At 42.4% G+C, this 144,179-nt stretch overlaps 3 protein-coding genes and 1 long non-coding RNA gene across 12 annotated transcripts; 3 read left to right on the top strand and 1 right to left on the bottom strand.

Moving 5' to 3' along the window:
- Positions 1 to 24,355: 24,355 nt before the first annotated feature.
- LOC308481394 lies at positions 24,356 to 46,693 on the top strand. 3 transcript variants are annotated; one of them, XR_013988629.1, is made up of 6 exons: positions 24,363 to 24,481; positions 27,825 to 27,924; positions 37,533 to 37,707; positions 43,483 to 43,561; positions 44,369 to 44,473; positions 46,486 to 46,693. It is a non-coding gene; the product is annotated as an uncharacterized lncRNA (long non-coding RNA). The 3 variants fall into 3 exon arrangements; XR_013988628.1 differs by lacking the exon at positions 27,825 to 27,924 and having other exon boundaries at positions 24,356 to 24,481; XR_013988630.1 differs by lacking the exons at positions 27,825 to 27,924; positions 46,486 to 46,693 and adding an exon at positions 45,284 to 45,755 and having other exon boundaries at positions 24,356 to 24,481.
- Positions 46,694 to 55,428: 8,735 nt separating this feature from the next.
- Positions 55,429 to 96,880, bottom strand: RBM12B (RNA binding motif protein 12B). Of its 6 annotated transcripts, none has more exons than XR_013988536.1 (3): positions 93,905 to 96,575; positions 60,547 to 60,754; positions 55,429 to 59,247 (listed from the first exon to the last, which is right to left on the bottom strand). XR_013988536.1 is itself a non-coding variant. In XM_081013370.1 (3 exons), the coding sequence occupies exon 3, from the start codon at positions 93,352 to 93,354 to the stop codon at positions 91,105 to 91,107; it is 2,250 nt and encodes a 749-aa protein (XP_080869496.1). In that variant the 5' UTR covers positions 93,355 to 93,382; positions 93,905 to 94,316; positions 96,585 to 96,880; the 3' UTR covers positions 90,787 to 91,104. The 6 variants fall into 6 exon arrangements, 2 of the variants coding, with proteins under 2 accessions (XP_080869496.1, XP_080869495.1); XR_013988538.1 differs by lacking the exons at positions 55,429 to 59,247; positions 60,547 to 60,754 and adding exons at positions 86,135 to 86,524; positions 88,853 to 89,005; XR_013988539.1 differs by lacking the exons at positions 55,429 to 59,247; positions 60,547 to 60,754 and adding exons at positions 86,895 to 88,107; positions 88,853 to 89,005.
- On the top strand, positions 75,366 to 86,894 carry CIBAR1 (CBY1 interacting BAR domain containing 1). The gene is made up of 8 exons (XM_081013713.1): positions 75,366 to 75,511; positions 77,126 to 77,360; positions 78,959 to 79,027; positions 80,611 to 80,712; positions 83,338 to 83,442; positions 84,224 to 84,337; positions 85,851 to 85,970; positions 86,681 to 86,894. Exons 1-8 carry the CDS (start codon positions 75,480 to 75,482, stop codon positions 86,753 to 86,755), a joined length of 852 nt encoding a protein of 283 aa, XP_080869839.1. The 5' UTR covers positions 75,366 to 75,479; the 3' UTR covers positions 86,756 to 86,894.
- A 1,395-nt stretch (positions 96,881 to 98,275) lies between the features above and the next one.
- TMEM67 (transmembrane protein 67) lies at positions 98,276 to 130,087 on the top strand. 2 transcript variants are annotated; one of them, XM_081013316.1, is made up of 28 exons: positions 98,276 to 98,490; positions 99,532 to 99,620; positions 99,735 to 99,828; positions 100,968 to 101,067; positions 103,255 to 103,324; positions 104,022 to 104,096; positions 105,227 to 105,289; positions 105,608 to 105,762; positions 105,844 to 105,952; positions 107,352 to 107,438; positions 108,236 to 108,301; positions 109,571 to 109,730; positions 110,700 to 110,823; positions 111,549 to 111,654; positions 113,834 to 113,890; positions 114,000 to 114,098; positions 115,616 to 115,714; positions 116,103 to 116,189; positions 117,831 to 117,930; positions 118,839 to 118,978; positions 120,102 to 120,242; positions 121,332 to 121,412; positions 122,377 to 122,493; positions 123,122 to 123,238; positions 124,732 to 124,836; positions 125,366 to 125,468; positions 127,027 to 127,169; positions 129,853 to 130,087. In XM_081013316.1, the coding sequence occupies exons 1-28, from the start codon at positions 98,304 to 98,306 to the stop codon at positions 129,931 to 129,933; spliced, it is 2,955 nt and encodes a 984-aa protein (XP_080869442.1). In that variant the 5' UTR covers positions 98,276 to 98,303; the 3' UTR covers positions 129,934 to 130,087. The 2 variants fall into 2 exon arrangements, with proteins under 2 accessions (XP_080869442.1, XP_080869443.1); XM_081013317.1 differs by lacking the exon at positions 129,853 to 130,087 and having other exon boundaries at positions 127,008 to 127,145.
- Positions 130,088 to 144,179: the final 14,092 nt, after the last annotated feature.

Genomic DNA, 144,179 nt, shown 5'->3' with positions numbered 1-144,179 from the left:
TATACTCAAACTTAATCGAATGAAGTAAGTGGATTGACCCCAGGGCAAAAAAAGAGAGCATTTTTGGCCTACATTGCTATCATCACTAAATTACATGTGCAACAATTAATTTCAACAACCGTATTCATTTATCAAGCTTTAATGTTACCAACAGACACAGGCTGTTACAATGAAGAATTAATTGACATATTCATTACATTAGCTGTTATGTTAATTTCACCGGGCTTGGACAGCTACAGTCAATTCTGCCCAATCTGTAATTACATTTATTATCATTGCCCAGACTGGGAGAAAAATTATGAATGCACACAAAAATACTGACCACAATCTCTAAAACCGAGCAAATGGAAGGGCACTTGAGCTGTTCTCTCCCCGCTGCAGATTCCATTTCACCATGCTGTGATCACTAAATATAATTGGTTTCTCCTCATGTCATGTTTAAAGTCAAAACTTATAGCTAACAAGTTAGCCTAGCATTTCGATTCCATGCGACCAATAAAATGTGAGTCTGGTTTCATCTTCCACACAATGCCTTTTCACACAGCTTCTTTCTTTCACATGCCTAGATTTGCTTGCCTTGCTCTTAAGGAGCTGTTTTTTTTAAAGCCATTGACATTTTAAAATATCTGCAGGTGTTAATGCCATTACCTACCTAGCCCAATGGTGCGTACTTAACATCATTCCAGTCGGCCTAGAAAATGCATGACTAAGTGCGGTGATCTGCACTGAGAGTAAGCAGGACCAGAGTGTGGGACTCTCCCCACTAGCAATTCCCAGCTGCTGGTATGCAGAAGCATACTGTCTCCAACGGGATGAGGATGGTGCTGTGGTCTAAACCACTGAGCCTCTTGGGCTTGGCGATTGAAAGGTCAGCAGTTCAAATCCACATGACGGGGTGAGCTCCCATTGCTCTGTCCCAGCTTCTGACAAGCGAAATGAGCACCGCACCCCATCGTCACCTTTGACTGAACTGTCCAGGTCCTTTACCTTACCTTTACTGCCTCCAACACTGAAAACAAAACATAGCCATTCTGACACAGCCATTGATAGTCTTGTCTAACCCTCTTTTAAAGCTATCCAAGTTGGTGTTCATCTGTCATGTGGAGGAAAAACTTAGAACACATTGCAGCATTCCCAAAAAATAGACCAGAGGCAATTGTATTTCATCCAGCAGAGCTTTACTGCTACTGAAGGCAAATGAGCATAATGGTCACAAATCCAATACATTCAGGATTGGCACTGTCCAGCTATACTCTGTTTCTCTAAATCAGGCATGGCCAAACTGGGCCCTCCAGATGTTTTGGGACTACAACTCCCATCATCCCTAGCTAACAGGACCAGTGGTCAGGGGTGATGGGAATTGTAGTCCCAAAACATCTGGAGGGCCAAGTTTGGCCATGCCTGCTCTAAAGGAGTAACCCAAACATCATGAATCTTCTTTCACACAGAGAAGCTTCTTGAAGCTTCCAGAACCCTCTTGAATGAAGCAGAGCACATCAGATCAATTCTTTCTGTACTAAGAAACGCAAACTGACATTGTCCCTGCCTGTTATGGGAACAAATTCTGAAGTTTAATTATGTGCTATGTAAAGAATTGCTTTCTTTTGCCTGTCCTGAATCATCCAACATTCAGCTTCACTGGTTACCCCTAATATTAGGTTCATCCACTTTTTCCACACCTGCCCCACTCTGGAGCCTGAGAAGGGTGAGGGCTCTCCTTGGACTGACCTCACATTGACTTTGAAAAGGCCTAGAAAGCAACAGTACATCTCACTATTCTTCAAAGCTCACTATAACAGGATTGAATACACACACCATCCTTCTTGGAGTTGGTCAACATGGGAACATGCCCCCTGTGGTCACTCAAAGACTTGCAGGCTCTTAGTAGGCCTCCAAGTCTCGGTATGTGACAAGATCTCAACCCGTCCCCTCTAAAAGGGGGGGAATTAATGGACTTTTGTCCATACAACCTTTTCAAGGCACAAACAAACAAACAACTAATGACAGGTGAATGGGGGAAATATACAGTCTGTTTCAGGTTTGCAGCCAATGCAAGTTGCTCTTTATATATAACACCATGTATATATATGGTGAGTCATTAAGATAAAACCACAGAGATTGTACATTTCAGGCTTGGATTCTGAATTTGTGGCATTTGGAGGATAAATGAGAATACCCGAGTGCTTCTTGATGGTGTCAGTAAGTCATTGTCTTTTAAAATGCACGCTTCCCCTTCTTTTTAATTGAATAATGTCAGAGGCAATATAGGAAGGCAGGTACACAAAGGCAACCCAATATATTTTTTCCTCTCTCCCTGGTTGTTCTGAGATAGAATCCATCCCCTTAACTACAACTACGGCTGCCTCACCTGAGCTCCACTTTACCACAACAGGTAATTGCAATAAATCATTTATGGTCCCACTCCTGGCATTGTAAAGAAGATTAATGTTACCAAACACTAGAACTGCCTGCTGGGAAGATTTCTATGGTGGTTTTAGGGACGTGTGATAAAACACTACACACGGGGAGTATAATAAAGTGTTTGGAGAGAAGCAGAGGTCCTCTTCCATAACATGGGATCTGCCCCGCTCCTCACCAACAGATCAGGGTATGTTTAGCCTGGGGATCAGAAGGCTGATCAAGAATATGCTAGCACTCTTTAAACACCTGAGCACAGCGCTCTTCCAGAGTGTTGCTATTTTCAGGGAGGATTCAGTTACATCTCAGCAAAATTGGGTCATGCAATTGAAGTTGATTTGGCACTCTTGCACAATAAACCCACTTCATTTTAAAAAATGGAATCTTTGCAATAAGGTAAGTAATGAGAAGGACGCGGGTAGCGCTGTGGGTTAAACCACAGAGTCTAGGACTTGCTGATCAGAAGGTCGGCAGTTCGAATCCCCGCGACAGGGTGAGCTCCCATTGCTCAGTCCCTGCTCTTGCCAACCTAGCAGTTCGAAAGCACGTCAAAGTGCAAGTAGATAAATAGGTACCGGCGGGAAGGTAAACGGCATTTCCGTGTGCTGCTCTGGTTCGCCAGAAGTGGCTTAGTCATGCTGGCCACATGACTGAGGGAGCTGTACGCTGGCTCCCTCAGCCAATAATGCAAGATGAGCGCCGCAACCCCAGAGTCGGTCACGACTGGGCCTAATGATCAGGGGTCCCTTTACCTTTACCTTAAGTGATGAGAAACCCCCCTGGAAAGTGTGAGATAACAGTTGTTTGGCGCAACTCCACACCATACATTTAAAGCACTCTTTAACAGTCATGGAGAATCTCATTAAGGGTGCTGGGAATTGTAGCTCTGTGAAGCCAGCACCTTTAACCAACTACAGTTCCCAGGATTCTCCCTCATAGCTGAAATCGTAGAAGAGTGTGATGCCATGTGCATGGGACATGTGAGGCATCACATCATCGTGAAGAGGCACAGCATGGAGCCCAGCACTGTGTGGCTTCAGTGCCCAGCGGCTCCTCCTCTCTTGTGCTCAGGAGGAGCCAGCCATTGAAGACACGCCACAATTGGCCTCCTCTGCCCCCTCAAGACTGAGGGAGCCCCCCCCACACACACACACAAATATTGAGGGGGGGCCAAAGACACTTTGGCCCCATAGAGTTGGCATGCCTGGTGTCTACACAGTATTACTTAGAACCACAGAACCTTATAGCAGGGTGATGGCTCCTCAGATAGACTGTTCCCCCATGGTGGGCAGAGGGAGAATCCTGATCTTCTTTCTGATATCTCATTTCCTATGTGCAGGGCTATTCTTTCATTTTCTGGTATGAAGGAGCACTCCGTTATATATGTCCCCATCTTACACAGGGTTACCGCTTCCTACGTTGTTGGTGAGAATGATGCTGTTGAGACGCACCAGACTGTGGTAGTACTAGGAGGAACATCACATGGGGAGGGGTAGGAAATAGCAACCATAGGGTAATGTCAAGATATCATGCTGGCGTGTCACATGCCATGGGTAATGAATAATTGGGCAATGACCACTTTCTGATAAGGAGGAAGGCAAGGGAAGTGATATTGCACCAGACTAAGAATAATTGGCCACACTTGATTTGTAGGCTCCAAAGGCCCTGCTGTCAGTCTCTTTGACTGAGAGACAGAGATCGGTGTCAGAAGCAGCTCTCCCAGAAGGAAATTTATTACTGCAATTCATCTGAGTTTGCTTTGTTTCAAAGGGGGATGTTGTTAGGGGAAAGTGATGAAAGAGGCCCTGTTTGCAATGCATCACAGTGCAGAGCATAAAAGGATGGGACATTTTAATGTTACTGATATTTCTGCTATTGTTTGCTCTTTAACGGGGCTACTGTAATAATCCTGGTGGCTGGAATACCTGAAATTCACCTACCTATCTGTTTGTTCAACTCCCTGTCCATAGAAACCAAGGTGCTCATGGCCTTCTTCAAAAGGGTGTTGTGAGAAATGAAAAATAAGCAACAGCACAATCCTAATTCAGGATAAGTTCCATTGAGTCCAAGTGGACACAGAACTGCAACCAAGGTATCTGATTGGCCCCCTGTGAAAACAGGATGTTGGATTAGATGAGCTTTGGACCTGATCCAGAAGACCCCTCTTACGTTATTAAGAATTATAAACCCTTTTGAGGAACACAAGTACTAAAGTTCATTCATAATGGTCTTCATGAGTGAAGAAGAAATTTTGTTGGAGGAAACGTTTTCAACCCAAAGGCCACATTGTTTTCTGGACCGCATACCAGTGGTGGACAGGACCAGTGGCAAAAGTTGGCAGATGAGGTTAAATGTGTAATTATTGCAGGTTTATGGTTATAGAATCATGGAATTGGATGTCATCTAGTCCAGGCCCCCTGCTATACAGGAATCTTTTGGTTATCTCCTCCTTTTGGCACATTACAAGTACAGTCGTTTGGATGTGCTTTTTTAATCTAATCACAAAAACTCCGGTCCAGCTGTAAGGAATTAGCCATGTAAAAACTGGTGGGCCCAGATGGTGCCAGTTCAGCAAAGCTCAGCTCAAGTGAACAGTTGGATTCAGATGGGTATTTTGTTTTTATGTGGGGGTTTTTTTGGGGGGGGGGGTTAATGGCTGCCTTTCTGTGAATTGAGATTGCTTACAAGAGGTATCAAAACAGATAAAATTAATAGTCAGAATCTCCGAGAAAAAGAAAATGAAAAAGAAAATGCCAGCCTTTTCTTAGCTTAAAAAAAATCAAGGCAAGGTCTTTTTGGATCTCTACTGCAAACCATTAAGGAGGGGGAAACATACAACTTGGAGGGCCAAGATCATTCCCACAGCCTTGAAGCATGTGAGGTTAAAGGCCTTGTTTCATAACCCAGGACCAACCTTCTGGACTTATTTTTAATAATAATAATTTATTATTTATACCCTGCGGGAGGCAGTGGAAGACAGGAGTGCCTGGCGTGCTCTGGTCCATGGGGTCACGAAGAGTCGGACACGACTAAATGACTAAACAAACAAAAAAACCCTGCCCAGCTGGCTGGGTTTCCCCAGCCACTCTGGGCAGCTTCAAACTGAATATTAAAAACAATACAGCATTTTTGTTGGTTTGCTTGTTTGTTTTATTTGTATCCCACCCTTTTTTTCTCCCAAAGTACTTTTATTACACTTTGGTAATGAAATACACTTAAAAATAAAATAATATTTAAAACATTTAGGGTGGGATTCATCTGGATGAGCCCCGTCAACGAAAGCCACACAACGCAAGGAGTTCTGCTTGAGCAACAAGGCTTTGCCCTCTCTGTCTTTTGCAGAGAAGTATATCTGTAGCCCCTGAAATCGACCTGCAGGACATTATGCAGCGGAAGGAGGGGGGAGGTTGCATCACCTAGGAAGCTGAAACGCTTACACTGATGGAACGTTCAAAACAGTGTGACATTGAATTCCTCCCTTAAAAACTGCTGGGGAAAAATTAAACACACGACAACATCTGAAGCACATCAAGAAGAGATGTCACCAAATTATGTGTTTGGATAGGCCTGCCAAAGCAGACGTCTCAAGGAGTACAGTGGTGGTGCTTGCCGAATGTCAATAGACAAGGAATTTGAAAGCACAGGCACTGCCATACTAAAGAAAAGACTCCTTACAAAGAGAACAGACAGTGTGTGGTGCTTGCAGAAGGGCAAATTCTGCAGACTGATGCGACTGAGTCAGCACATATGGAACTTTGGGGACATCTTGGTTGCTTCCATTGGTAGATCTCTTGCTCATGCACCTTGCAATCACAACTTCTGGACCCAGTGCTTGCTACTGAGCCTGTACCCTTACTAGTCTGAATAAGGAACTTCTCCTTACTCTCAAGTAAGAGCCACTGTCGTTCTGTTTTGAAACAGGAGCATGACACCAAGAGCATTTTAAAAATACCTGGCAAAGTTCCATGGGAGCCGTTGTAATTTTAAAGGACATTTGCAGTTAGCTAATGAGTGGAATTAGCTCTCAATTTCCTCAAAACGTTTCAGTCAATCACTAGGCCCGGCCACGTGGAAGTGGCTCCCACACCACTCCAAAAACATAAACACTGGGCCTAGGATAATAAACCGTTTGCATTCCCTGTAAAGTCCTCTGCCCAATGATTAATAATGATGATTTGGAGAAACAAAGGAAGCAGAACAGAAATGCGCCTCATGTCATTATCCGAGACTGGGGATGCTTTCAGCGCCGCCTCTTGCCGATCTCTGCTGAGAAATTGCTCGATGGCTCCTCCACGGCTCAGTGCAATGGATCCAAATGCATCTCGTCTGTCCAAAGGGGGGCCAAGTGGCTCGCAACAGCTGTTGTGCTGCTTTGTAAACAAGTGTGGGACATCGTTCTTTAACCTAGAATCATGCCTCAGAAAATATGTTTGCCTCTCCAAGGAGTTGGCTGGAAATGCTTCAAAGGATTTTGTTTCCCCCCAGAAAAGTGGCTTCACAATATAACACACTTTCCCTCGCTCTCTGCCTGGTGCTCTTTGAGCTTTGGTGCTGTGTTTTACTGCTTCAGGAGAAAAGTCCTTTGCAGCTTGATAGAAAGCCTGTATGTGGCAGGATTCAGAAGCTGTGCTTAACTGGCTTGGTGTCTGTCATGAGAAGATATTTCTCATGGTAGAGGAATGAAGTGTGTGATGGTTCTGAAGTCAATGCTATGAAATACACCATTAATGACTGTCAGCAAATGCTTCTTCAGACTTGGCTTGCGTTTCTTGACCAGAGTGAGGAGCGTTGCAGCCCTGTTGAGGAATTCTGCACAATTTCACAGATCAGCATGCATGTTGATGCACAGATAAGAAGGTCCTTTTCAAAAGAGGACAACGTACCGTATTTTTTGCTCTATAAGACTCACTTTTTCCCTCCTAAAAAGTAAGGGGAAATGTTTGTGCGTCTTATGGAGCGAATGCAGGCTGCGCAGCTATCCCAGAAGCCAGAACAGCAAGAGGGATTGCTGCTTTCACTGCGCAGCGATCCCGCTTGCTGTTCTGGCTTCTGAGATTCAGAATATTTTTTTTCTTGTTTTCCTCCTCCAAAAATTAGGTGCGTCTTGTGGTCTGGTGCATCTTATAGAGCGAAAAATACGGTACTTTCAAATGCCCAGCAAATGAACTTGTAACTTATTGATCAGTTACAGTGACTTATCCTCTGTTTTCCTTTGGTATTTGAACCTCCCACAAGGATATATATTTCTTGCTGGCATCTGTTCCTTGTCTTCTGGAAAGAATGAGGTGTATCAGAAATGCAGAATTTTTACAATTATGCTTACAGCACACCCCTATGCTTGCTTATTAACAGCTTGATGGTGACCGTTACCTTTGTACAGTAAGCTACTTTCCAGCCTTTGCAAATGTCAGAGGTTTCAATGCATACAAAACCATCTCTCCATCCAGGCAAGGAAGAGGCAGTCTCATCATTCAAAGACACATTCTTTGAGCCAGGTGAAAACAGTCAAATAAGACATGGAGAAGAGCCATTGATGGAAGTAGCCTTGTAAAAGAGGTTGGAGCCTGGGCAGGGGTATGACCTGGGGAGAGGCCCAAGAACCAGATAGAGAGGCCAGTTTTAGGGTGGCATGGCTGGTCTAGCAGTACTGGGCGTGTGAGAGAGGGGGGTGAATTTTAGTGTTGCACAGGGCATTGCTGAAATTTGAGATCCCAAAGTCCTCTACTGCCCAGAGTGTTGTATTTGGCTCCTGTGCCTGTGGTTCCCAACCCTTGATGAAGATAGAAATGTCATTAAATTCTACTCAATATTGATCCAGAGTGGATTCCAGTGTATAGTTAGCAGAGTAAAAACTTAAACACGTTGCAGGATTCCCAAAAAAAATAGACCAGAAGCAATTGTATTTCATCCAGCAGATCTTTACTGCTACTGAAGGCAAATGAGCATAATGGTCACAAATCCAATACATTCAGGATTGGCACTGTCCATAAGAAATCCAGTTTCAGCAGACTCAGCTTAAACTTACAGTAACTTATAGTAAGTCTAAACCTCAACACTAAGCATACATAAGAACACCACACCAGAAGGAAAAGAGATAGAAAGAGAAAGTGAAACCCAGGCTTCTTTGAGCCTTGCTTTTATAGCATGACCTTGACAGAAAGAGATAAGAGGCCCAGTATAGGCCAGCTGTACTCAGCTTCTCTGAAGGAATAACCCACACATCATGAACCTTCTGCTTGTTTCTGTCACACAGAGAAGCTTCCAGAGCCCTCTTGAATTAATTAGAATAGGAAAGATCTCTACACATCGGATCCAATGCTTTCTGCACTAAGAAATGCAAACTGAGAAGAAGAACTGGGTTGCTCAGAACTTGTGCCGGTTTCCTCACAGGGCACCACATACACATCCCTCAGCCCAGATGTATCAGGGGAGGACCACTTTATTCAGCATCCCTCCGGATGCAGAGTTTCCCATCCAGCTATGGTTATGTGGAAGCCTGCTCCATACATGTACCACTTGCTACCTGGATCGGATCTCTCCTCTCCATTCTCTATTTCTCTTTGCCTTCCTTGATCCGTCTCCAATTTCTTCTTCTCCTTTTTTTTTCCGAAAAGAGGAGGTGGCGTGCAGAACGGTCAAAACAAAATATACAGTAATAAGTCTAGCTGACATTAAACATTGAAAGCATGCGGAACTGCTGTGCACTGGAGAACAAATGTAATCTGAACTTTATAGCTTTTATATTCAATTTTTATTATTAATTTTTTTCCTTGTAGTGCTCAATATGTTTCATTTGCATTCAGAGGGAAAAGCCGCGGAATCCTCCAGCGGCTGGCTTTACCCTCAGTAAACTCCCCTTGTGGCAATCAAGGGCTGCCTAGCGGTTAAAGTGTCCCCTTCTTATTTCAAAAGGTAATGAAAAATCTAGTTAGCTAAGGTAGTATAGGTCTCTTTAATTTCTTCAGTGCAATTATAGCTGCACTTTAACCAGTTTTCTAATGGAAATATAATCAAAGCTGATGTATTTCACTTCTTAAATTGCTATACTGAGGAAAGTGTAGCACATGTGAAAAGATAAGGAACAAGAACAAATAAATTGGTTGTGGGGGGTGAATGCATTTTAGAGATCACACACTTTTATTCTGGTATTAAAAAAAACACTTTGCTGTTTATTTTCTCGCAGCAGCTAACAGATTTTTTACATCACAGTTTAGGAAAAGGTGTCCATGATCTCTCAATGCAGATTAGTTAACTCTTGGCTTGTTTTAATCTTTTTAATCACATTATAAAAGGTAAGCAAGGCTCAGTACGGACTTCTTCTTTTAACCTTCTTTCTATTAATATTTATGGGTGTGTTTCAGAAGCCCATATCAATCTAGGTTCTTTACTCCCATTTAATGGGCCGGGAGTGTCCTCACAATCACACCATCAATCAGAATAATCACTTAAGTGCTCTTTGGCTATACTTTATGCAGCTCAATGTTATGAACAAAGGGATACAAAGGGTATGTGTATGTGAATCTGTATAAAACCCTCTTTGGCTTTGAGAATTTTGAAAATTTCCTTCCCTGTAACAAAGCTGACAGACTCATTCCCCACTCCCTAAATGTAGCAGTCAAAGTACTCCACCTTCTTCTTTAAAATGATCTGCGCATAATTTTACAAAAACGGTGGGAATTTTTTTACACACCAGTGATTAAGTTACTTAATGGTTCTAAAATTTGCACCGGACAACAAAAGTTATTAAAAACCTTTTTGGAAAAGTCTGATGAGCCTCCTAAAAGAGAGAGTCCTAAAATATTGTGGCTGCCATAAATAATCCCCCATAGGTGCACTAACAAATTGAACACTATGGATTGATAAGTGGCACATTCTCTGCTTATTTTGGTAGGCAAGGAAGGGGCACTCCATAAAATATGCTGAAGTGCCCTAGGCTTTGCAGATCAAACAGCACCTGTAAGATAACAGCGTACCAGTGCAGTTACTGAATACAGGTTAGATTTGTTTCTACCACTGAAACTTCAGGATGTTCTTTGAGGATGGACACATGTGAAGCATATTACGATAACTTCTGAAGTCACCAGACACCACCATGTCTATGTGAGGCCCCAGCAGTACTTCCCATTTGAGAATATGTTCAGATAAGGAAGCACTAACCAAATCAACGATGGGATACCCCCACCACCACCACCACCACCACCTTTGCTAACACTTGGGGAACATATTTGAGATCACTTTCATTCTGGCTTCTTCATTCTGATCAATGCAGGCAGTCACCATGATTGCTCCTCCAGGACAAGAAAAAGACAGGTGTCATCACTATAACACTACATTCCAAATCATTGGATGCTGGGTTTGATCCACAGTTAAGTATCCATAAAGGGCTGGCGAATGATCTGCCAGTGGCTCTCAAATTTCAGTGGTGCCCTGTGCGACACTAAAATCCAGCACCTCTTGCACTCCATTCTATAGCATTGTCATGGCCCTCCCTACAGCTTGTCATCCAATGAGGCTACACCGGTCGCATTACCCTAAAACCACCTCTGGCTTTGCTCTTGGAAATTGACCCATCTAGTCATCAGGGATCCTGCCATCTTCCCCCTCAGCTTCCTGTGCCAAAACCCATCCCATTCAGCAGTACGGATGTCAGCCTCCAACAGCCCCATTACATATACTGAAATCTGTATTCAACCCTAATGCTTGGGATTGGTTTTTTGCAGACAGCCTCAGCATTCATGTTGAAATACCTATTTGTTAAGATCTGCTTCTGAAGCTCAGCTGAGATTCTTGGCCATAAAGAAAGTCCCCACAATTCTGCAATGTGCTTTCATGGGTTTTTTAATGGTCCTTAAATACCTGCCCCTTTATGTAGCCTTTATTAACAAATCTGATTTACAGAACTAGTATTTTTGATGTGTTATGCTAGATTAGGGTTGGTCCTCTTTGTATTTAGTAATGTTTTGAAATATTATTTTGAGAATTTTGTGGTGTTTCATATGATTTTCAATATGGCTGTAAATTGCCTTGGGGCGATTTTTTTCTTGGAAAACAGTATACAAATTTATGAAATAAATGTATATATTTTAACAATAATAACAGCAGCCTTGTATACATATCTGGGGGATAAAATATTTTAACTTGTGTGATACTATCTGACCTTCTAGCACAATCCTATCTATACATGTTTACTTGGCATCACCTACCACTATGTTTAATGGGGTTTACTTCCAAGAAAGCATGTGTAGCATTGCCGCTTGAGTTCAAACTCAGCAAATAAGAAACTTGCCATTTCAGTACCCTGGACAGACACACATCTGCACACCGAATACTTCCTGAATTGCAAGTGTTCTAAAACATCGTTTAAAATAAAAACCACCCTCCTGGCACTGCAGCAATGGTACTATGAGAATTCATCATTATTGAGCCACTCCTGATCTACAATTCTACGATTCTAATTTTCTATGCAGAATTTGGTCTGCATCAATCAAACACATTTTTGTTGTTGTTTAGTCGTTCAGTCGTGTCCAACTCTTCATGACCCCATGGACCAGAGCATGCCAGGCACTGCCTCCCGCAGTTTGGTCAAACTCATGCTGGTAGCTTCGAGAACACTGTCCAACCATCTCGTCCTCCGTCGTCCCCTTCTCCTTGTATCCTCCATCTTTCCCAACATCAGGGTCTTTTCCAGGGAGTCTTCTCTTCTCATGAGGTGGCCAAAGTATTGGAGCCTCAGCTTCACGATCTGTCCTTCCAGTGAGCGCTCAGGGCTGATTTCCTTAAGAATGGATAGGTTTGATCTTCTTGCAGTCCATGGGACTCTTGAGAGTCTCCTCCAGCACCATATTTCAAAAGCATCAATTCTTCAGCGATCAGCCTTCTTGATGGTCCAGCTCTCATTTCCATACATCACTGCTGGGAAAACCATAGCTTTAACTATACGGACCTTTGTTGGCAAGGTGATGTCTCTGCTTTTTAAGATGCTGTCTAGGTTTGTCATTGCTTTTCTCCCAAGAAGCAGGCGTCTTTTAATTTCGTGACTGCTGTCACCATCTGCAGTGATCATGGAACCCAAGAAAGTAAAATCTCTCACTGCTTCCATTTCTTCCCCTTCTATTTGCCAGGGGAAGAAATGGAGGCAGTGAGAGATTTTAGTTTCTTGGGTTCCATGATCACTGCAAATGGTTTTACATTTTTACATTTACAAACCCACTAGTCTCCGCCCCCTGCCAATAAGACAGGGAGAAACCCAAAAGAATGTACAAAGATCCTCAAAAATAGAAACAAAGGTGGCTTAATGAGTAAGAGGTCAGCATGTACTTATTCTTTATTGCTTATAATGCAAAGTATCGTTTATCTAATACTGTACAGAAAAAATATAAGACCGTTTCTTCCCCTGGAGATATTACTCTGTTGAGTTGACCTCTAGAGAAACAGCTGCCATGGACAAAAGAAAGACTAGAATGGTTCTACAACAATGTTCTTCACCTTTGGGTCCCCAGATGTTGTTGGACTACAACTCCCATGATCCCCTGTCATCTTAGGCAATGGATGATGGGAGCTGTAGTCCAGCAACATCCATAGACCTAAGGCTGAGGAACACTGATCTATCAAGTGTTTCAATTTGAGATTTTTTAAATGAATTTGTTTATTTCTACAGCAATTTTCAGTGCACATTCAGTACAATTCTGATTCTGTTTCTCTTTGAAACAATTGAGTGAGAAAAGTGACTGTTGAATTGTAGCAGCAAAGTACAAGGATTTTAACATTAGAAACATATTGCAATAGGAAGCAATGGTTTGTGAATTCTGGAGCCCCTTTCCGAAGCTTCAATTAAACATTAATTTATCTTTAATAATTATATTTTATATTTATGGGACACTGTCCTGTTTTAGCCTTCTGAGCCAGATAAAGGAGCTGCTCAACATCAGAAGAATGAATGTGAAGCAGAAAAGCTCTTCAGAAGATTGCTAGACTAGGAGCAGGTCTATAGAGCCTGATCTATCAACAACTCCCAGGCAGCAGCCGAGGGTTTAAATACTCAAGTCAGCTGTCCCATCCTTCCTGGAGTCCTAGTGGGACGCAATCTCAACTGCACCTATAGTTCTGTTTCCTTCACTCAAAAGGACATGGACATGTGACGTCTCATACTGCCAAGTAAACATTGTGATTGTTGCCATCTAGGTAGGGCACATTAGGTTCCCCAATACTGGAGGTTTCCTGAACTGGATAGTGGCATGGGAATTTGTCTCAGAGGTTCCCTTAGGTACCCTTTTTCCTCCTGGTCCATGCTAGGGGCCATAAGACAATATTGTCCAATTCTGTTTTTGAGGTAAACATTAAATTCAGAAACCTTCCATGGTATTCAACTAAGTTCACTCAGACTAGACCCATTGAATTAATGAGCATGAATAGGTTAGGTCCATTAATTTCAATGGGTTTACACTAAGTGAAACACAGTTGAATTCTACCCTTTACTTTGAAATTGTATTGTCATGTTTTCCTCAAAACCTTCTTTCATCTCTAACATGTGTTAACATTTCTGAATGTATAGTGTCCCCAAAAGGTATTTTAAATGTCCCCCTAACAAAGGTGTGTGTTTTAATTTTCTGTCACTTATTTCAAGTTGAATATATTTATGCTCACTTTAAACCCTGAAGAGGCTTTTTTTAATTGATTCTTTGAATATTTTAAGGTCTATTAATTCCCTCAATGTTGCACACACTGCAATTTCTGTATTCCAACTGTTCTTTTAATCATGTTCATTAAGAGGATTACTTTTACCTGCCAGTTAACATTTTACGTTACATTAATAAATCTCAGGTTTGCTATCCAAACTGAAATAAAATGAATTACTTTCCTAGTTCCTGCACAGATCTAGCATGGCTTCATTATGTCACTACGTCCAGAGATTCAGCTCAATGCAGTGACAAAATGACAGCATGATAAGTAATGTGGGTATCTTACCAGTAGCCAAAGGAAGGAAGCACAATGAGCGCAAGCTCCACGGTGAGGTATGGAAGATGCACAAGAGCAAACCCATTCACTTCAATGGAGCATGTGCAGAAGTTTCCCCCTCAGTGCCATGGGCTACAAGGGCATCTTTTGTTGATACTATTTGGAAAGTTTAAATTTGTCTTCATTAGAAATCAGCACCAATGACTTCTTGAAATTCTCTGCCCTATTTCTGGACAGAAAGATGGGGGGAGGGGGGGACCATTTCACCAAAATTCTCTGGGGGGGAGGGATTATCAACTAGTTTACTAGGGGTGAAGCGAAGAAGAAGAAGAAGGAGGAGGAGGAGGAGGAGGAGGAGGAGGAGGAGGAAGAGTTTGGATTTGATATCCTGCTTTATCACTACCCTAAGGAGTCTCAAAGCGGCTAATAATCTCCTTTCCTTTCCTCCCCCACAACAAACACTCTGTGAGGTGAGTGGGGCTGAGAGACTTCAGAGAAGTGTGACTGGCCCAAGATCACCCAGCAGCTGCATGTGGAGAAGTGGGGGAATGAACCCGGTTCACCAGATTACGAGTCCACCGCTCTTATCCACTACACCACACTGGCTCGCTAATAGTGAGCACACTGTTTTCTTGACCTCCAGTTGCCCATGGCACTGCTGCATACTAGAATTTAAAGGCAGAAAGGCAAGGTGGCAGTAAGGTTGGGGTGGAGCAAACACCCTGGCGGGTGTACTGAATTAGCTCCCCCAGTGTGTTTGCACTGCACTGACCTCTCTGCTGCCTCCTCCTCTCCCTCCTAGTATGCAGCAGAAGCGCTAGAGATGTGACAATATTCATAGGTGGAAGTGTGGTTGCATATGCTCAGCCTGCTTTCGTTGTCATGCTTCATGCCAGTCTCTCCCCCAATGTTCTTCATGCATGGGGGGGGGGCATGTCTGCATTGAGGCAGCCTGCCAGATGTACCCAGACTGTCCCCATAAGCTGGAACCCTGAACACTGAGGGTAGATCCATTTAAAGCACATTCAACGCACATTTGAAACACATGGCTTCCCCAAAATAATCCTGGGAACTGTAGTTTGTTGAGGTTGCTGGGAATTACAGCTTTACAGTTCCCATTACAGTCATACCTCAGGTTACAGACGCTTCAGGTTGCATTTTTTTTGAGTTACGGACGCGCCGAAACCTGGAAGTACTGGAACAGGTTACTTCCGGGTTTCGGCAGTCACGCATGCACAGAAGCGCTAAATCACGCTTTGCGCATGCGCAGAAGCACCGAATCACAACCCACGTGTGCGCAGACGCGGTGCTGTGGGTTGCAAACGCTGCGGGTTGCGAATGTGCCTCCCACACGGATCACGTTCACAACCCGAGCGTCCATTGTATTCTGTGGGGGAAGACGTGTGATTTAAATACGTGCTGAGTGTGCTTTAAATGCATAATGCAGATCTGCCCTCAGTCACGTTTCTTCGTTTGTGCTGCTACTAGGAAGGTATTCTGGAGTTTGCAGGAAAAGTGTAAAACTTGTAGCACTTGATCATATGGACTCCGAGAAAATTTCCCTTGCAGCTCAGCCTTAGTTAAAGATTAGTTAAGAATAGACACCACACACAAATCTCGGCTGAGTGCTCTCTCCTGCTCTCTCTCTCTCTTGCAGCTGAGAATAATTAACTGTTCTTTTGTGACTGTCATTTGTTCTCAAGGAATTAAATGCCACCTTATTTCCCAGTACAAGAATTCAACTACCATCATTATAGCTTCATTTCAGGAGCAAGGGAAAAAATCATAATTTATTACAGATTGTTCAGCATGCGCAATAGGTTTAAATGCCACTGAAAGTAAATTGTGGCATGTCACAGAGGGCTTTTGCCATCGCTGTAATTGATTTATAATTTCACATTTCAAATTAACAACATTCATTCATTGTACCTTCCATTATGTAAGTCTCCATCAGGGACTTGAGAATTATGGGTTCGGTTCGACCACCGTCTTATAATCATCATAATAAAAAAATAATAAAGTTATAGTGGCTTGAAAGATTTTTTTTTTTCAAAAGTTAGTCATTTGAAAGAGAAAAGTGATAGTGTGAGAGACTATGAGACCGATATCAGCCTTAAAAATTATGAGTTGGAGGTTGAGAATAGTGTTTAAAAAGCTAATGCTTTGTGACTGTGACCCTGTTCACACCTTCAAAAAGAAAAGCCGGAGGCTAAATGTGTTGCTGCGAAAGGATGATGAGGAACATGCAGGCTTCCTGATCATGTGAAAGCTGCCAAGGTGAGTAGAAATTGTACATGCCTAACCTCTATTCCAACCTTCTGTTCAGTATAGGGAGACCAGGAGGAGGAGGAGGAGGAGGAGTTTGGATTTGATATCCCGCTTTATCATTACCTGAAGGAGTCTCAAAGCAGCTAACATTCTCCTTTCCTTTCCTGTCCCACAACAAACACTCTGTGAGGTGAGTGGGGCTGAGAGACTTCAAAGAAGTGTTACTGGCCCAAGGTCACCCAGCAGCTGCATGTGGAGGAGCGGAGACGCGAACCCGGTTCCCCAGATTACGAGTCTATGGCTCCACTCTCCATGTGTTGAGTCCACACACTATTTGAAGATGTAACTACTGGCAGATGTGGATTTAGGGTAGCACAACTGGTTCCCCTGCACTGGGCACCAATCCAAGAGGAGTGCCACAGGGTGTCACAACTATGACATAATGCGTGCACAGGATGGAAGGTGAAAGGTGGGGGGAGCGCAAATTTGAGGCTCGCGTAAGGCCGAAATCTGAAAGACCAACGTCTGCCCCTGCTACTGGGGCTCGAGAAAGCAGTTAAAAGGGAGGAACAAAAGTGAAGACTCAGAACAGCCATTTTCCTGAGAAAAGTAGAGTGCTTTCAAGGATTCCCTCCGAATATTCTCCCCTTTGGGAGAGTATAGGTTCCCTTCTGCAGGCACATGTTTTAAGTAGCAAGTCTCACCCAGTGCATAAACTATTATAATAACTAGGTACAGTGGTACCTCTGGTTACGTACTTAATTCGTTCCAGAGGTCCGTTCTTAACCTGAAACTGTTCTTAACCTGAAGCACCACTTTAGCTAATGAGCCTCCCGCTGCTGCTGCCGCTCTGCCGCCACACGATTTCTGTTCTCATCCTGAAGCAAAGTTCTTAACCCGAGGTACTATTTCTGGGTTAGCGGAGTCTGTAACCTGAAGTGTCTGTAACCTGAAGCGTATGTAACCTGAGGTACCACTGTATGGCCACAGATACCCAACCTCTTAACATTCAATGGGAGGTGAGTACATGGCTTTCTGTAGCATTCTTCTGGCATTGCTCCTGTGGAAGGGTCGGGCATGGTGAAAGGAACAATTCCATTGTTCCTCCCGCCCCCACCTTTACCGTTGCTTTGTTTGGGACATAACTTCCTTGTGCATTGAGAACCCTGATCACAGGTGAAGCCACCATGCACAGAGCAGCGTCAGAGGTTATGCCCCAACACAGTGAGAATGAATAGAACTGCATGGTTTTGGGAATGGAGCTAAATGCATAACCCAACAGTGCCTTTCACCACAGTTTCCCCCTTCAACCAAGCGACACCTGAAAAATGCTTGCATGCCCATAGGCTCTTCCACACAATATGGAACCCTGTGTTCTGAACTGTGCAGACAGAGCCCATCTACATACAGCTGGATGTGTGCGCTGCCCCATTCACACCTTCCACTGAATGCTTGGAGGTTGGGGTAGATATAACAGGGTCAGTGCCACTCACACACCCCACGCTCTCATCTTCATGTATTACACGGGTGTGACCTGAGGCGTGAATGGGACCATTGTTGCTCACCCTTCCCTGTTCAAAAGTACAGACCAGGCTTAATGACTTAAATGTCAAATGGCTGCTTTTCCCATCTACAAATGAAACCTTTTCCCTCACTCAATGGCACTTATCTGCAGCAGTGAACTACATCAGAGATTCAGAGCTAGAGCGCTGCTTTGCATGCAACAGTCAGAAGGAGCATGAAACCTAGTAGATAGCCAAGTTCAGATCCAGACATTAGTCCCAAGTTGCAAAGGACTTCCTTTCATCTAGGGACGCGGGTGGCGCTGTGGTCTAAACCACTGAGCCTCTTCGGTTTGCTGATCAGAAGGTCGGCGGTTCGAATCCCCGCAACGGGGTGAGCTTCCATTGCTCGGTCCCTGCTCCTGCCAACCTAGCAGTTCAAAAGCACGCCCAAAAGTGCAAGTAGATAAATAGGTACCACTCCGGCGGGAAGGTAAATGGCTTTCCGTGCACTGCTCTGGTTTCGGTGTTCCGTTGCACCAGGAGCGGTTTAGTCATGCTGGCCACATGACACAGGAAAACTGTCTGCGGACAAACGCCGGCTCCCTCGGCCAGTAAAGCGAGATGAGTGCCGTAACTCCAGAGTCATTCACGACTGGACTTAACTGTCAGGGGTCCTTTACCTTTTTCCTTTTGTCTAGCAGGCATTGGGACTCTCTGGCCCTCCAGGTAATGTTGCACTACATGATGGGGAAGGGCCATAGCTCAGTGGTAGAGCACATGCTTTGCATGCAAAAGGTCCCAGGTTCAATCCCCAGCATCTCCAGGTAGGGGTGGAAGAGACCCCAGCCTGAAACCCTGGAGTGTTGCTGCCAGTCAGTGTAGACAATAGGGAGCTGGATGGGCCAATGGGCTGACTTAATAAAAGGCAGCTTCCTGTGTTCCAGTGATTCAGCTGCAAGTCAAGAGTTGTGAGTTGTACAGTGGTACCTCGGGTTACATACGCTTCAGGTTACAGACTCCGCTAACCCAGAAATAGTACCTCGGGTTAAGAACTTTGCTTCAGGATGAGAACAGAAATCGGGCAGCGGCAGCGTGGCAGCAGCAAAAAGCCCCATTAGCTAAAGTGGTGCTTCAGGTTAAGAACAGTTTCAGGTTAAGAACGGACCTCCAGAACGAATTAAGTACGTAACCAGAGGTACCACTGTATTAGTATTTTTATTTTTATTTTTTAGCATTTCTCCCAGCCGGCTATATTTTAAACCATATACCAGCTCTGCGCAAGCTATAAGAGCTCAAATTTTTGTACTCTTCTAACTTTGTGTGATTAAATAAACAGGACTGTGTCTGGACTCAGTAATGCTTAGAGTCTGTGCAATTAAAATCAATGGGACTTAAGTTAGCCAAGTCCCACGGATTTCAGTGGCTCTACTCCAACTAAGTCTGGATACAGCCCCTGACTATTTATGCAAGATTTATCAGATATCCTGCCATATTGCAATTTGACGCAACCCAGTTATTAATATTAGCTACACTCTGTACTTATTTCATAGCTCATACTCAACCTTTTATTTCCCGCACCAAAATAAAATTGGAAATATGCCACTCAGTGATGAGATTTATCTCCATTATTCTCCTTGCCTCAGACAATGAAGAGAGCGTACTGTAATGGGACACTGGTTTTGCAGTGATCAGAAATCATCTTCCTTTTAGATATCCATAAAAAATTCATTTCTCTTTGATCAACCTCAGGCAAAGGTTATCACCTACTCCCATTTATGTCTTTTTTATGGTAACAAGTGCTCTTTTTTCTCTCTCCAGTACTATGGAATTACCATCATTTGAAAGAATTGTTTAGGTTCCTTGACCAGAAGAGGCATTTAACTGTGTCATGTGTGATGTATGGCACGTTTAATTGCTCTTTGCAGCTATTCAAAAAGCATTCAGAAGTAATCATTTAGCATTAATATCCTGGGGCAATCTGAGGTCACAGTACATTAAAAACTAATTCAGAGTGGTTCAAGAATGCATTTTTCATACACAGAGTAGCACAATCCTTTCATGGGCTAAAAAGTGATAGTGGCAATTCAGCACAATGGGAGACAGGTTATTCCACAGATCTGCCACTGGCTCTACAGTCACAGCTAGGAGTTATGCATTTCTGTCACCAAAGCTCAACACACCGTTAGATCCAATTGAACTCAAACAATCTTGTTAGCTTCTGATGAATAAAGTCTGTCATGCTGAAAACCAACTGTAGCTATTTGTTTTGCAGCGTGTAGTGAAGTAAAAGTTAGATGCTGCAATTATGCCTTGATCTTCCTATTCCCCCACCCCTTCCACACCGGCAAATCAAGAATCAGAGCTTTTAGTGTGGTAGGACCCACCCTCTGGAATACACCCAGCCCCCCACCAGAAGACTTCTTTATTCAACCAGGCTGTTGAGTGGTATTGTTCATGGCGGTCTTAGAGGGGGGTTTAATGTATTTTATTGTTATAACTTTGTAATTTTTTTGTTTTATTTCTTTTTTGGTACACTGCCACCATGTTTTTGAACAGTGAGTTGCTTCTAAAATCTGTAAATAAACAGGAAGGCTCCATCCTGCATTTACGTCATCCTAGTCTTTTTTAGCAGGTGCAAGACCTCTATTTCAATAAAGGTGTCTATGAGGGCATGTGATAGAGATGTGTAAAAGGACAAATGATTATTGGCCCAAGGTCACCCCAACATTGGATCTTTGTCCATAACACTACCAACCAGTCAGGGTTGGCCAGCCATTGTTGGAAACATAAGGCACTGATCCATAAAGCTGTTGTTGTAGAATACAGTAGTACCTCTGGTTGCGAACCATTCCATTCCGGAGGCCCGTTCGCAACATGAAAGGAACGCAACCCGCAGCGGCGCGTCTGCGCATGCGCAGGTTGCAATTTGCCACTTCTGCACATGTGCATGACGTCATTTTGCACGTCTGCGCATGCGCGAGTGGCGAAACCCGGAAGTAACCCTTTCCAGTACTTCCAGGTCACCACGGGACGTAACCTGAAAGAACGTCACATGAAGTGGACGTAACATGAGATATGACTGTAGCTGTGTTAGCTGCCTGCTTGTATGTATGTATGTATGTATGTGCCCATGCATTGAAATCCCTAAGAGAGGTCCTTCTCTGCATATCCAGCTGAGATATGGTGAGGGGCTACAAGAGAAAAGGCCTTCTCAGCCATGACCTCTTATCACTGAAATGCCTTCAGTAAAGAGGTGGTGCCTTCTTTAATAGCTTTTTGACTGTGTATTCCTTCACAGGGAACCAGACAGAGGGCCTTCTCGGTAGTGGCGCCCACCTTGTGGAACACCCTCCCTTCAGATGTGAAGGAAATAAGCAGCTATCCTATCTTTAAAAGACATCTGAAGGCAGCCCTGTTCAGGGAAGTTTTTAATATTTAATGCTGTACTGTTTTTAACATTTGATTGGGAGCCGCCCAGAGTGGCTGGGGAGACTCAACCAGATGGGTGGGGTATAAATAATAAATTTTTATATATTTATTTATTTATTTATTTATTTATTTAAATTTTTATTATTATTATTATTATTATTATTATTATTCCCAGGTTAAGGGCGTCTTTGCTGCTTCTTGTGGTTTCAGCTGCTATTATTGTTGGACTATGTGACTTCTTTTCTGCCTTTTGGGGGGGGCTTTTTTAACATTTACAATAGCTCAGTTGGTAAAGCACGAGGCTCTTGATCTCAGGGTCGTGGGTTTGAGCCCCACGGTGGACCAAAAGATTCCTGCGTCACAGGAGGTTGGACTAGATGACCCTCATGATCCCTTCCAACTGTACAGTTCTAGGATTCTATTATTCTATTTGCTGTTGGGTGTCTTAGCAAGTTTCATTTATTACTAAATAGCAGAGGAAAGGAAAGAGTGTAATCAATGATGTTCTAGTCGCTTCTTCATGACCTATGTGGATCTACACCTTTTGCACACAACCGTCCCCTGCAGTGTGAACACACAGTATACGTGCGGGGAAAAGAAAGGGTTAACAAGCCAGCTTGATTGTTCCCTCCTGGTTTCAAGATGAAAAATTAATTTTAGCATCTTAATTTAATTAGTCGACTTCTTATTAGTACCTCATGGCTCTGGAGGGAGAGGAGAGGGACTAAACTAAGCCAGGAATTGAGCCCAGGTGTCAGCAGGTGACAGATTCTACATTAATTCAGTACATTTTCTGCCCTTTCCCTCCGCACCACCATTAATGATCTTCATTTTTAAGTGCAAGGTTAGATAAAATCCTCCATGTTAAAAATAACCACCACCCCACCACCACACCACGCAAGGAATTCTACCACAAAGGAGAGATTAGGACAGCCAATTTAATGACTTAATATTGTACAATATAAAATCATTCCAGTTGAATAACTTTTAATTTATTATAATGCATAGATGCCAATTATGCCTGATTTATTAAGAGAAGTTCAGCAGTACCAGGGCCTTGTGTTTTGAGTGGTTGTCATGGCACCAGGCTTTCACAAGGGCAGCTTAAGGATCATTAAAGTGTCAAGGTGATAAGTTTTGACACTTAGTGGATTTAATGATGGATGATAATGTTACCTCTTCACATTGCAAAACATCTAGGATTCAAGATAGGCTGTGTACATTCCTGATTTATATTAACCATTTTAGAAAAAACCTGGTGAACCTAGTGTAGGTGCTACTGGTTTTGTAGCCATCACTCTCTTAACGTCAGTTATCGGTCGGTTGGTTTATTTGTTTGTTTGTGTGAAACATTTATACCACCTTTCAACCCAATTAGGGCCCCAAAGCAGCTTAACAGGTACATCAAATGCTGACATTGCTGTCATTCTGGTGTTTAGAAAAGACATACCTGCTTACTCAGGCTAATAAGACTTTTAATGAGTTATTGTTTTAGCCTTCACCTCTGTTTAGCTGTTTTTCATTCTTTTGTTTACTGATGCTCACAAGAACTGAGTTTTTGTTCTACTGGGGGTTTTTTTAATGATTGTATTCCACCCTAGTATAGATACTAGTGAAAGGTAGGCTGTAAATCTTTTAAATAATAATTTAAAGAAACATCAAGGGTTGGGGGGGATTCCTTGGGCGCAGTTTCTCTCACAGAATAGGGTGCTCTCAAATCTCAGCTTCCTTTCACCCAACAGATCCCTCGCCCCACAAAAATCTGTTCCTGAGGTCTGGAAGACCTACCCTGGAGCAGTATGGATAACGGTTAAGGGGATCACAAGAGTCTGAAGAAATAAGTGGAAATTCTTCCCCTACCTTTGATTTGTGGAAGTTCTGCTGAATCCAGGCCCCTTCTGTTCATGGAAAGGGCACCTTTTGAACCAACCCAAGATGTACAATGATGAACATGAAGTCCACTCTTCCAGTGGCCTATACAGCATCTTCCTTGCAGCTACAGGATATTGAGTTAAGATAACAGTCTTCTGGGAACCTATCCACATTGACCAGTGCACCCTAGTAATGCTTCTGGGCAGTGCTTTTTTCCTGGGGGGATGCATACCCCAAAATATTTTGTGAATCTAATGGGAGAAGAAACTAAAAAAAAAATAAAAAAAATAAAAAATTGTTTCTCTTGCATGGTGAATAGTGCGTATTAATAATAATAGTAAATTATTATTTATACCCCGCCCATCTGGCTGGGTTTCCCCAGCCATTCTGGGCGGCTCTCAACAGAATATTAAAAACACAACAAAACGTTAAACATTAAAAACTTCCCTAAACTTCCCATTCCATTGCTACCCCCGATGTCCATTTACTGTATTTATTTTTCCCAATTTGAACTATAAAATGGTGATTTTCTTGAGTCAAAATGAGAGTACCCATAAACATTTTTTTTTAGAAAAACAAAAAAACCCCACTGCTTCAGGGATTCCCTTGCATCTGTGAAATGCAATTCGCACTGAAAAATAGCCTTGGTGGGGTGGAGTGGAGGCAACTGCCAATAGATTTCTTTCCTTGAGATTGGTAGCACCTAGCCAATCAGGACACAGCTATCTGCGGCAATTTGCAAAAAGTGGTTTGGTCAACAGCAGCACCCATAACCGATCCACTACAGGCACTACAAAATATGCCTGCCATTTAACCCTGATTGGAATTCCTGGCCCAATCCCATTGTTGCTTCTGCTGCAGTTCCATTCTGAGAGAAAGAAGCTAAGAGAATCTTAGCCAATGCAACTTCAGAGACTGGGTGGGAAGCAGCAGGCAGAGCAGTTGGAAAGTGTGTTTCTTACCTTGGTTTAAAAGCAGGAGCTTTTAAAACCACGAATGGCTTCTATGAGTGCATCCAGCCTGAAAAATATTGTGTAAGTAATTAGGATGCTAGTGCTTCTGTCCCACTTTCTAATGTTCCTTTTGCACGACAGTACCTGTTGTATAGGGACACGGGTAGCGCTGTGGGTAAAACCTCAGCGCCTAGGGCTTGCCGATCGCATGGTCGGCGGTTCGAATCCCTGCAGCGGGGTGAGCTCCCGTCGTTCGGTCCCAGCTCCTGCCCACCTAGCAGTTTGAAAGCACCCTTAAGTGCAAGTAGATAAATAGGTACCGCTTTATAGCAGGAAGGTAAACGGCGTTTCTGTGTGCTGCTCTGGTGCCGGTTCGCCGGAGCAGCTTCGTCACGCTGGCCATGTGACCCGGAAGTGTCTGCGGACAGCGCTGGCTCCTGGCCTCTAGAGTGAGATGAGCGCACAACCCTAGAGTCTGTCAAGACTGGCCCGTATGGGCAGGGGTACCTTTACCTTTACCTTTACCTGTTGTATTATGGAACGGTGACTTTTTTACCAACATACCGGCATGCCATGCTAAATTCCATTCACACCAGTGGGCATGGTGTGACACAGCAATGAACATCATCTCTACTCCCCCACTTTTCCCACACATGTGTGGTTCTATTCCACTGTGTTTTAAGATAAGATCCAAAGGGCAAAACAATACACTGGCACAGAATAAATGAAGGTAAAAGGTAAAGGGACCCCTGACCATTAGGTCCAGTCACGGACAACTCTGGGGTTGTGGTGCTCATCTCGCTTTATTGGCCGAGGGAGCCGACATACAGCTTCCGGGTCATGTGGCCAGCATGACTGAGCCGCTTCTGGCAAACCAGAGCAGCGCACAGAAAAGCCGTTAACCTTCCTGTTGGAGCGGTACCTATTTATCTACTTCCACTTTGATGTGCTTTCAAACTGCTAGGTTGGCAGGAGCAGGGACCGAGCAACGGGAGCTCACCCCATCGCGGGGTTTCGAACTGCCGACCTTCTGATCAGCAAGCCCTAGGCTCTGTGGTTTAGACCACAGCGCCACCCACGTCCCTGTGAAGGTAGCAATGCTGTTGATGTTGTTTTTAACAGATCTGTTCCTTGAAAAACACATGATAAACTTCTGAGTGCCAGACTTCTATTCAAGGTACAGGAGCAGGGGCAATGAAAAAAAATGTCAGCCCTAGGTGAAATAATCTATATTCCAGCTTCTGGTCCAGACTTCCCATTGCTCTGGAATTTTTTTTTTTAAGGTTCTTAAAATCTATCACCCTTTATCAGTTTAAATGGGGGGGGGGGGGAATTAGAGCCAGTTTGTTTGTTCAACTATGAGGGCTTTTCCACACCAGTGTTTGCCCCACTGCTTTTCCCCAGGAAAACCTTTGGCTTACTGCGTATCTGGACCAAACGGCAATCAGGTTTTCCATGGTAAAGAGTGGGTTTTCCAGGGGAAAGCTGTGGGGCAAATGCAAAACCGCTTAAATCCATGCCTAGAAAGCACGAGGCAAGTTGGAAACCACCCAGACCCATGCTTTCTAGGCACGGGACAAATGGGCGAGCCCTGACTGTCTCTTTCAATGACTGAGGAAATGATGCCTCTCTCTGTCAGTAAGGGCCATCAAACTCGTATGACAATTGATACCTGGGTGTGGAGCACCTTTCACACACTTGTGCAAAACCAGTTAAAAGTGCATAGTTAAAGCTAAATAGGACTAAACAGAGTGAACGTTACTTTTCCTGGAGGGTTCTCTGAAAGCACGGGAGAAGATGTTTTGATATGAATGACAGTTATTTAATACATAGCAGGTTTGGCCGTTACATTCTCCAAGTGCCCAGGGTTTTAAAGTAATCCTCCAAGCAGCAGCTTTTGCCTTTGTTAGGCTTCAGGTCTGTGGTGAAAACTCCGTATGAGAAAACTCACTGGAAGACTTTAAACTCTATCAGACCTGGCTTGATTGCAATCACCTCTCCGAGGCTTCCCAGTCATTCACCAAGCCAATTAGTGTAGGCCTCGGTAGATCTCCCCCAGCTGTGAGCTGAGTGAGGGAGCAGGACTCCATTTTGTGCTCTGACACACCACCTGAGTCCCACAACCAGCTAATAGAAGTCTTCCAAGGGCAAACGCATCACAATGCCATTCCATTCACTCCGCAATTCTCCTTTTCTTTCCGCCTTTCCCCCTCCCCGAAGAGAACTGATCTGCAGGCAGAAAAACCCATTTACTCAAAAATAAGAGTAAAATGTTTTTTCTCCTTTCGATAATGTTCCCGGTTCTTTCAGTAGGTATTATGCTCCGTAATGTGCTGCGCACACCCATTTTGTCATCGCTTTGGGTCATCCTTGCTCACAATTGGTTATTTACTCAGGGGCTTTTGAAATTATTGAGTTGACACATCTGTCAGACGGCAAAAGCAGAAATGCTAAAAGGTCACTTGGAGAGAAACCAGCTGCTTCAGACAAACCTTTCTGTCTTCAAATAGCACAGTCATTACTGCTTGGCAGATGGGGCCCCGGCTTTCATTTCTGTTTTTTCTCCTTCACTTCAGGTATTTAGATATATACTACCTCATTGCCAGGTAAGCGTAGGCCTTGTAATTACCTACACAATAGGCAACTCGCTGCTTAAGGAAAACAGCTCCATTTCCCTCCAAACAGAGAGCCTGTTTCCTCCACAGATACAAACTACAGAACAGCTCACCACAAACTTTCCAATTAACAGATTAATTTTGACAGGAATAAGTATATTTTTATTACTCCTGCTTTCATCATGATGCCATGAGACTGGCATTAAGTGCTGAGTATAATGCTCTGAAGCACCTACAGAGACTTTCAGCAGCTATGGGATATGGCTGGCCAAATAATTCTTAATCACAAATAGATCTGAGAAGTTTGGCCTCCCTTCTGGGTAGCCAAATATTCATGAACAGGTTATTCAAGCACTACATTAAAGCTGGTTGTGATAGAGTATTTTGCACTGGCTGCATATGGCAAGATGGAAGAATTTAGAGAGGGGTTGCTTATGAGACCACAATCAGAAGGCAGACTTGGAAATAAGTGAACAAAGCACAGCCATGTTGCCTCTACAGTCATGGAGCCTCGACTCTGGAGTGACAATTCTAAATCTGGAGTTTAGAAGATTCAAGGAACAGAATTAGAATGAGTTGGGCAAATTATAATTATCTGTACAATCTACCTTTAAATACTTTCTAGTGAATTGTTTATTTATCACATATCTCACCCTTCTCTCAAAGAGCTCCAATGGCCAAGCTGGAGGTTATCCAATTAGTGTTACTATATTCTATCAATGTAGGGCTTATCCAAATAGCATTATTCTATGTTGTATATTGTGTATATATATTCATGACTGGTAGGTGGCAAACTTTGTCTTTAACAGCTGCACTGCAGGGGCTCCTGTGTCTTTAACAGCTGCATTGCATGTAGAGTGCAACAGATGAAGTTTTTCTCATCTCTTTATTTAATGTTCACTCAGTGGGGTAAGTGTAAGTGTGTAACAGGATGCACTGTGTAAGAAAGACACAAATTAAATCATTGCTAAACTTTTAGTTTTATCCATATTTGTTTTGAATTTAGATGGTAAATAACAGGTGGGGTACAACATGCTGCCCTCCTAATCCTAATCTGGCCCTCGGCTTGTGGTATTTACCATTTTAAAAACAGTTGTATAATGTGATTGTTGGAAACCCAGTTGTGCAAGAGCTTCATGTGGGCAGCAGAGCAGGTATGGCGCTCCAATGCCATAAACCTTTCACCTCTGTGTCTATCGTTCTTCTTGATACTCAGTAAAGAATTCTGACTCTGAAAGCTTACGTAGAACCAAGCAGTTCTCTGTGCTCTTGTCAACACACAGCCTTCCAAAGCGCATAAACCAGCTGAATCAGACTCTTGAGGCTTATACAGGAGACAAAGAAGAAACAACTGTATAAATCTGATTGTACCCCAATCCCAAATTGGAGTGATGCAGAAAGCTTCTTGACAAAAGCTACAAGAGGCAGTGCATGCAGACTGTGAGAGTCACTTCACCCGGACAATTATTAATAATCTTTTCAACCAAAAGCTACAGCTCACTTTCTTTTGTTTTTCCAACAAAAGCTGTGCTGCTCTGAGTTGAAAAGGACAAGTGACTATAAAAATGTAAGCAGGCAACCCCCAGCTGAGAAATTTGAAAAAGGGGCCATTAGGTCCAAAAAAAAAAAGGCATCTATTTGTGTTCCTCTTCTAGATGTCTATGTAGGGGATGGGTGAACTGCTTTGCCTCCCTGAACAAAAGTATATTATGACATTACAACCCATCTGTTTTTCACCAGCACAGAGGTTTCTTATCCCTCAATGCCTTCTGACACTGGCTTTTAAAAAGCATGGTGATAACACGGATACTCGGTCAGTGTTGACTGCCATCAGCATTTCGTTTGAATTGCTGGGGCTGAAAACAGTCTAAAGAGGCATATTAACAAAATGAGAGTACAGGGAGCAGAGTTTTGTTATAGCCTCAGCTCTTATCAAATTGGGTACTGGTATTCAGGAGTCTTCACACTGATGTATACTTTGAAGTACCTGCATAGAGTCCTCAGATAATCATCTTTGGGGATTTTCGGGTGCTGATGCAGCACTGGAACTGGCATGTTCTGCTATGTGCTTATATCTACACTCGTGTAATGAATGTTAAGTTGTTCTTCTGTAAATGAACAATTATTATGGTAGCTTAAATCTCCAGTGATCTTTCCTCCAGATGGATCTGTAGTCTGTAAATGTCTGCCTTGCCACTCAGGGAAGTAAGAATGTGAAAACGATATATTCCTCTTGAACAAAGAACATATACAAGACTCATTATTTACATGGGAGATTCACCCTCAAGTATGTTTTATAGTTCAGTGAGTTTATGTTATAAGCATTCCAACATATGTGTGAGTATGAAGTTCATGCTACTTTGGGAAGATTTACTAAGGAGGCTCCTACCACAGCTACCACTCATTTCACAGCTGTTTAGTTCCAGTGGCATACCCTGTGTTGTACAGAAAGTAAGTGCCTTTGCCCCTGTTCAGATGGATTCCAGGCAGGAATGGAAACGAGGCCCAAAAATGGCACAGGAGTGCTGTGAACAGAAAGCAATTATTGTGACATGTAATCCTCATCAAGCCAGAATCTCCCAAAAACAACCTTCAAGTGGATTCACCTTTCTCAAATATTTGAAACAGACCTGCGTTTTCCCTACTTACTGCTTTCATCATTATGTCTGCGATTTGTCAACTGCATACTTATAGCTCCCACACCCAAGTGCTGGTTTTAATTTTTAAAGCAGGGATGGGGAAACTATGAACATCTGGATGTTACTGGATTCCAATTCCCATCAGCCTAGCCATAAAGGTTTCTCCCATATGTATGTACCCAAACTATGAAATCCTCTTTAATGGTCCCACCATATGAGGTGTGTAGGCACTAGAGCGAGTGCCTTTTCAGTAGTGGCACCCCAGTTATGGAATCCCCTTCCCAGTGATGTTCACCTGGCACCATCTTTGTGGTCTTTTTATGACAGGTGAAGACAATTCTATTCATCCAGATCATTTATTTATTTATGCATTTATTACTTTGTGAACCAATGAAATCACTAGTGTTACAGGGCTTCTATAGAAATGTGGTTATTATGTTAGAAAGAAAGGAAGGAAGGAAGGAAGGAAGGAAGGAAGGAAGGAAGGAAGGAAGATTGGGTTTTGTTTGTTGGGTATTCAGATAGTTGGGAATGGAAAAGAAGCAATAGCTATTGCAGTGAAGGCCATCCTTTGTGAATCATGGCACAATCATTCTCACACAGTAAAGACAGACCACACCCCATTCCCCAAAGACCCTTGACATGTCTATTAGCTTTTCCTTTAGGTTTGCATACCTCTCTTGCCTTTGAGTTGGCAAACGTGTGGATTGCAACCTGCCTTCCTCAGGGAGCCAAAGTTCCATCTGGCCCAGAATTCGGGTCTCATAGTGTCCAACTCATGGGAAGCTTATCAGTCGGACATGAGAGTAACCACACTCTGCCCACTTGTGCTCCCTAGCAATTGGTATTCCAAGGTTTATCACCTCTGATGCTGGAGGTAGTGCATGGTAGCTGATAGCCATTCACAGCCTTGTCCTCTATGAATTTGTCTAAGCCCCTTATAGCTGGAGTAATGCATATTACTCTGCCTTGGGGTACTGGTGAAGTAAAACATATTGTCACTTAAAAGGGAGTAGGTAAAACCATTCTGCCCAGGGTCTAACTGCACTACTGTCAGAAACCCAGATTTGGCCCTGGGATCTTCAGTTCCCAGCCCATACAGTGAAGTAAACGCTCTTGCCTCTGGTGCAATATCTCAGCAGTGTTGCCAAAGAGGGAATAATCTGTTTACCTGGCTCATGTCCTGATTGCAAGCCAAGAAGCATCACTTTGGCATATTCCTTCATTAGGTACACATTTTTGTTTACAGTTTTCGGCAACAGTTGTAACATTTTGGTTCCCTCCTTGTAAACCTTTTTTTGGTGTGTGTTTTTGGATGCATAAATATAATAGTAAATACTGTACTTGAAGAAAGCTGTAGTCTGAAAAATGGGCAGATGTTCCCTGCTGGGTAATGAGAAACATCTTTCTCCAGTTTTCCTGACAGACATAAATGAAAACGAACACACAGCCACACATACATTACATTGCACTTGTCTCAGAAACATAATAAAACCTGGAGCTTCTTCCAAGAAGTAAACAAGCAAAGGCAGGTGAGCATCAGATGTGTTTTGAATGTTCTAGAAAGATACGCTGAAATGTCACCATTAATTCTATAACACCAAATAGTATCCAGAATCAATTGTACAAATTGGGGAGAGTTTCATCATTTTGATTTGCACATCTTGCTTTAAGAATAGGGAACATTCTGATGCAGTGCTTGGGTTGAGGATACATATAAACTTGCACTACAGTTCTGTATTTGCCTACTTAATGGGACTCATTCCTAGGTAACTGTATAGGATTGCAGCCTAACTCTTATTGCTTTCTTGTAAGCAGTGTTTTTTTATGGAGGGACGCAAGGGTACGCATTCCCCTAAACATTTTGTGAATCTAAGTTTGGCCTCATTGAGGGGCAGTATTTCAATATGAGTAGGAAAATGAGAGAAAAAGAACAGCTTGTAAGCATTAAGGAATTATTCACATTTGCCACAAAAGTATAAAACCCATGCCTTTGCCATGGCAAGATTCCATGCTGCTAAAACATGCCAATGAATAAAGGTAAAGGGACCACTGACAATGAAGTCCAGTCGCAAACGACTCTGGGGTTGCAACGCTTATCTCACTTTACAGACCGAGGGAGCTGGCGTTTGTCCACTTCTGCAGACAGTTTTTCCAGGTCATGTGGCCAGCATGACTAAGCCACTTCTGGCAAAGCCAGAGTAGGGCACGGAAACGTCGTTTACCTTCCTGCCGGAGCGGTACCTATTTATCTACTTGTACTGTGTGCTTTCGAACTGCTAGGTGGGCAGGAGCTGGGACCGAACAATGGGAGCTCACCCGGTCAGGGGCCTTGAACCACCAACCTTTTGATCAGCAAGTCCAAGCGGCACAGTGGTTTAAACCACAGCGCCACCTGTGTCCCTTGCCAATGAATACTGGGGCCCTATAAGACTTTCCCACCTGATTAAGGAAGATGTAAGGTGGCAAATACTCATATGCTGGCTTCCTCCTAGCACAGAATGCCAGTGAATACTTTCTTCTGGGGAGCAAAAATGGAGCAGAGCTATTGCCTGCTGCTCTTTGGGGGGGGGGGCTACCAGAAGTACCTGGTCGGCCACTATAGGAAATAACAAGAATAAGGCAGTGAATAATCCATAATAAACATACCCAGGCATTACTTTAATATCATGTCTACACTGCAGCATCCCAGCCGTGTTCAGAGGCAGTGCTCATTTCTTGGTTTGTTTACTTGTTAGATTTATATTCCACCTTTGCTCCAGTTAACTCAAGCTGGTGTGTGTGGCCTCCCATTCCCACCACGTTATCCTCACAAAAACTCTGAGAGGTTTAGAGTTGGTTACCAGCCCAAGGTCACCCAGAGAGATTCATGGCCAAGTAGGAAGTCCCAGTCCTAGTACAACACTGTAACTGCCATACTACTGGATTAGGGCTGGACGCGGGTGGCGCTGTGGTCTAAACCACTGAGCTCCTGTTGCTCTGTCCCAGCTCCTGCCAACCTAGCAGTTCGAAAGCCCACCAGTGCAAGTAGATAAATAGGTACCGCTTTGGTGGGAAGGTAAACGGTGTTTCCGTGCGCCCTGGTTTCCGTCATGGTATCCTGTCTGCCAGAAGCAGTTTAGTCATGCTGGCCACATGACCCGGAAAGCTGTGATTAATAATAATAATAATTTATTATTTATACCCCGCCCATCTGACTGGGTTTCCCCAGCCACTCTGGGCGGCTTCCGACAGAATATTAAAATACAATAGTCTATTAAACATTAAAAGCTTCCCTAAACAGGGCTGCCTTCAGATGTCTTCTAAAAGTCTGGTAGTTGTTTTTCTCTTTGACATCTGATGGGAGGGCGTTCCACAAGGCGGGTGCCACTACCGAGAAGGCCCTCTGCCTGGTTCTCTGTAACTTGGCTTCTCGCAGCGAGGGAACCGCCAGAAGGCCCTCGGCACTGGACCTCAGTGTCTGAGCAGAACGATGGTGGTAGAGACACTCCTTCAGGTCTACTGGACAAACACCGGCTCCCTTGGCCTGAAAGCGAGATGAGCGCCGCAACCCCAGCCTTTGACTGGACTTTGTCCAGGGATCCTTTACCTTTACCGCTGAATTAGTTACTGAAGACAACACTGGGTAGGGTTTGCCATATTTCAAAAACTGAAAATCTGGACACAAAAATTGAGCTTTTTCATGTAAAGTTGTTGAGCTACCCCCCTCTCCCACCCCAAATTCTGCCCGGATGCTATTTCCAATGGGCGAATCACAGATATGTCTGGGAAAACCTGGACATATAGGAGCCCTAACATTGGGAGACTCATGTCCTGCTTGTGGGCTTGCCATAGGCATCTGGTTTACCACTGTGGAAAACAGGATGAGATGGGCCTTTGGTCTGATTCAGCAGGCCGCTTCTAATGTCCTTATGTTGGATGTTGCAGGTACAACCAGAAATAGTGCCCCTAAGAAAAGGTATTTCCCTTTTCCCCAGGGTCAATACACCAACCTACCCTCCTCACAGATATATTAAAAGTGGAAAGCCAGTACTGAAGGCTGGGCAGCCTGGTCTAGTTCTTGCAATTGCTCCCATCAGCAAAGTGTAGCCAACTGATGCATGTGGACTTTGAGGAGACAGCGTATCAGAGCCCCGAAGGAAGCATTGTGCAGATGTGCAGATATGCACTAAATCCTACATAGCTGCAACATTGTGATGCAATGGCTGGAATGATTCTCAGCACATGGTTCAGAGCTAGTTTTTGTTGACTCTCTAAGAGAAAACTAATGAGTTTCTTAGAAGAGCTTTGGGGCTTCCTGTGATTTAAAACTGGCAGTAAAAGAAAAAAAAGACAGAGAAGGTAGTTGGTTAATTGACCTTTATTGTGCCTTCTGGTTCATTTAGAAATGGAAATTAAATTAACATGATAATTCAGTCCTACTGAGTTAAGGCTGCTATAAACCCATTAAATTTTATGGCAATTGATTTAGCATTTTTTTCTATTAACTGGGTTTAATTTTCAATATTGTCATGCAGATTCGGAGAAGTGGTTCATTCACTTGGGTTCCTTCAAGTTACCAATCGTAGCTGTTTTATGAGGGTAACTTAATTATGGAAGAGCACAGGCCCTTGCCATCAAGAGCATGTATTAATCTTGAAAATGAGTCTGTGCAAAGAGCATGGAAAAACGAGGGAATCCAGAATATTGTGTGTTAAATGCCATGGGAAAGCTCCTTTCACCTATCACCAGTGACCCCCTTCCCCTGAAATTCTCCAATAGCCAAAGATATGTTTAAGATTCACCTGCCGTTCACCATAATACAAACTCTTTATAAACCCCACATTTTGCAGTAACTTGTTTTTTAATTTCATTTCTAAACCCAGTATCTCTAGATCTTAGGCAACCTCAGGCTTGATTCTGTTCTGCTCACGCCCGTTTTATTGTGGCCGGTTTGTATTTTCCTTCTGCTAGGACTAATTTTGCTATTTCGTTAGCATTGCAGGAGATGATAACAACTATATTTTATCTTATGCAATGACCAAACTTCACTAATCAACCAGGATCCCACAAGGAAGTGATCACAAAACAAGGGTACAGATTAGAGTTGTAATGGTAAATTAAATTTTGAAGGGAAGGAGTTCATTGTGGCAATTCTCATAGCCACACCTGCAAGGACAGTCCAAAAAATGCAAGCGGTTGTGTCAATCTATTATTATATGTAGACACAATCCACAGAGCAGCAGTACATAGATGACTGCCCAATGTATTAGAAACAACATGATCGGAATCCTATACTGTACATAATTTCCTGGGATGCACCTCCATTGAACTTTATTGAACGCAGTGATAATTCTAGCTGCCTAGGTTGAGCATGTAAAACATACTGGATCACACTGCATGGGCGGGGAGTATTTTATAGTTGGAGTTTTTAAAATTATTTTATTTATTTTTAAAATTATTTTATTTGTCCCTTTCTCTCTTCAGCCCCAGCCACGTCACAAACTTAAAGCACATTTATAACATTTTGTCATTAGGGATGGAGAGAAAAAATCTTATCTCACCTAATTCACATTTTCTGAAACTATATGTGAACCAAAACACAGCCATCCTTCAAAATTCACAAATCTCAGAACTTTGCAATGCAGTTCTCCAGCCAAGCAGTGTGTACAAAAATCCCTGTGATAGTGTAAAGGCTGCACATAAATGCAAATAACAGTGAAAATAACATATAAAAATGTGTCAAATTGGGGGGATTGCTTGCAAAAATGTGTATGTTAGTCAAAACTGCATACATACAAAACATTTATTAGGGGATATTCGCCCTAAAATGCTGGTGAATTGTTTTAACTAAAATTCACAAATTGCCCCAGAAATGTGAACTGAGTTTAAGATTGTAGTTTACCCCTCCCAGAGCTACAATTCCTAGCACCCTGCAGAAACTACAATTCCCAGGGTGCTTTGGAGGAAGCCATGTGCTTTCAATGCATGCTGTGGATGCGACCAATACATTGAAAGCTCACTATAAGGCAGTTATATAAGTTCTTCTGTGCCAGTTTCGTATCAGTTCATCCGCATAAAACTGATACTGTAACCACCTTCTTATGAGCTCTGCTGTCTGAATGAAAAGCAAAAACCCCCATGATCGCCATTTTACCTCATCAACAAATCTGTGAACTCCTCTGAAAATATATTTTCCTCCTGTTTAATATCTGTGCTTATAAATTTCTGCAATATTGATCTATCCTGTGTTGTTTGTTTCTGTAATTGTGTGTGTATATATATATATATATATATATATATATATATGAAAGAAATAGCAACATTGCTATGCGGTTTGGTGCCTTAAGGGCGCACACTGAATGCCTGAACAAAATGACAGTAATAATAATCAGCATTTCAATGCAAGATTGAATTCAACTCTCTGACTCAAATTCAGATACAGTTTCGAGCAGATATTCCCCAGGGAGTTCTGAATGCTAGGTTGGGTTAGAGCAAGTATTTCTCGGGATGCTGTTTGTAATTCGTACTGTTTTGAGATGTATTATTTCCGTGTAGTCCTTTTCTTTTGCATCTACTCACTCATGGAGAGACTACAAGGGTGTGAATCCTGGCTGAATGGTGAACGTCAAATGTAAAGTATAATTAAGACAGACAGATGCTTACTGCCCGTGACTATGTGGAGCAATTCTGTTCCTCACTCTTTCCCCGCCAATGATGATTTGCAAAAGAGCCTTGTTCCATATTTAAACATTGTTAGTGTATTGGGAGCGCTTTGGGTAAGCCTGGAGTTATTCAGGAAGCAATTTTAGAGCAGTTGTTGTTTTTTATTAGCTGGTAGGCACTGGAATTTGTGTCAACATCCTATTCCCCTGAATTCTTACATGACTGAAGCTGACATATTTTCCATAGCCATAAATATTGCAGAAGCTGCTCTAGTGTGCAGGTAAGCATTTTACTGTGAGGAATTAATGGCAAACAGCTTTTCTTTATTTGATCAAAGGGGAAGTTATACAAAATAGAATACCCAGATCATAAATTCTTCACTGATGTGTGTATATGAGTAAATTTCTCTCTCTAAAAAAAATAAAAATAAATTCATTATAAACTCTTTTGATGAAACCGAAAGATCCAGAAATATATACATATTTAGGCACATTTCTTTTCCGTCTGGCTGTGGACTTTTTATTATCTGTGATCTCTTGGGTGGGTGGGATGTTTTAACCCTGCCATTTAAATATATATTTGACTTTTAGATTTTTATTTGTTTTGTTTTATGGCTGGCCCAAGACAGACAGATGCCAACAACGAAATGTATATGGGTTTGTTCATTGTTGTAAGTCACTTTGAATTACTTTTGAAAAATAAAGCAACTAATTAATTTAATAAGTAACTAACTAACAGAGAGGGTGGTAAACATTGAAATATTTATCAGTTCTAATAATCAATGGAGTAGGGGGGAAAGTATTTTTAAACAGTATTTAATCTGCTGTTTTAAGTCAAGCTGTACTGCTAGTCAGTGTTCCTTAGATTTGATGGGACTTGGTCAAGGGTAGTTAGCTGTTCTCAAGGAAATGGATGCAAGTCATGTTCACCTGCCAAAATCAGGGCTGAAGTCAGTCTTGGTAAAGCGGTGTGTACCACACACAATAAAGCTTGGATTTCACTGCCCTGTCCATTTCAGATACACAGTCATGAACCTATCACTACCAACCTGCTTGCTTTTGAAGATGTGAAGCTAAGTGGCAGGACAGCCACAAGAAGCTGCCATATTACCAAATTAGACCATTTGTCCTTCTAGTAAAGCATACCCTCCAACAGTCCTCAGATAGGGACATTTCTCACTCTCCCACCAACTGACCCTTCTGGACACCCCGGTTTTTTGTCGTTCCCCCACAGAGCATTTCCTATCAGAGGAAGGGTGAGTGCCACCACCATGACACCAAATGGACACACTAAGAAGTCCCAAATTCTGCACCCTTTTCCTCAGAGGGGTGTTGCTCACTAGGTGCCAGGTACCCATCTAGAAACTATTGAAGACATTTTCGTTTCAACAAGCTTTTCCAGCTGGGTGGTAAGGAATCCATTTTGAATTGTTTTTAATCCTATCTTCTGAAGGGGTTCAGGTTCTGTTTTTAACTGGTTCAGCTGGTTGTTGGGGTGTGTTTGCCAATTGCCTTGAGACACATATTAGAAGATGACTAATAAATTAACAAATGAATCATTCACACGGTCCCGTATGAGAAGGGAATTCTCTTCATATGCATGGTTTCTGCTGTGGACACTGGAAGCTCCCCTCTCATGAAAGGGAATGGCTCATCTTAGCATGAAGGAATGCACATGTTCACTATCAAAGCCATGGCCTTTGCCTCAGTCAGTGACTAAGGAATGTATTATTACATTCAGAAAGTATCTGAAGTGTAGGTAGGTTCCTACGAGGCAAGACAGAGTGATAACAGCAAGAACCTTTATTGAACTAACGGAACTGGACAGCAGGGGCAAAATAACTGCTTATATACATTTCTGAAGGCCTGGGCCACTCTCACTCCCAACATGATTGGCTTTCTAAACTTATAAGCTACGAATCCTGACTCAGAGTTTAAGGGCCAATGGCAGAGGCCCAAATCCTGAAATGTTTTGTGATTGGATATCATGTATCAAATCAGAGCACAGGGGCTCAGACCCCTTAGTCCAGACTCAAGATCAGGCAAACACAGACCACTGAATACGTAACAGTACCATAATGGGATTCTGTACTATAATTAAAACTGTGACGCTTGTTTTAATGCATATGGCTGATGAAGTGCACTGCCCATGTGTATTCTTTAAGAAATATTGTATTAACTGCATTTTTAAATATGTTGTTGTGAGTTTCCTTGGTTTTGTCGGAGAAAGGCAGGATTAAAATCAAGAAAGAAACTCTAGGTATCACTGCTCCCCTTTTTACTATCCTAATTTTTCTCATTTAACTCCTTCCCTCCCGGTGGAACACAGTCTGGCTACAACCAAAACATGCATTTAAGGCATGTGGGGAAACCACAGACGGGGTTGATCTAGCCCAGCTAATATTGTCCATTTTGGCAGAGGCTCTCCACAGTCTTAGGCAGTCTGTCACATCACCTGCTTACCTGAACCTTTTAACTGAAGATCCTGGGGACTGAGACTGGGATTGTCTGCCACTGAAACATGATTGCAAGAGGTTCATTTAGCATTTACATATCAATAGACCTTGATGATATGCTTTCCTTTCCTTTCTGTAGGCAGTGAGGTTTTGACACCATGTCTCTGAATACTGGGGAATGCTGAGAATCACAATTAGGAGAACACTATTAACCTCATGTCTTCCTTGTGGGGTTCCCGTAAGCATCTGGTTGGCCATTGTGAGAACAGAATGCTAAACTCAATGGACCTTTGTTGGTCTGATCCATCCTAACTTTTCTTATGTCCTTATGACTTGTGGAAATGTCCACAATATTTGCAGGGAGGATGTTTATCAGAATTGCAGCATTTGAGAAGGGACATTTTGACCCTTCGTTTCTCCACTGCGATTTCCACAAAAATACCCAACCACGCCATTCTGTTTGGGTCCCATGGGGTAAGGTGGAACATCAGCACAAAGAAGAGCTTCTAGTGAACAACTCGCTGTGCCTTTTATTGCTGCACATCCAGAACCTCTTTCAGACCCCTTCCACTTCTTGAAAAGTGGAAGGCCTTAAAGGGGCAGGCCTCTGGTTTACAGCACAGCGCTCCATTGTCTCTCTAGCTATGCTGCCTGCACTGATACTCTGCTCTGTGGCGTGTGAGAGCTTTGGAGGCAACTATGTGGGTCCCTTGCTGGGCTTGGGAGCTACAGTTTCTAACCCAGGCTGTGGAATCTTCAGCTCAGAAGTCTATGTCATCTCCAGAGGTTTCTGGCATCTTGAGATCAGGGGTCTTTTTTCAGTGGTGGTGCTTGGGCCATGAGCTTCCTCCATAGGCACCATTCAGCCTTTGAGTCTGTATCCAGGTCACTGCTAAACTTCAGGTATGTTACACTCTCCCTGCTAACAGATGCTTTCACTGCCTAAACTGAATTGTAATATTCCATTATGGTTGCAGTGAGGAAGGAAAGGATTAAATCTTCTCTCTCTGCATGCTGCAAATCCTACCCCCACCCCCCACAAAAAAAACCCTTCACGCCTGTAGTAAATAAGAAAAACCAACATCAGGATTGCAAGTGGCACAATTAACACATGACGTCAAGCCCTCACTCTACAAGATGACACAAGGGAGAACAGAGAAAATTTGCTGATGACACTAAATTGTTCAGGGTTGTTAGAACACAAATAGGATTGTGAAGAGCTCCGAAAGGACCTCTCCAAACTAAGTGAATGGGCAGTAAAATGGCAAATGCAATTTAATGTAAACAAGTGCTTTGGTCCACCACTCAACTTTAAGGAGTGAAGAAATCATCCCCTGTATTAGTGATTCAATAGCACTCTGCTAGTGAGCGCTAGCAGATAAGTCATGGAGCATTCACTTACCATCCCTGAAACACCCCTGTTGCTGAGACTTCTGCTCACTGACTGAGCCCCAAGCTGAGCCAAGATGTGCCAGTGTATCTTCAGCAGAGCTGGAGTTAGGGACTTGAGCCAGAGCTAGAGACTTGCCACATCCCACCTGGCAGATTTTGGCTTAGGATGGCCCAGTGCTATTTTTCTAGGAAAAAAAGGTGCCAGAACTTAGCACAAACACCTCCCTTGTTCTCTTATAATGGCAATGGCGCCCAGCTGAGAGGTGCCGGAAGTGAGTCCTGGTGAATTCCGGCTGAAAAAAGGCCCTGGGATTGTCCTCCTTAGTATAACAAAGTCACACCACTGCTATGCCGCTCACACTGCTGTAATGATATGTAAGGGATAAGAGCCACAGTAAAGGTAAAGGTAAAGGGACCCCTGACCATTAGGTCCAGTTGTGGCCGACTCTGGGGTTGCAGCGCTCATCTCGCTTTATTGGCCGAGGGAGCTGGCATACAGCTTCCAGGTCATGTGGCCAGCATGACTAAGCCGCTTCTGGCGAACCAGAGCAGCGCACGGAAACGCCGTTTACCTTCCCGCCGGAGCGGTACTACTTGCACTTTTGGCATGTTTTCGAACTGCTAGGTTGGCAGGGGCAGGGACCAAGCAACAGGAGCTCACCCCGTTGTGGGGATTCGAACCGCCGACCTTCTGATCGGCAAGTCCTAGGCTCTGTGGTTTAACCCACAGTGCCACCCGCGTCCCAAGAGCCACAATAATGCTTTTCAAATGTAACAGTTTGTTTTCTAATTCAACCATGAAAGCATTCAAGAGTGGGCCTTTGGACATTCCTGAATCTTGCTCCTCTTCACTGTTTAATTTCTGTGCATGTGTGTGTGTGCACACACACAAATACACACACACAGTGAAATCTGATGACCCTCTACCATCTTAGAGGGTTGTACAAGTTCAGGCATAGGTGATGCGTATTCAAGTGACATTCCTATGTATGAGCTCTGTTGTGTTCCTTACTGCTTAAGAAACAGACTCTGCATAGATTCTATACAGAACACATTCCTTGAGCAGTAATTATTATAAAAGCACGAAATAGAATTTAAGTACAAATCAAGAGCTTTCTGTTCTATCCGTTTTTGTGCAGCCTTCACTAAATTGTGGCAGCTACTTTTTCTTTTGTTTGTTTTCTGTTGCCATTTCAGGAGATGGTAAATACATTGTGCCATACCATTTTATGTTTTATAAAAAGGTGACCCTCACTTTCCATTTCAAATGCGGTTTCTTTAATGAAAATATTGTAATGTCAGTCCATGCAAAGCAAGTGCATATTAATATGCGTTTACATCTGTCTCATATTAATATTCATGCCTGAATCCACATCTCTACACAAAGCCAATTTTCTGGCCATCTGTGTGATGGCTGGTGGATGCAATGAATAAATTTTATTTGTGAGGGGAGTGATAAATCATGTATCTTCGGCTTTTTTTTCTTCTTCCTTCTTCACCCACAATCTCTGCTCTTAGGTGCTAAAATGTTTTCATCTTGGTTTGGAATTTTTAAGCAAAACCAAGCGATTAACCCCTTCACACCTTTCTGTAGTTCTGCCAGATTTACAAAAGGACATAGGAAGAAGCTTAATGAGAAGCAGGAATGTGTGACTCTGCAAGAGCTCCTGCCACTTTAGGTACATTGTCTCCTTGTGTGTGTGTTTTTTTCTGAATTGCATCTTCTTATTTTAGGAATTCATTGGACTTGGTAATTTAGAGCTTCACTCTGGTACCTCAGACACCAAGGAGAATATACACTATTCTGGGAGTGCCAACTTTCATTGTAAAATTCTTGATCATTTCTATCGTGTGTTTCTTTTATGTCTTTCTGTCTTATGTCTGGTAAAATCCTCAGAGGTGGGGGATTATTGTTATCGATATTCTTACTGATATTCTTATTCTCATTCTTATTATTCCTGCTTCACTTACATGTGAGGAACTGTGGTCAAGGGTTCTTTAGAGTAAAGATTTACTGGGCTTTTACCTCAAAGCCTGTTTTCAGTGACAGGATTCAACTCTGAAACATGGAACCATTTTCATCACTTTATGTGGTGAGCAAAAGGAATTCTCTCTGCCTGGATTCCAGGGGCACATTCTCCTTTTATTGCATCAGAGATGAGCCGCAACAGTCATTAGAACAAATCTAGGCCCTAGAGTAGGAAGAGTAGCGAATTCCACTGGAAATGGGAGCAGAAATGGTCAATGTTCACTTATTTGTCCTATGTCTGGAACGGAAATCTATCCAACTAATATATTGGCATTTGCTGTTGCTTTCAGTCAAACAATTGATTGTGGGTTCCCCCCCCCCCATTTGCATGGTGTTTCCTTTGCATTGAAATGAATGGGGTGGAATAAAGTAATGACAACATAATTTACATAATTAATTTTGTGCGTCACATAATTTTTGCCACACAGGACAACTAGATAAATAATGTAGTTTTTGGTGGAAGCTGAACTGCAATGGCATACAAACAAATGCATGTCACAAATGCAAGGTAGAATGGAAAACCTTCTGTCATTCCTGCCCTAGAACCAGCCGGCATACAAATCTGGGCTTCCATAGTGGAGGTTGAGCTCTTGGTCCATTTCCGAGCTCAGTTCAAAGTGTTTGTGTTTAAAAACTCTGCATGGCTTGGGACCCAGATGTCTGTTGAACCAGCTTCTCCCATATGTATGTTCATTCACTGAGGTCATCATCTGAAGCTCTTGTGTGAGTGCCTCTGGTGTAGTGGTTGATTCAACACATTAGAGCTGTGAGTGGGAAGTATGAGTTCAAAGATGGGTCTGGTGCTTTGGCTGATGGTGCCATGAAAGAGCATGCAATGGCGGTTGAAGAAAGAGAGCTTTCTTGATGGTGACACTCTGCCTTTGGAATCTCTCAGAACAAAAAGGGGTCTACAAAAGCCCCATCTAGGCCAGCATTCTGTTTTCAAATTGGATAACCAGATGTCTATGGGCATAAGCAAAACACGAGCATAATAGCCTTTTCACAGGAAGGCCAACTGATACCTATTCTGATCTCATTTTGGTGCCAGGTGAATACCTTCTTACTTTTCCCATTCTTCTTACCTGGAAGGAGTGTCATTCTAGTTACACATCTTGAATTTGAACTACTGTGTTTTGTCATTATTTTAAGTTATGGGTGTTTAGTTTCTGTTGTATTGTAGTTTCCATATTCATATTTTAGTACAAGATGTCCTGAGAACACTACCAGGTTGAAGGTGCAGGGTACAAATAAATAAATATAATTTCCAACCTTGACTGAGATCTTCTTATGAAATTTGATACGTTTAGCTTGCCTATAATGTTTGAGTGTGTGGCTGAACTGGAATTTTAATCCAAGCTGGTGGAGTTCAATGAGACTTATTCCCAGGTAAGCATATATAAGGTTGCCACCTAAGACTTTGTGTTATTCAGTGTAGAGAATCAGAATCAGCATCCATATAATGCTCCACACATCTGTGAATGAGCAAACAAGCAAGTGCCTCCATCTGCCTTCTACACATGAACCATTTTGCCAGTCTGGGTGAGATATTTAGTGATGATGAGGGGAAATACTATGCTGGATTTCCCCCCTCTGTGACCTATTATTCCCTGCTCTCAGTTACCTTCCCAACAAACTAGAAGTAAGAAAAATATACAGAAATTGGCTAAATATTAAGTCATTGGTGTCTTTCATGGCATCACCAACCAAGACACCAGACACATCTTTCATTTCATACCAATTTATATGATTCCAACTCCCAGAGCTAATGAGTTGAACCAACAGTTGTCCAGCAACTGAATGATGTAAACTTTAACCATCTCACATCTACTGAAGACAAAGATCAGTTCTGTAGCAGTACTGAAACAATAGTTTTAGTGCTCCTGTTTTAAGAAAGTGTTTCTCATCTGCAGTATTTATAACTGTATCTTAACTATGACTTTTTTTTAATTAAATTCTGTCTTTGGTTAATCTGCACCTTTTTAGTAGATCAATATGTTTTAATCAATAAATATAAGCTATGTGAGGTTGCTGTTTGGAGGAGACATCTCTGTGTTATAATATATGGTTCCACTCTCATTCTTTGCTCTTCAAAAATATTTGAATCTACTTTCTTTACAAATAATAATATGAAATTAAGGTTGGTAAAACCTGAAGTTTTCTGGTCCTTTCCCTGATTCTCTCTGTTTTCCTAAGGCAAATCTCCATTCCAACAGGACAGAATTTATGAAGTCAACCAACGTGCATAAACATACCAAAGACATTATGATAAAATGGTTCAAGGAACCCATGAAGTGGAAGGTGAGGTGTGTGTGTGTGTGTGTGTGTGTGTGTGTTTAAATTTCCTTTTGGCAGGCCAAAGGCATGTCACTAGCATGTAGCCTACTTCTGCCTTTGACAGTACAACCATATGTTAGTTTTGACATTTTTTGTTCACTGAAGTTCAAAAAGGAATTTGAAATGAGCTTCGTACATCATCTGCATAATTAGCAAGAAATCATTTGTGGCTCCAATCAATGCATGCAATTTTAATAAATTGCTCTAATAACAACTCTGCAGAAATTAGACAAAGCCGTCATTGGGTCAATCAATGCTGCTCAAGAAAATAGCATTGTAATGAAACTTCAAATGACAGTGTAATTCTACTTCATTCCTTTTTTTATATTATTTAGGCAAATAATGTTTTACTGAAAATCTTTTGCAAATGGAGGACAGAGTGGTTTGAGAGATTGTTAAAGAACATAATGCCTTTCATCAGTAGATTGCTATCCGAGCTTTGTAGAAATTGAAAAATGTTACAATGTAAGGGCTAATGAGTGAAGCATAAGTTATTATCACCCTTTAAGAGGAACTCAGTTGGCAATGGGTATCTTTTTTTAAAAAAACATACTCAGTGCTAGAGCTTTTGGATCCTGGCCCAGGGGACTGTCAGAAAATATGATGAAGTGGCCTCTGGACCACAAAAGCTTAGGCTACAATAAATCAACTTTAAGGTGCCAAAACAACCTCTTTTGTTGTTTTTGCTGCAGCAGACTGACATGGCTAGCGCTCGAGATGTTCTCAGTAATAATGTGCTTATTTATGACGTATTTATCTTGCTTTTCCTCCTAGGAGATCAGGGCAGTATATGGGGCTGCTCCCATTTTTATCTTCACTAGACTGATATATAATGACTGGCCCGAGGTCATAGCCAAGTGGGAAATTGAATGCAGGTTCCCCATGCCAAGTCTGACACACTATCCCTTACGAAACACTAGCTGTCCTTTATGGGTGGTCCAGTGCCCTACTTTGCAGAGGGCAAGCACCTAATTGAATGCATCCTCTATCTGAAGAGCTGGCCATGGGCTGTTAAACATTTCTGGTCCAATTTCAAGGTGCCTGTGATTATGTTTAAAGCTACAATGGCTTGGGCCCCAAATACTTCAGTAGGCAATTCACATTTTAGTCTCTGGACTGCCTATTCAAATCATTTGGAGGGCTGCTTTCTTCTATGTTCCATCTGTGGGAGCTGTATATTATGTGAAGACATGGAGGAAGGTCTTCTGTGCTATCTCATCCTGGCTGTGGAATGTCCTCTGCTCAGTGGCTCTATCAGTGGTCTCATTCTTCTGACAACTTGACCTGGCTTTTCACTTAATTGTTTGTGGGATGTAAACTGCAATTGTATTTAATGTGCTTATGTAACCCGAATTTTAGCTTTTAAGAGGAGTGTTGATTTGATTACTGGTGTGTTGTTTGTAATTTTATGGCTTGGAACCCACCCTGAAATAAGCATTGCAGTCTGAACACTGATGAGGGTTTTTATTTCCTTGCCTAGCAGCTATGTTACCAAACAAGAACTTTTAACAGAATATTGTTTGATGGAAGGTTCTTTCACACACACACACACACACACACACACACACACACAGCTAAGTCAGCCAGCCTTGTGAATGCAAAGATTAGAAGATTTTCATGTCTCTAGTTCCTTTTTTAAAGAGCCAACATTTTCCAAGTAGACTTTAAGAAGTTTCTCCAAACAAGAGATACAGATCTGACTTTATCGATTCCAAGTTTTTAAATAAATGTTCTGTCCAATCAAGTATAAATTATACTCAAGAACACATTTCTATGGATGCTATGTGCAAAAGCTGATTTCTTCCTCTGCTCCTCTGTTCCAGAGCAACATTTGCAACACCATACACAGAGAGATTATCTGCACTCAGTATTATTATTTTTTAGTGCACAAAGCTAGTGTACCTCGCAGTGAGATTAATTATATGGAAAATAAAGAGGAGGTTGGTGCCTCAGTTCTGTTGTGTTTTTTTCAGTAGGAGTACAGGAAGAAGAACAGAGGAGTCTAAGCCATGAATGTGCATCCTTCATCTCACATATCTGCACTGATATTCTATACAGTCTCTAGCAAAATGTTGAAGAATGTGCTTGATTCCTTTGAAAAGTTCCCAAATTCTTGGGAAAGTTATGTGAAAGAGAAGGGCCCATGCTACTGCTATGACTCATTATTAAAAGTTCAAATTTTGAGGGATCTTTCAGTGCTTGTAAACAAAGAGAAATACATTTGTTATTTAGAAAGTTATGGGAGGAATTTAAAAAGACAGACAGAGAGAGATTGCTCAAGAAATAACAAATAATTTCTTTTATCTAATAAATAATAATTTAAAATACTTTTATCCATTTAAAGCAGGCATGTCCAAAGTTCATTTCGGGGGCCTAATCCGATCTGCTAGTTGATTTAATCTGGCCCCCGTGGCAGTACACCCTGGGTAAAATCCTAAAAAAGCTCAGCAACTGTGGCCGGCCCTCATGCACGTTCACTTCATCAAATCTGGCCCTCTTCGGAAAACGTTTGGGCACCCCTGATTTAAAGATAGCTGTTCATCCTTGTAGTGACTTGTAGTCAGTTTCTTGAATCAGTGGTGAGCAACAGACAAAAAAAGCAACCTTTTCTTCCTCCTGTTGGTTCCTTCTTTAATAACTACCTGTTATCATGTAGATTGTGTTCCTTCCTTCCTCCTTCTTCTCCAGCCAGTCTTTCTTTCTTCGCCCTTGTGTTAGGACTCCTTTGTTCTCTTGACCTCATGACTCGGTAATGGGCATATGTGAGCTTGTGCTCAGAATGGCTTTGTTAACTTTAGCTTTCTTTTATTCTTTCAGCCAGCAGTCTTACCAGGCTCTTTATTTCTGCACACAGCTGCAATGTTTACCAAACTGTAAGCCTGTTCAGGTGACCACCTATGGGGCATGTGGAACATACGGAAAGTGGGGTTGGAACTGTGGCAGCCAGTCCCACCCAATTATTTGTGTGTTCAGTGTAGGAGGCGGTGGTGCTGTGGTCTAAACCACTGAGCCTCTTGGGCTTGCCAATTGGAAGGTCAGCAGTTCGAATCCCCATGACAGGGTGAGCTCCCGTTGCTCTGTCCTAGTTCCTACCAACCTAGCAGTTCGAAAGCATGCCAGTGCAAGTAGATAAATAGGTACCACTGTGGCGGAAAGGTAAATGGCATTTCCATGTGCTCTGGCTTCCGTCACGGTGTCCCATTGCACCAGAATCGGTTTAGTCATGCTGGCCACATGACGCAGAAAGCTGTCTGTGGACAAATGCTGGCTTCCTCAGCCTGAAAGTGAGATGACTGCCACACCCCATAGTCACCTTTGACTGGACTTAACTGTCCAGGGGTCCTTTACCTTTACCTTAATACCCATACAACTAGGGACCAACAAATCATAGTAGCCAGACAAACTTCATTCTTACCATGACCTTGACAGAATGGCATGTCCCACCATCACCCATATTTAAAGGATAAGGCCATGGACCAAGGAATAACATCAGAAGGTGAGAGAGAATCACCCTCAGAACCAGTCCCAGACATTCACATCCCCCAGCTCTAGAAATTCCAGCACGAGAGGTGCCCTTTGGCATGCACCTCTCTGGCCTGAGGATATTATGTTGCTGTCTTCTGATTCCAAAGCCTCAAGCCCAGAAGTCCCAGTAGAACATACTCTCCCCTGTGCTGTCAGGATGAACGACTGTTAAATCAGGCTAGGTCCCTTTAACTGAAGACGCTTTGTGTAATGCGAGTGGAGCTGGCTACCAGGAAAGCATTGCAGCTCTATTTAAGGCTCAGCCTGAGTTTGCTTGAGGATGAAGCATCATCAGTTGAGCTTGTGTTTCAGCTATTCATGGAGCTATCCAGGGTGCTACTCCCACCTATGTTCTGCAAGAAATGAGGCACAGATCTGGAGGTCAGTCGCAAGAGAAGTCCACACTTCAATTGCACAGCAAGGCAATTTTGCTATAGTACACTTTTTGTCATGAGCCGAATAACTAAGAATGGGGCTCAATATATTTCATAATTATGAAGTTATTGTTTATAGAATTGCCTCATTGGTTATGCATTGGAATTATTAGTATTAGTATTTGTTACTATGTAATTTCAGTGGTTTTGTTTAAAATGCATTTTTCTGTGTATTCTTCTAATTAATACTCTGAGACTGAAGTCTAATATCTCAGTTAAAGAGTTGTAGTGTTTATTCTGTACTCTCCAATAGGAATATGCCTTATTCTAAGTAAGATCGTCAGCCCAGGGTTTTGTCTGCGCTGACTGGCAGTGATATTCCAAGGTTTCATACAAGGGCACTGGCAGAGGAAGAGGAGTGGGGGGGGAGCGCACCCCCCTGACAGCGCGATCCCAGTGGGGTGTCATTGCAGCTGCCCCCCCGCCCGCGCTGGATGCCACGTCCCTGCAGGCAACGCGCCCCACCCCCGGGACATGCATCAGCCCCGCTCCCACCTGCTCTCCACCCCACCCCCAGTGCCGGAGCATGAAGCTCCGCCACTGTACAAGGGTCTCCTGTGCGGGGATGCTGGGGATCGAACCACAAACTCATTGCATGAAAAGAAAATCCACTAGCAATAAGCTATGGCTCTTCCCCAATAATAAAGGGTGACATTCCCTCTCAAGTCTTGTGCCATGTTGTGACACTAGTTCTCAGCCTGCAAAGAGAAAGATACTCTTAGGAAACTGATGAGCATTTCTCAACCTATTGGTCCCAGATGTTGTTGAACTACAACTCCCATCACCCCTAGCTAGCAAGGCCAGAGCTCAGGGATGATGGGAGTTGTAGTTCAACAACATCTGGAGACCCACAGGTTGAGAACCGCTGATAGACGAAGCAGGATGAGGGGGAACTAAAATGCCAAAGTCAGTCTCAGCATCAGAACCTGGCATCCTAACACCTTCACCAGGCCCTCCACACTGGGCAGCTGGGTATGCCAGCCTTTCAATTTCCCACAATGCTCTGGAGTGACACTACTGCATAGATAGATAGATAGATAGATAGATAGATAGATAGATGATAGATGATAGATGATAGATGATAGATAGAGCCTGAGAAATTTTGTGTGCTGTGAGGAGTTAAAATGGTGGCTCCCAGCCAGTCTTGGAGTACTGTTCCAACTGGGACCCATTAATTTAAGTGGTGGCTTATTAGAAGGCACTTTGCCCAAGACCTTCCAATCCTAAGCTGGCCCTGACCACTGTGGTGCTCTTTGAACTGATTGTCAGCATAACCCCTCAGCCATCTGTCTCCTTGGATCCATTCACTGAAGGATCAGTGGTAGTTTGCCATTCTTCCCCGCTCCCACTTGCAGGTGGCATAGAAATCTATGGATTAAAATCTCTGCACTGTAACTTTGTATGCATTTCGCTGGATGTTGCTGTGAATAATTCTGCTTCTTTCCAAGTACAGTGATCCTGTGTGGGGTGTAAATTAAGGACAAATTTCCTTCTTGATTCATCGTTGCATATGTTCTATTCTTTTCCACCGATGCCTCTGCTCTGTTTATGCCCTCAAAAATATGTTTTATTCATGGATCTGTACATAATTGCCCCTGCCTGTGCTCCAGGAGCTATTCAAACACCTTCTGAATATACATCTAATTTTAGAATGTTTAGGATTGCTCAGATGTTAACCGTGCCAGGTATGGAGGATTTTTGATGGCACGACAATAAAACAGTTAAACAGAAGTCCATGAGTTCAGTGTCTGAAGCATAATAATCACTTTCCAATTGCAAAACGCACAGATGTATCTCAGCATTAACAGACTGTTGATTGCTGTAACTGGCTCTATTAGGAATGGGGCTTTTCCCCCCAAAGCCATCTTGCGCGCTTGTTTTTCCCCACCCCTTTTTTAAAAACTTCCATAGCTGTAAAATAGAATTGTTTTTTGGGGAGGGGGGAAGAAATTACCGGACCTCCATTTTCAAATATTTCCAAAGGGACTGTGCCGTCTCGTGCTGGAAACTTTGTCATGCTGTCAATTATACCATCAAAATGTAAGATTTATTTTTGTCTCTTCAGTGCAGCTGGAAGGGAATAAGATTCTGCTAAGGCAGGCATGCAAATGTATAGCCATGGTATACAATAAAGCGCCTAATTAGTTCAGAGATGGCATTTCTATCCATTCCGATGTGCCAGCAGGTTTAAGGGGTGGGGTAGGCATTTGCTTGTTTTGAATACATAGAGCACGTCTCTCTCCCCCCACCACCATCGGCCCTGATTAGATTCCACTCACATTTCACAGAGAAAACTACATCTGCTCCATCAGTGCTATAAAATAGGTATTTCCTCGGGGGTATGTAAAGCATATATAAATCTCAGCTTCTGCTTCAGATTTGCATAGATACTGGCACGCAGGTCAGCAGCGCATTTAGTTTTCTTTGTAACTGTGGCGAGTTTTCAGTGGTCTAATGAGATTGTGGGCATTTCTGCTTACATGTGTAAAGTGTGAGTGCAGCCGTGAATAGGACCCCGCAGTATTCTCCAAATCTCATGGTTTAGGTCCTCGGTATTTGCTGGTGTAGAAGAAAGGGAGAGGAAAAACGCCCGCTAGTTTTCGGATGACCTTACAACCCAAGAGGCACATATAAAGATTAAAAACCACATCTAAAACAAACCCTGTGGTGCAAGGTTTCTGTTTTGTTTTTGTTTATTCAACCATGTGTTTCGTTGTGGTTAAATGATGCTTTGGAGAGAGAGAAAAGGACCTTTTCTGACTGTAAGTGCGACTTTTGCTGCAGCTTCTCAAGGAATTCCCCCTGTAGCAATCCTCTCGGTAAGCCATTAGCTGTGCACATCTGCCCACTCTAATGACCGCGCCAGTGTACACATACCTGACTGCCATCTAATTTAGATATCACCCACAGGACACAAATGCTGGTGTCTCATGGGCCAGTTAAATCCGGGATTATTGACCAGCTACAGTTATCGCTTCATTTGCCTTTGGGGTGGGGTGGGGGGGCTGAAGCACGTGGACCTGAGGTCACAGGTAGGTCAAATGCTGATACATATGGCGGGGGAAGAAAGCTGGAAGGACATGTTTTCTCTCTTTCTTTCTCTCTCTCTCTCTCTCTCTCTCTCTCTCACACACACACACACACACACACACCTTCCTTTCTCACAATGGCTGAAAGCCAAATTGACAGTGCTCTTCCAGCCCAGTCTTCTGAAACTTTGCCCGTTCACCATATCCTGGATTGTTTATTAAAGGCAGATTTGTCAAATTAGCTATATTGATCTCAGGAGACAAGTCCTGGCCTGCCGCTGTCAAAACATAGCAACCTTGGCCAGCTAAGCATCCAACACTGCAGTACTATGCTGGTCTACTCCAGAGTAAGTCCTATGACATTCAATGGGGCCCATCTTCTAGGTAAGTATGCGTAGGATTGCACTCCCAACAGAATTCTTCAGAGGACACGAGGGAGGTTCAACAGATCCGCCTGGTGCTCTAAAACTCAGAAATGTGATTACAGGCCTCCCCTTTCCTCCCTTGGCAAGTAGGCCATTGCTAAGGTTTCCATGACAACCAACCAGGAAGTAAAACAACAACTTGGGAGATAGTTGCTTATTTTGCTTTATGCCACTTGCCAGAGTTAAAACTTGCCATAGTTAAAACTCCTACCACAATTTGATGGCTTTAACAGTGTAGGATAACACTATGTCGATCATAAAAATGTCCTTGGTGACTACTACCATACTCTGGAAACCAGCCAAGGATTTCTGGTATGTTAAAATGCATAGGCAACCTCTGTACTTTGCTAAGTCCACAGTTTGTGACTGCCTCGGGATTTCAATGCCGTTATCTTCCATTCATTTCCATATTGTTTAAGGACTAGTCTGAGGCTTCTCATATTGTTTGTGCCTTCCTCTGTCACCTTTCATCTATGTCCTTTTCAGCACAGAGGCAAGCAGAGGAGGCCAAGAAAGGAAGCATTATTATTTTCCAATCAATTGCGCCCAAAGGATTCAAACATATGCCTCTGGCAGACTCCCTATCCCGTGTTGTTCCACTCTTATTCCTTCTGACTGCTGGGCCATGATTTCACTTCCCTGCTTGGAAGGGGCAAAGGACGTTTCTGAGATGCATAGGGAAGCGATCCCAGATTGCCTTAGGCAGTGGGTCTGAAGACCCTCTTCCTGCTTCTAAAGCATGTAAGACCTTGGGCTACGCTGTTCCTCAACTTCAACCATCTTGATCCTTCTAGCCCAAAACATCTCAAGCCAGGGCACTTCCCTCCATCCAGTTGCAGTCACTATTAATGTTTCTACCATTCCAGCCTAGGGTCTTTCTGGAAAAGTCCAGTCTCTAGGCTACAATTATGACAGAAAGCATTAACTTGTAATGGAGAAGTCTCTTAAGCCCACTTAACTTGAAACTCTCAAGATTTCATACATTTATAGGGATATACACACAGGACTCAAGGCAATGACCTTTTTACTTTCAGTGCATCTTAGATTCAGCCTTCCATTCCAGAGGAACATTCCTAAGAAACTGATATGAAATTACAGGCAAAGGAGCTCTCTCTGTAGCATTGCCATGGCTCAGTTGTTCACAATGTTCATCAATGGCTCATTAAGCGGATCATCCGTATTTCATATACTGGAAATGTAAGTCATGGGCACTTGCCATGGTAGTAGAGTCTGAGACCAGTTTTCTACCATATAGTGTGTATGCTGTAAGAGCAGATGAGAAAGGGGCAATTTTGAATTTGACCACAGAATCACATTGAGTGTGGTGCCGCATAGCACCTAAGCACTGTCAAGGCAGTGCCTCAGCTCATGTAGAGCGGGACATGAGGACTGGGACATTCGCAGGGAAACCAAAATGCTTGTGTACAAAGCTATTGTACTACCAAACATACTATATGCTTGTGAAACAAGGACCACTTCCAAACACCATCTCCAACTCCTTGAAAGATTCCATCAACAGTGTCTCTGAAGAATTATACACATCACTTGGGAAGACAGGCAAACTAATGCCAGTGTACTGGAAGAAGCAAAGATCACCAGTGTTGAAGCAATGATTCTTCAACATCAACTTCTTTGGATTGGTCATGTTGTGCGGATGCCTGATTATTGTCTTCCAAAGCAACTACTCTATTCCGAACTTAAAAATGGAAAGCATAATACTGGTAGTCAACAAAAGAGGTTTAAAGACTGTCTCAAGGCAAATCTAAAAAAATGTAGTATAAACACCGACAACCGGGAAACACGGGCATATGAGCACTCCAGTTGGAGAACAGCCTTTACCAAAGGTGTCATGGGCTTTGAAGACGCTCAAACTCAGTACAAAAGGGAGACACGTGCTAAAAGGAAGGCACATTTGGCAAACTCTCACCGTGATCAACTCCCGCCCGGAAACCTATGTCCCCACTGTGGAAGGACGTGTGAATCCAGACTTGGCCTCCACTGTCACTTACAGACTCACTGTTAAAACCGTGTTCATGGAAGACAATCTTACTCAGCTACGAGTCATCGCCGAAGAAGAAGAAGAGACCCTTGTGTGTGAGGACTGGGCACTTAATTCCAAATAAAAAACACTATTTAAACCAGGAACCTGCGGCCCTCCAAATGTTGTTGGACTCCAGCTCCCATCATCCCTAACCATTGACCACACTGGCTGTGGCCAATAGGAGCTGGGGGGCCACAGATTTCCCACCCCTCATTTAAAGTCAAGTTTACCAGTAATACTGAAACTGGCACCATTGTGGTGCCTGGAGCTTAAACAACTCTGCTGAAAGCAACAAGAGCTTTTGTGCAGTTACACATCCCTACCTGGAAGGCCAGATCCAAGAACTGCATCAGGCACCAAGGATTCCAGCTTCCTTTTCTTTATGCCTCTAATTAGTCTTCTGCAGAAGCAATTTAACCAGAATAAATTATTATGTCTTCTTGGAAATATGTCTGGCAGGTGCACCTTCATCCACAGAAGATTTAGCAGAGGCATCATTGTTCAGATTGCTGACACCTGGCTGTTTATTATATAACACAGTCCAATAAGAGTAATGGCAAAAATGAGAATCAATTTTGGAAAAGATAAATGCATTAGACTCTGGGCATGTGTAAACTTAACATTATCCAGCTGCACTGTAGACATTAAAGAATTATAAAACCCAGTTTTGGCTGAAATTCAAGAGTCTGCAAACGTAATGTCCAATGGACCTATTTAGTAATTATGGAGAGAAAACAGCCAATCACCTTTGTACCTGAATGGTATAATCTTTTTTTAAAAATTAAAGCAATAAAATTTAATGTAAAAGTACTTCTTCAGTGTTGAGATACTTGCCTAATGATCCTTTGATTAATCTTAGATAATGTTTTATCATTTCATCTATTTATCTATCTTCTATTAAATATTTCTGCTCCAGTCCCACAGTGGTAAAGTACATTTTCCCTGGGGATGAGGGAGGACCGTTGTTCTCAGCCAAAATGGGTTTCTCTAGTACAACTTTTCAAAATTTCAGTTATTCCTCACAGTCACAGATTCGGGCCATTCTGTTTGCCAGCTGGCCTGTGACAGGTTTAAAGTAATTTCCAGCGTTCGCTATTCATAGCACTTTGCCCAATCTTTGATCTACGTATCACAGTAAGTGATTCAGACATTTCCATAATATAGTTTTCATCAACAGGATTCAAGATTAGGATTACTTATTCCTTAGAAATCCTAAAGTGCAAACTCAAAGAACAAACAAACAAACAAAGACGTAAGAAAAAGTGAGTTAATTTTAAAAGGTCATATTGTTACTATGCAAGGTCTCCAATTTCATGAGGGAAAATTAATTTTTAAACAAAACAAAAAAAAAGTACATAGGATTATTACTTTAATGGGCACAGGCTACCCACTGTTTGGTAAATAGAGCTTTTGCACAGCCATGATATAAAACTCCAGGAAGCAACAACATAAAAGGCGAGGTAAATCATTTGTCATCATTTTAATTTATGTTTTTCCTACAATTCCAATTATAAAATTCCATATAGGAGAGGATGATCACAGCAGGATCACAAAGGTTCTGTCACAGATCCCAGCTGCTTTACCCATTCGCATACCCCAACCACACTCAGTTATGTAATGGTCTTCCAAACAAATTTCCCTTTCTTTTGGACTCGAGACTCTGATAAAGTCACAACAGAATTATGACACCTAAATAAGACACAGTATCAAAGGAGGGGTCCATGGAGAGTTTGCAACAAAGGGCTATTCAAAAAGACCTGTTTATTCAGCATGGTTTGCTCACACAAAGATTATGCAAAGGTTAGATTATACTTGGTCTTAATTGCAAGATCCTTATACATCCTCCCATTAGTGATTTGTTTATTACACATTTTTCAATGCCTTTCTCCATCACTTCCCTAGCTGCAAAAAGATCTTTTTGCAAAAATTCTTTTTTTAAAAAGTGGATTTGTTGTGCTAGGACAGCAGAGCACTTGAACTCACTTAACTTTGCAAACCTAAACTTGAATCCCTCCCACAATGTATGGCTACTGGTTTGTAACTACTGTTCATCTGATTTCACCGAGAACTTGAAATGGCTGAAGGAGATGGAACGACTCCCCTGTGAGGAAAGGTGACAACATTTGGGGATTCGTAATTTAGAGAAAAGGCAAGTAAGAGGCAACATGATAGAAGTGCATAAATTTGTTTTTCTTCCAGAGAAGAAGGGGTGATTGAAGATCTACCTCAGGAACAAGGGGGGTGGGAATAAACATCTACTGTACATTGGGAACAAGGGTAGGAGGAGCCCAACATTGCTTCCCATTTGCCAGTTGATGGCACATGTTCCCCTGGCCTGGTCTCACTTCCTTCTGCCTTCCCTCAAGACATTTTGACTTTGTACGCATTGCAGACTTTGTACACATTACAGGCTTAAAACACAGGTTGTTCTTTTTCTCAGTTCAGATCAAAGATGGGGGGAAATGCAACATTTCATAAGAACCTTGTGTATATACTGCTTCCCAAATCAGCAGTTGCAGACCCTGCAAGTGTCCCTAATTTCCAGGGATAGTCCCGGTTTTATAGAAGCTGTCCCGGTTTCTGTTTTGGTCCCGGAATGTCCCACTTTTCCTTAGGACTTCCCTATTTTCATCAGAGAAATGTTGGAGGGTATGGAGTTATCCAGTCCCCAAGCCATCTGAAGGCAGCCATGTATAGGGAAGTTTTTTTAATGCTTAATGTTTTATTAGGCTTTCATATATGTTGGAAGCCGCCCAGAGTGGCTGGGGCAACCCAGTCAGACGGGCAGGTTATAAATAGTAAAATTATTATTAATAATATGATTATGGAATACAGTAGGACGTTCCCATTTTCATCAGATAAATGTTGGAGGGTATGCTTGGCTTGCACTGGAGACAGAGTAAGCAGGTGTAAGTAGGCCCAGAGAGGGAAAGAGAGAGGGGCTGACCCAACAGTTCTCTCAGGCTGTTGATGGTTCTGTCAGGAGCTGATGGTATCTGCTTTCTGGCCTGGCCTATCTCCCTTCTGCAGATTTCTTGTGCTGATTTCTTTATTTCTTTTTTAGCACAAGAGTCTCTGCAGCCTGATCGGTGCAGGTCTCTAGCAGTGACAGAGCTCACTTTCAAGAGTGATAAGGCTCAATCTAAACAAAACAAAAAAGCATTCTGGGGGGCAGCTTTACTGAGGGGGGGTCACAGTGATTTCTATTTTCAGCATGTACGGCTTCCAGGGCTTCTTCATTTCTAACATGAGAATTCTGTGTAAATTCCTCATGCAGAAGGCATGTAGCTTCAGAAATGATATCTTTACTTTGCAGGCAGAGATCAGGCTTAAAACCGCTAATCTCATTTGAAAAGCTAATCTTCTTTGAAAGAGAACTGTACCTCACCAGAACAAATCTTATGTTTTATGTTTCCACAGTGTAGGATTGCACCTATAGCTGGGCAGATCCCACTGAAATGTAACCTATTAAAAACTGGTGGTTTAGATGCAACACAAAATTGTGCTTTGAACCAACTGTGGATACCAAACCATGATTTGTGTTATAGGCATACAGACAAACCATGGTTTCCCACGTCCCCTTGATGCTATCCCCAAAAGTGGCCTTTAAGGTCCCAAAAACAACGGTTTGGTTTGTAATATCAAGCAACTTCAAACCATAATATCAGTTCCTGCTTGCTGGTCACTCACAAACCATGACTTGCCGAATGGTATTGATTCTAATACCCTAAGTAACTATAGTTTTGCATTGTGACCAATTATTTCTTGAGTTTGTATCATGTCACAGAAACCCACACTGAGGAGCGGCTAGAGCAAGATGTTAGGGGGAATATTCCAACCGTACAAAAGACTGACCAAGAGGAGTCTTAAACCCTTACGCACATTCAGTTGCTACAGCTACCATTTTGTTTCTAACTCAAAGTATCAGAGCCAGAAACCAGAGGAAAACTGCTAAACTGCCTGAAAGGTTTCCCATATGTCTACTGTGTAATTATTTTACTATTAAAATAGCACACATACAGAGCACCTTCAACTCACAAGCACACCCCTCTCCAGAAACATCTTTTTTGGGTTTCCCCTCAACCCTCCCTATCAGACTTAGGGTGGGGGTTATACAGAGAGAGGGAGTCCCACTGCACAGGCCGAAGTCCTTGCATTAGTGGGACAACTTAGTTGGATACAACCCAATATGTTTATGTTTCATGGTGGCAGAGTGGTCAGAGAGTCAGATAAGGACTGAGGAGGTCAGGGTTCAAATTTCCACTCAAATATAAAACTGATCTGGCAATCCTGGAGCAGTCATCATCTCTCAGCTGAACATACCTCACAGAATACCTGTGGTGGTTAAAACTGAGAGTGGGGAAAGCAGCCTGTATGCCTTCTTGAGGTCATTGGACGGAACATAAGGGGTATAAGGCTGTGTACACAGCATATATTGAAAACACATTTAAAGGATGCTCTCTCTCATACACACAGACGGAGGGGGAGAGAGAATCCTGGGAACTGCAGTTTACCTTTCATAGAGCTACAATTCTCAACACCTTTAACAAACTGCAATCCTTGGTTTCAAGGGAAACTTTAAGTGTGTGGTGAGTTTGCAGCCTAAATGTAATAAACAAATTGGATCTATATCTGTGCAAAAGTCAAAACACGCTTGATCTCACTATTGTTTAATTTGCCGCCTTAATGAGAACATTGTTGGTATGTTTTATTCCTCAAAACTGAGCAACTGCAACCCAGGGCAATTTTTTTTTCTATTACAGCATACGTATTTTAAGCTTAATTTGCAAATAAAGAAAAATCAATGAAGGATTAAAATCCCACATTATCCAAAACGATGCAGAAGTATGTATATATAATTTTTCCTGTATGAATCAATAAGTATTTCCCCAACCATCATTTATTAATAGGTTTACCATCTGCATTCAGATCTCAGTTCCACCAATTAATAGACAGGAGTCTGACAGCAGTGCACATATGATTTGCAGAATAAGAAAAAAGAAACCTGATAAGCAATTCATTTAACAGCAAGCAATTCAAACCCAAGACAAAAGAGACTGTAAGAATAGATTTGTTGTTAAGCCTTAAATAATTATAGTCAGATGAGAAAGAATTCACATTCATTTCAAAAGCTGACCTTTAGAAAGAAAACAGAATTAAATGAGGGGGAGATACATCTCCTCTATATTGATTTGCGCAAGATAATACAAGGAATCAATTTGTGTGTTTTTTTCTGCTGTTGCTCCAGTGACTTCTTTCAGCTTTGAGACAGGGAGATTCAAATCTGCAAAGGAAATAAGAATTCAGGTGAATATGCAACACCTTTGTTTTGTTTAAGGATAGGCGGACTTACCAAATAGGTTGTAAAATATATACCAGTTCAATAAATGTTTGTTTGGCTGCTTCCATTGTCTGAGGCAGTATACCTCTGAATACCAGTTCCTGAGAATCACAAGTGAAGAGTGCAGCAGGTCCCAGGCCTCCTCTGTGAACTGGCCTATTGCAGGCCGGATCGGCCTTCTGCCGCCAAATTGACCGATGGCGGCAGGAACCAGAGAGCATCCCCCTGGGCATAGGACCAACTGACCAATAGCAGTGCTTGGCCCCATTCCAGGGCAAGGATAAATCCCCAGCCTGTGGGGCCTTTTGGCCTCCCTCTTGCAAAATTCCCACTAAAACGCTTTTTTGCACCTCCTAAAGGTAAAGGTAAAGGGACCCCTGACCATTAGGTCCAGTCACGGACAACTCTGGGGTTGTGGTGCTCATCTCGCTTTATTGGCCGAGGGAGCCGGCATACAGCTTCCGGGTCATGTGGCCAGCATGACTAAGCCGCTTCTGGCAAACCAGAGCAGTGCAAGGAAACGCCATTTACCTTCCCACCGGAGCGGTACCTATTTATCTACTTGCACTTTGTGCTTTCAAACTGCTAGGTTGGCAGGAGAAGGGACCAAGCAACGGGAGCTCACCCCGTCACGGGGATTCGAACCACTAACCTTCAGATTGGCAAAACCTAGGCTCTGTGGTTTAGACCACAGCGCCACCCGCGTCCCTTTGCACCTCCTATTAGGGGCCAAACTAGAGATTACATTATTCACATAAAATTTGGCCTTGCATGCAGTGATGGACAGAACGGCAGGGCTCAGTGGCGTAGCGTGGGGGGTGCAGGGGGGGCCGGCCGCACCGGGCGCAACATCTGGGGGGGCGCTCGCACTCGCAGCTCTCTGCCCCTACCTGGCTCACTCACTCTCTCTCACTGCAGTGCTGGCTGTGCGAATCCGATCCGAGCCGCTGGGTCGCCGCCCACTGTGGAGGGGGTGGGTGCCAGGCGTGCAGTGCGGAGAGAGAGCGAGGGACTATCTGGGGGAGGGACAGTGCAGCGGCCGCCCAGCGCAGTGCTGAGCGCGGGAGAAAACCACACTAGACCAGACGAGGCAGCAGCAAGAAGAAGCTGGCAGCGGCGGCAGGTTAGGGGTTAGGGGGCGCAAATTACTTGCCTTGCCCTGGGTTAGGGGGCGCAAATTACTTGCCTTGCCCTGGGTGCTGACAACCCACGCTACGCCGCTGGCAGGGCTGCATCACTTACCTGACCTCCCTCTGGCTGAGTCAGGGCTACATACATTCCAGTTCTATAGCCGGAAGTTGCACCACACTGATGCCTTGCCCCTGGGCCTCTCCATCCCAGTGTGCAGTAGCGACTGGTGGTGATGCCTATCCAGATAGCAAATGTTCCTGAATATGTTGGAGTGTTTCTCCACCTCATTTGCAGTTGTGATTCAAGGACCCGCCAGCCGCTTGAGAATAAGAAAGACACATGGACACAGTATATTAGGTTGATGGACTAAAAAAGGCCACAACTTTATTGATTACAGCATGGGAGAGGTATTGGCTTAGACATTGGATAAAACAACAGAGCGTGACTCCACCCCCTCGGGGAGGGGTAAATCTATCAAGGGTTAACCATCAGTGGGAGGAGCCTGTTGATGCAAATACAACTGAAAGCTCCCCCTGATGTCACCGGGGGTCCTGCCATGATCCGACAAAAACCAGCAGCAGAATGAACAGGAAGCGCTGCCACGGCCGCATTTGAGTGGCTAAACCCCGCCCCCCAGCCTCAACCTGATTGGTTGGCTGCCTGGGGGCGTGGCGCAGCAGCCGGGATAGCTGGGTAGGGGCCGAAACGCCCCCTGCCAATGCAGGAAATGGCTCCCGCTCACAACTCCTCCCCTCTGTAAGGAGGAGAGGCTTTAGGTGCTGAGTTTTGAGGGCCAACATTGGTGAGTTTGCAACTCTTGTAAAATTCTGCAGTTGGGGTGCTCTGGAAAACAAAGCTTAATATTTGCAGCCCCCCATAGTTAACTAAGAAGTGGGATCACACCTCATTCACCCTTGTTTGTTAATTCTTAAACTAGACTTTTCATAAACTTTACACCCCATCTCTCTTCTCTTCTATTTTTCTGAGATTTTGAAAAGAAAAGACGCTCCGTAACCTTTGCTTCCCTGCTCACAGCTGGACAGCATTAATGCAATATCTTCCCCAGTAGGATTATTAGAATAGTTAGTCAAGTGATCATTATCACCTTCCTCTGCTGCCTCTCCTCATGCCATCAATTCATTTGCAAGTTGCAATCAATTGTGTACTCACCCCCCCCCAAAAAAAAACTAATTTTAAAGGCTTGAATGCATTTTGTATCCCTGCTATGAAATCCTTCCCGCTATGAACCCCTTAGTTTTTGGTTTTTAAGCACATTTTCTTTGTTAAATCAGTCTGCTCATTCTAAACACCAGCAGAAATGTCACCGCCTTCGAAATTAGGTTTGGTTCTTTAAGAAGATCAGCTGGTAGCTTAACGTAGCTTGTGGATTTCTTAACAAGGAGATAGTTTGCCTTAGGCAACACATCATACACTCCGTGCAACAGCACAGCCAAAGACAGGGTCCAAAATGAGTGTTATGGAACTTTCTGTCAGTTTCCCCCCACCCCTTCCCATTTCATTATTTCTTATGCCAAATGATATGGAACTGAATGTTTGTTCGCATAATTATTTCAAACCCAAAATGACAGCTTTCATGTCAGTCTCATGGAGGCCGAAAACTGCAACATTTGAATAAAGCAAAGCCTTGGCAAAAAGGAACTGAACTCAGTGGAAATAGGATTAAGGCAAAACTGATTTTTTGTGCCCAGGCAGTCCCGTCTTGTTCCCCCCCCCCCACTGGGTTTGGTGAGAACCCAGCAGCCTCCACAACGGCCAGGGGAGCGGAGCAAAGGTTTGCAGGACAGCGTGGCTTCAGGAGGACAGGGAAACAGCACACCGGGCCGCAAACGTCTCCCACCACCGGACTGGTTGAGCGGCCATTTTAGGACCATCTAAATCTTCAAGTTATTAAATAACACAAAGGTGTTGACATAAATTATTTTTGATAATTTATGGCAAATTGTAGCGATGCATTTTAAATGTGAGAGCATAATTTCTCATGTCAGCTCCGATACAAAAATGTTGGTGGTAGGACAAATAATATTAACATACTTGCTAAGCACTTAAATTGAACTTTTTCCCAGTTGTCTAAAATGTAAATGATCATTATTGCAGTCCATAATAAATTGGATTATTTTAAAAAAAGTTAAATAAGATTGAAATAATAATAATTTTTGTTGGGTGACAAATTTGCATGCCTTTAAACGAGGGTCAGTGATGAAATCAGTCACAAACTCAAGAGAGATTATGCTCATACAAAAAGAAAATAAAAAAGAGATCTTCCCTAGCAAACAATCAGCAGACCTGCTGCAAATATTTACCATGTTTGCAAAAGTTATAGCCCTGTGCAGATTCTAATCATCTAATGTGATTAGGATCACTTGTTCTGAGATAAGAGGCATGCTGAGCAGCTCCAGCCTCTTCAGCACATTTCCATCACCACCTTCCATGCGCCACAGGGCTAAACACCTGTAGCCTATTGTGGAGGCTGCCGGAAAAACCCACAGAGAATCACAGTGCCTGCTTTGGCTGCAGAGACTGATAACTCATGACTGCTGCCTCCCGCGCTGTGTTGATGCATGGAGGTCCTGGGCTGCCCTGATGGGGTCCAAAGGAAAGCAGAGCAATACATTTGGGCTGCAAATGTGGGCTGCAGCAGTTGCTGGAAGGAGGCATAGAAAATGCCATCCGTCTTAGGGCCTCCACTCCAGATTTTTATAGGGTTTCCTCCTTGGCTTTTTCTTCTCCCGAAGATGTCCCTCAAGGCAGCGAGTATGGGTTTTTCCTCAGGATTTACTCCCAAAACCTTTCTCACAGATGTGTATAGTCACAAGCAGGTCCATGCAGAGCTTGGTCTGAGGCCCAGGGCAGGAGTCTTGTTAGAATAAAGTTATAAACTCAAACAAGAAAAACAGCTAGTTCCTGGCAGAGCCTGTTGGCTGGCTTAACCCTCCCAAGGGTTCCCAGCTGCCCCCTGGCTCTGTAGTGGCCTGGATGCAAGGCAACACAGTAAACCTCAGAGTTTTCTTTCTCTTAGATGGGCTACCTTCCCAGATCAGTCTTGCTTTGGCTAAACCAATTAGAGTTAAGGCAAAACTTCATGTGATGCTGGAGAGTTGTGATTGGCTCCCCTAGTGTCATTAACTTGCCTAAAATCAACTGGGGGGTGTGGACCAGAGCCATGGCAGGAAACAGTTAACACATGCAGATTATCCCCACCTGAGTTGCTATCAGCCACAAGGGGGGAAATGTGCCATATACTGCACATATACTGCATATATTCTTTCTCTTCTGCAGCTCATAGCGCCAGTAATATAAAAGGAGAGCTTTCTGGTGTGCCCTTTCTTGGCACGCACCCTCCCAGGTACAAAGACCAGACTCAACTCCCTGGCAAGCAAGCGTGACCTGAATTGCAAGTTAACCTTGATTGCCTATTAATTAGCATTCAGCGTTAGTGGCCAAGAAGCCACTAAGCAGTGCAGCAATGTTCATCACAATATTTAGATGCAGCAGAGCTGTTCTTTCATTCTGGCTTCTTACAGGCCCCAAAGACGTACTTTTTCGCAGAGAAATTACAAATCTGGATGAACAAGGAAGCTTTCTATGGCAAGCTACACCAATCAAACCGGGACTAAGACAGGGACAGGAACGCACAATTTAATTTACTTTCATGCTTCTGCAATTTACAGTGTATCAGTGTCACATCTGTGTGTTATGTTGTGCTTGCCATTTCAAGCCACTTTGTTTTCCTGGCTTTACATATATATCTTGCCTTTTCTTTGTCAACCCAAGCTAAACTTCATTTCGGCAAGTCCTTTGATGCGGATCATCCCTCAAAGTCACACGAGTCCAAGAACCACCAGAGCTTGTAGAATTTCATCTTTTATTCCAATTAGCATCAAAGCCTGCTGTGTGCTCTTTGAGATGTTTGCAAATGTTGTTTGTAGGATCATAGGGGTGAATGGTGGCCACGCACATGAACTTTGCTTAAATAAATGAGGCCGTGTTCCCCCTACAGCACTGGGAAGGTTAATTTGGCTTCTTCTCTGGACTAAGAGCAAGGAGGGGTGGTCGGAGCAGTCTCTTTCGATGTTGCTTTCACATGTGTTCATTCTAAATTAGGGATGGGTGATTTCTGCACATTTCTACACATTTCTGCAAGCGGTTTCCTCAGATACAATGCATTTGTGTGTTTTCACCAGTATATGCATTCTTGTGAACACTTTCCCCTAATAAATGCATCCGTGCTCACATATTTTGGGATGGAGAATTGCATCAACAGATTCAGAGAAGGCCAAATTTCAAAGTACAGTTGTGTTTCAGCTTGCATATTGTTTCAGGAAGAGCAAATTGGATAGGTTCATGTTAAAATCTGCACCAAATGCAATCTCTTCCCCTGTCCACAATACCATTCTGTCCTACATTCACCTGCGATTCTTTTTAAAAAATCCCACAGTCCCTCAGCCAGAAAAAGTACAAAGCTTTAGCATTTAAAACAAGGGTCAAAGAAAGATAAATGTCATTAATGGTTACAAGGCTTCCCAGGATGCTATTTACGTAAGAAGAAAAAAAGTGCATGCTAATTGCAGTCATGCAATTAATGTCACATTTAGTTTGACCCTTAACAGGAAGAGTTTCTGTGGAACTGCCATGTCTGCAGGTATGGCTGTGATAGGGAACTTGCCCCCACTCCCACCCTCCGCATAGCAAGCACAAAACTCAAGAGCTCTTCAGCTATTTATTAGAGTTGTCATCATATAGACAGTTACCTGTGAATTTAGATTGGCATTTGATAGTATTGCTGGGTCAGACCTGGCAGAAGAAAATCTCGTGTTTGGGGGGAAAGGGGAAGAAAAGCAGACAGTCTCTAGGCTTCAAAGCCCTTTCTCTCCACACAACCATCTTTTTTATAAAATCAAAGTGGGCTTCTCGTTTTCAATCAAATAGCATTTGATTTCCAGGATGATACTGACTCAGGACAAGCAGTTTTTAAAAATCTGATGGACACTCCCCGGGCCCTTTGCCCCTGATGGTCTTTAATGTGTAGACAGAAACTATTTGCATTCTACTGCGTGTAACGAAAGAGAGAGGGGAAGCTATTTTTGCATGTATTCTAAATGAATTCTATGGGTTCCCCCCACTAGCAACTCAGCTGAGCCCTCATTACTCATACAGTAAACGGAAGTATAAGATTTATATGCATAGTCCATTTCACTCAGTTTAAGAAACAATAAGATTGATAAAAGAAGTCCAATTGAGCACTTGGTCATTTTTTAAAGAGAGGGAAGAGTGAATGAATTGGGGGAGGGGGGAGAAACTAGCCCTTCTCTTATAGAAGGAAATGGTAGAGTTCCTTACATCATGCATTGATTTACTGTACTTGGGTGGATAGGAACCTCCACACTTACAGTTATGCATAGGCAGTGTTTATACTGCTGAAATGCAGTCTTCTGCTGCCCTCTAGAAGTTGATTGATGAACACATCCTACATCAACAGGACATCTTTAACAAGTTGGTCACGGAGGAAAAAGGCATGCTTAGGCAAAAAAAATAAAATTGAATTAGGCTTCAGTGCATTTCAACATTGTGTTGAATTGTGATTATTGGGTTTAGGTGAAATTTGCAGTGCTGAGGTTAAGTGAGCTAAAGCACTGGTCTTCAAATGGTGGGTTAGGTCCCACTAACTGGCTGCAGTGGGTCGCAACAAAGCCACTACTACCATGCAAATATATATATACGTATAGGGGTGCATGGAGTGTTAGGGGAGGGGGCAGTACCTCTGGTGGGGGGCACATCATACTCCTTCTGGGATAGTTTGTCCACCTTTGGTCCCCACCCTGCACTCAGCTCTCACCTGTGGCTCCTAGAAGCTGTCAGCATGTGACAGCAGCCACATCCTGAGAACAGCTTTGACTGGCCAGCTAAACCAGGTGAGGGTCACTGATGGGTCTCAAACCCTTGGTGAATTACGGACTTCTCCTGCATGCAATGACAGGCTCCAGTGGATTGAGTGGATGAGACCAATAGTGGGTTCAATGGTGAAGAAGGTGATCTCTACACATGCTATAGAGGGAAGTGAGGGGCAGATGGGGCTCGTCAATCTGGGAAGGTAGCCCATCTAGAAGATAGTAAACTCTGATCCTAAACCTCCACTACATTGCAGGACATCTTCAGGAGAAGACAATGCTAAGGAGTAAACTCTAAGAAGTCCCTAAGATGGTTGGATGGTGCCTTGTACGCCTCCTTCCAGCAACTCTTGCAGCCAAGCTGGTGTCAAACATATTGCTCTGTTTTCCTTTGGACGACATCAGTCCAAGATGAGGATCTGGACATCTGGACAGCCCAGGACCTCAATACACACTGCTCAAGCTTGTGTCCTGGAAAGGTCATTTCAATGCTGCTAAAGCAGTGATTTGACTTCATGCCCAGAGGCACGCCCCATTGTTATCTCAACATGCAACATTTATCAAAAATATTTATATGCCACTATTTCATTAGAAAAATCAAAGTAGCTTACAACAAAAATACATTCGACCATTTAGTAAAAAAATTATATTTCTAAACAGACATCAACTAACTATTGTAGAAAGATGTATTCTTAATTCCTTGCATAGGCCTGGGTTTATAGAAAAGTGTTCCGTAGGTGTTTGAATAGTTGAAACAGAAGGTTGCTGTTGAATCTCTGTTGACTGAGTATTCCACAGGAATATTAGATGGTAAACTCTGATCCTAAACCTTCACTACCTTGTGGGGCATCTTCAGGAGAAAACAAGGCTAAGGAGCAAACTCTAAGGAGTCCCTAAGATGGTAAAAGATTATTACTGTATTTTTCCATGTATAAGACTATATTTTCCCCCAGATTTTTAAAGTTTAAAATTGGAGGTCGTCTTATACACGGAATGTTGCAATGATTTATTTCTTAATTTTGGGCTCAAAAAATAGGGGTCGTCTTATACATGGGGGTGTCTTATACACAGCAAAATACAGTATATGGGTCCCCAAATGTTTGGGTTAAGTGGGTCCTGAAAATTTTTAAGATTCCTGTGCTAAAGGATGCAATTCTGTACATATTGATAGACAATATCCACTGATTTCAAAGGGATGTGTGTGTATGTTTCTAGGGCTGCAGCCTGGTTTTCTGTGTTCTGAATATTTGTCCTGGCATATCTGCTTGTAATGCCAATAGCACAATAGCAAGGGTTTTGAAAGTGAACTAGCACAGCAATATATTCACCCCTTGTAAATATGAATTGCGAGTCCGACTGGCCTCGTTGGCAGATCATAATGCTGCCATTTATGTTAACCTTGCATTCATTTTGCACTGTTGCATTCAGTAAAGGAATGAAAGAAATGGGGGGGGGGGAAACAAGCATGTGGGCTAGAATCAAAGAATTGAAGAGTTGGATGTGTTTTGTCTGCATTGACTCACCTTTGCAGATGTTCCATACAGTTTGTTCCAGCTACACTGTGAATCAATATGCAAGGCCCTGTGTTCTATATATTCACAGAAGGGTGTTTCCACTAATGGTCTTACTGACTCAGGATCATTTTTCATATGGACACTTTATACTAACAGAAAATGAGGCAAAGGTCAGATAGAGGGGGACACCCAACATTACAGATATCACATCCAAGACCATGGGACTTCTATTTTATGTTCTGCACTAGTAGCAGGTGTTCTAGGTTAGGTTTATACCTGGTTTATTAAGTGTATATATCAGTTCACACTACAAAAACCTTGCAGTGTTTTACAGTGAGAGTATGTACAAGAATAAAAATACATAGATATATTAAAAACATAGAATAAAAATCATCCAGTCATTGGTGAAGCTCAAATACTCAGCGATGGGGACGAGGACATCTTTGCCTAGTACCAAATAGGTGACAGAGTTGAGACCAGGCGGACCTCCTGGAGAGAACACTCCATAGATGGAGACTATTGCAGGAAAGGCCTGTTCTTTCATCACCACCCTTCAGACCTTCCTGGAAATGGCACAAAAAGAAGGGCTTCAGACAATAATGTTGCGGTCTGGGCAAGTTTATATGGGGAAACATGGTACCTTCTAGGTCTTGCAGTTCTTCTGCTTAACAGAAGATACCATTGTGGTGTTGAGAGTGGCATACATATTGCAGGTGTAACAGATACACCTGGTTAGAGTGTTGGACTAGGACCCAGAAAACCAGGGGAGAAGAAGAGCTAAATCTGCCAGCTTGAACTCCTTAGTGGAAAGTTGGGATATAAATGCAATCACAAATAAATGAAATAAAAGGACAAGAGTCACAACTCAGAAGAGTATAACAAAGAGCATTCAGGCAGTCTTCTTTCAGGAAACTCAGCTCGGCAGCAATACTTGTGTGCAAATGCTGCTCAAAGTTTACTCTGATCAGGAGCCAAGACAAGCTCTCAGACTTTTCCCAAGACCTCCCACCCAGCACTCTCTTCAGCTTTGGACAAACAATGCTGGCTATTTGCTCAGCTAATAAGGAGCTGTTGGAAGACCTTATCCAACAGCACCATCTAGTGACACCTGCTATCAGTTAATTGAACAGAAAGTTGATGTTGAACAATTTCACCCCTTAAATTAACACACATTTTTAAGGAGTATAAATCGTGAGAGCATGCTAAGAATAGGAACTGTATTTTCAAAAGTTTCCATGTAAGCTAACATACTTCTATTGATGCATCTTGGATATGAAATGGAAGCAGCAGGTCATCATTTTTCAGCATTGGCCATGCTAGCTGGGGCAGATGTTGTTGTTGGAGACCAGTGTGTGGAGAGCCACAGATCCCTAACCTCCGATGCAGGAAGAATGTAAGAAATGCCTGGCTGAATCACCCAGAAAATTTGATGGGAATGCAGGATAACCATTTCTATACACTCACACACAAAGGATATTCACATGCACAAACCAAAAAATACAGACAGATGAGCCTTCTTGAGCTTCTAAAACTTGATAAAACTGCAGTTTTCCTTACAAGTGAACAAGAGGATAGATTGTGGGACAAGTTTCTACATACATGCATAGCTACACGACTCCTGCTGTTTCTAAAGGTTTTGTACATACTTTAAAAGTAGGCTGTGTACATACCATGCATTTAAAGCCCATTCTTTCCCTCAATCATTCTGGGCACTGTATTTACCCCTCACAATACATGGCAAACCTTAACAAACTATGGTACCCAGAATTATTTGGGGGAAAGAATGTGCTTTGAATGTGCTGTAAAGGTAAAATGTGTACATGGCCTCAGATTTGATCTGAGGGTTCAAAAAAACTCACTACATCTAGAAAAATTAAATAATGTTTCGTCATGGCCTGACAATAATCTATTCACCTAGATTTGAAATTGAACCTTAGTGATAAAGTTTGAGGTTTTAATATAAAAAAAAGCCAATTCCCAAAATATCCTGTCTGCCCAACATTGATGTAAAAGACTAGAGCAATAATAGATCTAGATAATAACAGTCTAGATAACAGACCAGACTGTGAAAAGATATATTATTTATTGACTGACCAGGGTAAATCCATCACCTTCAAGACAACTCTGTTTACTATGACCAAAATGGTCCAATCAATAATATTTTCCTGCCATGGAGACCCATCGGCTAGAACACTGTTAAACAAAATTGAAATTGTTATCTAATTGCTTATCTGGTACTGTGTCAAATATTGTAGCATAATATACCCTAGCCTGGCAACTGTCTACATTTTGTGGAAATAAAAGCTTCTCCTGTTGCTTTTTGACTTTGGTACTGTTCCTGTGATTTAAAAAGTTGATATGAAATTAAGAGCTAGCATTTGTGTAGCACATTTCAGATGTTCAAAACTGCTGCTCATATATTATGTCAGCAATCCTTAGGGCACCTTATAGTCAAGGTGGACCAGAGTTACCCTTCTCATTTTGCACATACAGGGGTAAGACTGAGATTAGTGGCCATCCTTGTGAATTTGTACATTTCAGAGCGGGTAAGTGAAAGGAAAACCTACACTGCCCAGAAAGCTCATTTGAATTACAATGCCCACCCTCAATTTTTTTTCCAATTGCTCTTGGACTACACCTCCCATTATCCCTTATCACTGATCAGGCTGGTTGAGGCTGATGGAACTTACAGTCTAAGAACATCTAGAGGGTCACAGGTTCCCCTTCCCATATAGCGCAAGGGAAGTTTCAGCATAATTTAAGTCTCATATATGAAATGTGAGACGCGGGTGGCGCTGTGGGTTAAACCACAGATCCTAGGACTTGCCGATCAGAAGGTTGGCGGTTTGAATCCCCGCGACGGGGTGAGCTCCCGTTGATTGGTCCCTGCTCCTGCCAACCTAGCAGTTCGAAAGCACAAAGTGCAAGTAGATAAATAGGTACCGCTCCAGCGGGAAGGTAAACGGTGTTTCCGTGTGCTGCTCTGGTTCTCCAGAAGCGGCTTAGTCCTGCTGGCCACATGTACGCCGGCTCCCTCGGCCAATAAAGAGAGATGAGCACCGCAACCCCAGAGTCGGCCACGACTGGACCTAGTGGTCAGGGGTCCCTTTACCTTTATATGAAAATATGCAATGCTACCATGCAACATTACCACTGTCTTCCAGCATTCTTCCTCCAACTGTGGCAACTCATATTTTAGGAAAGGGAGGCTTGAAACTTTTGGCCAATCACAATATGTCTTTGTGATACAACTGCCAAAGAAGGCAAATGCCATTTTTGGATTCAGTAGGCATAGCTTTTCCAGGACGCGCAGGGGTGTATTATGGTAATAGTGCAAACTCAAAAGTATTGTTAATAAACCACGGCTTGGTAGATCTCAACTCAATGCATGGCAATTATTGCTACAGAGAATGACCAGTTTCAACCACTCAAGTTTTGAAAGGTCCCCAAAATAAAACCATCAGGTTTTGTCCCTTGGCTTTACCTAATAAACAATAGTAGCAAGTTCATCTGCTACTGCAAACCTCTCAAATGTCCCAGATTTTATAGGATGCAATTATGCAGTGTCAAGGAGGATTCAGAGGAGCAATGGACAGAAGAGACGGAACAGGGGCTCGGGGATGTTGAAGAGCCCTGCAACCACCCAGAGGCTTGGGAAGGAAGCTCAGACTCAGGAAGGGAGGGGGCTTTCAAATCAGCACAGACAAGGAGGGAAATGAAATGTAAGGATCAAAGTCTCGTGTGATTCCCATGCCTATTTCGTTGGCGCGGGAATCGTAGGAAGCCACTCCCCGAATCTGACTCAACAGGTTTGAACACGTAATTCTGAACTGTAGCTGTTTTTTGTATACAGTGGTACCTCGGGTTAAGAACTTACCGTCCTTTCTTAACCTGAAACTGTTCTTAACCTGAAGCACCACTTTAGCTAATAGGGCCTCCTGCTGCTGCCACCCCGCCGCCATCCAATTTTTGTTCTCATCCTGAAGCAAGGTTCTTAACCCGAGGTACTATTTCTGTGTTAGCGGAGTCTGTAACCTGAAGTGTCTGTAAACCTGAAGCGTCTGTAACCCGAGGAACCACTGTATATGAAATAAAGACTGCAAATACCAATGCTGACTGTGCTGGAGTATTAATGTGAAGGGGAAACACCACCTTTACATACAGCCTGTCATCTTAAGCAAGGACTCACTGATGAAAATCTTGCTGTGAAGCCTTGCCTTTTCAGAAGGCAGGTGAAATAACAGTAACCATGAATCAAGACATCAGCATGAATGTATGATAGCAAAATGGAATTCCTGTACAGAATACCTGGAATGAATACACACACACACACACACACCCCTACCTAAAATGTGAGTTATCATTTAATGGTTCCAATTTATTCACAACTTTCAAACTGAGTCACTTGCTAAAAGCGAACATTTTCATCTCTACAATTTTAGATACTGAAATGATATAGTCTGATAATTAAAAATAAAATTAAGACTATATTTTTTAAGCTAATATGCATTTTTGAAAAAGAAAATACTCGGGTCAGGAAATTAAAAGCAATATCTCAAGAATTTGTGAGCAAAGCACTTGCCATCTGGGCTTGGGACTAGGCACTGAAAACTCTTGGGTCTGATTCCCATTTGAGTTTAGAGCGGGCAGAAAGTGATGTAATTTCTCTTACCATGATTTCTGCTCATTTATTCCCCCGTGTAGATTTTATGCTCACTCAGCCCCAAGCAATCAAGATTATTAAAAACATCATAAAACAAATTAAAGTTATTGTAAAGAAAGCCATACTGTAAAAATGCAAATTCTACCAAATTAAAAACCACCTACTGTTTGCTTATCCACAGCAATAAGCAACTAATCCAAACAAAACTGCCTTCCAGGACTTCAAGAAAATGTTCAGGTTCAACTTTTGGCAGGTTTTTAGAGGAAGAGAGTTCTACTACTGTAGGGCCCGCAGTAGCCCTATTCATACAAGCACTGGGAATCTGGAACCGCAGGAAAAGAGATTACAAACCCTGTGTATGGTGGCTCCCAACCCATGTGAGTTGGACATGCATGTTTGTCACCATTCAAGGTTTGAATGCTGCCACAAATGCTCAAAATGCAACATTTGTAGTGCTTTGTTGCAAACTGCGTCCTGTGTCTGGTAACAGGTGTGCACTGTCCAAATTTCAGTTCAAGGACACTAAGAAACAAAGTACATATTCTCTGGGAGATCTGTGATGACTGCATCTCCCAATGTTTTCTGAAAAGCAGCTTTGGGGAGCAGACTGTTTCTTTGGAGCAGTGGTCCAGAAGGGTTATTCTCCCACTCAAGACCTCTGTTTGTCCCATGGGAAGGGAGACACAGAGCAAATAGGGAAAGGACGCTTTTTATCAGGAAAGGATTGTGAGGGGAAAGGTTAAATGTTCCCTCTTCCACTACTGCTCACACAAAAAAATGGCAGCCTCCATAGACTGAACTTCACTAACAAAACAAACATTAGTTTGCTTTGATATCCTTGTATCTATCAATTCTCTTGTTGTTTAGTCATCTTAGTCGTGTTCGACTCTCCGTGACCCCATGAATCAGAGCATGCCTTGGAAACTCTCACTTTCTTCTCAAAGCTTCTCCCTTTTTTTATGTCCATGGAGTTTTCTTGGCAAAATACTGGAGTGGTTTGCCAGTTCCTTCTCCAGGTGGATCATATTTAGTCTAAACTCTCGGCTATGACCTGTCCGTCTTGGGTGGCCCTGCACAGCATAGCTCATAGCTTCTCTGAGTTATTCGAGCCCCTTCGCCATGACAAGGCAGTGATCCATGAAGGGGGTCAATTCTCTTACTGCCTCCCAGAATAAGAAGCTTGTTGCCACAGACCAAAGGTCCATCTACTTCTGCATCCTGTTTCCTCACAGTGCCCAACCAGATGCTCTAAGAAAGTCCACAGTAAGGGATGAAGGCAATAGTCTTCTCCTGCTGTTGCTCTCCAACAAATAGTATTCAGCAACACATCACCTCTGAATAGGGAGGTCCCACTCAGATGGGCAAATAACCATCTTCTTCATTGTCTTATCTCCTTTTAAAGCCTTTCTAGGTTCCCCCTGAAAGTCACTGCACATGAAAAATGATCAAAAGAGTGAGAAGGATTCAAGTGTTGGAAGTATTTTGCATGAAGGGGCTTTCTGCTTATGTGAAGACACACTTGAATTCTGAAGTTTCAGAGTACAATGAAGACTGCACCATGCACTTTTCTTGATGTTCAGATCAGCTTTGTGCTGATTAACTTTGAGGTTCTACTACATAGCTAGGCCACTTAGAGATTTTCTCACAATCAAGCAGTGTATATGAATTTTGTTAAAATAAAAATAGGTAACAGAAATAAGATCATATTGGAAAATACAGTGGTTTCTGCTCTGTTTACCTCCCTCCCCTTCTGTCTGTCATGCCATTAGGATGAGGAGGAGGGCAGGGTGAGCAAGTGAGAGGAATCGGTGGCTTTAGCAGTAAGAAACCGTTCGCACCACCACTAGTTGTCTTGCGCTGCTATCACTCTCTCTAGCCACCCAAAGACCATCTAAAGTTCCAGGCATCCCCACACTTGGCCCTCCAGATGTTTTGGGACTACAACCCCCATCATCCCTAAGAGGGCCAGTGGTGAGGGATGGTGGGAAATGTAGTCTCAAAACATCTGGAGGGCAGAGTTTGCCTATGCCTGCACTACACCAGCCCAGATGAAAAAATGAGAGGAGGAAGAGCCCTACAGCCACAGCGACCTCCACTCTCTGGGTCACCAGTCTTCTCGCTCCAGGTGGCAAAATAATTGAGGATGGCTCTGCACTATCCAAAGACCCAGTAGATGCTGCAGAGATTGCAAAGAGCCCCCTTCCCTCCTTCATTCGTCCTCTTGTCTGTCCTGTGCGAGGTGAGGGGCTCATGTAGCTGGCTGTGGAGGGTTTGCAGGTCGCTTTGGATTGCCATGGGCGATATAAAAGACAGTGACAAATAAACAACTGCGTTCAGGACAGCACAGTTGGTTATGCGGCGCGTGGTGCTGACAATGCCAAGGTTGCAGGTTTGTTCCCTGCAGGGGCAGCTGCATATTCCTGCATTGCAGGAGGTTGGACTAGATGATCCTCAGGGTCCCTTTTAACTCTACTGTTCTATGATTCTATGACGGAAGAATGAGGGCTCACTGAGGTCTGGGGGACTCCAGGCGCAGTGGGACTACAGCTCCCATCATTCCTCACATCTCGCCACCTTATCCGGGGCTGATGGGAGTTGGAGTCCAGCGTCATCTTGGAAATGCTCTCCCCACACCCCCTGCTCTAAAAGTACTGCCGGAAAGGGCTCCCTTTTAAAATAACGGCGGTCATTTCCCCGCGAACTGACTCTGAAGGGAAGAGACGCGAGCCCTGCCCTCCCGAGGAGCGAAAGGGAGGCGAGCTCCTTACGCCGCCTCTCTCCCCTAAGGCCGGCTTTTTCGGGTGGGCGAGGCTAGGCCGCGCAGCCGGCTGGGTGGGTGGGCGGTCCTCGGTTTCCAAGGGAACCGGCTGGAAGCCACGAGCGAGCGAGCGCGCGCGCCCGGGGCTCCTTCCGCTAACTGCCGCTGTTGTCGTCGCTGCGGCTTCTGCCGCTGCCGCCGCCATGTTGATGCTGGGCCGCGGGCTGGACGCCAGGTAACGGCTCTGCGGAGAGTCAGAGGGACAAGCTCCCCTCCGCCTTGGCTGCTGGCCGCAAAGCGAGGGATCTTCGCCGACCGGGGTCGGGGGGAGGCAAGGCGAACAAGGATGCTCGCCTTGGGCTGGACAGGGGGACGCGCGATGGCCGCGCCCTCCCCCTAATTGGGGGTTTCGGGGAGGGGGTAGGTTTGACTGACTCGGGGATTCCCCCCCCCCACCACACCCATCCAATGGGTCCCCGGGTTTGCATCCTAAGAAGCAAGTAGCCCACCCCCTTCTCTTCATCCCCGAGTGTGGCTCGGCCGCGGGGGGAAAGGCACTCTGCACGCGCTCAGGAACCATAAGCGTATTTTAGAGCTCGGCGCTGAAATCCTTGGGGGCGCGTGTTTGGGAGGTCCCGCTGAGCCCAAGGGGCCGAGGAGCTAGATTCAAAGCTCCGCAGCAAGTTCTCCTTGCGCAAATCCGAGCGCAATGGAAAGCTTGGAAGGGAAACGAAGCCCGGCCCCAGTCTCAGGCGCCCCGTCCCCAGAATCGCCCACCCCACCCCAACTTAGCTGTCGCTGCGCCTGCTTCGAAATCGCCCTCGGGAGATATGACTCATTCTTTTCTCCATTCCACACACACGTTTTAGATACTAAGGAATATGTAATCCTTCTGGGTTTTAGAAAATGAGCTATACCGTTTTTGCAATGCAGCTCTAATATGTATTTGAAAGTTTTGTGCCTGTAGCCAAGGGGGCGCAGGGGGGCAGCTCCCCCTCCCCATCAAGTAAAACAATAGAAATACTGTACTTAACTAACTTGGCTCTGTGCCCCCCCCCCCCCAAAAAAAATCCTGGCTACGCCCATGGAAAGGTTTTTAACCCATCTTTCAGGGCACACAGCCCTGGTACCACCTGAAGATACATTTGCAAAGTACACACGCACACCAGCAGCAGCATGGTTTAGCAAATGTAGACTTGAATAAATGTGTTTTTATATATTAATAGCCAGCATTGAAAAGGGCATACACCACTTGGTGGAATGCGGGGTGGCAGTTCCAAAGGTGTGGGGCCACCGCTGAGAGAACTGCCCCTAGTATTCACCAGCGTAACAGCTCTTGCTGGCATTCAGGTTTTTGAACCCTGTAATACTTGGGCATGTTCATACAGGTAACCGAAGACTTGCCCTAAATATATTGTTCATCACTGAGCTCCCAGGAATGTTTTTATTACTTCCAGCAGATAATCAGATGTGGCATTTGGGGGATCACAGGAGCTGGAGAACCTTGGAACACTTATATTCCTATATGCTGTTCAAACTTGATGGAGGGGGCAGTGTACTTGAGAAAGCTACAGAAGATTAACAGCAGCAATAGCTCAGTTATGAGCCCCACGTTGGGGGAAAAGATTCCTTCATTGCAGGCGGCTGAACTAGATGACCCTTATGGTCACTTCCAACTCTAGAATTCTATGAATCAATGATATTCACCGTAAACACTTACCAATAGAGTGGATTGTTGTTTTCTTCTCTTCAAATGAACTGAGATCAAAATAATTGTTGTAGTATTACCAGAGTTGTTTAGGCTGTTGTTAATGTTGCCTGACCATAATGCTTTAACTTCTTTGTCTAGGGACAACCAGACTCGTCAAGTACGAGAATCTGTGTCAAAAGTGGAAAAACACTTTGGTGAATTGTGCCAAATATTTGCAGCATATGTACGAAAAACTGCCAGACTGCGAGACAAAGCAGATCTTCTAGTAAATGAGATTCATGCTTATGCAGCTACAGAAACACCAAGTTTAAGGAATGGATTGAAAAACTTTGCAAATGAGTTTTCCAAACTTCAAGATTATCGCCACGCAGAGGTATACAATGCACTTCATGGTGGAAAGTTTGTATTTTAAATTATAAGCTATTACTTTTATTTGCACTTATGACTTTATGCACTTAAGAATAAGAGGTTGGATCCAGAGTATGTTAGTCCTAAGGTCCTATGAGACAAGTTTGAACTTTTTCACATTGATTTCAGGGGGATTCAAGTGCATCTTTTCTTGCTCTGATGCAGCCCAAGGAAACCACTGAATCCACTGATCAGCTAACAATATAAATACTGGGGAATTAGCAGCCCTACTACCCCTTGCAAATGACCGTGGCCATTTTTGAAACTGTAGCTGCAATGTACTCATGACCACCTTGAATCTGTTTTCATGAATTGTGGTATATAAGTATTTTAAATAAAATAAACTCCTGCCATGATGGTAAAAAACTTTTGAAAAAAGGGCAATCAGGTGTAGGCTCAAAAACAGGTTCTGCATACTAAGCTGATACTGCTCCTCTTTTTCCTGTTGCCACTTCCTCCCCCAGTTACAACACTGCTCTTCCATCTTGCCATTTTAAAATGATTATTCTGTTCTTATGTGCTCTTTTCTGAACTGTGACCTGTGTTCAGCACTGTTGAGATGAGTGCACACCCTGCACATTTTCCCCTTAAAGAATGATACAGTTGCTAGTTGGGTTCTTAGGCTTGGAAAGGCAAAGACAGGTTGCAAAGCTGATATGACTTGGAAATGTTTCCAGTAATCAAAATAATAAATGTTAGTATCTTGCATAGATCTAATGCTACTCTCATGACAGCCGTTTCTTCCTGTTTTATTTTTGATCATCGTAATTTATAAGGTGCTTAAAATACTCCTAACCAAAAGAGCAAAAAAAGCACCTGCCTTATTGGCTTCAAATCTAATAAACACAAAAAGAAGAGACAAGCGTTCAGATAGCGTGTGTCACATCATGATTTCACTTAATAGCCACTGTGGTACAAGATCCAAATTACAGCTAGTCTATGAAGGTGCATGGAGACATCCTTGCTGTCTTGCATTTCTCAAAATGGTCATGTTTTATAGTTACACAAATCGCCATGCCATTTTCTGCTTTTCCCCCTCGTATCATCCAGCAAACATTTCCTTGCAGAAATACCCCGTGTTTGAAAAAAAACTCATTTAGAAACTTTAATCAAATTGAATAACTAAATCTTCAGATGATGGGGGCAAATTTCACCAGATGGTGCTGAAAGTTAATGACACATTTATTTACCTGTGTTTACTTTGGTCCTGCTTTATTACTGTAAATGGGAATGAGGAGGACAGTATTAAATGTTTTCTTTCCTACTATGCTTATTTTCTTCAATATTTCGAAAAGACAACTGTAGTGAGTGTTTTGAGAGATGTCATTTGTATTTCAATTTATTCTTTCAGCTAAAAAGCATATAATTAATCAACTGTATTTTAAAGTAAAAATGCAGGTGTAATTTGTGAGATACTAAAACCAAAACTGAATTTTCTTACTGCCGAACTGTAGTATGTTTTCCCTCTTCCTTAGTTGTGTGTTTGAATTTCCTCAAAACCAGTTTTAAGACTGATAGCCAAAATTTAAAGTTAAAACAATACTTCATTGCTCCTCTTTACAGGTAGAAAGACTTGAAGCAAAAGTTGTTGAACCTCTGAAATGCTATGGGACCATCATAAAACTTAAGAGAGTAGGTGATGGATTTTGTTTTTCATTGCATGTTTATTTTATTTTCAAGGAAGGTAAATAACTAAGCAAGTTCAACTGCTTCTGATCTCATAAATTAGTATTTCAGTAATCAATTGTTGGTAAATTCAGCAAGAAAATGTCATATCCGTAATTAAACTTTACATACCTGAACATAACACTAGAACCTAAGGTCATCCAATGAAGTAGAATTAGACAGCTTCATGGAGGATATGGTTGTCAGTGGCTATGCTACCTGAAGGATAAAACAGTATGCCTCTTAATATTGATTGGAAACCACAGCAGGAAAAGGCTGTTCTGTTGATCTCATTGTCATGCTTTTAGACAGCACAAGAATGATGTGGATCAGTTAGTAAACTAGAAACCACATTCTGAACTAATGCAGTTTCAGAATCCTATTCAAAATGCAGCACCAGAGGCAGCTCTTGTGCTTATGAGACTGAAATTCAGAATTCACACAGGTCCCGCTATCTGCATGCTCTTTATACCAAAATTCACTTATCCACACTTAAAGAAATATTCCCAAACCTTGCTATATGCTTGGCAGATTCACTTATCTGAACAGTAGCTGACTTCCTTACTTCCTTGTATTTGGGGGTTTGCTACTCAGCAGTTCCCATTTTCGGGCAGAAACCATGGAGAGAGGGAGGGGGAATGAGATCGGATGAATCAAAGAGCAAGCAAAAGCAGATAAATTAGGGAGCAAGAGAGATCATACAAATCAGTTTTTTGCTTTGTATCGCTTTTTCTAATTGGCTGCAGCAATTTCAGGAAGAAACCATGGAGACATTGGAAAGAGCACACAAATCCCTCATTAAAAGTGTATCCATAGGAAATATTGAAAAGCTATAGGCCTGGAAGTGGGAAATTACCACCTATTTAGGATTGCCTCCCATGCATTTAAGATGATATTTTATGGAAAAATAGTGCAAATATTGCCATTAAGAATGGAAAAAAATAAGAGTTCTGTTTTCAATCTTTCGTTGCCTATTATAAGAATCAAGTTTTTTTCTTGTTTTCTTTTACTTTATTGTCTTTTATTTGGCAATTGCATATATTGTGTGTATATTGAACTTTGTCATGTGATATCTGATTAAGATTGTCTTGTATTAATCCTAGTATTACATGGATACCCACAGCATTTCTTGAAGATTAGAGAACCTTTTCTTTAGAAAAAATCCCATCTCTGTTTATTTTTATTATATATATCCTGCCTTACTACCCAATAGGAGCACAAGGCTTATAGATAAAATAGGAATAGCTAAAAACAGGAAAAAATCATTTACAAACCAACATTAATAGAATCAAAACTATATATGTAATCTAGTAGCATACAGATGATTTCAATAAAAGCACAGCACCAGCCCTGTCATTAAAAGCAGTTTCCAGTTCGTAATCCCATCTCAATTAGTAGTCTTAACTTCCAAGACCTGGCATTGCACAAAATGAATGGCTAGTGTGGTAAAACTCCTTTGACTTGAAGGCTAGTTATCAAGAATGCAAATGAACAGAAATCTTTTCTGTAGAATCTTTAGACTTTGAGTGTGTCCATATATATGATTTCAGGAGGATCTCAAAGCAACTTTATCAGCAAAGAATCGAGAAGCGAAACAGCTCTCTCAGCTTGAAAAGACGCGTCAACGAAATCCATCAGACCGGCACATTATTGTATCCTTTGCAAACAAGTGTTCAGCAGCTTTCAAATATACGCTTTACTAGATGACTGTTGCAAAATTTATGTGAGAGATATGCCTCTCCAGTGGAATTTCTTCCACCTAGAATGTCCCTAAAGCAGTGGTTTTCAACCAGTGTGCCTTGAATGATGGTTAGGGGTGCAGCAGGCAACGCTGGCCTCTGTCCTTCTTTCCTTCCCTCCTGCTTCTGATGCCCTCTCACATCTCTGCTTCCTAAAGGCTTGCACAGCTGTTTGTTGCTGTGGCCCTGGCTACAAACTCCCCAAGTGAATAGTGTCTCTGGGGCTGGCCAGGGGGGCTGGTTGCCAGGAGCTGAGGCAGCCTTGGAGTAAGCAAGGCAGCTGAGCCAGCCAGTCCGTCAGTCCTTGCTGTTGGGAATGGGCAGACAAGTGGACGACTGGGCAGGCTGGCACTGGCTTTTCTTGTGCTTGCTGTGTGCATGGCCTGCCTGGGAGCTGAGTGACTGGTGCTGAAGGGGAGCCCTTCTGCCATGCAGGCCCAGCAGCGTCCACTGCTGCCTCCTAAGGTAATGTGCTGGCCTCATGGTTCACCTTTGACCAGTCTCTGTTGGGCTACTAAGATTGGGGGCATCTTTTTCCCAGGCCCCTGAGAGGCAGTGTGAGGAGGCAGCTCTCTTTGGGGCAGGGGAGTGCAATTTAGAGACCAGGGGTGGCAGCACTGACTGCCTGGAGGGCTTTCAATAAGAGGGGAGAGGAGAGGCGGCTGAGGGAACACCCCACAAGGGAGGGTGTTTGAAAAAGGGTGAGAGGCTGCCAGCTCTGCAGGCAAGGGGTGACATAACTGAGCTCCTGGGCCCCACAGCGGAGCCACAGGAAGAATGCACCGTATTTTTCGCTCCATAAGACGCACCTAGTTTTTAGAGGAGGAAAGGGGGAAAAGCCCCGTTTTGGGGGGGATCAGCTCACAGTTGTGCAGCTTCTTTTGCAAAGGGGAAAAGCCCCGGTTTTTTTGAGGATCAGCTCAAAGTTGTTGAGCTTACTTTGCAAAGGGAAAAAATCCTTTTTTTTATGGGGTTCAACTCACAGTTCTGCAGCTTCTTTAGGAAAGGAAAGGGAGCCGTTTCTACAGTTTCCAGACAGACAATCTAATCAGCCAGTCACATGTCGCTGGGGAAACAAACAGCCTCCATCTGCATAACATTCAACAATGGAGAACTGGGCAAGGGGCCGGGGCCGGAAAGGGAGCCAGCGATCAACCACACATTTGCTCCGTAAGACACACAGGCATCTCCCCTTCCTTTTTAGGAGGAAAAAGGTGCGTCTTATGGAGCGAAAAATACTGTAGTTGGTCAAGGGAGCCGTGGACTCAAAAAGGTTGAAAACCTCTGCCCTAAAGTACTCTGGCTGACTGATAGCATCAGCAGATAACATTATTAAAAAGGAGTTGTCTACCAATGAAGCTCCTGAGAGGAAAATAATCTTCTTTCTTAGCTCCCTGTTTTGTTATAGGTTCTAGATTTTTTTTTTAAATCCATCATAAATTCATTTCAATGCCTAAGAGACACTGGGAGCCGACTGAGTTATTTGTATATAAATATGCTTTTATGTCTGTAGAATACCAGTGTGTTAGCACTTTCCATAACTTAAAATATTTCATTTACTGCAAACTTCAGTCACAGGTAGGTCTCCTTTTTTGGATGAAATATCAAATTGAATTCCAATATTCTTAATTATGTTTCATCAGTTATTTGTATATCAGCATCCCAGCTGTACAAGTTACAGTGGTGCCTCACAAGACGAAATTAATCTGTTCCGTGAGTCTCTTCGTCTTGCGGTTTTTTCTTGCGAAGCAACCGGCTTAGCGGCTATTAGCAGCTTAGCGGCTATTAACGGCTTAGCGGCTTTAAGAAAAAGGAAACGAACTCGCAAGAACTCGCAAGACGTTTCGTCTTGCGAAGCAAGCCCATAGGGAAATTCGTCTTGCGGAACGACTCAAAAAACGCAAAACCCTTTCGTCTAGCGAGTTTTTCGTCTTGCGAGGCATTCGTCTTGCAGGGCACCACTGTACTGTATCTTTTTTACAATCATTATGGTGAAGCCAATAAACACCAGATGTCATCAGCTGCTCCAAAGCTCTGAGTTTGACAAATCATGTTCTTTTCTGGTAAAACAGCAGCTTGAAAAAGTAGATGAAGAAGTATAATGTAATGTTTATTACATTATTCTATTGCTTAAAAAAATACATGCATGTGGTGGTCAGCTTGTTTTGGCTTCAAAAAAATTCTTAGAGAAAGGCAAAAATGCTAGAAATTCAATTATAAGAGACTTTAACTTCCTTTCTGGTGCAGGAGATAGTAGTGTAGCAAAGGTCTTTGAGACAATACCAGGTTAAAGTGCACTGAAACCTCTTTGCAGGCTTTCAATGGGCGATTGGTTGGTCACTGAGAGTACAGGAGACTGAACTAGATGGGCTTTGGTCTGATCCAAGGGAGCTCTTCTTATGAAATACAGTGGTGCACAGATTAATAGCTTTGTTCTGAGAGCTACCACTATAGTGGTTCCTATTTCCAGGGCATTCTAATTAATAGTGTCTGTTCAAAATTATAGGAATAACATCTATTTATCATTTATATTTAAAGGCTGAAAGTGAATTACAAAGAGCTTCACTGGATGCCACACGGACAAGTCGGTACTTGGAAGAAACAATTGACAACTTTGAAAAACAAAAAATAAGAGATATAAAGGTGTGTGTGTGTATATACTCTAATATAAATCAACAACCTAAAAAATGGCTCAGGGAAAGAGCCATTTAGATCATCTATTTAATATTCCTTCACCATTTATTTTAACAAACATTAATCTGCTATTAGGGACCAATAGGTCCCCTTATCCTAGCTAGAAATAAATCAATTATAATTTCAAAATGACTTCAGTTTCACATAATAAAATTTATATCTCCTTTTAAAGTTTTCATTGGTATATCAATAAAGCACAAAAACTATTGGGGTACATTGGACCCCATGGTTGTTCCCTTAAAAAAAATGTACAGAGAGCATTATTTCTTTTGGGACGCAATGTTCCTAGCACTAACATGCTGTTTATTAATTGTAAGGAACAAGTAACTTTGTGGGTGATTAAACAGGAAAGTAATTCTTACCATGCAGCAGCTCCCTGAACAACAGAAGGGAAAGTGCAGTTAGGTTCAGATAGGAAATGCTAAAACAGTGGAAGGCTTCTAGCCAGAATGGCAAGGGGTGGGGTGAGATAAAAGAATCTAGAGAAAGACAAAGTACTTGGCTGTATGCAGAAATGAGCTGGGGCTTCATTGACCTCATATAGGCCAATACAAGAAAAGCCTCAGCCTATGAGAAGCTGCCAGTAAGGGCTGCTATGTAATGATCCATATTATTTTTATACAGCGTTTATCAAGCTACCAGTCTTCATACAGTGACAGGCAAGTTAGTCTGCCTTTATTATAAATATAGAGCAGTTACTGTAACACTTTCTCCCTTCATCTGTTTTTAGAATATCTTTTCAGAATTTGTAACAATTGAAATGCTATTCCATGGGAAAGCCTTAGAAATTTACACTGCTGCCTACCAAACGATACAAAATATTGATGAGAATGAAGACCTAGAGGTAAGAAACATGAACTTCTAATGTACTGCTGTGCAGGGTTGTTGGTTTTTGTTTTCCCTACACAATTTACACAATATTTAATGTTATTGAGGCATATCTTTGGACCAGTTTACCTACAAGAGCGCCTTACCCAATATGCACCCATTTGACCCCTTAGATCAGTGGAACTGGGACATAGTGTGGCAGCACCTACACTTTGGAACTCCCTGTCTATTGAGATCAAGCAAGCACCTTCACTGTACTCTTTTCGGTGCCTGATAAAAACATTCCTGTTTAGACAAGCTTGTCCAGAGGCTTACAATTTTTTAATGTGTTTTAGTATTTTAACTTTTTTTGTTTTAAAGTAGGGTATTTTTTTCTTGATTTCACGATTTTATCTTTTGTAAATCGCTTTGAGGTTTTTTTTACAATCAAGCAGTGTATAACTTTCATTAAAAAAATAAAATATCTCGTCCTTGTGCCATTGGCAACGCTTCAGTGAACTTCAGGTAACTGAAAATCCTTAACAATGTGTTCAGCCATAATGAACAAAATGAAGCCTGTGCTAGTGACAAGATTTAAGAGCAATTTTAGATCTTAATTTATTAAGGTGGAATATTTCTAAAGATTTCTTAAGGGAAATCTCACATACAGTGATCACCCTGTAGTGATCAGCTGCAAGGCTTGGTCTATTCTCCCTTAGGCTACCATTTTACTTCATGGTAAGGCATAGTTCAAAAAAGAAAAAAGAAATGAAGACAAGTTTGGAGCCGTAGAGGCAAACACCATTTAGCTGTATTTTATCCCTGCAACCTTGCCTCAGACATCCACTCCAGCAAGTTAAGTAGAACTACTAGAATTTATGCCAGTATCTGTTGGCCATAAGGCAGTAACACACCTGTTTTCTAGTTTGAATGTATGCTAGAAAAATCCTGTGGGCTCTATAGCAGGGCAAGCTAACCATTTTTTGGCTCCAAGCTGCAGTCATCCTTGGCCAACCCTCTGGAAGCTGCATGTTTGTTTGGCTCTTGCACACACAAACAGCCACTAATTCATGCAGATGAGGTGAGGAGAGGACATATTACCCACTTTGCTCATCAAATGATTGATCGGATGACGGAGGAGTAATCTGCATCCCCCATTAGGGCACTAGGCACCATCCACTGCTTCCCACATGCTGAATCTTTTTAATAAAAATAAAAATTGCTGCCGCCACAATCAGTATCTTGCTGAGGACAGAAAAAAAAATTATTTGCCGGATCAGGCCTCTACTCTAGGCACCCGTGCTGCAACTTACCTAGTTCTTGAGGAACTTTATAATTGGACAAACTGTAAAGCTTAACGGGACTGGCCAGTGTCCCATATGAACTCTTAGACAACACACTTCAGAATCATTTGCAAGGTGCTGAGGCTGTGGGGCAGACATGCAGTGTGTTTCCTTGGGTAACAAACTGATATAGAAAAGGTTCACAGCAGGTAGATTTGAAAACCCCTGGTCTCCTGTGTATTCTGAACACCAACATTTATTTAACAGATGTTTCGGAGTTCGCTTTATCAAACAGAACATCAGTCTCGTTTGGATATTGTCCGTGCAAATTCAGAGTCTCCCCTCCAGAGGACTGCTTCATCCAAATCTTGTCCTGGAATAGTTCAGGTTGGTTAGAAAGCTTGAATGCTTTCCTTAGCTACATTCCATGAAATATTATTAAATTAATGAATTAAATTTCCTCACTTTCTGATTTCCATCAACATCTTCTCTGACCCTTTCTCCTCAGAGTAGGAAGACCTTCCTTTCTTTCTTTCTTTCTTTTTCTTTCTTTCTTTCTTTCTTCCCTCCTCCCTCCTGAATTTTTGTCACTGCTACTTTTATTCACTATGCAAGCAATTCCTGGTGCTGACATTTGTTCAACCAAAGGTCTATGGTACTGCAACAAAGCAGGGCAGCCAAGGGAGGAGGAGCTGTTTAGACCAGCAACTTTTGACACCATCCACCCACCTCTCACACCACCTTCCCAAAGGCCAGTGTCTCGCTTACCCGGCTTTAGGAAAGCAGCATGGAAGCTGGCGGGGGAGTCATATATGAAGCTCGCTCCCACCCCACACATGCGTGCCAAGGCAGTGTGCGGCCTGCAGGGTAAAAGTTGGCCTGCCCTCGGTTAGAATTTTACAGGAAAGCTCACCTGCATGTTACTCCACACCTACTGGATCCTGTTTGAGAAACAGTGCCTATACACACACACACACACACACACACACACACACACACACACAGAATGTATTTTTAAATGCAGGTTGACTTCATTCAAGGCTAATGCTTTTTTTGGTTACAATTTTAAAAATTCTGATTTGTCATATTCTGTGTAGCAGATTTCCAGAAATCCATTGAAAAAGGAGGAGGAAGATGAAGAGTATGACAATGAGGATGAATATGAAGATTAGCATTAAAACCACCAAGGAAGAGAGCACCTTTGAGACTAGAAAGCATTTCCCCTGCAAATTGTTATTTTTCATTGTGTTGCTGCTCGGTGATGGACACAATTAAGACTTTAAACTACAGTAAAGAAAGAACTGAACACTGTTACCTGACAATTATGATTTTTTAATGGTATGAAATTTAATGGTCCACTAAAAGTAGATTCAGCAATATTAAAGTTGTCTCAGTGAGTTTAGTTGTGTTTCAAGGGATTCAGAGTTCCATAATTATGGAAGACCTGGATAGCTCAATTGGTTAGAGCATGGTGCTCATAACGCCGAAGTTGCAGGTTCTATCCCCATATGGGAAAGCTGCATATTCCTGTACTGCCGGGGGTTGGACTAGATGATCCTCAGGGTTCCTTTCAATTCTGTGATTCTATTTCAGAATACATTTTGACTTTTCATAAACTACCTTCGTAGAAAAGATAGCCCCAATCCCTAGCAACCAAGTTACTCTTCCATTTCCCGATGTATGCTAAAGCATGGAAGCAAATTAAGCAGCTGGTGAAAATAGACAGCACTGCTTTGTTCAGTTCACTTTATAATCTAGTGTTCTCATAAATGTGTCACAAAACATTCCAAAATTTTCATTCTCCGACTTACCATATTCATGGAGTGTTAAATTGGGTGGCTAGCATATAGGTTTATGTGCCTATTCTTACTTGAGGTTTTTCCTAACATCCTGCCCCATAATCTTTAACTTAGTTATAGCTGCATCAATGCAGATGACGGCATAAAATCTGCATCAATGCAGCAGTTAAGCTGCTTCAGTATTCTTTGTGAAAGTGCCTTCAGTATTACAGAACTTCTAATTTACATTTAATTTTATTTTCCTTGTAATTCCTATAGGGATACAAAATGCAAGGCAGCTGATTATTTGGGGTGATTTATTTTCTTTTTATTTCAGATGTGAGGAACTTTGGCCTTCCAAATGTTGCTTCTACTGGCTATGCTTGCTAGGGCTGGTGGGAACTGCAGTTCAGCAATGTCTCAAAGGCCAAAATTTCCCCACACCTGCCGATTTTTCTTCATAGCAACATTTCTACATTATTTTTTTATTATCAGTATTATAAAGTCTAGTCTTTCTGCATGAATTTCAGTTCTGTCATTGACTTTAAATACAACTATATTATGGCATTATCTAAGCCACTGGGAATAATTACAATAAATAAATACTTGTATTTTTCACAAAATAGCATTTTTCTTCTGTCAGTAATTCTTAACTGTGGCCTGCAGAACAGAGATGGACTTGGAATGATACAATTAAGAGGGTAAAGCTGGAAGACTTTTCTGAAGGTGCCAAATGTAAAACTCGCCTGTAAAGGAACCATAGTGAACATTATAACCATCTCAGCCATACGCAGACAGCCAAGCAGCAATACTCACCTCACACATTCGTAGCGTACTATGGTTACGTAGTGTACTACAGTGGAGCGTAGGGACAATTATTAACCCTCCAAAGCCACTGGGGTTGCTGTACACCCTTAACAACCATTAGAAATATTTTTTGAACAAACAAAGCAATTTATACTCCATCCTCAACAGTTAATGTGTTCAGTTGTCTTGAAGTGATCCATCTTCCCCCTACCCCTTTCAATTTAAAACAAAAACCCCACACTAAGTAAAGCTATCAAGTCTATTTTGCACTTACTGAATGGGTAAGTAAAATTAATTAGGTTCCATTCTTTTCCAAGTTTTACTTATACACACACACCCCTACAAAGCACTGCAGGGGTCAGTTGGACCCCAAGAGTAAGGCTCCTGCTCCAAATTGTCCTTGACCTGATGGAAAGGCTAACACTCTCATAGTTCAAACTTCCAAACACTGCTTTCTTAGATGTAATGTAATCAAACCTAATACATGCATGGAATTGGAATCTGCATGTTAGAACTATGAGATTATAGATTATACCTGTTCCATTAGGAGCAGCCCAGTGTTACACCTAGGCATTCTGGGGGTACTGTTCCTGACAGCCCAAGGGGAATTTAGATTAACATAGCCAGAACCAATATACTTTAATAGTTTGTGTGTTAGACTACAGTTTTTAAAAAATCTCTTACTAGGTAAAAATTTAAAGGTGTCCTCTGGCCCCCAAATGTTGAATACTGTCAAAATTTGTATGTGATGATGGGTAATTCACCAGTTTTTCAAGCATCCATCCCCATGGTGGCTTCAATGTGAAATAAGATGGGTTCTCTGAAGAAAATGGTTGTCTAAAGAAAAACAAACCAAAACAATGGCATGCAATATAAAAAAGCAGAGAAGGGAAATCTGGCCTTCTAGATGATGTTGAACTACAACCAACCCTGAACTTTAGCCATATAGGCTGAGGCTGATAGGAGTTAAGAGTCCAACCGGTTTTACAAAGTAAATGGGGATTTGCTACCGGCTAGTCAATACAACATCACAAATGGCGCTGAAACTGGCAAATATCCAAGGAGAGGAATAAACCATCGCAATAGCAATTTGCCAGAGGTTTGCCAAGCTTTTCGTACCAGTGAGCACATTTTGAATTTTGAGAGTGTGCTGTGGGAACCAATCACAAAATGGCTGCCATTGGGGACATGGCATAACACAAAATTAGACTAGAAACCCCATCAACCTTAGGCTTACCACAAGAAGTCAGCTATGCCCTGCTGGTCCTGATTGTGAAGATCACCACAATACTGAATATACACTGATGCTGTTGCTGTCTAGTAACAGGGAGCACAGCTCAATGCCAGGAAAACTATACAAGGTGGCCACACCACGCTCATTCTCATCTCACAGAAATCACTATTTATTTCATAAAATTTATACACTGCTTGATTAAAAAACAAATCTCAAAGTGGTTTACAAAAATATAAAATGAGGAAATCAAGGAAAATTCACAACCATACTTTAAAACATAAAAAGTTTAAATATTAAAACAGAGATAAATTACCTTGAGGTAATACTAAAATTACCTCAAGGTAATTCTAAAATTACCTCAAGGTAATTTAGAAGGTACTGTACATTTTGCTGCATAACTTACTTTCTGGGAGGGCTAGAGACCTGCTTTTTTCTGAAAATGAAAGCTAAGACTCTGGGACACTTGCCTGGAGACACATACAAAATCCTTTGCAAATGTCAAGATTGATGACCCCTGCATTTTAATATTGAAAATGCATTATAACCGTGAAAAGTAACTCCATCTAGTAGTGCTTCCTCAATTTTCATTGTAGGTGTGCAGTTGAAAGTAGTCTGCACTAAATATCACAAAAGACTGCAGTTTGAAGAAGACCCAAACAAAAGTGTTGTGCAGAGATGTGGAATAGAAAATGGCTACATTTCCTTTTTTCAAAAAGATCAATCAGGAAGCTCGCTGATACCAACATCATGGGAGTTGAAGTTTGGGGATAATACAACTTCCCTTTAAACTCTTGCTTTTACATATTCATCCAAGCAGCCTTTTCATTCAACGGACCGTTTCTTCTTCCCTGGATTTTTTTTTTTAAAAACTCCGTAAATCAGTAGTATGAGGACACCCAATTACAGTGGTACCTCAGTTTAAGAACTTAATTCGTTCCGGAGGTCTGTTCTTAACCTGAAACTGTTCTTCACCTGAAGCACCACTTTAGCTAATGGGGCCTCCCGCTGCCGCCGGAGCACGATTTCTGTTCTCATCCTGAAGCAAAGTTCTTAACCCAAAGTAATATTTCTGGGTTAGCGGAGTCTGCAACCTGAAGCGTCTGTAACCTGAAGTGTATGTAACCCGAGGTACCACTGTACCATTATTCAAAAATTTGGGAAGCCAAGTGGACATGAAAATATGCATCTTGGGTTGTTTAACCAACAGCCCTAGAACTTCAAGAGATTCAACTATCTTCTAGTAGTACCAATATATTTCCTGTATAGCCTGTAATTTGTACAATTTATAGAGGAAGACACTGCCAAACTACAAGACTGGTTCTTATTAGGGCTGTCATACGCTAATGGGTGTAAAAAAGCAATATACAAATTAACCATCCACATATTTCATTTAGGTACATTTATTTTAAAAGAAATGCTAAGCTGAAATTAATAAAAAAACATTCAATATGCCATTGAATGTTACAGACAAGAATCCAAAACTTGCATTCAACTTATTATTTATATTCAAGAGTAACTAACAACCTATGCTTTCTAACAGATGCAACTGCACTGCATCAAACAGCTTTCATTTTAAAGCAATTAACTATTTACAAATAGATGGATGTTTTGTCATCACTTTCCAAATAACAAAAACACAAATCTAGTTTTATTCTATTAATACTGCAAACATCTTCACTTTGCCTCCTAGGCATTTTCACATCTACCCAAAAGTTAAACTAACTTTGCGGTTGCCAATTGGCCTGTCATTTAATTCATTAATAGCAGCCACTGCCTCATTATAATTCATCATGGCAAGAATAGCTTCACCAGAAGACATTCCATATTCATTGCGCAGAATAGAAAGAGATTCTGGTATGATTTTATAACCGTGGAAGAAATCCAGAATTTCATTAGGAGAAGCTTGAAACGGTAAATTCTTTAATTTAATCAATGTGACACGATCTGAGGCACCACTAGAATTATAGTCAGGCCTAAAATGCCCTTCTTGAAAACTACCAGGAATGCCATCACCAGGAGGCCCTCTAAAAAGATCAGATGAGCCAATAAAATCATCAGACGGGTGTCTATAATTAGACAGGTGCTTTAAGTTCCCATGCAAAGAGGATCCTTGTGAACCACTGGGGTAAAAATGTTCACTTCTTTCATATGTATGGAGATTATCCTGTATCTTTTCATTTGATGTTGATGAAATATTAATACCAAACTCTTGCATTTGTTCCTCAGAAATACATCTTAGGAGTACCTCTGTTCCCAAAAACCGCCGGCGATTTAAGCTTTCAGCTTTGCGGGCTTGTTCTTCAGTTCTGAAGTTGACCAATGCTTCCCCAAGTCCAATTCCTTTGTCATCATAAAGCAAATAAATGTCACTGTTATCAATATTAAATCCTGCAAAGAACTTCTGTACTTCAACATTTGTCACATCAAATGGAAAGTTTCTCACATATACGCAGGTCTTTAAGCCAGAATATTCATCTCTATCACTTCTTTCATTTGCATGGTGCTGTCTTTCTGGTGGTACTTTTGCTTCAGAAGATCCAGTTAAGAACAACAGCTTTTCTTTTGAAATGGGAAAGATGAAAATCGGCTGGCCAAGCAGTTTATCCTTGTGAAAGGTCAATACAAACTCATACACCTTCAATGAGTCACACAACAGAATTGCATCTTTCGTCTTTTCATCGCCTTCTGGCTTTAAAAATATAATAGGACTGGCAGTCACACCTGGATGCCCAAAGAACTTTATCAAATCTTTCTTCTCAACAGTAGGTTGGAGATTTTTAATGAGTATATAATATTCTCTGTGTTGAGAACGAGACTGTGTCATAAACCTCTGTTGTGGAGACCTTGACCGGGTGCGTGCCATAACCCTCCATGGTGGTGACCTTGACCGGGTGCGTGCCATAACCCTCCGTGGTGGTGACCTTGACCGGGTGTGTGTCCTTACCCTCTGTGGTGACCTTGACCGGGTGCGTGTCCTTACCCTCCGTGGTGACCTTGACCGATGGTGTGCCTTAACCCTCCCTGGAGACCTTGAATGGGTACGTGATGTAATCCTCCCTGCAGGAGACCTTGAACGAGTGCGTGCCATAACCCTCTCTGGAGACCTTGAACAGGTGCGTTTTCTTGAGGACAAATAGTCTGGCTCTCTTCGTGAATGCTCTCTGCTTGAAGAAAATGTTTCCTTATTCAAATGATGACTGAAATGTTTGGTATTGACAGGACTGCCAATCTTTCCACCAAACTTAATCCACGTTCCTTTACCAGAGGTTCGTACGATAATAAATCTTGAACCCATATACTCTCGATCACGTTGAAGCCCTTCCGTGGCATCGCTTAATGTTGCAAATTTTACCACGGCGTCTCCATTATTTTTACCATTAATTTTTCTCATGGCTATTCCCTCCACTTGCAATCCAGAGAAGAAATTGCGTACATCATCTTCTGTTGCAGAATAAGGCATACCACGTATAAATAGGTACACACTTGGAAATGGCTCTTTGTTAGGCTGATTATAGTTTGGTTCCAACATATCTGTATCACTGTTTCGAGATCCATTTGAACGGAACTCATTCCCCAACGGATCCATGGAACTACAGCTAGATTGATGCATTCCTTTATTAATGGCTGCAACTAAATTTGAAATATTGCCAATTCCAGATGCGCCTGAGTTAATGGAACCTGCCCGTCTTCTCCTACTAATTTCTATTATAGTCTGCATTTCTGTCTTGCTGCTAAGAAAGAACTCTATACGTGAATCCTTGATAAATCCTCCAGAATAGCTCATTGCTTGTCGTGCATCTTCATCTGTTGCAAATATAATGAAAGCTTCCCCCTTTTCTCCTCCAATGATATGCACACCTCCATCAGGAATATTCAATCCTGAGAAGAAGCGGCGAATATCTGCAGAACCCGCAACAACAGGAAGCCCCTGTAAACGGATGACTACCGCCATTCTGAGCTCAGCCCACAGCAATAATCACCTGTGGACAAAAAGGTATATGTGATAGCAAGCCTTTAGTACACTGGGAAAGTTAAGTGCTACAAAATAAAAAATAATTCCTTCATTGGAATAACAAACCTATTTTAATTTGAAAGTTCATACACTATTCAATCTGAAATTCCGCACTGTTCCACCAGCATTCCCCATTTTAAAAGCAACAATATCAAACATCACTCTTCTTACAATCTATAATAAGACGTAGCAAACCTTTCACAGAATATATTCTAGACAACTGTGGTCCCATGTTCTTGCCATCCAACAGCAAAAGCCAAGAAAGATCTGTGATCAAAAATGTCTCACAACTCTCTAGCAACTTACACAGAAATCTTAGATTTTCAGACATTTATGTTCTATCAGTAGAACAGCCCACCTCATAATGAATCAAATTTCAGTCATCCTTGCCCCATGATCAGGATATTGAATTGCACATCTTTTCCAGTCACAAGCCTGGGAGAAAAAACCATCATCTCAGACAAAAGAAGCATTAAGCTTTGAAGCTTACCTTTTTTTCCCCTTTAGAAGACCTGATAAAGTCTGTGAAATCAATTTAACTGTGGAAAGAAAATGAAACATTATTAATGGTCAAGAAGCAGGTTTACATACTATGCTGTGTTACTGTGGTATATTCATAATCATGGTCAACATTAGTAAGAAATCAAGATTGGTATTCTTGTGTTAAAATTATTTCCCAGTCCAGAGAGGCACAAAAATCAAAAATAACCAATCTCAACTGAACAACGTTTTGGCCAGAGTATCCATTTAAGACAGATTGCAACAAGTGAAGAAAATAGTTTGAAATCAGTCTTCAAAAGATCCACAGACAGTTGGGTGGAAGAACCCAAAAGTCCCACACAAAAATAGGAGTCGGCAGTTGTTCTTAAATTCTTTTCAGAAGAGGGTGACAAGATGTTCGCCTGTAGTTTAATTCGTTGTTGTAAAGATGACCATATTGGAAGAAAAATCCAAAAAATTAAGTAAATTCAGGAAAATATACTGCTTATGCCCATTCCAATTTCACCACGAATGCTTGTCATTCAACCACAAATCCAGAATACAATATATTCTATGATATCTCTTTAGAGCACTAAAACATCACGAAAGTTAAGGCACTCAAATATACTGACTACATTCATAAAACAGTTTCATGGCGCTTTCCAAGCCAATCTTTTCACAAATTCCATAAAATACATAAATATGAAGCAACAGAAACTGGGTAGCCCAAAACCGGAGGTTCAACTGAGTTCAATGAAACCTACTCAAAAATAAATGTCCGAATTATCTAGCATATATAGGAACGGTGCAAGAACCCAATTCATCTATAACTGACCCACACGACCAAGAAAGCAAACTATGAAATCTTATTTACTTTAAACTTGATTTCAGTAAAGTACATCGAGAAGGCCTACTTTCTTTCACCCCCTCTGCAAAGATCATAGACCACCAATCTGGAAGTTTCTAACAAGGGCTTTTTGAGAAGTCTGAATAGTTCTCTAAAAGCACTATCAATATCATACTGAAATCAATGGCAGTATTCTAATCAATAGGGATTAATAACATCTCATTACTCAAAAGGCTAATATCAAACATTCTTCTTATATGTTGTTATTGTTGGGAAGCAAGAACAAGAACATAAGAATAGCCTACTGAATCAGGCCAGTGGCCCATCTAGTCCAGCATGCTGTTCTCACAGTGGCCAACCAGATGTCCTTGCAAGCAGGGCATCAGTGTAATAGCACTCTAACAATGCTAGAAAACCAGCTAAAACTGTTCTAGAATCTAAATACTCCTAGGTAACTCAAGATCTTACACCAACACCATGGATAAAATCCACCATGTTTTTGCGGTTTTTTAAAAAAGACAACTATAAATTATTTTTCAGTCCCAGCAGAGACCTCCAAAGCAAGTAGACAAGTCTTCACCGCAAGGCAAGATTTTACTTCTAGAGCCCCATCCCCCAACAATAACAAAAAATGAAACAAATATTAACAATTTACTGTAGCAACTCTTGGTTATCAGGTGTGGACAAGGCATATAAAGATTTAGATGAGTAAATAGAATTTAGATCAAAAAACAACTAGGGAAAATGGAGAAGTTGCAAAGTGTTTTGTATATCCACAAAATAGTTATTCCCAATTAAAAAAACCCATAAGTGTTCTTTACTCCTATGCAGTCCTTGCTGAGAAAGAAGCTAACACAAAACAAGAATATAGATTCCTACTAAAACTGGCACTTCTAACTCCTATCCTTAACTGTTCATGATAATGACATTACTGGAGTACTGTAGTGTCTAGGCTATTCCTTCCCAGGGATTGGTGCACGATAGAACTCAGGGATATCCTGACAGAGCAAAAATATACTTTGTACAGAGTATGTGAAGTGCAGAGAAGGCATGTCATCCTGAGCAACTAGCATTCTTCCTTTTTCTCCACGTAAATGCTGGCTAGAAGAAATCACACCACCACAGAACATTTCTTGGCCAGCCATGAAGAACCATTTCTTAAAACAAGCTGTGAATGCGGTCGGCATCTCCTTAGTCCTCCGTGGTTCTCCCATACCAGTTCCTGTACATTCCAATGCACTCCCAGGGATGCCAGCGGCAGAAAGGTCCAGTGGGTTCCAAGGGATTGCTATTAACCAACCATCCGAGTACGCGTGGGAGAACAACAAATTCTGTGGCTAGGAGGACAAAAAAGAAAAACCAAAAGCCACGATGCCCGTCACCGGGTATGAACTGGAATCACCAACTGGATCAGCCACTCCTAAGTCAGAGCTGTAATTGGTCCCCACGCCGGAATGATTTCCGTCCACACAAAAGAACTGTGTTCGTTTGAAGGCATTATTTTGTCACCGCACCTACTACGCCGGAATGGGGAAGACATAGGCGCGGCCTCTCCCTACAAGCAGCCACCAGGCTCTCCCCGTCACCGGCTGCCCGCGCACCATTGAATACCTTGAAGTTAGCACCCACCGGGGTATCGCTCGGCCCCTTTTACCACAAGGGAGAGAAGCACAGTACGGGGGGCAGGAGGTGTTTCTGCAGCTTAAGAGACTCACTACCGAGAACAGTCAGGCAGCTTACCCGCGTGCCAAAAAAACAAACACGCGTGTACACATACACCCGTGCACGCACACGCGTGTACACACACACATACACACACGACCACCCTTTTAGCGCTACTAACCAGGCCCGTGCGGGGCGAATGGACCCGGAGAGCGCCCAGGCTCCGCGACTTCCCTCAACGGAGGGAAGGAAACAGCGCGACCGCTTTGCTTTTGCTACTGCGGGAAAACTCGCCAGAACCAACGGCGCGGCCTCTTCCGTACGACCTCGCCACGTCCGCAAGCGCGCCTCGTCGCGGCCCGCCCGGCTACACCAGCTGAAACACGCGCGGTACTCGCTCGCCTCCAGCAGCAGCAGCGCTACTCTCCCCTCGCTCTGCCTCACAGAGGGAGAGGCCCAACTGCAAGAGACAAAATGGCAGCCGCCCTCGTCTCCGTCTCCCTCAGAGAACCGCCAGGACGTGCGCAGGGAGGGGGCGGAAATGGTTCTGCTGCGCACGCGCACAAAGAGTCCCCCGGAAGCCGCCCGGCAACTAGTGCGCATGCGTCTGTTGTTGTACGGGCAACTCGAGGCTTCACCAATCATTTTGCCTTGTCGTATCTCTTCCTGTTAGTATGGCACATGCGCAGAAGAAGTAAGTGGGGAAATCCAAGTTCTTGCGCAGTGTTGTTTCGATGAAAAGGAATTCGAGTGTGGAAATACAGCAGCTGATTTTTTACGTGTCTTCATTTCCACCTCTAGTTCAGAAATCAATCTGTGTGCCCTTTTTGTCTCCTGCCAATTTTCGTTTAACTGCAGCTAAGATATAAACTTCGCGCAGTTTTTTCCTGTCTGAAATCGAATGGAAAATAGGATCTGGGGTTGGCTATTCCGGTTTCTTAGTGTTTGTCCAAAAAAAATTGGTTCTATCATCACCATTGGCAGTAGCTCCTAACAGCAGTCTTATAATTAATCTGTGCTTTATGTGGCACCTACACAGTAATCTCAAAGCAACTTCACTACCAAAGAAATGCACTTATTCCCTGGTATGAACGAAACACCCATCTTCCTTGATTTGGAATTTGCAACCCTACGCTTTAACCGAGGGAAAAAACCCTACTGAATTTGGGGCAGATTTCTTCTGCGTAGACAAGCTTAGTCTTTCCCCATAGAAAAACCGTTTATTGACTTGATGTAAGAGTGACCGTGTAAGGGACGTGGGTGGCGCTGTGGGTTAAACCACAGAGCCTAGGGTTTGCCGATCAGAAGGTTGGCGGTTCGAACGGGGTGAGCTCCCGTTGCTCGGTCTTGTTGCTCCTGCCCACCTAGCAGTTCAAAAGCACACCAGTGCAAGTAGATAAATAGGTACTGCTCCAGTGGGAAGGTAAACGGCGTTTCCGTGCGCTGCTCTGGTTCACCAGAAGTGGCTTTGGCATGCTGGCCACATGACCTGGAAGCTGTACGCCGGCTCCCTTGGCCAGTAAAGCGAGATGAGCGCAGCAACCCCAGAGTCGGCCATGACTGGACCTAATGGCCAGGGGTCCCTTTACCTTTACCTTTAAGAGTGACCGCAAAACAGAAAAAAACCTGCCTTGCGAAAGGCCAATTTCCCCCCTTTATATTTGTCGAGAAAATTTTAGGCAGATCCGAGTATTCGGTCAACTAAGGCTGTAATCCTAACCCCAATTACCTTGGGAGCAAACCCCCTTGAATTCAATAGGGCACCTACCGGGGAATGGTTATGATTTGCGCACTCTGATATTTTTGGTCTGCCTGGCGTCCCGTAGCGGTCGCTCCGAGACGCGAGAGCCTATTGGCTGCGCCGCTGAGGCAGGCAGCCGCGGCCGAGGCCTCGGTAGCCATGGCGACGACGAGGCGTTGGGTTTGCGCGGCCTTCTTCTTGCTCCCGTTCGGCGCGGAACTGTCGGGAGGCCAGGGCTTCTTCCTCCCGCTGCACCGGCCCCAGGGCTGCGGTGGGACGCAGTACTTTGACATCGCCAGCCTGAGTTGCGGGCAGTGCGGGGCCTCGCAGAGGAAAAGCTCTCGGGGTGAGGCGAGCGCGGCTTACAGGCGAAATCCCTAGGAAGGGCCGCCTGGCGAGGAGCCAGCGCCTCGGGAGGGCTCCTTCCCCCGCTTGTATCAAGGCCTCATTTCTTCCCACTTCAGTCATACTCCCGAGTACATCAGCCGACCCATTGAAATCCATGGCGTTCCCATTGATTTGAATGGGCCTGCTGCTTCCAGTATGGCTAACGTTGCGTATTGCCCTATGTCTCCCTCCCTCTAATGTTTCAGTTCAAATGCAGCTACAACGAAGAAATCGTTAAAGGCCAAGCAAAATAAACTGCAAGGGTCCAACCCCAAACATCTTATGTAGTTACAACAGAACGCAGCTGTGTATGCAGTGGGTCTATGGGGTTTTCTTCAACGTGTGAAGTAATGGGATTTATTCCAGGACAATTGATAAAGCATTTTAGAGAAGTGATGCCTCTGCAGAGAAAGCTTTTTCATGAATGCCTATTTGGTCTTGGTTTTGGATACGTAAGGAGGGCCTTTCCTGCCATCTTCGCAAGAGCTAAAGAACTCTGAGCTCAAGAATTTGTTTTGAGAATCACGGCTGATTTTGCTATCCTTTGACAGAAAAATCCACGCATCATGACCCCAATCTTTCGTCACTTCATCAGTCCAATTAGGATGGGGGGAGAGTAATTTTGTTGTTGCTATTGTAAAACTATTGGGAGTACAAAAAACCCCAAGTGATCTACCAGTAGACCCTGATATGACACCTTGCTGTAAGATATGGCTTCTTCTGTCACTCCCTGGTATATTGTTATTTATATAGCATTGTCAGTGTGCATGGTTAGGTTGAAAGTGTGACAGGTCCAGGGTCAGTCAGTAAGTTGCACAGCTGACAATAGGATTTGAATCCAAGTTTCCCCAAGCAGAGTCCATTACTAGCCATCAAACCACACAGAAGTGCCAGTGGAGATGGGGGCTTTTAGGATATATTTCAGAGAGGTAACCTTGATAGAGCAAATTGGATTTCAGTTTGTAGCAACTGAAATAACAAGTTATTGTGTTTGTTTCAGGTACATCATGCACTTGTCTACCAGGATTCAAGTTAGTTTCTGATAATGGTGGATCTTCTATAACTTGTGAAAAATGTCCAGAAAGCACGGTAATGTTATACTTGCAATAAAATCGAAACGGTTTTTACTGCAAACAATGTATAGATGTACTATATAGTTATAATGCAATGAGATTTAAAATATTTTAATATGTGTTTTCTTAGAGTGGAGTTACCCAAGATGGATGGGACTGCATTACTTGTCCTAAAGGCTTAACTAGTGAAGGAAAATGTAAATGCCCTGTTAATGAGATCTTGGGTAAGAATTCTATGAAGTTGTTCATTGTGTTAAAATATTTGATTTCTCCAGCAGAGGAAGCAGTACTGAATATTTTTGTGGGTTGTACCTAATATTTTAAGTCCATGAATGGAAAGAGCTTCAATTCGTGGAAAGAGAGTTCCGCACTTAAGAGAGTTGCACACCAAGGCTGTGTACACACCATACATTTAAAGTACATTATGTCCCCAAAAGAATCATGGGAACTGTAGTTTACCCGTCACCAAGTTACAGTTCTCAGCACCCTTAACAAACTATAGTTCTCAAGATTCAGGATGCGGAAAGTCATATGCTTAAAATGTATGATGCATACACAGCCTCAGAAAGGGTCCTTCTATTCATAGGATGAAAAGATTGGATACAATACTATATGTTTGATTTCTGTCTTAAGAAAGTAATAAAAATATATTAGTCTTTTCACCTACCCAATATCAAATACTATGCTGCATTTGAGGAAGGTAGTTTTTGCAGCTATTCTACTATGGGCTTCTTAACTAAAATCAAGAGGTCAATAAGACAGAATGATAACAACAGAGACAAAAAATGAACATATAAACTTATTAACTTGCTTTATATTGTCAGATGATTTGTCTGTCTAACTTGGCATTGTCTCCTCTGGCTAGCTTTACAAGACTTGAGTTGAGGTCTTCCCTGCTACCTTAGATGCTTTAATTCAGGAGTGAGGAACAGGATCCAGTCAGTAGGCTAGATCCTGACCTCTCCCCCACCTGTGGGTCATTTTGACAGGTTTCTATAGCATTAAGAGACCCATCCATGTGTAAAAAGCACTTCCAAGTAGCTGGTTTTCTAATTGCATCAATCCCTTACGTCACATGGAGTTTCACTCCAGAGAGTTCCAAAAGATTTTGGAATGATTTTTCAGTATCCGCCAGAGCCTATGGAAGGAAGAGCAGTCCTAGAAGGCCACAGCGTATGTGCAGAACACTGAAAAGCCCTTTGGATCACAGTAAAGTTTTAAATTTGTGGCGTGTGCATTAAGCAACTGAATGTTCTAACTTTTTTTCTGAAACATTGCATTTGTACACGGTTATTCACATATAGATATTATATGAACCTATATGCCATGTTACTATATGTGTTCATATTCTCTTTTTACTTAGTGGAAAGAGACACCAATGGTGCATTGTTGGCAGATGCATTATGTGTTCAATGTGATGGGAAAGGGAAGTCATTTGCTACTTCAAATGCATTAAATAACATGTAAGTATTCTTTTTGTTGAAGACTTGCTTTGGGAGAAGGGATTGTTGATTTATTCTTTTATTCATGCACAAATATACAAAACTGGAAGTGCAATTGATACAAATTTGCAAAAAGTTGCAGGAATATGGTTGTATGCAGTGCTTTTTTTCTAAAAAAATGTTTAGGGGTACTCTCATTTTCCTACTCATATTGAAATACTGCCCCTCAATGAGGCCAAACTTAGATTCACAAAATGTTTAGGGGAATGCATTCCCCCAGAAAAAAAAGGCTGGTTGTATGCAATATTACCCAAGTAACATTCCATGCATGCAGTCTTACCCTCATCTCCCCATTCACCACAAAATCCATTTCACAGAGGCCACCAACCCTTTTGGAGCAGACTTTGAAGGGGGCTGCAGGGGAGAGGAGGAGGAAGTTCTGTTGTGCAAGTAGAACGCTGCTCTGTGAGCTGAACAGCATTGCATACAACCTATAATTTCAAACTTTCTGAAGCGCTCCCATGTTTAAAAGAAAAATGGAATCAGATCAGATACATTTTCAGCTTTATAAGTCATAGTTTAACTAAATGTCAGGTCTGTGTGGTTTGCCCTTCTTCCTCCTTCTAACATATGTTGGCTTTGGTGCTCCAGTCTTTGACTCCTTATAGCCGTTTCCTGCAATATTTTTAGATTTAGGACCCGCCTTTAACACAAGCAGCTTCTTAGTTTTTTAACCATATATTTCCCTGCTGGTGTTACCCACTTTAGGCTGGGTTGCAATCCAGTAGTGGGTTCTTACTCATTGGTTGAAGACCAATGCTTTAAAGCACAGTTCCCCATTACAGCTGAAATTGGGAGCCTCAGTTTTATGTCAGGTTTCTAAAAAGGATTTAAACTTGGTTAGTGAACTGATAGAATTCAGTGTTGTGCTATGACAAATGTTCTAGCTACACAAGCATTTTACCTGTACACTATTTCAGGGTAAAAAAATCCTTCCAGTAGCACCTTTAAGACCAACTAAGTTAGTTCTTGGTATGAGCTTTCGTGTGCAAGCACACTTCTTCAGATATCTGAAGAAGTGTGCTTGCACACGAAAGCTCATACCAAGAACTAACTTAGTTGGTCTTAAAGGTGCTACTGGAAGGATACGTATCTGAAGAAGTGTGCTTGCACACGAAAGCTCATACCAAGAACTAACTTAGTTGGTCTTAAAGGTGCTACTGGAATGATTTTTTTATTTTGATTATGGCAGACCAACACGGCTACCTATCTGCAACTATTTCAGGGGTTCTCTTGAGGGACCCCCAACCAGCCAATTTCAGAGGGCACAGTGGGAGGAGAGGGGGGAAAGTCCCATAATGGGGAACTGGATTGAAGATACCAGATCTGGAGCACTAGAGGAAACCAATGGAAAACTGAAGCAAGGAGGCTCAAACCCAACACTTGTTCCTAGCTTTCTATATTGTAGTTTAGGAAGCTGGCAGTGATATGTCCAAAAAGATCCATTTTCAAGAAATTACTGATAGCATGCAAAAGGAAGCTGATTCTGGAATATAAGGGCAGTAGTTTTTCTGTATAGGTGGAAGAGAAAGTTCAACTCAACATCCTCCTAAACATGTGCATCATTGAAAAAACCTCAGTATGTTTTTGCTACTTTTTCAGTGCTGAAAAATATGTGTAAACCTATAGCTGCCACTTGAAGATATTTCTATGAGGAGAACAAGACATTATAGAAAATGCTAGGTATCAGGCAAAAATAGCATTCCCACATCTATGCCACATCTCATCTGAAGCATCAGGTGAAACTCACTGAGGGAAATCAATACATCATTCTGCTAGTTTACCCAGCAGCAGCCTCCAATGCTTATGAAGCTAGCATGAGAAAATCCATAGTGTGATCATATTACATCACATAGTGAGTTTCATAAGATATTATAGTAGGAACAAGACACAGTGATATCATTTTTTGCAGCATTTTTGTCTTCCATAACTCTACTTATTTCTCACAAGCATATCTGAGTTGGATACTCTGAACTGTTAGATATGTGCACCTGATAGAACAAATGGTACAGTCTGATTTTCACAAATGCGGCAAGTCTGTTCTCTGGTGTTGCCTATGTGATGTTATTACATTATAAAGGATTACTAAACTATAAGGTATGAAATGCCTTCAAGAAATGCCTTCACATTCTATTTTTATCTTTTTAGGTGTATAAGATGTGAACCAACATTCATCAGTGTAAACAAGTCATGTAGCTGTTCTGAGCCCAATATTTTAGTAAGTATAATAGGACATCTTTGGGAGAAGGAAAGGCTAAGGAAATAACCCCTACACAAATCTGGAGTGGAGTCCCTAAGACAGTTGGATGGTGTCTTGTATGCCTCCTTCTTGCAACTCCTGCAGCCAGGTTGGTGCCACATGCATTGCTCTGCTTTTCTTTGGACCTCATAAACGAGGTCAAGCGGGGATCTTGTTATCTGGGCAGCCCAGGACCTCACTGCTCAGGCGTGCACCCCAGGTGAGGTCACCGGTGCTGCTAACGCAGCAAAAACAATGCAAGAGGCAGCAGTTAAGAGTTACCAGTCTCTGCAGCTACAGCGGGCGCTTTGATTCTGCAGTGATTTGACTTTGCCCCCAGAGGTGCGCTGCATTGTTCCTTGAGACGGATGCCAACAAAATAATAGGACAGTATGTAGGAGAAGCAGTATGAGTTATATCCCACAGTGGGAGGTTTGCTCATGTAAGCTACCTTCCCTGTCATCACATCCCAGGTCCCCTGACCCTCAAAAGGTGCAATGTCACGGTACTGCAGTAAGGGAAGGACACAGAAAAGGCCCATTGTGCAAGTGGGATTCTGCTCGCCTAACTGGATTCATGCCTCTTTTCATTTGTGACAAAGCTATTCTAATTCTTAGCCTCTGTCTTTAAAAGTAGATATTTACATAATTTGATTTTTTTTTAACTATCTTTTCAGACAGGAGGTTTATGCTTCAGGAGTACTGGGAATTACCCCCCAAAGGGAACTGCAACAGTACGCTTTGGAAAGCTAGTAAGTCATAATAATAATCATTTTGTTTGCATGCTGCCACAGAGTGTTTGCAGACATTCAAGGTGATACATTTACACTTAAAATGAGCACACATACACGCGTGCGTGCACACACACACACACACACACACCCAGCAACAATAGAAATACATCAATCAATGCAAAAATATAAGTACATCATAGATATAAGAGCATAAAACTAAACCCTCATGGAGGAGTCGTGCACAAGAGCGTTGTCCCTCCTGTGGTTTCCACCAGCTGATATTCAGAAGCATTACTGCATGCCAAATGTATCCACACTATGTTAGTATGAAGAACAATAAAACAATTTATATCAAAACAGCAATATGCAATGCAATAAATAATCGTGTTTACATATCATTCCAAAAATTGGTTACTCTAACTATAATTCATTGCATTAAGTAAATAATTGTTTTTTATTCATTATTTATCCCCCTTTTATTGTGCTCCTTATCTAACAGATACCTGTTTTGTGGTTGCAAAACATATATGAGAGCCAGTGTGATATAGTGGTTAGAATGTCAGAGTAGGACCTGCAAGACCAGGGTTCAAATGCACACATTTTCTCTAAAGCTCACTAGGTGACATTGGGCCAGTCACTGCCTCTCAGCCTAACCTACCACACAGGGTTACTGTGGGATTAAGTGAGGAGGGGAAGAACCAGTGCTTTTTTTTCAGGGGGTGCTCAAGGGTACAGCGTACCAGCTGTACCAGCACCTGGGGGGATGGGGGGTGTTGGGGGATGTTAAAAAGTGTGGCACTTACTGTAACAACTTCATGGTGAGTACCTGCACTTATTTTTCTAGGAAATAAAGCAGTGGGGAGAAGCATTTACAACACTGAGCTCCTTGGAGAAAACAATGGGATATAAATACAATAACATAAATAATACAACTGCTATAAATATTTACAGAAGCACCTACTGCCCACTAGCAGCATATTACTCCAAAAGCAGAATAAAGTTTCTGGTATCCATGACAGTTCAATCCTCCCACAACAACAGTAGCATTAAAAAGAGAGCACAAGCCTCTATGAGGTGAGGGCCTGCTCTTCTACCTTGAACCAAAACAATTTGCTGTAACCATTTTGACTTTCTGGTCTTATTTATAGGGCATCACCTTGATATCAGCATGGTTTTCAAAAAACCTACAAGCGTCAGCAGCTGCTTGCTGGGTAAGCTTTGAAAGTTTTTCTCTTTCAACAGGATTATTGATAAGTATTACTAATACACATAGTTTATTATTTTGGGATTCCATAGATAATCTGTGTATTGAAACCTGGTTGCAGTTTTCCCTGGTGCTTTGAGGTATTGAAACAGTGTAGAAGTGTAAAATGTGCTTCAGAATGCCTCTTCCCAGAGTTACTTAAAACTTCTCAAAGCATTAAAAAAAAAACTTAAAAGAGCTAGAAATGGTATTCTGAGATGATATTTTCAGTTTTAAAATATCTTTACAATCTTGTAATAATTGTCATTGGCTTATCTCCTTGCAGCTGTACTCCAACCTTACATCTTGCCAAACACTTGGAAATATGTGTGTGATGAACATGAATAGTTTGAGCTCTGCCAGCACAGATGCATGTGGTCTATTTCAGTATGTTTTTGCAAATACTGCTGGACTTGGTACTGTTCATTCCATATCATTTTGGTATGTGGTATTTGCTATTCATAGATAGATAGATAATCTAGAAATTAATAGTTGCAACAAACATCATGTAACTGTTTGCAGGAGACAGAACCTTCCATGGCTATACTATGGTGACCAGCCAGGATTAGCATCACAGGTTCTTGACACAACCCAGTTTCCTGCTAGTTTCACTTTTAAAGGAACAAACAAAGTAAGTTACAATTTTTTATATAAAAAAAACTTTGAGTCCAGGTTTATTCTTCGTGTGATTCAGTTATGATGGGATTGCACAGGTTGCCAGATTTCCTCAGAATTTTAATGTGTACCTTGTAATTGAGGCTGCAGTCCTCTACTCCAGGGGTGGGTAACCTGCAGACCAAACAGAGAAAGAAAGATCTGGGCCTCTGGCCAGAAAATATTCCCCACCTCTGCTCTACTCCAGTGGTGATTAACTACATTGGTCTAGATGACTGGATCATTCCTTAGCAAAAGGACTTGCATTTGGCACGATATACATTTGGTGCCAAATACAAGCCCCACAGCGATTGGTTCTGGTCCACTGAGGCTAGCATTCAGCACTAAATTTAAACAGTGGCAAATGCAAGCCCAGTTGCTAAGCAACAGTAAAAAACACATGTGTATGCTTCTGATTGTTCCTTGGCAGCCACAACTTTACCTACTCGCACATGGCATCAGGTGAGCAATAGGTCATCATGGATGGGCCCAAATACTGGCCTAGTGGGCCCAGTTTGGCTCATGGGTGAGACATTCCCCACCCGTGCTACACTCATCTGGCAGTAAGTACAATTTAGTTCAGAGAGGCTTAATTCTGAGCAGACATGTAAATGATTGCACTTTTGCAATATAAACTACTTTAAGTATCAGTCATAAAATCAGAAAGATTGGGGGGGGGGGCAATATACATGAAATGACCAAAATGTTTGTAATTTCAGCTCTAATGTCATTTGGAGAGTTTGGTTCTACATTACGCTGGCATACCTGCTAGGTTTGATTTCCTTGACTGTCTTCCCAGCCAAACTGATCTTTTACTTTACCCAAAGAAGTTGAATTCTCTTCAAGCACTTTATTACTGAGTTTATGCACAGCAGCTCAGCTAGTATTTAACAGGAAGCAGAGCTTGCAGACAGGTTGATAACCAACTGATGGTTATATGTTGCATATTATATAACTGTAATGTAACTCTGAAATAATTGTTAATTTCTAGACCAAACACATAGCATGTACTCCATATTGTTTGTTTTGCTGAAGCAGTTTTATTATACACTTTAGGAACATCTTGGGGTCTGGTTTATTATACAAAATTCAGCTTTCATTTCATTGATAAGTTTTTGTTAAAATATGGACTTCGTTCCCCACAATAGTTTGAGAACAACAAACTAACTTCACACTTGCATGGTATTGTGTGTATTATATAATGCAGCTACCTGGTAAAGCAGGAGATTTAAATTTGATATCTAAATTTCTTTAGCAAAATTATAGAGGAGGAAGTGAAATGCTAATAATATTTTTGTTTTGTTTCATGTGTGCTGTGAGAAATGTCTAAAATATAAAATCTCAGTTTTTAAAGGCACTTTTATCTTCATTGACAGAATATAAAATTGCAGTTTATTGCTGCTTCATATGATGCAGGGGGAAATTTTCTTAAATGGCAGTATTTAGAAGGTGGTATTTTGCAGGTAAGCTTGCGTTTGTTATTTATGATACATCATGGATTAAATTTACAGCCGTGAACTAAATGAGGGAAAGAATGAACACATCATTTCAAAGCATCTAGTATTTAACATATCTCTTTTTTCTGTGGCCTCATAGTTTGTAAATATGTTGGTCAGCAAAGAGGGGGGAAATGGCTCAGTCCAATACTGTGCATGGTTCTAATGAACATGCAGAGATCCAACTAAGCTGGATCTGGCTTGTTACTTCAGTGTCTGGAGAAACTTTGTGTACATAGACTCTGCTATTGAAGTGAATTTGACAGTTCGTGCTCATATAGGGTTTTGAATATGCAGTGGAGCCCCATGTGCTGCCCAGAGCCACTGAATAGAGGGCACTTTGATTATTAATCATCATTTTTTCCATTCTCTGCAAGTGTTCTGTTCACGTTTTACACTACCTGTTCGCTTTTATTCATCATTTACATATTAAGTTAGCAGAGGGAGCTGAGTTGACTAAGTTTATTTCTTTTTTCCCATCCACATACGGCATAGTTCGACCTGCCTGTCCTGAGAGACTATTTCTGAAATGTTTGAAAGATTAATTTGCTTTGGTGGAATGTGAAAGAAGCAAAGTTGGCTTTTAAAGGACCAGCTACTGTCACAATATTTTTTCTGTTACTTTTAAAGCTTATGTTTACCTTTTATTAAAAAGTGATAAATGCAGCAGTTTGTGTTTTGTGTTTCTTTGAGGGGGTACTAAGTATGTGAAGACTGCACTAAAATATGCAAAATGTTTGATGATTATCTTTTTTAAACTGCAGCTTTGCCCAGATACGCTAACTAAACTGAATGCTGCTTACGTTTTTGGGACAACTTATCAACAAAAAGTAAGAGTAATTTAAAACAATATTATATACCGGTATGTTCATGCAAGCTGGAGAAGGTGCAGAAAAGGACAACCCAAAAGATTGGGGGCGGGTGCCATTCCCCTGCAAGGAAAAGTTACAGCACTAGAGCTTTAAATGAAAAACAATCCAGGTAGGGGTAGGAGGAACATGATCAAGGCTCATGAAAGAATGCACTGTGTTGAGAAAGTAGATAGAAGTTTTTCCTCTTTCTCTTATATACTAGAATCATGGGTCACCTAATGAAGTTGAATGTTGGGAAATTCCAGACAGGTAAAAAGAAAGTACTTTGCAGAGCCCATAGTGAAACTGTGTTGTCGTTTAGTTGTTTAGTCGTGTCCGACTCTTCATGACCCCATGGACCAGAGCATGCCACGCACTTCTGTCTTCTACTGCCTCCCACAGTTTGGTCAAACTCATGCTGGTAGCTTCAAGAACACTGTCCAACCATCTCATCCTCTGTCGTCCCCTTCTCCTTGTGCCCTCCATCTTTCCCAACATCAGGGTCTTTTCCAGGGAGTCCTCTCTTCTCATGAGGTGGCCAAAGTATTGTAGCTTCAGCTTCAGTATCTGTCCTTCCAGTGAGCACTCCGGGCTGATTTCCTTAAGAATGGATAGGTTTGTTCTTCTGGCAGTCCATGGGACTCTCAAGAGTCTCCTCCAGCAACAGTGAAACTATTAAACTATTAAATGCATTACTGTGAGATGTAGTGATGGCTCCCAACCTGGAAGACTTTAAAAGGGGATTAGGCAAATTCATTGAGAAGAAGGCTTTTAATGATTACTAGTTATGATGGCTATATCATACCTCCAGGCTCAGAGGCAGTTTTTCTGTGAATACTGGTTGCTGGGGAGTAAAAGCAACAGAGGACTATTTATCCTCAAGCCCAGGTTGTGGGCACCTCATGGAAATCTGGTTGGCCACCGTGGGAAACAATATACTGCCCTAGTTAAACCATCGGTTTAACCCAGCAGCGCTGCTCTTGCATTCTCAAGAGGAGAAATGCAGCTACTTTTCAAGTCTGATACTCTGCTCTGCAAAATAAATTTTGATGCAGATTGAATCATTTCTCTGTACAGTCGCTAGAAAGCAATTGCATGTCTATACTTTTCATTCTGTGAAAGGGTAGAATTTATTAAGAATTCCAGGGGACCAATTTGCAGCTTCTGAGTTTTTCAGGGCTTTTATTGGAACAGTGAAGATACATATTTTATTCTAGTTCATTTTACCTTTATGCTCTTTTTCTACAGTGTACAATATCGGTTTCCAAAATTTTAAAGGATTATTCTAATCCTATATTTTATGATGTGTTCCTTGAATATTATGATGAAGAAGATGGACAACAGTACCTTTGGGCAGTGCCAGTGTTAAACTTAAATCTTCAGTATAATGAAATGTTTGTGAACCGAGGTAAGAACATTCAGTCTCTATTCTCAGTGAGTTTAGATTATATACATTCTGTTACATGCAATAATTCTAGGTTTTTGGCAACGTATTGTTTCACTATAATTATGTTTGTGATGTAATATCACACAAGTCTTCATTTGTAAACAGTCACCTTGTTTGAACATAATGTGACAAAGTCACAAACCTTTTTTCTCCTGAGGACTGCAGTTCATTGTAATGCATGTTGACAATTGATGGTACCAGAGCCAAGCGACATTCTTTGTTGCTCCCCATAATCTTACAAAAGAAAGGGTGGTGGTGGTGATCTAACAAAAGAGAGAGTGAGTGCTGGGTGGCAATAATCTTAACTTTAGTATTACATGAAGAAGCCTCAGGTTGCCCTCTCTTCCAGTGCAGCACTAAAAATAAGCTTTCACTTCTTATTTCAGTTAATTTGCAATTTACTGTTGCACGTGAACTCTAAACTATTTTTTTAAAGAAGCTAGCTTCATGAACCACTGCTTTAAATTGATAGTTTCAGTAAAGCATAGTTAAAACTAACCACAGTTTGTCCAATTTTCTCATGGCCTCAGCAGAGGAGGGATGGGGGGAGGCACACAATCCTGAGGCTCATTCACATAACGCTACACCATAGTTTAGTGTTATGTCCAAACAAGGTCATTGACTTCAAGGAGAATTTGAAATGTAGTTTATATGAAGAGGTTGTTGATTCTGAAATGAGAGTCAGAATTTTGATAGATCATTCTTATTATAGCTTTCCCTGTTGAATGCATGACATAGTAAACCTGCATCTGAAAACAAGGAAATGTTCATTTTTCTCTGAAAATTTACTTTCCCTAGTTTCTTTAGCTTGTATCATTTTCACATGCTAATATTTTGAAAAGCGTATTTCATTATTTCTTCATTACACTGCTACTGTTCTGTATTTAAGTTTTTTGCTTTGAAAATTTAATTTTACATTTTTTGAAAAAGGTAGCAATATGAACAATTGGCTTTTGACACGTCGAATGTTTTTGGTGGATACTTTAAGTGGACAAGAAAATGACTTAGGAAACCAGCCAAGAATAATCAGAATTGCTAGTGAAATAACAATAAGGTGAGATCACATGACGAGATACTACCAGCTATAGCTTCCCAATTATAAATTTGACATTACCATGATTAACTTACAATTTACTTGTTATCATTATTTACCTTATTTGTTGTGAGAAAAGATTTAATAAATTTTGCAAGGCACTTAGCATACTAACAATGCAATCCTGCATGTGTTGGCTCAGAACTAATGTGCTTTTAAAATTTAATGGCATCTTGCCGCTTTGGGAGTGGAAGACAATTTAAAAGAAAAACCCATTCTGTGTACAGTGGTACCTCGGGTTAAATACTTAATTCGTTCTGGAGGTCCGTTCTTAACGTGAAACTGTTCTTAACCTGAAGCACCGCTTTAGCTAATGGGGCCTCCTGCTGCTGCCGTGCCACTAGAGCACGATTTCTGTTCTCATCCTGAAGCAAAGTTCTTAACCCGAGGTAATATTTCTGTGTTAGTAGAGTCTGTAACCTGAAGCGTATGTATCCTGAAGCGTATGTAACCTGAGGTACCACTGTACTGTATATGGTTCATTGCAGAAAATCAACAGTTCTTTTACAGTAAGGCAGATTAAAATTAATTTAAATTTTGACTTTGTGTATGCACATCACAGTTGATTATTATAACCATTGTTAAAATAAAGTTTTATTGATTAGAGATCTGGGTTTTTGTTTAGTGTCTAATTTCTCATCTCCTTTTATTTCCTTGTTAACATTGTGTTGTGTATATTTCTGCAGTATTCGTCTTGTGCCTAACACTCAGAGAGGAGCCATTTATCCCCCTCTGATTACAATTGCGTACAGTGATGTTCTGGTTCAGAATCCCGGTGCTGAGAATGTGGTGGTGAGTTCCTATGTAGCTCCAGCAATTACTTGAATTTCCCTGGCATCATTCAACAGTAACTCAATCAATCAATCAATCAATCAATCAAAAATGGTATAGTGAGGTACATAATGCCAAGGAATCGAATAATGAACACTGTTTACGAACTAGCAAAAATACCGTATTTTTCGCTCTATAAGACGCACCAGACCACAAGACGCACCTAATTTTTGGAGGAGGAAAACAAGAAAAAAAATATTCTGAATCTCAGAAGCCAGAACAGCAAGAGGGATCGCTGCGCAGTGAAAGCAGCAATCCCTCTTGCTGTTCTGGCTTCTGGGATAGCTGCGCAGCCTGCATTCGCTCCATAAGACGCAGACACATTTCCCCTTACTTTTTAGGAGAGAAAAAGTGAGTCTTATAGAGCAAAAAATACGGTAATAGGGCCATAACGGTACAGATTTCACATTTTAAATTAACAGCAAAATCGGGCATGTTTTCAAAAGGGTCAGAATATACTGAATAAAAATGAGCCCTTCCTTCTTGTACCCTGCCTGCCTGATGACTGTCCAAAAGGCAGCAAATTCATCTATGAAGATTCTTCAACTTTGTTCAAACTTATTGGGGAAGAAATGGTTCTGATGAACAAGTAGTAGTTTCTGCTTTCCCTATGTGTGTAGCTGTGTTGGAGGCAACATGTCTCTGAATACCACTTGCTGGGAACCACAGGTGGGGAGAGTGCTGTTATGCTCAGGTCCTGTATTTGGGCTTCCCATGAGCATCTGATTGGCCTGTGAGGACCGGTTGCATGACTACATTTGGCCTGATTCAGTTGGTTTTTCTTACATTCTCATGTGTATGGTCCTGGTCCTCTCCTCCTCTTACTTCTTGGTTCCTAAATAGGGCTGCATCTGGAATTTCCTGGACATAGGTGGGATTCATCCTTCAAAAATGGCGTCTGGGTGGAATTTTCAAAAATCGCTTGAAATGTCCAGGGAAACCCAGTTGTATGGCAGCCCATATGGGAAGTGGTGTGTATTTTTGGTTTTTTTATTTCCCCCCAAATAGCTTAAAAACTTAACTTTGCCCCAAAAATAATAAAAGCTCAGCCTTATAATTGCAACCAACTCATTGCAGGAGCAGTGATTGCTAGATAGGATTCAGTAGTGGTGTCACATGTCCCCAGCTACACCCTGGTTCACTGCTACCAGTGGCTGCCTCTACCAAACAGCCCAAAGCTTTCCTGGGTCTTGACGACATCATCTTTAGGTAGCGTGGCATAATAGACACACAGAGACCACAAGGCTTTATGAACCAAATTTTAAAGCTTACTTAGCAAGCAGATTAATCTTAGGTAAAAAAATTATCTTCTGAATGGTTGCAAGCACACAAATCAATCCCAAAAGAGCAAAAGGATAATTAAAACAGGATGAACACATCTAGCTAATTTTATCAAAAAGGCTTCCTGCTGGCTAAAATTCTGATAGGGAGCTTGAAATTCTTCAGATCTTCCTGGGAGCCACCTCTCTATCTCTCAAGGCTACCCTGTTTCTTATATCCCAAACCAAACATCAAGAAAGTACACTTTAGTCTTAATTCCCTCTGCAAGTCAGACTGCCTGAAATCCATACTTTTAATGCCTGCTGAAGTGAATACCTGCCAGTCAATGTTGGCATTAGGAAGTAAATTAACTCCATAATTCCCAAACCAAACTATCTACAAATTTTGCAAAGTTCACTTACTGAGTATTGGCATAAGTAATCTGTTGTAGTATCTTCCAAATCCCAGATAAAATTCTGTATGTAGACCATAGATATTGGCAAGCATTTCCAACACTGTATTCATTCCTCGGTTAAAAATAATTTCATACAATTGCAGGCAATTTTCATGCAAAACTAGTATTTCTGTTGTCAATGACTGTGTTATTCATTCCTTTCAGTAAACTCCATGGTTTCTACTGGAAAAGCTATGCAAGCACATCTTTTCTTAATGTAATTCTCCCTCTTTTCATCCTTTCATGCCAACAAATTCTTGTGCCAAAACTTTTAAAAGTGCTCAACACATCGAATTAGCGACCCTTAACTTAACATTCTGTTTTACTTATTTATTTTTTATGTATTGTAATTTAATGCAGCATGAAATGTGGCATTCAGGATAGAATGATTTATTGGAGTGTTAATGGAATTGTTTCACTGTTCAGGTTTCCTTCTCAGTCAACTATGAAATGAACCAGTCGGAGGCTCGCATTCAGACTGATGTAAGTTTTCTCTCCTCATCAAATGTTAATTCCTTTACTGTATGCTTGCTGATTTCTGTACAAAATGCAGCAGAAGCATAACTCTTGATTTATTTATCTTTTCCTGCAGATAGCTCTAGGTGTTTTGGGTGGCCTGGCAGTTCTATGGTCCCTTCTCAAGACAGCTGGCTGGAAGAGGCGTATAGGGAGCCCCATGATTGACCTACAGGTATGAACGATCAGGAATCCTAGCAGATAATACTTTTTACACATAATATTTACAGTTTTATATCAGTTTGGAGGTATCCAAAGTTCTTCATGTACATAAACCCAGTAATTTTTGTACTTTACAATTTTTGTAAATTGGTCATTATTATTATTCCTATATAATGGAATGGGGAGGGCAAAGGTTAATTAAATCCTAGCGTGTTAATGACTGAGGACTTAAGTAGTACACACACTTAACCACTATACTACACCATACCAACTGTTGCAGGATATATGTTTCCGATCGTAGGTCTTCTGTGCCTTTCATGTCTCATGTTGAGAAAAGCATCAGAGTAGATACTGGGGGTTAACTTGGGTAAATAGATCTAGGGAGATGTTGGGAGAATATGGCTGTTATACGGTATCTGGTTTGAACCCCTGAGAATCTTTACAGATCATGGAGGATTTTGGTGAAATGTGGAAGGAGACCCACTAGGAAACTGTTTATGGCCAGAAAAAGTCGGGATTGTGAACCAGAAAGATGGTCACATCATAGTAAGTTGTATGAAGAAGAGCCAGAGATCAATGAAGCCAAAGTTGCAGATAGTCTAAGGAAGCAGAGACTGGCAAGTGGGGAGTAATGGACCACAGAAATCTGTCTTTTGCCAAATCAGTCCCTCTTGGTCAATATTGTTACTCTAAATGGCAGCAGCCTCCCAGGGTTTGAGACCAGAGTCTTTCTCAGTCTTACCCGGAGGTGCTGGGAATCACTTCTTGGGCTTTCTGCATGCAGTTTGTTCTCCCTCTCTGACTTCCGGAGCTCCCCCAGGCTAGATATAGGCTGGGAGGAAAGAAAAGCTAAGAAGCACAAAATGGGAGCCTGAGCTAAAAACACTGAACCTGACCTTCAAGCTTTTACCTTCTAGTCTTTTTGTGACTGTAAGCTGTTCTAAACTGTTTTAAATGTTGTATTTTAAATTGTTGTAATCTGCCCTGGATCTGTAGGGGTGAAGTGCAGGCAATAAATTAAAATAATAATAGTAATAGTAGAAGGGTTCAGTCAGGGATGACCAAGTAGGTCTGGTGGATCAGGGAAGGCTGAGTCTACTGCTAATGAAGATCTGCTGTATTGGTGGCTTATGGAAATAAATAGTTGGGCACTGGATCCATAGTACTTGTTCATGATGCTTACACATATCAGGATGACAGGGAAAATCCTGACTTTCTTTGTCTTACTGTTATAACTATGAAGTGATGGCTGCAGATCATCCTTGGAATTCAAAACAAATGAAGAATAATTGTATTATTCTTTAGCTGCTCCTCTTTTTATTTGATAATGGTTGCTTTTATAAAAAGAGATTACGCGGAGTCTTTCAAGAAGTGATTTTTTAATTTCATTTTTAAGGCTATAGCTGAATCACTGCATAAAGTTACTAGATACAGGTGTAGAGACACTGTGTAAGAATATAATTTCTGTCTGTCTCTGTTGGGACACCTTTCTGTAATTGCACCTAACACATTTGTACTCTGGTGTTGTAGACAGTTCTGAAGTTCTTGCTGTTCTACTCTGGTGACCTTGCAAATGTTTTCTTCATCATCTCAGTGGGAACAGGGATATATTGGCTTATATTTTTCAAAGTAAGTTTCATCATATTGTGTTTCTTTAAAGATGAATAAACAATTGTGCACATATAAATGTTAGATATGACATCTAAATGTTTGTGTGTTTTGTTTTCCCTTTTTGCTTTTCTCACCAGACCATTGAGGCAAGTTGTACCTGTAAAATATTCTCTGTATTTGTCCTTTATACTTTACCTCTTCCTCTAACTTTAAATGTGCATGCAGTAGTCAATAGAGATAGTTTTTTTTATAAAAAAAATGCTCCAAATCCTAATTTTCATCAAGCTCTGGTAACTTTGGCAAAAGCAACCACTATTTTAAATTTAGTTGTAGAAATTGTATGCTATGATTCAACATACATGTAGTTACAGCTTCTTTGATTTAATGAAGACCCTTCACTCCACAGGCACAGCAGTATGTCTCTGTTCTCTTACCATTACCAAGTCAAGAAGACAATTTTGTTTCTTACATTGGATGTGCTTTTGCTCTTAAGGTAAGCAGTTGGGCCATGCTCTGGAGTTGTCTGAGCCCTGAGCAGAAACTGGCTTGTTCAGAGGGACTCAGGCATCAGATGAGTCGGATACAGAGAAGCAGAGAAGCCTCTTGCTGTTAAGCAGAGGTACCAATACTTCCTGACACAGGGAACTCTTTTGCAAGCAAATTCTCTGCAGACCCCTCCCCTCGTCAGTTGGGAGAGGAATGTTTTATTAGTTTTTTTTTAACGAATTAAACATAAGCCTTGCCCCCCAAACTATGTTGGAACTGGATCCATGGTGGGGTGAGTGCCTCCCAGGTTAGCCCTGGGAGGGTCATCCAAATCTCAAGGGTAGGGGGAGCCTTGTGCAGAGCCCTAATAATTAATTAATACTGTGGTTAATTTTGTCTTCTAAATGAAAAATTGTATCAGGGTTAGCATTTTTAGCACAAGCTGCAGTTCTCTCCAGTTCTGCTGTTTTCTAGAGAAAGAAAGATGGTTTCAGTGGTAAGGTATCACTTCTTTATTTGTCTTCCAATAGCAAAAGATTTTAAAAAGAGAGACCTAACAGCAGAAACAGGCAAATTAAGGAGACTGGCCTTTGCTAGAACTTGAGAGGGGACTTGTATGCAGAATTTTGACTAGAAAGCCAAGCCAGACTCAGCCCCGCCTCTAAACTGTAGTAGTAACAATGGACTACCATTGGAGGACTGTGGCAAGCCACACTCTCCCATTCATACCCTCACCCCAGCTGCTGCCTGGCAATATAGAAATAATGGGTTATTGACACTAACAGGGCACATTTGTCTTTCAATGTTTTAAAGCTAAACAAAAGTATTTTTTTCAAATGAAATAAAACTTGAGTTGGAATACAATGTTTCATATCCAACATTGCTGTCCCACTAATGCAGCAGATTTCCACTTGGGCAACAAAAGGCTCCTCTCCTCTCCTCTTCCCTTCAGCACCCCATGCTCTCTCAAAATCTGCTCCAGATGTTTTAAGGGCCCTGGAAGAGTAGAGGAAGAGCATTGGATGCAACCCAATATCCAGTCTGTTTTTGCAGAGGGAAAACTGCCACTGGCTAACCACAGCTATGCTACAAACTATGGGCATCAGGTTAGCCTCTTGGAGATCAGTATGTTGAACTAGGGAGGCCTTTGGTCTGATCCAGCAGTGGTCTTCTAATGTTCTTATGTCCCATTGAACTCAATGGAACTTGCATCTCCATGTGAGTAGGATTTACACAGCGACAGTCCCATAGATTTCAGGGGGACAGGTGTAAGCACATGTTCTTTCACAGCAATCTTTGGAAGTTAAAAGTTCCGATTTTTTAACTGACCCTGTTTACAAATTTGTGATAGTTTCAGAGCAGGGATGAGTTAAATTGCCAAACTAGCAGCAAGTTTTTCAAGTGGAATTACACTTTAATATTCTACCCGTGATCTTCAGTTGCCACCACCAACCCTAATGCAGCCAGCTCCTGTTGATGGATATAAGAAGTGGAAATATTGATCAGGAATGAGTTTTTATCCTATTTTTTCTGGATTGCAACAGAAATTGTACAATTCTGAATGATGACTTCCTGTTTTTAATTAGTTGTCTTCCTTTCCTAAATGCTAATTTAGGTTTATTTTTGTTTCATTAAATGGTTTCCTTAGGCACTGCAGTTTTTGCATCTGCTTGTTTCCCAACTTACAGTAGATATCTTTTTCATCGACTGGGAGCGCCCTAAAGGAAAAGTTCTTAAAGCAGTTGAAGGTATGTGTTCCTACAGCTTCTGTCAGCCCTAGTCAGCATTGTTAATGGCCAGGGATGATGGGAGTTGCAGTATCCAGATAGCCACAGGCTTACCATCCCTTTTCTACGTGAATGTATGGAATAGCCCCCCAAAATTAGGAATATTTCCATGTCCCAGCTGTAGTCAGTTAAGATACTGTTTTATTTGAATGTGGGCAACATCTAACGAAGTAGCGCTGTTGACGCAAGGATTTCCACCTGTGCAACAGAACTCCCCCCCCCCCGCCACCGCCTCCTCTCCCCGTGTGCCCCTGGCATCCTCTGCAGAAGACATTTAGGGGGTGTATGGAGAGAATGGAGAGTTTCCTCGCAGAGTCTGAAGTCCTTGTGCTAAAAGAACTTTTGCATTGGATACCACCCTTTGTGCTGCCACTAATAACTGGCCATGTTCCTATGCCTATGGCTTCCTTTTAAAGCACTAAATGATTTGTGACGTATATAAACTAGCTGGGGCCCTAAGATTGGCTCCAGAAGCCTGGTCACAGACACACTATTGTGTCCCCCTCACATGGGATGTATGTTTGGCCTTCAATTTTTAATTGCTTTCAAACAGGCATTAAATACCTTTTTATTCCTATCTGCTTTTAATTACTGATAATGGTTTGAAGTTTTTTTACGGTTTCTTTCTTGGTCTTTTACATTATTTGGATTGGGATATTTTTAATTCTTCTGTCTTTAGTTTTCCTGTCTTAATGTATTTTATAAGTCTTTATATTATAGCTTGTTTTTGAGATTACTGTTTATTATATTGTGTTAAAATGTATTTTAATAGATGCAAGCTGCTTTGTGGAAGCTATTTAAGCTGGAAAAGCAGGATATAAAGAAATAACATTTAAGATCTTTACAGTTTGAACTATGCTTCTCCACAGGAGAAAATGGCGTAAGAAGTATTTCTGCACCTGTCAGCATATGGAGAACGTATTTCATAGCAAATGAGTGGAATGAAATTCAAACCATCAGGAAAATAAATCCTCTCTTCCAAGTGCTTGCTATTCTCTTCTTCTTAGAGGTGACTTTCAGATTTCATTATCATTCACTTGATTTTTGATCTTTCTAAAGAAGTTGGGTAAACTGATGGGATGTAACCAATGAAGTCATCCCATTCGTGCAGGGACTTCTGCCTGCACAACAGGACTTCCCCTCTGCTCCTTCTGTACAATCCCTCAACTGTTCTGGGGGTTCCCCAACCTTTCCCAAGCAGATTTGTAGGAAGTATGTGCGTTAACAGGGCAACTTGGTCGGATACAACCCAATGGTTATATTGTGTGCTGGTGTGCTGCTTCTTTTTTTATTATGAGCTCCCATAGTTCAGTTTTAGTTCTGTTATCTATGTACTTAGTGTGAGCCACAGAAGTTGTATCTTAAAAACAAATAGCATGACACAACTAGACGTCAGTTATAATCTATTCATCATGCAGCATCAGCTGAAATACTTGTTCTAGCTGAATTAAATGATTAGCAAATGCTTTCTCCTGCACACATAATGAGAAGGCAGGTGAGGACTAATTGTCTTGTGCATATATTATTAGTGAACAGGACAAGAGCTCTGTTATTGCTGTTTCTGTGCAACCTGCAGAGCTATTACTAGTATTGCCTTCATTTTAGACTTGCTTTTCCATAACAATACTTTGCAGATTCGATTCTTGGCTGCCAAGTGATACTTATGATGCAGGAAGTGAAGCAAGCTGCTCAGCTAAATACTTGACATCATAAAGCAGAATTACAATCAATGTTCATTCATCGGAATGGTCAAATCTTTAAGTTCCGGAGCTAAAATTATCCTGTTCTAGTATTAATTTTTGCTAAGTCTTAACTAAAAATGGCTCAGCTGGCTTTGGAAGGGAGCTGAAAGTACAGCTCATGAAATTGTTATATTTTGATTTTATAGAATCCTCTTCCGGTTTTATCTAGCATAATCCACTACATCTGCATCATCATTGCAAGTCTTTCTGTACCATGTGTAGAATTATTATTTTTATCTGAATAAAAGTATAGATCAATAAAATATTACCTCATGGTCAAAGATATACACTAAAATAACAGAACACAATAAGTCCAGCAATTTAGAAGATCTTTGTTAATGCAGATTACTAATGAGATACCTTTTGGTATTTTCAAAATTACGCTTTCAGGTTGTGGGGTTTTCAAATCTGGCCTTAATGGATTCTTCTTCCAGTCTTAAAAGGAGCCCAGAAAGTTACATAGCTCCCTGGAGTCGTATTCTGAGATTTGGCGTGTCTGCTGTCCTTTGGCTAGTGATTGCCATAATACAGGTAGACCTTTCCATTACCACTATATATTTAACTGTCTTCACTTCAAGTTATACAGATTTGCCTTTGTTGATTTTGTTGTTGTTAAAAGATTATAATTCTGGTTGTATTGGATGTCCTTGGAAAGGCACAAACTAAGTATTTGTGTGTTTCTATATTTTTCTTTAGAGGTGATTATTTGGAGATCTGTTTTCATTGGGAAGAACGTAGAAGTTGACATCCATCAATTATTAGCATAAAAGGCCTCAATTGGTGTTAGTGATCTGCTCTAACAAAACTTGTTTGTACACGTGTGTGCATACCTGCTGTGTGACATACCTGTGAATATACAGTGGAAAATCAACTTTCTGCTGGAATTCTATTGGTGCATTTGAACTTTGGAAAATTCAAAAGTTACTTGGGAAAAAAGTGGTTTAAAATATCTAATTGCAATTTGAAATACATGTGCTATTGGAAATAGTTCAAACAGAATCCTCAGATAAGGGAAGATTATTGAAGACAAAACAAAGAATGGGCCTCTTCTTGCAGTTTTCACACATAGTTGAAAGAGAATAAAAACAAAGGAGGGGAGGAGCAGCAGCAGCAGGAATGCTCAACTGAGAGTGCAGTTTCCAGATTTCTCAAGAAAGGAAAAAACACAAAAAAACCCCAGAATCGCTAAGTCACCTCTAGGTCATTAGTCAAGAACAGGCATAGGCAAACTCTGCCCTCCAGATGTTTTGAGACTACAATTCCCATTATCCCTGACCACTGACCCTGTTAGCTAGGGATGATGGGAGTTGTAGTCCCAAAACATCTGGAGGGCCTATGCCTGGTCAACAACATAGGGGCAGACAAAACATATACAACTGCCCAGCATCCCAGACTGAAGTAATTTGAGATCAACACACTACATCCCAGCTTTTGCTTCTTTTCTAAATTACCCCCATCTTCTTTGGAGGAGGCAGAATGCCTTGGACTTTATAAAACAGTGGCATAACAGGCAGCTCATGGCTTATACTCTTATGACTGTTTCTGTTTAAAACTGGCTCCTAAAGCAGAGAAATTGAAAGTGCACGTCATTAATTCATTAGTAAATCTGATTTGTTACAGGTGATATACTTTTCTGTCTTCTATGAAAGATTTATAGAAGATAAGATAAGGCAGTTTGTCGACTTGTGCTGTATGAGCAATGTAAGTATTCGATCATTTTATGCTTCCAATTAGTGGCTTTCTCTGTGAAGTATGTTAATGCTTTAGAATGCTATAAAGATGTAGTTAGTTTTGTTCTAACAGTTAGCATAGTACAGTGGTGCCCCGCAAGACAAATGCCTCGTAAGTCGGAAAACCCGCTAGACGAAAGGGTTTTCCGTTTTTGAGTTGCTTCGCAGGACGAATTTCCCTATGGGCTTGCTTTGCAAGACGAAAATGTCTTGCGAGTCTTGAGATTTTTTTTTCTGCTTCCCCCCCCCCCTTTATCTAAGCCGCTAAGCCTTTAATAGCCTTTTAGCAGCTAATCCGATAAGCCGATAAGCCTTTAATAGCCGCTAAACCGCTAATAGCGCTAATCCGTTAAGCCGCTAATAGGGTTGCTTCGCAAGATGAAAAAACCGCTAGACGAAGACACTCGCGGAACGGATTAATTTCGTCTTGCGAGGCACCACTGTATAGCAATTAATAAACCAGAGTTGCTGCTCTTTATTCCACCAGTTCTTTGCCAAAATCTCAACAGAGTTTAATGTCTTTCTCACTTGTGTAACAAGGAGAAGACAATACTATATATAGTTTAGTAGACTCAGGACCCTCAACAGTAATTTGAGAATCAACCCAGACCTCTCATCCTCACTCTACGAGTCAAGTAGGGAAGGGGGGGTGAACTATCTACAAGCACATCCTCTTTCTCACAGATGTGCACACACAGGTTTATAGATGCCTAGAAGAAAGATATGCCCAATTTCAAAATATATTGTATCTCACTAACTGCATCATGGTGGAACGTAACTCATAAATAATAACTGCAAAATAGATTAGTTGTCCAGAATTTTGCTTTCTTGTGCAAAGAATCTTCATAGCCATTGAAAAGAAACACTGTAAAGTTATATTACTATTTGAATCTGTATCTTTTAAGATGCTGAATTTTATTTTTCTTACATTGTAGATTTCAGTCTTTCTGTTGTCACACAGATGCTTTGGGTATTATATTCATGGTCGGTCTGTGCATGGGCATTCAGATACCAATATGGAAGAGATGAATATGAACCTAAAGAGGGAAGCGGTATGTAAAACAGCTAGGAAGGGGAATCCCAAAACTCACTTATATCAAGAATCCATGCACAAGAACTTTAGTTATTTTGTATTTCATTGTACTTCAATATGTGCTTAACTGTTGCCACTCTTGGGGGCGGGGGATGAGAGAGATTTAAGAGTAGGTCAAGCAGTAAAATCGGTTGCATTTTCTAGAATCCCTTTTACACCCTCAAATATTTTTTCTTGCTTATAATTTTGAACTGACTCCTATGCTTTATCAACAACTGCATCTGAAACTCCTCTTTCTTTCATAAACAATCCATCATACCAGAATGGGGTATTGATGTTTCAGAGAAACAAATAGAAACCACCCTTTTACACACCCAACTTATTTGTCCTTTGTATCCTTGCCCATATTTTTAAAAGCTTGTATTTTTTCACTTTTTCCTTTTCTATTTTCTCTGGCCTGTAAATAGCATTTCTAGTGCAGAACAGCAGTGCATTAATAATTATTAATTATTATTATTATAACTTAACTATCAGTACAAAAGGGTAAAAGCAGATGTTGCTCAGGTTCAGCGGAATGGATAATAAATTCTTGAGTTCATTCCTTGTTCAAGTTGTTCCAGCAATTCTGCTTTATGTCATTTCCTTAGGAAAATCTGTGTAGTCAAAGAGGCTTGTTACCAAACACAGATGGTCAGACTTTTCAGATTTCGATTTCAAGCAAGATGAGGCAGCAGTATGACAGGATCCATGAAACATTAACAAGGGTATGTATATTATTGGCAGACTTGCTGCGCTGTCCTCTGGGTTTAAAATGTCCTTGTCCAGATGGATTCTAGTTCAAGAAGACATAGAATCTTCCACATCTATTTTTCTTAATCTTATATACCCTTTACCGCAAGGGCATCTTCATTCTTCTGACCATTCATTGTGCATATGGATCATTCACACACAGACAAAAACAGATGATATGAGTGAAGTTTACATTGTGCATCTTTGTATGGAATGCTTGCATGTGAACTGTGGCCTCCCAGGACAGCAGTGCCTTTTGTCTATGAGTATTGTTTTGTGTCTGGGTCCTTTAAGTATCCGTGTGGCAGAACCTTGATGTCCAAAAACTGAAATTGAAGATATGACACATGGTGTTGAATGCTGTTCTAGTGCTGGTACATACCTTTAAAACCTTACTTGACTTGGGTCCCAACTACCTTAGGGATCACCTCTTCACATACCAGCCGGCCTACATCTTAACATTTTCTGCTGAGTTCCTGGTCTTAAGTGTTGTCCTCAGAAGTACAGTTTATTTACCCATGCATTTTAATTTGTACAACCCCTTAGTCTGTGTTATAATTGTATCTGCTGTCTTTTATTATAATTTCTAGTGTGAATGTTTTACTATATTGTATTAGATTTTATAGGGACACGGGTGGCGCTGTGGGTTAAACCACAGAGCCTAGGACTTGCCAATCAGAAGGTTGGCAGTTTGAATCCCCGCGATGGGGTGAGCTCCCGGTTGCTCGGTCCCTGCTCCTGCCAACCTAGCAGTTCGAAAGCACGTCAAAGTGCAAGTAGATAAATAGGTACCGCTCCGACGAGAAGGTAAATGGCATTTCCATACGCTGCTCTGGTTCGCCAGAAGCGGCTTAGTCATGCTGGCCACATGACCCGGAAGCTGTACGCCAGCTCCCTTGGCCAATAAAGCGAGATGAGCGCTGCAACCCCAGAGTCGGCCACTACTGGACCTAATGGTCAGGGGTCCCTTTACCTTTACCTTTTATTAGGTTTTATAAAAATTATTATCTATATTCCATCCTGGAATCAGTTTTGATGAAATGTTGTACAGAAATGTTTTAAATCAGTCAATAAGTATTCATACCACCAGTCATTAAAAACCGAGATCACAACTGGACTTTGATAGAACTTACTGTATTTTCAGCTGTGTGTTTCTGTGAATTTCTTCTACTAGGACCATCTTCTGGTGCAGTGGATTATTGGGTACAGTGAGTGGTTTAGAATTTTGTGCACTCTTACATGATGTTAAGGACAATTTTCTGAAGCAGGGAGCCTCCTGTATTCACAGAGGCCTCCTGTGAGTTTTAGACCTTGGATTTTCTAGGATTCCAAAACACGTGGGAAACCTCTAGAAGAACAGGAAGCTCAGTGCTTCCAAAGATTGTCCATAAACTATTTTACACATCCATTATGTCAAATGAGACCTTGCGTGCATTTTAAAATCATTTGTATTTCTTTTTCTCCCCAGAAACAGGGTCCTGTTAGACTTTTGAATTCATCTGCGACTACATTTGAGCAGAGTACTAAAGCATATCATACCATGAATAAATTTCTAGGCTCATTTATTGATCATGTGAGTATCACAATTAACATTTAATAAAAAGATTGAATAATGTTTTTGATGTTAAGGGGCTGCGATTTAGCCTCTGTTTTCATGTGATCCTGTAGAGTAGAGATTGTGTTGTGCAGATGCTGCTACACTGCCCTGCAGTCAACACCACAGATGTTGATCACTTGTATAACAAGTTGATACAAGATCACCTTACTTACTCTCTGTTGATTTTCCAGTGCCTTTTGGTAACTTTTGTTTCTTCGCTTTTGGAAAGTCTTTGGCCTGATCCTTTTTATTTTATTTTTATTTTTTACTCCCTCCCTGAATGTTTTTCTTTTTGTAGTTTTCTATTCTGCTGCTTTTGATGTGTGTTTCTAAAGTTGCTATATTCTTGTTGTTTGCTTTTAATTTGTTACATCAACCATCTTTAGTTCTTTGTTCTGAAGTGCAAAGGTGGGTTATAAACCCCTAAATAAATAAAATAGTGCTTTTCTTTGTTTCTTAGAAGTGCTTTTATAATGAAAAGTTTGTTTTGTTTTTCCACTTATAGGTTCATAAGGAGATGGATTACATTGTAAAGGACAAATTGCTGCTGGAGAAAATCCTTGGAATGGAGTTCATGGAACCAATGGAAAAGAGCATCTTTTACAATGGTATTATCAATCTAGATGTTAAATTTTTATGTTAGGTGAGCAGATGAATCCTAATGGCTTGTGTCTACAAGAGTCCCAGCAATTTCTGTGGTTTATTTTTTGACCAAGCACTTGAATGCTACTGGAGCATGCCAGAAATGCATCAAGCAGTATGGAGTTTAAATTCTCCAGTACCTAGGAGAAATGAAATTTGCCTACAAATAAATGAATCACATAATAGTAGGAGAAGCGAAGGTATATCTGAAATAGGAAAAAACATTGTTATTCATCCATGTAAGAAAAGCTTCACTAGCAATATATGAGTCTGCTGGATAAGGTCAGTGGCTCATCTAGTCCCAATTGGTGTCCTCTGCAAATTTGATGCACATCCCCTCAATTCCTTCATCCAAGTCATTTATAAAGACATTGAACAACAATGGGCCCAGGACAGAATCCTGCAGCAGCCCACTTGTCACTTTTGAGGAACTATTAATAAGCACTCTTTGGGCTCAATCAGTCAACCAGCTACAAATCCACCTAACGGTAACCTCACTCAGCCCACATTCTACTAGCTTTTCTGCAAGAATATAATGGAGGGCTTTGTCAGAACCTTGGCTGAGATCAAGATTAAGATGGCTGAGATCAAAATACACTATGTCCACAGCATTCCCAGCCTTCTCTCTCAACTTGATGTCAGGACTTGAAACTTCCACTTAGATGTCAAAGGTGTCTTATCCCACAGTGTTTGTTTAGACAGAACCTGTTTCATCTTGAACTTTGTAGTCCTTCCAGCACTGCACTTGACAGGCATAACAAAATAAGTTTCACCTGTCATAGTGTTAGCCATTAGTTTCAGTACTTGTTCTGCTGCAGCTAAAGCTGATGTCTGGAGTAGTTGGACTACTATACTTTCTTCCATAAAGTCTATCAAAACAATGGAAACCAGATGCTCCAAACTGTATTTTTATAGATACTGATTTTCAGAAAGGTCTTGAATCTCTGCAGTGTTCTGGTAGAAGTTCCTGAGACAGTTACATTGGCCAGATAACTAAGGGTTACCAGATAACAGTAGTTGATAATGACACCATAAAGTTTAGATGGCATTTATTGGTTGCTAAATTCTTAGTCCTATAATTTTGAAATTTATGTGCATAGCTCATGTTTTAGTCATGCTGGATTTGGTATCTTTAAAACATATGATTTTGAGGTGGAGTTGTTTTTTTGTTGTTCTAAGTTATATAATAAAATATACTCAGAGAGATCAGTAAGAATGTTCAGAATGAGTCTTGGTAATCTGCTTCTGATTTTTAAACAGTAAGCACTTAACGGACCTCTGTGCACAACGGGATGTCATACAATACAAAGTCATTTTATAAAATTAAGTTGTTGCAGCTTTCTCGGTAAAGGGATGAAATAACTGTATCTATTGCAGATTATTATGTTTCTAACTTTTTGTTTCAGTTTACTTGTTTTACTTTTGTTGTTTTTATCCATTCTCTAGAAGCTTTTCTCCCATTGTACCGCTTTTTTGATGCAGATATTATACATGTTTTTCAACAGGTTGTTTCCTTATTTGCAGATGAAGGACATTCTTTCAGTGATGTGCTATATTATGGCAATGAAGCCACACTTCTCATCTTCGACATGCTGTTTTTCACCATCGTGGATATGGCCACCCAAAGTTTTGTTTTAGCAGCTGTCCTGACGTATTTGCAACAAGAGGTAAGCCTCTTTATTGGAATGGAGTAGAGAATGTTGTTGTTTTTTAAATGATAGCATATAGTAGTTTGTATTCTCAGTTATCTACAAAATGTATTATTAGACATCACAGATAATTGCTTGTTTGTTTATTCCTAAGATTGCTGGGCACTGTTAAAAAAGCAAAACAGGTCTGCAAACGTGCAGTCCTAAGAGCCAGTGTGGTGTAGTGGTTAAGAGCAGTGGACTCGTAATCTGGTGAACCAGGTTCGCGTCCCCGCTCCTCCACATGCAGCTGCTGGGTCACCTTGGGCTAGTCACACTTCTCTCTGAAGCCTCTCAGCCCCACTCACCTCAGTGTTTTTGTTGTGGGGGAGGAAGGGAAAGGAGATTGTTAGCCGCTTTGAGACTCCTTAGGGTAGTGATAAAGCGGGATATCACTGGAACAAAACAGGACTCCAATGCTATGGAAGTTTCTACTGGAGGCAGTGTAGGAGAGATGTTTTTTACTGTTCCCCCCCCACACACACACACAAGCACCACCTCCCAAGCGGCTCCCAAATATCTCCCAACCCTCCAGAGCTGTTTTTCAAGGCATATAGGGGAAAAGAGAAATGAGCAAAAATCATCTCTCCCCCTCTCTTCCTCCAGTGAAATCTCATGTAAGCAGAACTCTACTCACTGCAAACCTGCATCCAACCCAAAATACATTGGAAAAGAAAGGGAAAGGGTCTATGGTAAAATTTAATGACCTTTCCCATTGAAGACTAATATATGCCAAATAGAATGTATGTGTGTATCAGGCCTATCATCCCGGCTAATTTATCTCTCCCAAGGAAGGATATTTTTAGAATCTCGTCATGCCACTTCTTGCTTCAAGTACTGTGCTAGCAGATATTGTAAGTTCAGATGGGCTTTTGCAAACATCACCCTCTGCTCGTCAATTAGTGCAAACTGGCAATTAGTGCAGAACTGTCTAGTACTGCCCCACTTTCCAATAAAATCTGCATTGTTCAAACAACAAAGGTGCATGACTGCTGTAGTTCCTACTGACTCTTAAAATGCTTTACCACATGGCCTCTAGGATTTTCAAAACTAGGATTCCTAAACTTGTTAGTTTCCAAATTTTGAAAGGATATCAGACCCATTAGCCTGACCTAGACAAAACAGTTTATAAAACTGAGCCCCAATCTCAGTACGAGAACACAATTCAGTGCTGGCACTGCAACCAGTTCTAGCCTTGACAGGCCTCTTGCATACTGCCTGCAGGCAGACTCAAATGAAAGGGAGCATTTGCTACGATTGGTGGCTGTTTCTCTTCATTTCTGGTGATGAGATCATGCTGAGGCCCCCATCATCTACCACTGGGGCATACAGTACATACTGCACAATGGTCAGTCATAAAGCTGGGGGTTTTTTCCCTTCATTTATACTGTTTAGCTATGACAACCTCTAAATGGTGTGTATAAGCAATACAATACAGAAAATGTAAAAATCAATAAAACTATAAAATCAGGTTTCAATTAAAATGCCTACTGGAATTTAAAAACAAAAACCTTAAGAAGTTCAATGGGGGGGGGCTGTCTGACCTCAACCAGAAGGGAGTTCCACAAAATTGGGCCACCAATACTGAACACACCATTCCTCTTGAATACGAACCATGCATCTGAGCTGTGGAGGAACCACTAACAGTGACTTCCCTGAAGACCTCTGTGACTAAATATGGATATAGTAGAACCTCTACTTTCAACCACCTCCACTTGCAGACGTTCCAAGTTGCGACCAGGGCAAACCCAGGAGTAACCGGCAGGTTTGCCGCCATTCGCACATGAGCAGGCGCGGGCAATCGCTGCCCGTGCATGCGCACATCGGCGCCTCTCCCAGCGACCCGTTTTGCCATAAGGACAGGCCTCTGGAATGGATTGTGGTCGTGAGTAGAGGTTCCACTGTATAAGGGAGTAGGTATTCTGGACCCAAGTTGTTCAGGGCCTTGTGAATTAATGCACAAACTTTGAACTGAACCACTAGCTTATGGGCAACAAGTGCAAGCTTTGAGGAATGGAATTATGCACTGACCATATTCTGTCCCCATCAAAAGTCTAGTCACAATGTTTTGCACCAGCTGGAGCCTCAGACCAGGCCAAAGAGTAGCCCCACTTTGATGCATCTCTTCTAGGCTCCCTTGACAACGAACACCAAAGTAACAATAAAACCATAGAAACACTGGTTGGTTGGTTGGTTGGTTGGTTGGTTGGTTGGTTGGTTTTGTTCGCACATCTCTATTGTAACATTAACTGGATGATCTTTATGAAGATCTTCCCATAATAAAGATGTTTGAAGTTGACAGCACAGTTTTGAAATTGATAACAAGCTCTGTTATACTAAATTTGTGGTTTCTTTTTTAGAAGAGTGGTCTGGAAATAAATTGTAAACAGCCCCCTCACTATGAAAAGCAGCTTGCTTTCAGGTTACTGTTGGGGTGACCAAACAAGAAGTCTTATTTTCAGCCTTTTCCAGTTACTGTTTATTATGTGAGGTGCTTAACTTGGATTGATCATACTTGACAAATCTAAGACAGTAACCTTAGATGAGATTAAAGAGCATCTAGCATTAGCTTAACATCCTGTCAAATAAGGATTTGCTGCTACACATGGAGTATTTTGTACAATTTATGCCATAACATCTGAAGTTGGTTTTATCTTTGCAGATTTTTAGGTTCATTCGTAATACAGTTGGACAGAAGAATTTGGCATCTAAAACTTTGGTGGATGAAAGATTTCTTATATGAAAAGACTTTCTGGGAACTAATTACGGCTTTAAAATGACACACATACACAAAGGATTTGCTTGCAGTACTTTGTAAATATTCATGTGTAGAATCTTTCTTTCATATTGTGTACTTGAAAACTGCTGTTTTGGATTAAATAAATTTTTACTTGTAATGGATAGTGATTATTCACATGCCTTAAAAGGGATGCCAAGATACAGAAAGATGTCACTGTCAGTATTAAAGCTGAACCCATGCATTAGTTTTGCAGATATTTTACGTGTACAGTGGTACCTCGGGTTAAAAACTTAATTCGTTCTGGAGGTCCGTTCTGAACCTGAAACTGTTCTTAACCTGAAGCACCACTTTAGCTAATGGGGCCTCCTGCTGCCGCTGCACCGCCACTGCACGATTTCTGTTCTCATCCTGAAGCAAAGTTCTTAACCCGAGGTAATATTTCTGGGTTAGCGGAGTCTGTAACCTGAAGCATATGTAACCTGAAGCATATGTAACCCAAGGTACCACTGTATGTGTACATCTCTTGTGCAGTGTTTTAAGATTTGTGGGTAGGAGCTGGATGTGTATGGAGAAAATGATCAAAAGGTAGAGGATTCAGGTTCTTGTGTACAATGAATTTGCTGGATTGAGTACAGGGGGCACTGAAGCAAACTGCATGTAGATACTCAGTTCCTGTGCTTTCAGAGTTTCAGAGGTAGGTGTGATTTCATAAAGTTCAAGAGAAGCCTTGCTCTTGCCCAGTTTGTAAGAGGAGCATTTGAAGCACTTCCTGATTTCAGGTTTTAATGAGAGAAGAAATTAATCCTGTGTGGGACAGCCCTCATCACTCTCTCTCTCTTATTGTTATTGCTGTATGGGCTTGAACCACAGATGGAATAAATCAGGAGGTCTCTTAAAAACAGCTTTGAAGTGGAAAAACACAGTTCATATATCCATGACTGACTAGCTACTGTTCCTGTATTTCGTATAAACAAGAATGTTGTGTGTATTTTCCCAATCGGCTTCATGTACTGTCAACAAAAGGATTCTGGAATTTTGGCTTTTTAGCTGACAGTTTTGCTGATCCATTAGGTGAAGGAGTACAGGGTTTCACCTTCCACAGAAGAAAAAATGCTGACAAGTATACAAATGTGCTGATCTAATTAAACAGTAGATGTGGCTTGGACAACAAAACAGGCCTCCACTGCAGGAGTCAAGGGCTAGAAACAGGGCATGCCTGACCTAACAGAAAGAGAATATTACAACCAGTGACTCTCAGAACTTTCTGCAGACTTTCTGCAGCAATGCACACTAAAATGCAAACTCATTGAAATCTGGTGAACTGAATTTATGGTGGCAATATTTACACATGCACCGTTAAAGTGTGTTCAGATTACAGAATTGGGTTTCCAAAGAGTTCGGCCCATTTTAATTTTTGTCGTGTGGGACAGCATGCATCGGTCTATACAAGCTGTATATTTTTAAAAAAATTATGTAGGGTTGCTTTTTATTTGCTAGCAGCTGTGAAGATGTCCCCTTGAATTTCTCCCCCTGCCTTGAAGCCGTTGCAAGAGCAAGGTGAGAATTTTAGAAAGCACACCAAGAGGCACCTCACGCAAGCAGCCTCCATCAGACTGCATGTCAATCAATTCCTCACGTTGCTTCTGTGTGCATCCTTACTATAACAACTGGCTCTTTCCTTTTTCCCATTCAGTATAAAATGTTCAGTGCCTCTTTAAAATAATTCTGGCAGAGTAAACTTCACATTCCTAATACGTTTCCTAGGCTGTGCTCCCAACATATTTTACTTATGAGTAATTGAGGAAATGAGCATTTCCACTGCAGCAGAGTTCCTGCCTGTGCCTTGTACTGTCTGAATCATCAAGTAGATTAAATTCAGAATGCCATGCATACTAGGCTTGGGGCCCTTGGAAAACGACATCTCTCTGGCAAATGCCACTACAACATATGCTTAAAAGTTCATATAAAGAACACTTAGTTATAAATTGTTTAGAAAATATTGAATACTTTTTCACCATTATTTTAAAAGAAGAAATGGGTGGCATATTTATGCCTTGGGATCAGTGTGTTGAAAATGACCTGTAAGTGATCTTGTCTGAGCCAATCCACTGTAGCAAGATCCTCTGAAAACAAAACAAAAAAACACTGCTCCTTTCTCCCCCACACCCCGCTTGCCCTTCTTAAAATCAGTTGAGCTTATAATTACATAAAATTAAAAATGCAACAAAGTGAGGAAGGCTTCAATACCATGAAATAATAATAGGGGGAAACCTTCAAATCAGGTCGCTAAATGCCTGTCTTGAAATGTTCACTCGTTAAAATCTCAAGACTGACAAGTTTCAGAGATGTGAGATGGTGCAAACATGAACCCAAAGCAAAGCTTCCTCAGTGAATCTAAAGAGGTTTCAGGACAGTTTGCACAGGAAGAGAAATTCCCTACAATTTACATGTCCCAGAACATTATAGGTCAAAGCCAGCCCCTTGAAGAGTGTCCAGAAGTGAAATAATGCAGTTTAAAAATAAATCTTAACTAAGTCTGGCAGCCCATGCCCATCTAGCAGTGAGCTGCCAAATCCTGCAGCAGCTGGTACTTTCAAGCACTCCTCAAGGTCAACCCCAATCAGAGTATGTTGCAATAGTCTGGTTTACAAGAGCACAGGGCACAGTGGTTAAATCCTTCTTCTGGTGGGGGGAACAAGTGCAATGGATAAGGGCGATTTTGAGATACCATCATCACCTCTTTATGTCTAATGTTGAGGCTGAACCAACAAAAATGGTTTGCAAGCCTTTTAGTTCTCTTCTATGGCGACTGGTTTAGGATGAACCTACTGGACTCAAAGTGACTGAAACCAATGCAAATGTCAGATGGTCTCCATGGTTTTAAAACAATATAATCAAAAAGGGTGATAGATGATGGGAACATAGGAAACTCTGTACTGATTCAGACCATTGGTGTACCTAACTCAGTATTGTACACACTCATGGCAGCAGCTCTCCAGGATTTCAAGCACAAATTTCCTCCAATCCCTACCCAGCCATCTACTGTGTAGCACTGCTAGTTGCTGTTCTCCTTGCTGCTGTTCTCCTTGCATGTTTATACCTCACTCCCCCTTTCCTGTGCCATTGCCAGGAGGGGGGTAAGTGACCTTCCATTGTTGCAGTTGGTGTGTGCTTATGTGTGCAAGGTATCCTCAACATTTTCTCTGGTTTGGAAATTATCCCATGGGCCCCAAAGGGTTTTCAACCCTTGGTTTTATGCCTTGTCCTTGATTTCAACCAGGTCACCCTGTTCCAGACATGGGGAAATCTATGCCCCTCCAGATGTTCCTGGACTACAACTCCCATCATCCCTAACCATTGGCCATTGAGGCTAATGGGAGTTGGAGTCCAACAACACATGTAGGGCCACTGGCTCCCCAATCCCTGCCCTATTTAGACAAAAGGCATTAAGCCCAACAGTCCCTAACTCCTGGTTTAACCACTGGTCTTTTGGAGATGTCCGTATTTTGTTAGCGTGAGGTGCTGGCATTCTCCTTCTTCAGCATTCAGCTCTCTTTCTAGAAGTTAAATCTCTGGATGCAAATAAATTGTCTCTAGTACACAAACAGAAGAGCACATGGGCATGAACACTTAATGGCACCACACAGTGTAGAAACCGCCATTAACAATCTTCACCTGCTGAGATACATTTTCAAACAGCGCTGTATTGCAAAACAATTGTTTCCCTAATATATATCTTTAACAGAAAGAACAAACATCCCATTGGCTTTGAAATCAGTGGAGAGGCTGTTTGCTGAGTAAATAAATACAGCAAGTGCTGAACTGTCTTCAAGGACATGTAATGGATTAAGACTTTCTGGGGCTTGGGCAGTGATGCTTTCTAAGCATCAGGCAATGTGAGAAAGCTGCATCAAGCAGCAAATCTGGGAGGCAGTTTTGAACCTGCTTCTTGTTGCTGTGCCTTTAGGGGACTACTTCTTGACTTTAGGGGACTACTTGCATCTGCTGTGCCTTTAGGGGACTACTTGCATCTATGTTCTGGCTCAGACTACATCTGTAAGTAAGCAGATATTTATAAAGGAAGAGCCCATCAGTGCCCTCTTCGCCAAAGGAAATTTATCTAAAGCTCAAAATGTGTTTATTTTCCCATGTGTTGGAAAACCACCTACCAAGGAGAAGCAAAATTGAGCACACAATAAGCCTAATGGTAGCTTCAGATCCTCTTTTAATACTGTCCGGTCAATATATCAAGAGCATTGTGAGTTACTTTGAAACCAAACAATGACAGCAAGAATGTTGACCATTAAAAGAATTATGTCATCCTACTACTCTTTCCTTTAAAAGGTGGTTGATTAAAGAAGGGAAATTAGAAAGATCTGAGCTGAGAATGTGTCGATTACAATGTTTACAAGGCAGGCAATGCTTCGAGACTTGGACCAAATGTCCCCATTTTGTGGGATTTTGGAAGACAATGTATAATTTTATTATTATTATTAATTGAATTTATATACAGCCCTATATCTGCAGGTCTCAGGTGGTTCACAGAATAAAATCAGAATATGAAACCACAAAATACATAATCAAAATAAAACAACAAAAACCCAATAACCTCTATTTATATAGAGGTTTTCCTGTCTCGGAAATACTTTTTGTATATTTTCTATATTTGATGGAAAATATAAAAAATATGTTTAAGATGGAAAAGGTCCAGAGCATTCATTCTGCTGTTCAGAGGAAGAACACTAACATTTCAACGGTACTAAAATAAAGGCCTCATATCTTGTCTAATGACATAAATGAGGAGCTGCACTGCTTGCTATCTTTTTTGTATTCAAGACAGAGTCACAATGACCCAGTTTCTTCTTATCTTCTCCCAGTTCCTTCCTTCTAAGATTTCTGCCCTGGAGCCAAGAATATAGTTAGGAACATTAAGCAACCTTTGCTCGGAGCTCTATCTCAAATCCTGCGTGCAATATCCTGCTAACCCAAACATGGGTTGTCTGGACACAGGAATGTAAATAAGATAACATGAAATAGGCTTAGGATATTGAAATATACTCAGAGTCGCAAAGTGATTTCATGCTCTTTATTCAGCTCATAGTGGTGAGGAGGAATGAATGAATGTCCCCTCACAGTATCTGCTTTATATACATTATTTACACAATGGGCTGCACATGATTGGCTAATTCTGGAATTCTACTTCAGGATGTGGATTCACTTCTATCTGGAGCAGGATTGGGTGGTTCCTGCCAACCAATCATACTGCTGCATTGTTCTAGGACCAATCAGACTGCTGCATTCTGAATCCTATTGTTCTAGGACCAATCAGACTGCTACAGTTTGGATCCTATTCAACTCAGTACATAACACCCCTCCCCTCTAAGTTCCAGTCCTGCCCGGGAGGTCGCATTCATAGTCCTCAAGGTATGCCGGCGGCCTACGTGTGCGTTGTGGCCTGGGGTGTTCCCTGGTCCGGGCTCCGGGTTCTGGCTCGTGTTCCAAGGATGCTGGCTGTGATGCGGCTGTTTGGTCTGGTGCAACCGGCTCGCTCAGTCGTGGTTCTGGTTCCGGTGTCCTTTCGGCCTCACGGGTCCTCTCTGTATTTACTGATTCTGCCTCTCCTGCTGGCCCCTCCTGCTCTATGGGCCTCACTGCCCCGCTGTTCCCTTGGGACTCCTCTGACCTGTCCTCCTCCTGGTTTTCTCCCGGGAATCGTCGCCGTATCTGGTCGCAGTGGCGGCGCCAGCATTGCCCCCCATCCGTTAGCACCTCGTACGACACGGGGCCAGTGACCCTGGTGATTGTGGCGGGTACCCATGCTGGGCCTGCCCCAAAATTCTTTGCGTACACTGGGTCCTGGGCCTCGAAGGTCCGGGGGTTCCTGCCTTCCCCCACCACTACCTCATCCTGAGCTCTATCGGGGTGAAGGCGGTCCAATCTGATTGCAAGGCGCCGACCCATTAGTAGTTCAGCGGGGCTCCGGCCAGTCGTTGAGCTGGGGGTGCTGTGCTGTGCTAGAAGGAATGTGGCAAGGCGGTACTCCCAGTCCCCTTGCGTCATGCGGCGAAGGGTGTCCTTGGTGGTCCGCACCATGCGTTCTGCTTGGCCATTGGTGGCAGGGTGGAACGGCGCCGAACGGATGTGGCGGATGGCGTTCTGCGCTGTGAAGGTTTGGAATTCTCCTGACGTAAATGCAGTCCCGTTGTCTGAGACGAGAGTGTCAGGGAGCCCGTGGGTTGCAAACAGCCTGCGTAGTACCCGGATGGCTGCGGACGTGGAAGTGGACGGTACCAGTGCGACTTCCAGCCATTTGGTGTAGGAGTCCACCACTATGAAGAATGTTTTCCCCTGAAAGGGGCCAGCGAAATCCACATGCAGGCGTGACCATGGTGCTCGGGCGGACTCCCAGGACTGGACTGGGGCCCTTGGGGGATCTGGGCGGGATTCTTGGCAGGCCTGACAGTGTTTGACCCAGGCCTCTATCTCTCCATCGATCCCCGGCCACCACACATAACTCCTGGCAAGGGCCTTCATTCTTACTACCCCTGGATGTGTCTCGTGTAGGGCTGTGAGGACCCTTTTGCAGAGGGGCTGGGGAACAACGACTCTGCTTCCCCATAACAGGCACCCCTTGTGAGCCGACAGTTCATGTTTGCGGGTTGTGTAGCCGGCGAATTCTGGCCCGGGGCTGCTGCTGGGCCATCCCCTCCACACCCAGTCCAGGACCCGGGAGATGACCCTATCTTTCTTGGAATGGTGTGCAACTTCTTGTGCCTGAATGGGGCGGTCGGGAAGCAGCTCCAGGCTCATAACCTCTTGTGCAGGTGCTGGGTCAGGGCCTGTTTCCGGTAGTGGTAGCCTGCTGAGGGCGTCCGCATGGCCCATCGCCTTCCCAGGTCGGTGAATCAGTGCATACTGGTAGCTGGCAAGGAAAATTGACCACCTGAGGACGCGAGGAGACAGCACTTGGGGGGTCTGCTTTTCGGGGGCAAACAAGCCAAGCAACGGCTTGTGGTCAGTCACCACGGTGAAGGGCCGCCCGTACAAGAAATCATGGAATTTTTTTACTCCCTTTACGATTGCCAGACCCTCCTTGTCGATTTGCGAGTAGTTCCGCTCGGTTGTGTTGAGTGTCTGGGAAAAGTACGCCACCGGTACCTCTCTTCCATCCGGGAGTTGGTGCCCCAGGACAGCTCCAATGCCATAGGGTGAGGCGTCGCATGCTAGCACCACCGGCAGCCTCTCGTCGAAGTGTGCCAAGACCGAGTTTGAGACACGCAAGTCCTTGACTGCCTGGAATGCGGCCTCCTGGCGCTGGCCCCACACCCAAGGGGCCCGCTTGTCCAGGAGTCTGTGTAGGGGCTCCGCTACCGCCGCCTTGTGGGGAAGGAAGGAATGGTAAAAGTTCAATAGTCCCAAGAAGGCCTGAAGTTCAGTCTTGCTCTTGGGCGCTGGGGCATCACAAATGGCCCGTACCTTGTCCCCAGTCGGGTGGACCCCTTCTGCGTCCACCATAAATCCCAGAAAGTCCACCTGAGGCACTCCTAGTAGACATTTTTCCCGCTTCACCTTGAGACCCGCCGTCTGGAAACGGTGCAGAACAGTGCGGAGGCGGTCCTCAAACTCCTCTGGTGTGGGGCCGGCAATCAACACATCATCGAAGAAGGGGGTGACGCCAGGAATCCCTTTAAGGAGAGAGTCCATTATATTCTGGAATATGCCTGGTGCCACGCTGACACCGAATTGCAGCCGCTTTACCCTGAACGCTCCTCTGTGCGTCACAATCGTCTGTGCCTCTGCTGTGGCCTCATCTACTGGCAGCTGTTGATATGCTTGGGCCAAGTCCAGCTTGCCAAAAATTTTCGACCCAGCCAGGGTGGCAAGGACATGGCTGACCACTGGCACTGGGTATGCGTGGGCCGTGAGGGCCTTGTTTATGGTACATTTGTAGTCTGCGCAGATGCGGACCGAACCATTAGGCTTGACGGGTGTGACGATTGGGGTTTCCCAGGGAGCATTAGGCACCGGCTCCAGCACTCCTTGCTCTACGAGTCGGTCCAATTCCTCGTCTATACAGGGTTTCAAGGCGAACGGGACCCGGCGGGCCTTGAGCCTGACCGGTCGTACTGCGGGGTCAAGCTGTAGCGCAATGGGGGGGCCCGTATACTGTCCCAATTTCCCATCGAAAACCCCTGGAAATTCCTTGCATATGGCGTCCACGTCCACTTGTAAGCTAGTGTGGTTCACCCCGGTGACAGCTAGCCCCAGTGGTCCAAACCATGCCAATCCCAGTAAGCTAATGTAGGGGCCCTTGACCACAAGCAAGTCCAGTTGCCGCGTCCGCCCTCGGTATTGCACCCTGAAGGTCCCCACCCCCATTGTGGGGACCTTACGTTTCTGGAAGTCCCGGAGGGTGAATGGGGCCGGCCTGAGTTTGGGACCCCCAGTGGGACACAGTTTCCTTAAGGTCCTTGCCGAGATTATGGATAGAGTTGAACCCGTGTCAAGCTCCATGCGGCATGGGGCCCCCTCTATCTGTACCTCTACATAAATTTTCTCTACGTTGGGGTGGGGCAACTGGTATACCTGGAAGTCCGTGAGCTCCGTCGAGTTGCCTTGGTGCGTTGGGCCCCGGGACCTGGGGCTCTTGGATTGGTCATCTGATGCCTGGTGTCGGGTGGGCCGAGCCCGACACACCTGGGCGATGTGTCCCGATTTTCTGCACTGCCTGCACTCTGCGTTGCGGAAACGGCAGGTCCTCCTCTCGTGACTCTCCCCGCAGCTTGCGCAGTTCCCTCCTTCTCGTCGAGGCAGCTGTGGTCTGTGCGCTGCTTGAGTGCGCTGCTGTACTCGGTGCACCTCCTCCCTGTCGGATCCTGAGTCGTCGGTGAGGTCTTCATGGTGGACCCTCGGTTGGGATGGTAGGCTCGGCCGTGCCTCTTGGGTCGACCTCTCGGCAGCTTCTGTTGCCAGGGCCTCCTCCAGAGCGACCTGGAACGTTAGGTCCTTCTTAGCGTAGAGGCGTCGTTGCAGCTTCTCATCCTTCAGGCCACCGACGAGGCGGTCACGAAGCATGTTCTCCAGCTCTGAGAAGTTGCAGAACCGGGCGGCTTGGCGGAGAGAGGTCACAAACCCAGTTATGGTTTCCCCAGGGGCTTGCCGCTTTGCGTAGAAGGCATTTCGACGAGCCACCACTGAGGGCTGTGGCGAAAAGTGCCCCTTCAGCTGTTCCATTATTGTTTTGTATGGAACAGTAGCGACGTCTTCAGGCGCAAGGAGAGCCCGGGCGATTTCAAACGTCTCCTCTCCGCAGACGCTGAAGAATATCGCCCTCTTCTTGGCGTCTTCTTCGTCGGTGACCCCTTTGGCTTCTAGGAGGAAGGTGAAACGGGAGGCGTACGCTTCCCAGTCTCCAGATGCTGGGTTGAATGGCGAGAAGCTGCTGTTGGCTGCCATTCTGAGTTCCTTGTGCCCCGGAGCTGAAGCCTGGATACACGGTGCGAGGCAGCGGTGCGGCAGTTGGCGGTGCTGCGGTGCTGTGTGTGGCAGTCAGCTCAGCGGGATCCCATCCTCGTCGCCAGTGAAATATACTCAGAGTCGCAAAGTGATTTCATGCTCTTTATTCAGCTCATAGTGGTGAGGAGGAATGAATGAATGTCCCCTCACAGTATCTGCTTTATATACATTATTTACACAATGGGCTGCACATGATTGGCTAATTCTGGAATTCTACTTCAGGATGTGGATTCACTTCTATCTGGAGCAGGATTGGGTGGTTCCTGCCAACCAATCATACTGCTGCATTGTTCTAGGACCAATCAGACTGCTGCATTCTGAATCCTATTGTTCTAGGACCAATCAGACTGCTACAGTTTGGATCCTATTCAACTCAGTACATAACAGATATTGTTTACAGATGCCAGGCATTCAGAATGTTAAGTATATTGTCTTCCCTGTGGTGGGTTATCATCAAATATGTAAAAAGATAGGGGGCTGACTGGTTTCATTTTTAAGAAAAAACTTGATACAGTTCAACAAAATGAGAGAGTCTATTTGACCCTTCCATGCTGGTTGTGGCTAAAGGGATTAGAGTCCAACAATATATGGAGACGGGCGTAGGAAGGGGGGGCGGTGAGGGTGGTGCACCCCGGGTGTCATCCCTGAGGGGGGTAACAAAAAGGCACACTGCGGGGGTCTCGCCCTGCCCCCCCATGCGCTGTAGCTCGGGTCGCCTCTGTGTGAAGAGCCACAGGGTCCCCACTGCTGATCTGCAGAAACTTCCTTCTCTAACCATTGCTTGGTTATGTTTTTGTTATTACATCTTATATTAGTAAAATAGGACTGTGGTTGATCTCAAGCTAAATATTCATCAGCAGTGTGTTGCAGCTGCAGAAAAGGCTGGCGTGGTTGTAGGCTGCGTTAATACAACCATAGTTTCCCAAGTCACAAGGAGGAAGGATGGGGAAGAAATTTAACTCAGTTCATGTTTAAAGGAGAAAATGCCACATTAGTATTTTCCAAAACAATATGTGAACTGAAACACAGTCATATTTAAATAAAAATTTTAAAAACCCTGCTTCAAACTGATGTGGAAATGGGTAGAACTGAACGTAAAAGGGGGCGGGGGGCTAGGAGAAACCAAAATTGACAGATTCTCCAATCCCTACTTTGCTCTGGGTAAACTGACATGTGATTGTTCAAGTTGCTATATTATTATTATTATTATTATTATTATTATTATTATTTATATACCACTCTATATCCAGAGGTCTCAGGGCGGTTCACATAAAAAGATCACAGTATATAAAATAAAAATAAAAGCAATAACCCAATAATACCTCCCCCCCAAAAGAGCCACATTTTAAAAGAGTATGGGATGTTGATTAGGTCAACCAAAGGCCTGGTTAAAAAGGAACATTTTTGCCTGGTGCCTAAAGGTGTATAATGAAGGCGCCAGGCGAACTTACCAGTGGAGAGCTTTCCACAGACTACAGTATACTATATCTACACTGAAATATTTTGGCTTTCCAGTTCTATGTAAATCACTTGATTTTTTTGTTTTTTCCTTTAATGAGGTACAGTGGTACCTTGGGTTACATACGCTTCAGGTTACATACGCTTCAGGTTACAGACTCCGCTAACCCAGAAATAGTACCTCGGGTTAAGAACTTTGCTTCAGGATGAGAACAGAAATCGTGCTCCGGCGGTGCGGCAGCAGCAGGAGGCCCCATTAGCTAAAGTGGTGCTTCAGGTTTAGAACAGTTTCAGGTTAAGAACGGACCTCCGGAACGAATTAAGTACGTAACCAGAGGTACCACTGTACTTGCTGCTGGGTGCTGTAGGCCAGTAGGAATTCCTTGGTCTGTGCCAACCCATCTGAAACTTAAACACAAATATATTTTGCTGCTAGTCTCATATATCCTAACCTGGCCGGCACCCAGAACAGGCCACGTTTTGAAAATAACACATTTTCATGACCTCTGCAGCACACAAGCATGGGTGGCTTTTCTTATAAGAGTTTCAGGTGGGCTCTTGTGGGCACTGAAAGGTGAGGCAGGCTATGCAAAAAGAAAAAGAGAAAAAGGATGAATGCAAAGGCAGGAGAAAGTGCTGCTTATATGGCTTCCAACCCCCCATGTGTGATTGAAACTGAGTAACCTGGATGGCTCTGGCGCCTGGAGAATGACAAACGGCAGCTGTGATCGACGTGTTGCTCAGTCGGTTCTCAGAGCACACAGTTAGAACAGGTGGCCTCAACTGAGCTCCGGGCATCTCGGGGGAACAGGCTTTAAAATAACTCTGATTATATAATATCAACTCAAACCGAAGAAAATGAGGCCAAGTAAAATTAGTATGTCCCAGCAAAACTCCCACAAACCACCCTATGACTGCCCGAACTAGTAATTCACAAAAAAGAAAATAATAATTGTCTATTAGGACCTATGGGTTGTTTCCCTTTATTTAATTTCAGCTGCCAGCCTTTAACTCAGGAGAGAGGAGCCTGTGTGGTTCTCTGGACGTGGTTGGACTCCAACTCCCATCAGCCCCTGCCAGCTCCACTGATCTATCTATGGTATAGCTGGTGGCTGTTTATACCGCGCAAACAATTCTTAAGAAGCCCCAAAGACTCAGCGAGGCAGCTATGGAGAGTGCATTGAGTTCTAGGGACACCAAGCTGCCTTGCCAGTTTAAATCCCTCAAACGCAAATTCAGTTCTACATAATCTAGGACAGGGGTGAAGAACCTGTTGTTGGAGCCCACCTTGCAGAAGACCCAGCCTGACAGCCGATGGTCAGGGTTCAGGGATGATGGCAGTTGAAGTACAACACCTGGGAGAGCCATGGGTGCCCCATTCCTGCACACGGGCTTTTCCTACTTACTAAAACCACAGGTTGCTTTGTGTTGCTGTTGTTGAGTGGTTTTTTGTTTAAGATAATGAATCTGTAGGTAGGGGGTTTATTATCTAATTACTGGCTGCTATTACTAAAATTAAGGGATGCGGGTGGCGCTGTGGGTTAAACCACAGAGCCTAGGACTTGCCGATCAGAATGTCGGCAGTTCAGATCCCCGCGACGGGGTGAGCTCCCTTTGCTCAGTCCCTGCTCCTGCCCACCTAGCAGTTCGAAAGCACATCAAAGTGCAAGTAGATAAATAGGTACCGCTCCGGCGGGAAGATAAACGGCGTTTCCGTGCACTGCTCTGGTTCGCCAGAAGCGGCTTAGTCATGCTGGCCACGTGACCCGGAAGCTGTACGCCGGCTCCCTCGGCCAATAAATCGAGATGAGCGCCGCAACCCCAGAGTCGGCCACAACTGGACCTAATGGTCAGGGGTCCCTTTGCCTTTACCTTTATTACTAAAATTGAATTTGATATATTAATAACTATGACAGTAAGTTTATGAGGCAGGAGTGAGGAACCGGTTGTTTTCCAAACATTGTGGGACTCTACCTCCCACTAGCCCCAGCAAGCATAAATGATTATAGAATCATAGTGTTGGAAGGAACCTTGAGGATCATCTAATCCAACCCCCTGCAATGCAGGAATCTTTTGCCCAGTGTGGGGTTCGAAACCATGAACCTGAGATTGAAAATCCCATGCTCTACAGACTGAGCTGTCCCAGGTCCCAAGGATGTTAGGAGTCACAGTCCAGCATCTGGAGGGGACAAGCTTGCTGAGTGACCTTGGGCCACTCACTCACTCTCTCTCGGCCTAACCTACCTCACAGAGTTGTTGTAAGAATAAAATGGTGAGAGGGAGAATCCCGTACATTAACTTAAGCCCCGTGAGTTTTCTGTTATTAATTAAAGACACATTTCTTCACCCAGGTCTTTAGGATATCTTAATGTTTGTGCCATGCCATCTATATTGATTTACCAGGTACAGTACTGTGTTGTTGCTATGAAGTGGGAAATGTTGGGTTTAATGTTTTGCTGTTTTATTGGATGTACAGTGGGACCTCGGGTTGCATACGCTTCAGGTTACAGACTCCGCTAACCCAGAAATAGTACCTCGGGTTAAGAACTTTACTTCAGGATGAGAACAGAAATCGTGCTCCGGTGGCGTGGCAGCAGCAGGAGGCCCCATTAGCTAAAGTGGTGCTTCAGGTTAAGAACAGTTTCAGGTTAAGAACGGACCTCCGGAACGAATTAAGTACTTAACCCGAGGTACCACTGTAATGATATTGTTGTATTTTTATTGCCTTGCTTTTTGTAAACTATCCTAGGGTCTTTTGAAAAAGGGTGGTCTATATAGAGCATTGTGCCAATGTTAAGTGACTTACTCCAAAGTAGTCACATTAGATGGGTTAATTATTCCAGATGAGGTTAGCAGCTTGAAGATCAAAGCCACAAATTGCAGCACTTGTTATTTATGTAACAGTGGTATTAAACAGGGATCTGTCCTTGAAGGTGTGAAAGAGAAATGAATGAATGAATTCACCCAACGCTGGGCATGCAGGAAAAGGCAAAGTCTGCCATCTTTGCCAGGAAATAATGATTGTTTCTTGTTTGTGCATGTTTCAACCTGCCTCCAAGAAAGCCTGTAGATGTCATACAAGGGGGGTTTGGGGGGGGGCTTCTGCTCCCATTATATCAGTGTAGTAAGGATTCTATAGCAATGCTTCACTGCAGCACAAAGAGGGACCAGTTACAACCATGGGGGAAGTAAATTTTGCAAAATAAATTCAGGAGCAGCAGTACTACTTTATATTGCTGCCATATAAATATGCCACAACCACCAAAAATATTTTG

The sequence above is a fragment of the Podarcis pityusensis genome (genome assembly GCF_964106645.2).
Source record: "Podarcis pityusensis genome assembly, chromosome: 7".
In the NCBI taxonomy this organism is placed as follows: domain Eukaryota; kingdom Metazoa; phylum Chordata; class Lepidosauria; order Squamata; family Lacertidae; genus Podarcis; species Podarcis pityusensis.
Note: the sequence above shows the minus strand (reverse complement) of the source record. Positions and strands in the feature narration are given on the sequence as shown.

Excerpts from the sequence above, each read along its gene's own strand:
- CIBAR1 (XM_081013713.1), top strand. The coding sequence starts at position 75,480 with ATGTTGATGCTGGGCCGCGGGCTGGACGCCAG. Across the intron at positions 79,028-80,610 it reads CCATCATAAAACTTAAGAGA|GAGGATCTCAAAGCAACTTT; the intron begins GTAGGTGATGGA and ends ATATGATTTCAG. Across the intron at positions 83,443-84,223 it reads AAAAAATAAGAGATATAAAG|AATATCTTTTCAGAATTTGT; the intron begins GTGTGTGTGTGT and ends ATCTGTTTTTAG.
- RBM12B (XM_081013370.1), bottom strand. The coding sequence starts at position 93,354 with ATGGCGGTAGTCATCCGTTTACAGGGGCTTCCTGTTGTTGCGGGTTCT.
- TMEM67 (XM_081013316.1), top strand. The coding sequence starts at position 98,304 with ATGGCGACGACGAGGCGTTGGGTTTGCGCGGCCTTCTTCTTGCTCCCG. Across the intron at positions 98,491-99,531 it reads GCAGAGGAAAAGCTCTCGGG|GTACATCATGCACTTGTCTA; the intron begins GTGAGGCGAGCG and ends TGTTTGTTTCAG. Across the intron at positions 101,068-103,254 it reads TCAAATGCATTAAATAACAT|GTGTATAAGATGTGAACCAA; the intron begins GTAAGTATTCTT and ends TTATCTTTTTAG.